General features: G+C 42.0%; 4 protein-coding genes across 7 annotated transcripts; 2 read left to right on the top strand and 2 right to left on the bottom strand.

Moving 5' to 3' along the window:
• The first annotated feature begins 12,891 nt into the window (after positions 1–12,891).
• On the top strand, positions 12,892–38,363 carry LOC135525941 (1-phosphatidylinositol 4,5-bisphosphate phosphodiesterase beta-2-like). Its single transcript, XM_064953915.1, has 32 exons — positions 12,892–13,140; positions 13,439–13,516; positions 14,758–14,826; positions 15,641–15,781; positions 16,339–16,418; positions 16,501–16,554; positions 16,835–16,910; positions 17,063–17,163; positions 17,361–17,527; positions 17,735–17,881; positions 18,183–18,340; positions 19,108–19,190; positions 19,379–19,463; positions 22,593–22,785; positions 22,909–23,036; positions 23,122–23,218; positions 23,430–23,514; positions 23,614–23,738; positions 24,067–24,218; positions 24,762–24,926; positions 25,028–25,127; positions 25,411–25,515; positions 25,722–25,783; positions 25,977–26,064; positions 26,191–26,697; positions 28,017–28,200; positions 29,512–29,653; positions 30,464–30,528; positions 32,242–32,301; positions 33,642–33,699; positions 34,619–34,702; positions 35,645–38,363. Exons 1-32 carry the CDS (start codon positions 13,057–13,059, stop codon positions 35,813–35,815), a joined length of 3,894 nt encoding a protein of 1,297 aa, XP_064809987.1. The 5' UTR covers positions 12,892–13,056; the 3' UTR covers positions 35,816–38,363.
• Positions 38,364–67,751: 29,388 nt separating this feature from the next.
• On the top strand, positions 67,752–69,359 carry LOC135526971 (uncharacterized). The gene has a single exon (XM_064955642.1). It carries the CDS (start codon positions 67,752–67,754, stop codon positions 69,351–69,353), a length of 1,602 nt encoding a protein of 533 aa, XP_064811714.1. The 3' UTR covers positions 69,354–69,359.
• An 11,736-nt stretch (positions 69,360–81,095) lies between these two features.
• Positions 81,096–94,683, bottom strand: LOC135525940 (uncharacterized). Its single transcript, XM_064953914.1, has 10 exons — positions 94,254–94,683; positions 88,573–88,751; positions 86,119–86,163; positions 85,595–85,690; positions 84,945–84,989; positions 84,579–84,740; positions 84,274–84,408; positions 84,048–84,200; positions 83,598–83,720; positions 81,096–83,506 (listed from the first exon to the last, which is right to left on the bottom strand). The coding sequence occupies exons 1-10, from the start codon at positions 94,346–94,348 to the stop codon at positions 83,385–83,387; spliced, it is 1,155 nt and encodes a 384-aa protein (XP_064809986.1). The 5' UTR covers positions 94,349–94,683; the 3' UTR covers positions 81,096–83,384.
• Positions 94,684–107,256: 12,573 nt separating this feature from the next.
• LOC135525938 (interferon alpha-inducible protein 27-like protein 2B) lies at positions 107,257–117,325 on the bottom strand. Of its 4 annotated transcripts, none has more exons than XM_064953909.1 (10): positions 117,217–117,325; positions 116,092–116,615; positions 111,486–111,530; positions 110,944–111,039; positions 109,580–109,624; positions 109,214–109,375; positions 108,909–109,070; positions 108,683–108,835; positions 108,224–108,355; positions 107,257–108,132 (listed from the first exon to the last, which is right to left on the bottom strand). In XM_064953909.1, the coding sequence occupies exons 2-10, from the start codon at positions 116,525–116,527 to the stop codon at positions 108,011–108,013; spliced, it is 1,353 nt and encodes a 450-aa protein (XP_064809981.1). In that variant the 5' UTR covers positions 116,528–116,615; positions 117,217–117,325; the 3' UTR covers positions 107,257–108,010. The 4 variants fall into 4 exon arrangements, with proteins under 4 accessions (XP_064809981.1, XP_064809983.1, XP_064809982.1 ...); XM_064953911.1 differs by having other exon boundaries at positions 108,909–109,043; XM_064953910.1 differs by lacking the exon at positions 117,217–117,325 and adding an exon at positions 117,036–117,190.
• Between the last annotated feature and the right edge of the window lie 16,574 nt (positions 117,326–133,899).

Below are 133,899 nucleotides of genomic sequence, written 5' to 3'. Positions count from 1 at the left end.
TGGCTGGAGACCAGCACTTCCGTTGTTCCCTATAATGCATTTTCTTTTGAAAAAGCAGCATAGGGTCTTGGCAGGTGTCGTTTGAGATGTTCAATAGACAGCCTGGTTCTGCAAAGCATAGGGAGAGAACTCAGCATTTAGGTCACCATCTGCTTATTGCATTATGTCATGACTCTGCACCTGTGTCCCATGTTGTCATGGTGAAATCATGCATACTTTCATAGTAAAAGGGCCCTGAGAACAGAGGGCTTAATTCAGTTTAACTTACATTTACACAGTAGCTATTTTTGTTAGGGTCAAATAAATCCCAGCATGGTTTGGGACACTGTATAAACCTCTTGCACTGCACCATATGTTATCTTACGTTAGAGTGACTGCTACACCATGGGTCTATCTATAGTTTAATTCTTCCCTGACGTTAATTGAAGAGCCTATTATGATCTTGCTTTATATTGCTCTCCTGTGTTGCAAACCCTCATTAATTATTCACAAGTATTGTGATAGTGTCTTGTTCAGACAATGAGGTTCTAAAATGCCTTTGTTTTAAAGGTTTCTCCTGGGTGGCATTTTGGCACATTGAAATAATGCTTGGTGTCACTGCAGTACATGCTGAGACTGATAAACAGAAGAAGTTCTGCGAATTCCAAAGTTAGGCTGTGCTATTGCTCTGATAACAAACACTGTCATCAGTATCAACAGTAATTAATCCTCTATAGCTGGCATTAAGCTGTGTAGCCTAACGACCAATGGTAACTCTCAACACCCCGGGACCCAAGACGTTGCCTGCTCAGCATTGCATTGCCCCGGTAGTGGTAGCTGTGCTTGAGCTCAATATACTGTAACATCTAATCGTGCTGCAGCTGTAAGATTGAGAAAAACGTTGTTTTTTAAACACATACCTTAAAAAAGAGGAAAACAGGACGGCTTTTATATTCTGCTAGATTGTCTGACTCAGGTGTGATATTTTTTGAGAGGTGTGGTGATGATAGGGCCAGGTCACATGGTCAGGAAAAACAGAGCAGTGATGAAAGAGCAGCAACCAAAGAATTTGTCATTTAATAGGATCTTTGTTGCAGCAACCGCCATCTCCTACCCTATCCTGTAAACATTCTCCCGGGAGACTGGGTGGTCAAAAGTTAACTAGCCCCTCCCCGTCATTGTCACGGACATATTGTAGGGCCTATAGGGAAACTACTGTAGGGATATCTAGTGTGTTCTGTGCACAATTCTGTTCAAAGTACCCTGATACTGCCTGCTCTTTTACAATAGGTGTCATCATGACAGGGTTGCAGTGCAGCACTACTCAACTGAGGCTTACATTTCACTGTGATGCTCGCCACCAGCAACAAAACCTCTCCACCACTCAGTGAAAAAAAAAGCCTTTCAAAGAGCGGTAGCTGGAAATAGTACCGGCCAGTATTGTGTAATGCATTCCTTCTTCCTTTCTGCACCGTAACTACCGAGCGCTCAATCGATACACCTCCCTCACATGCCGTTCAGTGTGTTCAGTTCAAGTAGATACATACATACAGGCTTGTTGTTTTTCCCCTCTGCAGAGTTCACCAGAAGTGAGTCAGAAGCAGGAAGGAGAGAGAGAGAGAGATCTGACTATAAGATGTGGCAGACTGATAAACATCATTATTTTTATACCTCTGTTCACTTGCCTGCTGCAAAACTCAGACTTAATGACAGGCTCACATGAAGACATTGACAGTAAACTGACTGTCCTTTGAGCTGTCGGACTAATAATTGGCCGGAATATTACTGCTTCTCTGTTCAACTGGGTAGCTGATAAAGAGTGAACTATGTCAACAATAATCCCTTTGACTGGCTAGAGATATAATATACCTGATAATCTAATGCATCATATTTTACCAGAGGATAATTAGACTAAACAGCTTCTATCAAACTCCAAAACATCAACACTTGACATTATTTTTCCATGTACGATTTCAGATCACTCAAAATAATAGAATGTTTAACATTAAAGGGGTTATTATTAAGTTGCTTTGCATCTGTGTTGCATGTAAAAAAAAAAAATCTAATCGAAGAAACATTTTATAGGACGTTTATTTTCCTTGTGATTTAGACCTAAGTGACATAGTCTCAATAAAAAGTATCTAATTAGACTAGAAGTTAGATCAAGGCCAAAGGATGTACACTATCTGCCCTATATACATGACCAAATACACAATACATTTACATGGTTATATGCACATATACCTGAGCTTAACTCAATAATACAGGTTCCTATATACCAGGAATCCAGATGTATCCGTGAAAGGAAATATAGAGGACACAATGCTTTGTAAATGCGTTCCTGTTGTTCAATAGCTCGGCCAATCAATGGCAATAATAAATGGCTATGCTGTTGAATACAATTGGAGGCCCATAGTTTATGCGTAATTTACATATCCTACAAATCTCAGGCATATCTCCTGTACCAGTTAATAAAGCTAGAATCCTTAGGTGCTAAATTGTTTGACTTAATAAGGATATATAACCATTGATTATCGAAGAATTGAACTTCTAAATGCCTCAGGAGCTTAGAGTTCAACTGTCGTACCCCATCAGAACCCAACATATAGGCTTGTTTTACCCCAATGTTTGTAAACAATGTAAATAGTAACAAACACTGTATAGCCTCAAAACATGGTTAAACTAGATTTTTTAAAATATATATAATGAATGGCCAGTCCTTGCACCCATACCTCTGTCTATAACTTTGAGAATGGTTACATTTCTCCAAGCCCATCCCTTAGCCTTTTACCAAAACAGAGGTGGGATGCCGCTTTGTTATTGTTTCAAGTAAGGATTCTAGCTTTAGATACAGGTGTATGTCATGTCCTTGTCCATAATATGGATATAAATAAATGATCTTGGTGGAGATGTCCAAAGGAAAGATGACGTAGGCCTACATCAATTAATGCATAGCCTAAAGTAGCCTAACAGAAAACGCATAGTGTTTTAGGGAAAAACAATATTCCTTTGAAGCAGTTTGTCTATAATTGTCAGTCATACTCATTCAGATTATTGGTATATAACATATCAATAAAATACGTGCATGAAGCCTGTGCAATTCTCGCAGCATCCCCTGTTCTTCGACATCTGTTCCACGAAGACGCCTGTCTGCAGGCAATTGTATCCGACCGCAGCATAAGTCTGTCAAACACTGGTTAGATCACTGGTTAGATCACTGTTTAAAGGCCTGGCCAGTCTCCTTTGTGCAATTCCTGTTGGCTCGAGGCGGAGGTGCGCTGCTGAGCCTTTGAGGTTTAAGGAGCAGCATCTGCAGCTGCTTGATCCGCACTGCCAGTAGCTGGTCGGTCCGCATCTTTCTCCCCTCTCTCATCATGCATGGGGTTGTGTGATCCAGTGCGCAACGGACCCCGATTGTCCCCAGTGAGCTGAGACGGTTGACTGTCTCTCCCCACAGTGTTTGGTCTATCCGCAGTTTGTGCGGCTGTGTGTCTTTGAGTAGACTCGTAGAGCCGTTTCGGTTGCGAGTGAGCACTTTCTGATAAAATACCGTCGGAGATGATGGCCGGGCTCTTGGTTCTGCCCTCCCAGTTAAATGCCTTGGTCTGAGGCTTTGCGCTTAACCTGGTGTCATTGACAGATAAAAGCTCTGTCTGTGTAGAGTTAGTGTCTAAGACGTTGATGCTTATGGAGCTGTTTGTTGAGATGTTAGCGGAGGCTGTGACCACCTCTGGCACCACCGGCTTTCCCGCTGGAGAGGATGCGCTCGTTGGCTTCCATATCAAGCTGTAGTAAATGGCTAGAATGATGGCTGCTAAGGACACAGACAATACATATGCGAAGACAGTGGCTAGTCTCACCCACTTTTTGTTCGTCTTCGCAGCCATCTTAGCCTTTTTGTCCCCCGTATAGGTGGCAGGTTTGCCCCTCTCCATGTTGGGCATAAAGTCCCGCTCTCTCATATTGCCCCGATTTTTCCCTCGATGCTCTACCACCCCGTCCGTCTTGAAGGTTTATTGTTATCCACAATACAAAAGAACACAGGAACCTATCCGGCCGAGAGAAGACGTAGAGCCACAGCCTTACTGTGGACCGTCCGCGCTCTTTGACTGTCTATTTTATTTCTAAATATATTTTGGGTTCATTCATTTCATCCTAGAAGGCACTGCGGTTTGTCTCAGAAACCCAGTGCAGCATTGCGTTTCATCATGGACATCACGGATGAGGCAAGCAGCTCAGGGGCTCTTGTGATTTTCAGCATCCGCCAGCGGAATCCCAGACAACCAATGTTTATTCCAACAATATTTCCTAAGGAATCAGCAATATAGCGAATCAGCAGTAAAGGATTCGATGTAATTTAATAAAACGATTAAGTGAGACCATACGGTAGGCCTACACAACTGTCTGTACGGTTGCCTACAACAAACGAAGTGAATGGCTCAGCTAAAAATACTTAAGGGTGTGTGTGGGGGGGGGGGTGAAGGTTCTTAAAGTGCCAGCAGCTATGCAGCGGGCTGGATTAACTAATGAAACGTCACCAAACGCACAGTTCATTCCATAACTCCTTGAGTAAATACATACTTTTATGCGCATGGTTTAACTGTCCAGAGCGAGTAGCCTATGTTTACATATTGACATCAACGTGGAACTGGTGACTAGGAATTTATAGTTTGTGATGATCTAAAGACCACTACTGAAGGCTCAAATTGACACATTTAGCAGTCCCAACGCTTGCTGCAGGATTTCAACCCATTATGATTTCAGCACCCTGGACAGTGGCCAGTAGTTGATAATTACGCGATAGTCCTACAAGTGCATATGGCAAAAATTGGTCCTAAATTGGCAGAGCAGTCGGACATTGCGTGAAAAAATATTTCATATAGCATATGTGAATTAAATACCTTTTATTTAAACATAACTGATTTACAGATTGAGTCAATAGCTTGAAAGGTCAGCTGTTTAAACAAATATGTTAGCTTCTGCGAATCATGGCAGCTCATGGGATCATCTGGGATTATATACCTACTGTATATGTTCTTAGATAAATAAAAACAGGTTCACATATCTTCTGAGAATGCCATTTCTAAATAATGTCTTAAGAATGTAGGTTCATCTCAGACCTATGGGAGCCCATCAAATCATTGAGTGCACACGAGCGTGTGTGCCGTTTGTGTGCGCGTGTTCATATGGGATAGCCAGTGGTATTCAAACTTTTTCAGCGAGGACCCCATTTTTTCCACCAGAACTTCTGGTGACCCCATTTTTCCCCCAAGAATTTCATGCTGACCCCACCCTTCCCCAAATCTAATGACACAACCATAAAATCGTAAAATTTGGATTTTTACATGAACAAATAACCAAAATGAAAAGAAAACAATATATACATTTGCTCAATACATTTTTATTTGTCAAATTATCTGTTTCAAAAACGTTGTATATTGTCCCATACAATAATCTGTACAGGTAATTGAATAATTATTTTTATTGCTATTTTTGGGGGGCTACCCCACTGCAGTTCCCCCGCAACCCCACTATGGGTCGCGACCCTGACTGTGAATACCACTGCTCTTCTAGGCTCTAGTTCATCTGTGCCCAGCGTGTGGTCAGGCAACACATTACACACGTTCACACCCAGCTAGCACAGTGGATCTGGGCCGATTCCGGCTGAGAGTCGGGGCACTCGGCTGAGAGTCAGACTTGACCGACGTCATGTGGCCCGAGTCTAGGCCGCAGTAGGCAGTATTACTATTGGCTAGGATGCAGGTATTGAGTTCGGGACGATTCCGGTGACAGTTATCTGGCCCAAATGTATTACTTGGGTCTCGGGCCGATTGGGGATACTCTCTGGCACATGATTACACTGGCTGCTTAATATAATTAACTTTTAATTTTTATTTATTTTTCCATATTTTCTCATTGTTTCTGTGATCAAAAAATACAATTAACATTTCAATGACATTCTTTAAGAGTCCTGTTTAAGTTGTATTTGAGTATTTTGATACTTTGTGCAAGGCAATTGATAAGCATTAAAGACTTTGTGAATGGAGCCTCCGGAGTGGCGCAGCGGCGCAGCTGACACGGTCACCAGGTGTAGAGTGTTTCCTCCGACAAAACATTTTTTGTTGTTGGTGGATGCGTATAATTTGGATGCATAAAATGTATTATAGTAATATTTAAAATGACTAAACTGGATAATTGTGTATACATTTATTTACATTTGTATCAGGCCAATTCTGGGAAGTCATTCATTTTGATTCCGGGTCAGTCTGAAATCCGATTCTGTCCCGATTCAATCAGTTCCAGCCCCCCGGAAGAGGGCCGCTTCTGGGCCGATTCCTCATTGCTTGCTGGGCAGGTGACTGAGGGCTTGACTGACTTATTTGCCTGCCAGATTTAGATCAGGAGTGGGATTTCCAACACAATGTTTCTTATAAAAAGAAGTGATGCAGTCAGTCTCTCCTCAACTCTTAGCCAAAATGTGCCACTCTGTTCTGGGCCAGCTGCATCTTAATTAGGTCTTTCCTTGCAACACTGGACCACACAACTGGACAATAATAAATATTAGACTAAACTAGAGCCTGCAGAACTTGCTTTTTGAGTGTGGTGTCAAAAAAGCAGAGAATCTCTTTATTATGGACAGACCTCTCCCCATCTTTGCTTCCATTGAATCTATATGTTTTGGCCATGACCATTTATAATCTAAGGTAACGCCAAGTAATTTAGTCTCCTCAATTTGTTCAACAGCCACACCATTATCTGATTCAGCTGAGGCTTAAGGAATGATTTGTACCAAATACAATGCTCTTAGTTTCAGAGATGTTCTGGACCTGTTTATTACTGGCCACCCATTCCAAAACAGACTGCAACTCTTTGTTAAGGATTTTAGTGACATCATTAGCTGTGGTTGCTGATGCGTATATGGTTGAATTATTAGCATACATGGACACACATGCTTTGTTTAATGCCAGTGGCAGGTCATTGGTAAAAATAGAAAGAGAGGGCCTATAGAGAGCTGCCCTGCGGTACACCACACTTGACATGTTTGACATTAGAGAAGCTTCCATTAAAGAAAACCCTTTGAGTTATATTAGTTCTATCAGATTGATAGCTCTGAAAAGCTATAACACATATGTTTTTTCAACAACAGGTTATGGTCAGTCATGGCTCTACGTAGTACTGTGCACCTACCATATTCTGTTCTGGACTTGGGGACTGTTAAGAGACCTCTGATGGCCTGTATTGTGGGGTATGCATGGGTGTCTGAGCTGTGTGCTAGTAATTTAAACAGACAGCTTGGTGCTTTCAACATGTCGTTACCTCTCACAAATACAAGCAGTGACGAGGTCAATCTCTCCTCAACTTTGAGCCAGGAGAGATTGACATGCATATTATTAATGTTTACTCTCTGTGTGCATCCAAGGGCCAGCTGTGCTGCCCTCTTCTGAGCAAATTGTAACGCTCGTCGGAAGAAGTGGACCAAGGTGCAGCGTGGTAAGTGTTCATACTTTATTTCAACTGAACACTAAACAAAAAGAACGTCACGTTCTGAAGGCTACACAGAGCTAACAAAAACCAACATCCCACAACCTCAGGTTGCAAAACAGGTTGCCTAAGTATGATTTCCAATCAGAGACAACGATAGACAGCTGTCCCTGATTTAGAACCATACCCGGCCAAAACATAGAAAAACAAAACCTAGAAATAAAGAACACCCAAATCACACCCTGACCAAACCAAAATAGAGACATAAAAAGCTCTGAGGTCAGGGCGTGACCCAAATTGCAATTTTCCTAAGTCCCTCTTTGTGGCACCTGACCACACGACTGTATAGGCTGTAGGGCCTGCCTTGTTGATAGTGCTGTTAAGAAGGTAGAGCAGCTCTTCATTATGGACAGACTTCACCCCATCTTAGCTACCGTTGTATCAATATGTGTTGACCATGACAGTTTACAATCCAGGGTTACTCCAAGCAGTTTAGTCATCTCAAGTTGCTCAATTGCCACATTATTCATTACAACATTTGGTTGAGGTTTAGGGTTTAGTGAATGATTTGTCCCAATCACAATGCTTTTAGTTTTTTAAATATTTAGAACTGACTTATTCCTTGACACCCATTCTGAAAGTAACTGCAGCTCTCTGTTTCAGTCGCTGTAGTAGCTGATGTGTATAGGGGTGGCCTGTAACCTAGTGGGCAGCAGGTAGCTTAGTGGTTAGAGTGTTGGACCAGTAACCGAAAGGTTGCTAGATTGAATCCCCGAGCTAACAAGGTAAAAATCTGTTGTTCTGCCCCTGAACAAGGCAGTTAACACACTGTAAATAAGAATTTATTCTTATCTGACTTGCCTAGTTAAATGAAGGTAAAAATAGTGTTGAGTCATCCGCATGCATAGACACACTAACTTTACTCAAAGCCAGTGGCTTGTCGTTAGTAAAGATAGAAATAGAAACAAGTAAGGGACAGCTGCCCTGGGGAATTCCTGATTCTACCTGGATTATGTTGGAGAGGCTTCCATTAAAGAACACCCTCTGTGTTCTGTTAGACAGGTAACTCTTTATCCGTAATATAACAGGAGGTGTAAAGCCGTAACACATAACACATTTTTCCAGCAGCAGACTATCAATCGATAATGTCAAAAGCAGCACTTAAGTCTAAAAAAACAGTCTCCACAATATTTTTATCATCAATTTCTCTGTCAATCCTCAGTCATTTGTGTAAGTGCTGTGCTTGTTGAATGTCCTTCCCTATAAGTGTGCTGAAAGTCTGTTGTCAATTTGTTTACTGTAAAATAGCATTGTATCTTGTCAAACACAATTTTTCCCAAAACTTTACTAAAGGTTGGTAACAGGCTGATTGGTCGGCTATTTGAGCCAGTAAAGATTTGGCTTTAATATTCCTAGATAGTGGAATGACTTTTGATTCCCTCCAGGCCTGAGGGCACACACTTTCTAGTAGGCTTACATTTAAGATATGGCAAATAGGAGTGGCAATATCGTCTGCTATTATCCTCTGTAATTTTCCATCTGTCACGCCCTGACCTTAGAGAGCGGTTTTATTTCTCTATTTGGTTATGTCAGGGTGTGATGTGGGGTGGGCATTCTATGTTTTGTTTTCTATGTTTTTTATTTCTATGTTTTGGCCAGGTATGGTTCTCAATCAGGGCCAGCTGTCTATCGTTGTCTCTGATTGGGAATCATACTTAGGTATCCCTTTTCCCTCCTTTCAGTGTGGGTAGTTATCTTTGTTAGTGGCACTATAGCCCTGTAAGCTTTACGGTTGTTTCTTCGGTTCTTGTTTTGTTGGCGACATTCTAAATAAAAAGGAAAATGTACGCTTACCACGCTGCACCTTGGTCCACTTCCTTCGACAGCAGTGACAGAACTACCCACCACCAAAGGACCAACCAGCGTGGCCAGGAGGAGCAGGGATCCTGGGCCCGGGAGAAGAGAGAATGGAGGACATATTGGACATTGGAGGAGGTTATTGCAGGGGACATGACCCTGCCATGGAAACAGGCTGAAGTAGCGAGGGAGATACAACATTGCTACCAGGAGTCACGGCAATGGAGCAGGCACGAGAGGCAGCCTGCATCCCGCATGCTTACGCATCGTACTGGTCAGGCACCGGGCTGTCTCCAGTGCGCGTTCACACCATCCAGCCAGGACTGGCTCTGTGCAGGCTCATCGGCACAGCCCAGTGCGTCCTGTGCCTGCATCCCGCACGTGCCGGGAAACCATCCAGTGCGCCTCCACAGCCTACTGTATCCTGTGCCCGCTCCCAGAACCAGGCCTTCTGTATGTCTTCCCAGCCTGGTGAACCTGGTGAGTCCTGAAGTGATGATCCATGGCACGAAGCCTCCAGTGATGATCCATGGCAAGAAGCCTCCAGTGATGATCCATGGCAGTGATGATCCATGGCACGAAGCCTCCAGTGATGATCCATGGCACGAAGCCTCCAGTGATGATCCATGGCAAGAAGCCTCCAGTGATGATCCATGGCACGAAGCCTCCAGTGATGATCCATGGCACGAAGCCTCCAGTGATGATCCATGGCACGAAGCCTCCAGTGATGATCCATGGCAAGAAGCCTCCAGTGATGATCCATGGCAAGAAGCCTCCAGTGATGATCCATCCATGGCATGAAGCCTCCAGTCACGCCCTGACCTTAGAGACCCGTTTTATTTCTCTATTTGGTTAGGTGTGATGTAGGGTGGGCATTCTGTTTTGTTTTCCCTCCTTTCAGTGTGGGTAGTTATCTTTGTTAGTGACAATATAGCCCTGTAAGCTTCACGGTTGTTTATTCGTTTCTTGTTTTGTTGGCGACATTTTAAATAAAAAAATAAAATTTACGCTCACCACACTGCACCTTGGTCCACTTCTTTCGACACCATATCAGATCGGTTTTGTAATGAATGAGCCATCTGACTCAATGAATGATAATTTAAGGTGCTCCAAAGCTTTTAACTATCATTCTTTCTGTAATTTATCTTTGTTTCATAGTATTGTTTCTTCTTTTTATTCAGTTTAGTCACATTATTTCTCAATTTGCAGTATGTTTGCCTATCGGTTGTGCAGCCAGACTTATTTGCCATTCCTTTTGCCTCATCCCTCTCAACCATACAATTTTGAAATTCCTCATCAATCCACAGGGATTTAACAGTTTTCAGTTATTTTCTTAATGGGTGCATGCTTGTTAGTAACTGGGATAAGCAATTTCCTAAATGTGTGAAGTGCAATGTCTGGTTGCGCCTCATTACACACCACAAATATTCTTTACATCATCAACATATGAATCACTATAAAACTTCTATGACCTCTTAAACACTATATTAGGCCCAGCCTTAGGAACTTTCCTAGATATGGCTACCATATTATGATCACTACATCCTGTGGATTTGGATAATGCTTTAGAGCAGATTTCTGCAGCATTAGTAAAGATGTGGTCAATACATGTTGATTTAATTCCTGTGCTCTTTCTAAATACCCTGGTAGGTTGACTGATAACCTGAACCAGATGGCAGGCACTGGTTACAGTATGAAGCTTTTTCTTGAGTGGGCAGCTTGACGAAAGCCAGTCAATATTTAAATCACCCAGAAAATATACCTCTGTTGATATCACATACATTATCAAGCATTTCACACATGTTATCCAGATACTGACTGTTAACACTTGGTGGTCTGCAGCAGCTTCCCACAAGAACAGGTGTTTAGGTGAGGCATATGAACCTGTAGTCATATTACATCAATGGTATTTAACATGAGATCCTCTCTAATCTTGACAGGAATGTGGTTCTGAATATAAACAGCAACACCTCCACCACTCGCATTTGTGTCTTTTCTGTAAATGTTATAACCTTGTATTGCTACCACTGTATCATCAAAGGTATTGTCTAAGTGAGTTTCAGAGATAGTCAGAATATGAATGTCCTTTGTTACTGGCAAGTTATTAATTGCATGAACCTTCTTTGTTAAGCTACATATGTTAACGTAGGCTATTTTGAGCACTTTTCTGGTATGCTTGTTTGTTTTCATTGCTTTACTGGGAAGCTTAGCAGAAGTAAATAGTCTCATGTCGTTTATGCTAGTGCAGGGTGAGTTGCATCCAGTGGTGTTCCTACTAGAGCACATCTCCTCAGTGCTCACAGCATCAATCTGGTTCATAGGCACATGATTGCTGCATACAATAGCTGTAGGATCAGCAGAGGCATTCAGGCCAGTTAGAGGGACATACATCAGATTAATTACATGGCGTCTACCAATGCCCCTGCTATAATGTACATTTGCCAAAGCATTATGATGACACAATGGTAGGGGGTAACTGAGCTGGGCTTGGGTCATGAATCACATACAGGTACTTTTGAATTAGAAACTTTACAGTGTAAATGCTGGATACTGTATGTTGTACATACTGTATGCTTTTATTGCTGCCTTGGAAATATTGCCATACATCAAGTTTCCCCTTGAAATGTGTGAATGATGTGGTATTTGTTCTAATATAATGTTCTATTTGATCTAATATAATGTTCTATTTGATCTAATATAATGTTCTATTTGATCTAATATAATGTTCTATTTGATCTTATATGATGTTCTATTTGATCTAATATGATGTTCTATTTGATCTAATATAATGTTCTATTTGATCTAATATAATGTTCTATTTGATCTAATATGATGTTTTATTTGATCTAATATAATGTTCTATTTGTTCTAATATAATGTTCTATTTATTCTAATATAATGTTCTATTTGATCTAATGTAGGACATTATTATTATGCCTACCACAAACACTCCTGTCCTTATGTAACTTGGGTCCTCCTATTCCTATGCAATTGTCCTAAAGTATTGCTCTCAAGTGGATATTTGCATATTACACAAATTTACAGGGAACAGTCAGAAGCAGAAGCAATGAATCAGCATTAATCAGTGCCCTCTCTGCCACCTCTGGCCATCTAACATGATACAGTACATTTCATTTCTCTACACCACATTATTAAAAGCAAATTAAAATCAATATACCATTAGATCAGTAATCCATCACAGATAGAACAAGCATCCTGGCAATTGTCTCTCAATATTGTACAGTATGCAGTCTACATTTGGGAACTGACTGTTATGACCAGCATGCTGTGATTGTGTTGTAAAATATGTGTCTGGAGAAGTGGAAAAACATTAACAGACTAAATTAAAGCTCAGGTCCATGGAAGTCCAGTCATTATTTGCCATTGGCAAGGGGATGATCAAAATAAATTAGATTTGTAAACAGAATACTAATTCATATCATCATCAAACATTTTGTGCATTCAGTGTCACACTATTTAAGTTAGATTTTCTGACAACCCTTTCACCAAGTCAAATAATGTCATTTTTATTGCTGGGCTCATTTGCAATGCATATTTGTTGGGGTGCCTCCTCCCTTGTCATCCCTACCTGTGTCTGACTCTAGCTACAGTACATCTCTCCAAGGGCACAGTGAGAGTGCAGGTAGGGTTGATCAGTCACTGGTCAGCTCCATGGTGTAGAGGGGTCACCTCCACCAGTCACACTACAGGAGAGGAGACAATAGAGGGACCAACACAATGGACAAGAGACGGTATAACCTGGAGCCACCAGAGGTCAAACTCTACTTGGTCAAAGGAGACAGGTTTACCAAATGGTCAGAGGTGAGTTGGCTACTCTTGAAAGTGCAGTAAATTCCTGGAGAAAATATTCTATTGAAAACAAGTTCATTAGTTCACTTTGAATGAGAATCATAGAAAGATCTCTCCAAAATACATTGCATTTACAAAGTCTCCATTGATGTAAAACATCCATTACAATTTCCAGTGTTGCCTCTATAAATAATACAAGCTGTCTGTCCTCAAGACCCTGAGCTATAGCTCTGTCACAAAACGAGCTGGGCCAGGTATAAATTCTGTGATAAGGTTTGCAATAACTCAAAATGAATTTCTCCTCAATCAGGAGTCAACCAAGACTGTGCCTGTCACCATGAAAATGGACCCTAAGGGCTACTACCTCTACTGGACTAACCAAAGCAAGGTAAGGTAACAGAAGTGACATTGCACAATGAGATAATTACTGCCAAATAATTGGGTTACAGTGAGTAAATATTGCCCCCTTATATAATCTGCCTGGTTGCTTAGTTGAGCAGTTTAGGTCCTTATGTGTTAAATCCAGTCCATGTGAAATGTGTTCTGGCTGCCTCAGGCTCCACAGCTCTAGAATGGGGTCCGTCAGGCTGTGGGATGACTTAGATCCTCAACCGCTGTAACCACAATGTACTGTATGTTAACAGTGAATTAGATTTAACTGAGGAATGGTTTACAGCGTTGCATTGCGCCTCACAGTCCCAGCAGCCTTGTGGATTGTATTGATTGAAGCTGATGTGGGTTTTACCAGCCTGCTGCGCTGCAAAGATGAATTCAGAACAATGTTCATTGGGCTCTTCTTCTCTCTCTCTCTCTCTCTCTCTCTTTTGCTCTTTCTTTCTTTCCCTCTCTCTCTCTCCTCTCTCCTCTCTTTCGGCACCTTCTGGTCTGCAGTACATTCTGATGCCCACCGAGGCTTAAATACACACGTGTGCTTACAGTGTGGGAGCTTCCATACAGAGTATTCATGCAAGTAATAGAAAAGCATATTACAGTTGAATATGGGTGAAGCCTATCTCTTGATGCAATCATAAAATAATAATTGTTTTATCATAGTCAGAAAGATCATTTGTTTTCTCAGTATGCAGTGGGTTCTACTTCACACTGAGTGTACAAAACATTAGGAACACCTGCTCTTTTAACGACAGACTGACCAGGCGAATCCAGGTGAAAGCTATGATCCTTATTGATGTCACTTGTTAAATCCACTTAGTGTAGATGTAGTGGAGGATTTTTAAGCTTTGAGAGAATTGAGACATGGAGTGTGTATGTGTGCCATTCAGAAGGGTGAATGGGCGAGACAAAAGATTTAAGAGCCTTTGAACGGGGTATGGTAGTAGGTGCGAGATGTATGGTAGTAGGTGCGAGGTGTATGGTAGTAGGTGCGAGGTGCACCGGTTTGTGTCAAGAACTGCAACACTGCTGGGTTTTTAACGTTCAACAGTTTCCTGTGTGTATCAAGAATGGTCCACCACCTAATGGACATCCAACCAACTTGACACAACTGTGGGAAGCATTGGAGTCAACATGCCCCGACAAGGGGGGGGGGGGGGGTGCAACTCAATAATTGGAAGGTGTCCTCAATGTTTTGTACACTCAGTGGGTTTTAATTGTATAATTCCCCATTCCTAGGAGACAGAGTTCCTGGATGTTGCAAACATCAGAGATACCAGATCAGGAAAATATGCAAAACTTCCTAAAGTGAGTACCATTATGTATGAGCTATAATGCTTTCACTGCTGCGTGATCCACTCAATACAACCATTCTCTATCTGTTTGTCTGTAAAAACCTCTGCATGCATTCTGAAGTGTGTTGTATAATTGAGGGGGAATTTGCATTGCAAAATCAGCAATAAACACAATGCCAGTGCACACACACACCCAGACACACACAGTGTTAGTGATGTGATTGCAGCCAAAGCGAGAGCCCAGCTGTGTGATTTCTGTGCTGCAGATCAAGCTGTAGAGATATGATTGAGTTTGACAGTTTGAATTTCTCCCACTGCTTTCTCCCACACTGAGCTGTCTCCATAGAGAGTTTCAGTGTGCAGCCATTACTCCCTACTACTGGGGGAGGTCACAGCTATTCCCTGGGGGATAAACAACATCATCCCCATAGCTGGTGTGCCATCTATCTATGCAGTCTGTCTTATGTGTTGCCGTCAAGGAGAGCAGTTGCTCTTCTATAAGCCATGGATACTGTATCAAAACAAATGCTGTAGCATCATTGATATGTTGGTACTGTAGTAGTTGAGGACATAGTAACTCCCCAGTTCCTCTGCAGAGCTGCTGCTCTCATGTTTCTCAGCTCTGGTCGGGAGTTTGCATGCACTGATTTGCCTGGTCCAGCTTGAGCTCCCAGGCGTCCTGTGTATGGAAAACAGACACTAGGGTGCAGCAGGGCTCATTTCCCTCTCTCCAAACAGACATTGCGATAACATAGGTACAAAGGAACAATTACTTGTGGTCACTGGAATTTAGGTTTTTACAAATGTCTGTCCGTTCTCATCAACAGCACCCTAAAGTCAGGAATGTGTTCAACCTGGATTTTCCAAACAGCGACCATCTAGTCAAAACCCTGACTGTTGTCACAGGCCCTGACATGGTGAATTTGACTTACCACAATTTCTTTGCTTACAAGGAGAAAGTGACACAGGTAATACACATTAATAATCCTTACATCGTTTCATCTTCTTTACAGCAACAAGACATAACCAGAGCTCATACTGCCCATACTGCATGTAAAATAACTTCAAATGATTAAGTGTCATACACACACACACATATATATATATATATATATATATATATATATATATAAATTAAACATAATGAGATAGGTATGTAAAGATCGAGAGTAAATTTGCCTATCAGCATCACCTTACCACCAACATTTGTTTAAGTGATATTCGTTGCCTGATTCCATACTGGCTCTGCAGCTCTATCCTCAGGTCAACCACTAATATATAAGCCTTCATTTCCACCACAAAGCAGCCTCTGTCCTAGCCCTCTTTTTGAGTGTACGACTACAATATCCGGTTTTAATAAACTCTAATGAAAATAACAATTGATAGACAGTCAACATGCGTGACTCTCTCTTCCTGAAGCACATATCAGTTCCGTGCCCCCTAGTGGTCACAAATAAAACAATATTATCAGGACATGTCGTAAATCCAGACAGCTATTTCATGCAGCTATGGTGTGATGTTGTAGAACTGGGCTGCTGATATCCTGTCCATTGCTTACAACCCATCGAGGAACAACGCATGCAGACAAGTCTTCATGGAGAAAATGTGAGTGGACATGGACCGGTCTCTCTATGTTGTTAGCCAGTAAATTAGATTACATTTTTTTTGATAAACCTCTCCATCCTAGGTATGTCCGCATCTCCCTTCAGACCAATAAGGATGGCAAGATCCCTGTCAAAAAGTGAGTCACAGACAATGTCATGTCAAATTGGTTTAACACCTGCACTCTTAGGGGGAAAAAAAGGTGCTATCTAGAACCTAAAAGGGTTCTTTGGCTGTCCCAATCGGAGGGTTCTACATGGAGGGTTCTACCTGGAACCAAAAAGTGTTCTCCAATGGGGACAGCTGAAGAACCCTTTTGGAAACCTTTTTTCTACGAGTGTACAACAACAGTTGAACAGATTCAGTCAATTTAAACTACATTCAAGCCTCTCATTAGCTGTCTTTATTTCCATCCTCAGTATTTACAAGATGTTTCCAGCTGATAAGAAGAGGGTGGAGGGAGCTCTAGCTTCAGCACACCTCCCCAAAGGAAAGGTCAGAGAGAAACCCGGTGTTTTTCAACAGTCACAATTCTGGGGTCTGCACCCATGTAGTCCAAGTACTTATCGTAATCCTTTTTAAAGGTGTATCATGAATTATTTTCAGTAAAGTGTCATAATGTGACAGGCTGTTGTGTGTTCTCTCAGGGTGACACTATGAAGCCGGACGTCTTCACTGAAGCTGCTTTCAAGCTCTTCCTGATGAGTCTTTGTCCCCGGCCTGAGATCTATGAGATCTTCACATCCTAGTAAGTAACATTCATACTTACCAATTGGAGAATACAGGCATGGGGTGATGCCAGGTGTAATTGTCATCATGTTCTCCTCAATGGTTGGTCGGTCGAGTGTCCAGCTCATGCATTAGTTCCCTGGCTCAGGGTTTGTCTGGGCCCTGGCTGATGTAAGATGCTGTTGATGGGATTGTCACGGCTGATTGTTCCTCCAGCTCTGCCAAGGCTAAGCCCTACATGACCAAGGAGAGCCTGGCCAAGTTCGTCAACGAAAAGCAACGTGACTCCCGACTCAATGAGGAGCTATTCCCCCGCTTCAGACCTGACCAGGTGAAGGCCCTTATCGAGAAGTACGAACCCTGTTCCTCCAACTCCAACAGAGGTAAGAGACTCATATATACAGTTTGATTACTAAAGGTCAGGACAAGAGAACTAACATAGAAGTCTAAATCATCACATTACTACTGCATTAGCCAACCTTCATCATTGACTACACTCTATTCCCAATCGTTACTGTATTCTAAATCCAGTGTTTTATAGAAGAGAGATGTGTAACACTGTTATAATGTACAGGTATCTTATACTACAGGTCAGATTTCTCCGGAAGGTCTGCTGTTCTACTTGATGGGGCCTGAGACATCTGTGGTCATACTGGACAAGTTGGCCAAGTGTCAGGACATGAGCCAACCTTTGCCCCACTACCTCATCAAGTCTTCCCATAACACATACTTGACGGGTGAGACAGGAACAGTCTTTAAACTATCACACATTTCAACAAAGCTATGGTACACAAGGTTGTAAAAGGCTACTCAGAGCAATGCAAATGGGAATGCCTATTTTTCTTATCAGAAACTGTGAGCCCAGAGCTAGTCGTCGAAGCAATAGAAAGACAATGGCTGAATGATCTTTGACAAATCCTTTCTGGTTATTTCCTTAATTGAAATGACCGGAAATCTTATAGACTGTGGTTTTAATGCATCTTTGAGTGTCTCTAAAGTGTAAAATGACCCCCCAAAAATGTTGTGATCCCTCCACAGCTGGTCAGTTTTCCGGCGTGTCGTCTCCAGAAATGTACCGCCAGTGTCTGCTGGCCGGCTGCCGCTGCCTGGAGCTGGATTGCTGGAAGGGAAAACCACCGGATGAGGAGCCTATTATCACCCACGGCTTCACCATGACAACTGAGATTCTGTTCAAGGTCAGGTGTCAGTCAGCCCTCGTCTCTCAGTGCTGGACAGTGCAATAGTGCTGTAAAACCAAATATTCATACATTTTGAAAGGAATATACAACCTATTTTGGGGGGATTCTCGCCTTAGCCTCAATGCTAGAGAATAGTCCTACTGATCCAATATGGTGCGTGCCAACCAAAGACAAAGTATCTAACTAAATGTACACCATTGACCCATTGTGACCACTGTTGCAGTCCCCATTTACACAGCCCTGATTCATTAAGACTCACAGACAACAGAGATAGTGTCACTAATGCCTGGCCCTGACTGTTACTGTTACGCAACGGTAGTCCAGACCCAAGCACCTACAGTAGCAGTGCCCCAGGAAGTGGCCCCTGCTTTACGTCTCACAGTGACAGCTTTCTTTGTGGCTCTGCCAGCAGGTGTCAATAGAGACACAGTGCAGAGTGTCATGTTGGGCCTGGGCACTGGAGCCCGCGTGCAGCACGGCAGCCTTAGCACACCACACCATATGTCCCCTGGGCCCCTCACTCAACACTGCCATTTAAGGGCACCCAGAGCTTCACTCTAACTGGCACACAGACCAAAACAAACGCCTCAGCATAGTTTACTGTCAAACACGGATTTCCTCCAGCCTTGATAATGTTTGGCCTGCCTCCAGCTCGTTTAGCTGGGTCTGATAGAGTTGTGTTGATACGGCCAGTCATGCTGTGTGTCTACTTAGTATGTCCCAGAGTCCAGATTGGTCTGTCTGTCTGTTTGTCTGTGTGACAGGATGTGATTGAGGCCATCGCGGAAAGCGCCTTCAAGACGTCACAGTACCCCGTCATCCTCTCCTTTGAGAACCATGTGGACTCGTAAGACAATGCATTTCACTCCTCTTTTCAAATTAAAAGCATGCAAGTTTAGCATTTAGTGCCCCTACCATCACAAACATTTCTTTGGGTTCTTAATATCATGTGACTATTTATATCATATGATTGACCCTGTAACCTGCATGTAGACAATAATGGATTATCATTGAAGCTGTATTATGTTTTTCCAGGGTGAAGCAGCAGGAGAAAATGGCTAACTACTGTAAGACCATATTTGGAGATATGCTGCTAATGGATCCTCTGGACAAGTACCCTGTGAGTGGGACTGTCTATTAGGAACAAACAAGTCCATTTGTCTCAGTCATATCCATTCATGGACAAGCCATATTCATTTTCATCTGTTAAACATAAGAAGTTCACATGGTGTGTTGAGGCGCCACTATAACCTGGAGTTCGATCCGGGAGCCCTATAGGACCACGCACAATTGGCCCAGCGCTGTTCGGAGTAAGGGAGAGTTTGGCCGGTGGGGCTTTCCTTGGCTCATCATGCTCTAGCGACTAGTTTTGACAGGACTGGTCGACTGCAAGCTGACTCCAGTCGTCAATGAATCAGTGTTTCCTCCGACACATTGGTGCGGCTGACATCCGGGTTAAGCAAGCAGTGTTTCCTCCGACATATTGGAGTGGCTTGACATCCGGGTTAAGCAAGCAGTGTTTCCTCCGACACATTGGTGCGGCTGACATCCGGGTTAAGCAAGCAGTGTTTCCTCCGACACATTGGTGTGGCTTGACATCCGGGTTAAGCAAGCAGTGTTTCCTCTGGCACATTGGTGCGGCTGACATCCGGGTTAAGCGAGCAGTGTTTCCTCCGACACATTGGTGTGGCTGACATCCGGGTTAAGCGAGCAGTGTTTCCTCCGACACATTGGTGTGGCTGACATCCGGGTTAGGCAAGCAGTGTTTCCTCTGGCACATTGGTGCGGCTGACATCCGGGTTAAGCAAGCAGTGTTTCCTCTGGCACATTGGTGTGGCTGACATCCGGGTTAAGCGAGCAGTGTTTCCTCTGACACATTGGTGTGGCTGACATCCGGGTTAAGCAAGCAGTGTTTCCTCCGACACATTGGTGCGGCTGACATCCGGATTAAGCGAGCAGTGTTTCCTCTGGCACATTGGTGCGGCTGACATCCGGGTTAAGCGAGCAGTGTTTCCTCCGACACATTGGTGCGGCTGACATCCGGATTAAGCGAGCAGTGTTTCCTCCGGCACATTGGTGCGGCTGACATCCAGGTTAAGCGAGCAGTGTTTCCTCCGACACATTGGTGCGGCTGACATCCGGGTTAAGCGAGCAGTGTTTCCTCTGGCACATTGGTGTGGCTGACATCCGGGTTAAGCAAGCAGTGTTTCCTCCGACACATTGGTGTGGCTTGACATCCGGATTAAGCAAGCAGTGTTTCCTCTGGCACATTGGTGCGGCTGACATCCGGGTTAAGCGAGCAGTGTTTCCTCTGGCACATTGGTGTGGCTGACATCCGGGTTAAGCGAGCAGTGTTTCCTCCAACACATTGGTGTGGCTGACATCCGGGTTAAGCAAGCAGTGTTTCCTCTGGCACATTGGTGCGGCTGACATCCGGGTTAAGCGAGCAGTGTGATAAGAAGTAGGCAGCCAGGCGGGCCATGTTTCAGAGGATGCATGACTCGAACTCTTGCAGAGAAGAGCCAAGAGACCTAATGCGAGGAGAAAATGGTGTAGGAAATACACTTGTGACCATAATAGTGAAGACATAGATAACACATATGGAATCATGTAGTAAGAAAAAAGTGTTAAACAAATCTAAAAATATTTTATAATTGAGATTCTTCAAAGTAGCCACCCTTTGCCTTTATGACAGCTTTGCACACTATTGGCATTCTCTCAACCAGCTTCACCTGGAATGCTTTTCTAACAGTCTTGTTGGAGTTCCCACATATGCTGAGCCCTTTTTGGCTGCTCTTCCTTCACTCTGCATTCCAACTCATCTTAAACCATCTCAACTGGGTTGAGGTCGGGTGATTGTGGAGGCCAGGTCATCTGATGCAGCATTCCATCACTCTCCTTCTTGGTCAATTAGCCTTTACACAGCCTGGAGGTGTGTTAGGTCATTGTCCTGTTGAAAAACAAATGATAGCCCCACTATGGGCAAACCAGATGGGATGGTGTATCGCTCCAGAATGCTGTGGTAGCATGCTGGTTAAGTGTGCCTTGAATTCTAAATAAACCATTGACAGTGTCACCAGCAAAGCACCCCCACACCATCACACCTCCTCCTCCATGCTTCACGGTGGGAAGCACACATGCGGAGATCATCCATTCACCTACACTCACAAAGACAAAGTGGTTGAAACCAAAGTCTCTTCTTATTGGTGTCCTTTATTAGTGGCTTCTTTGCAATTTGACCATGATGGCCTAATTCTCACAGTCCCCTCTGAACAGTTGATGTTGAGAAGTGTCTGTTACTTGAACTTTGTGAAGCATTAATTTGGGCTTCAATTTCTGGGGCTGGTAGCTCTAATAAACTTATCCTCTTCAGTAGAGGTAATTCTGGGTCATCCTTTCCTGTGGAGGACGTCATGAGAGCCAGTTTCATCATAGCACTTGATGGTTTTTGCGACTGCACTTGAAGAAACGTTCAAAGTTCTTGACATTTTCTGGATTGACTGACCTTCATGTCTTAAAGTAATGATGGACTGTTGTTTCTCTTTGCTTATTTGAGCTGTTCTTGCCATAATATGGACTTGGTCTTTTACCAAATAGGGCTATCTTCTGTATACCACCCCTACCTTGTCACAACACAACTGATTGGCTCAAAGGCGTTAAGAAGGAAAGAAATTCCACAAATGAACTTTTAACAAGACACATTTGTTATTTCAAATGCATTCCAGGTGACAAATTATTGAAGCTGGTTGAGAAATTGCCAAGAGTGTGCAAACCTGTCATCAAGGCAATGGTTGGCTACTTTGAAGAATCCCAAATATAAAATATATTTTGATTTGTTTAATACTTTTTTGGTTACTACTTGATTCCATATGTATTATTTCATAGTTTTGATGTTTTCACTATTATTCTACAATGTAGAAAATAGTACAAACAAAGAAAAACCCTTGAATGAGTAGGTTTGTCCAAACTTTTAACTGGTCCTGTATATATACGGTCTATATCCTCAGTTTAAACGTACATGAATTTAAAGACCGAACCTTCACCCTCACCACCTTTTCCTGTTTCACATTACTACTACAGTTGACTCTTATCAGCCTCTATAGCCTTCTAAACTGATTTATGTGTTAAGCTAACCAGTATTGACCTTCCCTGAACAGAGCACAAGTACACTGTATGTGTGTTGCCACCTGAGTGTGTGTGCGTGTGTGCCTGGCCTCCTTCCCTGAAGTGTGTTTTCTCCCATGAGCAGATGAAGCCAGGTCTGCAGATCCCCAGCCCAGCAGAGCTCATGGGGAAGATCCTGATCAAGAACAAGAAGGGCAGCCATGGGAAGCCCAGCCCCAAGAAGACAGAAGAGTCAGAGCAGCCCATAGTCACAGCTAGCGCTGGCCAGGAGCCCAACCAGACAGGCCCTACTAACCCTGAGGACCAGTGTGTGACTGGTGTGTAATACAGGGCACAAACCAAATGACATTGTATGGTGGTTGTACTGTATTAATCCTCCAGATAATGCTGCAGCCACATTGTTGTAGTAAATATTGAGGCTGTATGTGTCTTATGTCCAGAAGGGGAGATGACCATGACCGGGGAGGAGGTGACCATGACCGGGGAGGAGGTGACCATGACTGATGACCATGAAGAACAGCAGGAGGATGAAGACCAGGATGAGGAGAAGATGAAGAACTCGGACGAGGTATGGCAAGATGGTGTTTTGAAGCCTCTTTCTATGTCAGTAGATGTTTCAGACAGGAGCTAACTTCCTGTCTATCCTCCTATAGGGTACAGCGGGACAGGAAGTGACAGCGTATGAGGAGATGTCTGCCATTGTCAACTACATCCAACCCACCAAATTCATCTCCTTTGATAACTCCCGAAGTAAGTTGTGATTTGTTGATGCTAATTTGGGGCAGGTGTTAAACGAGGGTAACTTGTCCCTCTACAAAAATAAGAAGGAGCAGTTTTAAAATAATAACGTTATATGATATAAAACTTTACACAAAGTAAATGTCATATTACTGTTTATCTAGTTGTTGTTGCTGATGGAAACTAATATTCTGCTTGATCACTCTCATTCTCCTGTGGACAGAGAAAAACAAGAGCTACCTCATCTCATCTTTTGTAGAGACCAAAGGGGAAAGTATGATCTCCAAGACTGCAGTGGAGTTTGTGGAGTATCCTTTGACAACTGTTTATTTAGCTCTGATTGAATTACTCTCAAATCATTTTCTGTCACATTTGTGAATGCAAACCTCCTTAGTATGACTACCCAGATACAACAAGAGGCAGATGAGTAGGATTTACCCTAAAGGAACCAGAATGGACTCTTCCAACTACAGCCCTCAGCCCTTCTGGAACGCTGGCTGCCAGATGGTGGCGCTCAACTACCAAACTATGGGTTAAGCTATATCAGCTGTCTGGGATTGGTATTAGTTTATGGCTGACAAACTGGTGTGACAACTCCTGATTATTCCCATTATTTGTGTTAGTCATGATAAGGCACACTTGCAGTTTGTTTCCTGAAATTGTACTCTTGAGTCGGAGAGTGAGTAGCGTTTCTTATGTCCACCACTGGAGGTCAGTGTTGTACTGTTTTGAGTTGCACAATGGTCTACTGCACATGCCATAAAAAGACAGATCCATCTCACATTTGTGTTGTAATGCAGTAATGAATTAACATGTTTTGAAATTGTGAAATGTTCTGAAAATGTAGTTTTCCCCCCCAGATTTCCCAATGCAGCACAACATGTCTCTATTTGAATTCAACGGGAGGACAGGCTACCTCCTCAAGCATGACCTCCTCCGCCGTAGTGACAAGAAGTTTGACCCCTATTGTGAAAGGATCGACACCATTGTGGCCAACACACTGACCATCAAGGCACGTTTATGCCAACCTCACAGAGAGAGCAGCAGACCTCAGCACTATTCACTATTCTTGCTTTAGGTTTTGGTTGCAGGCATTTAGACAGTTAATTTTAAAATGATAGGACTAAAATGTGTGAGTTATAATGTAATTATACGACTGTTATGGTCATTATCAAACTGCATTCTGGATCCATTATTCATTATTCATGGATTAACTTTGGGAGAACTGCTTCAGCTGGTTGTTTACAGCTCGGGGCTACTTTCCTCCCACTTGTTTTGATGTCATTAGGCTCTCGCTCTCTCTCTCTCTCTCTCTCTCTCTCTCTCTCTCTCTCTCTCTCTCTCTCTCTCTCTCTCTCTCTCTCTCTCTCTCTCTCTGTGTCTCTCTCTCTCTCTCTCTCTCTCTGTGTCTTGGCTCAATATGCCTGTCTGTTTTATGATGTGTACAGGCCTGCTGTCAGCTGTATTTTCTTCCTTATTTACTCTTGGCCTACATGTGTTTCTAAAGGTTATAGTGTACAGTACACTGTATATCCATTACCATAATTCCCTTCAGATATACTCAGGCCAGTTCCTGTCAGACAAGAGTGTGAAGACAGGCGTAGAGGTGGAGATCATTGGGTTGCCAGGAGACCCCAAGAAGAAGTACCGGACCAGGTGGTCAACCACACCGAACGCCATTAACCCAGTTTGGAATGAAGAACCCTTTGTTTTTGAGAAGGTATATTCATTCAATTCGTTCAGTTCTAATTTTTTATAAGCAAACAAATTTGCCTTGTCGAATGCATGTCAGAAGGGTCAAGCTTGTTGTTGTGTGGACAGATCCTGCTGCCTGACATGGCATCTCTCAGGGTCGTGGTTCACGAGGAGGGAGGGAAGTTTCTGGGCCACAGGATCATCCCCATCGAGGCCCTTCAGTCAGGTCTGTTTGATAACATGTTACATAACCTTTCTCCTATGTGTAGTAACACTGTCATTACTCCAGTGAAAACACAGTATGAACATGGTGTTGTTACAGTGTTAAGTGATTACAGATTTACTACACAGATATAAGAGTAATTTCATGTAAATAGTTATCTATTTCTACCTGGGTTTAAAATGTCACGTCTACCCAGAATTCCAGAGCATGAGGCTGATTGAAGTAGACCTTGCACCAGAAGGCTTCTGCGTTTGTCTGATTGATTCATGGGGTTTGTGCTCTGCAGGCTTCCAGCACATCTGTCTGCGCAGTGAGAGCAACATGCCGCTCACTCTGCCAGCTCTCTTTGTGTACATCGAGGTCAAGGACTACATCCCTGCTGCTTTTGCAGGTACAGTACAGTTACTTTCAGTTCCTATTTCCAGAAAACGCACAAAATCATTTTAATTTGCATGCTTATGCCTAATTTGGGCAGGTAAGATTTAAGCCTATAGATGGTGTTTTAAGAGTAAATTATTATTTTGCACTGAGTGACTGATTATGAAACAGGTCTATAACGTGGTGTAATTTGTTCAGTATTGTCTTGTTCTGTCCCAGATTTCACAGATGCCTTATTCAACCCGACAAAAAATTCTGAGAAGACAACAAAGACGACAGAGGTAAATCAATTCCAAGACAGAACTCATTGATCCATGAAAATGACATGTTTCACTCCCAAGGTCCTCATCCTTTTACAACAAAATATGTCCATAGTGAGATGCTTACTGAAAATGGCTTAAGTACTGAAAAGGGATTTGTGGTTTTATAAAGTCTTTCTTATGGGATTGATGCTCTTGTGTTCTGTTCCCGCAGTCATCAGCAGACTACATCTCCCCATACGAGATGCCCCTTGTTAACGTAATACCGACTGTTGGAGAGAAGGCTACATATACAAAAAGAGGTAAAGGAGGCTGTTTCCTGTTGGTAGGGCCAAGTTATCTATTCACTAGAGTTTGAGTGCAAAAGTGTGTGAAAAGTAATGCTGTTTTGTAGTTCACTGAGCTCTTTGCCAATGCTGTTTCACTAGAGCCTGAGACTAAAGCTCCCTCTCCAGTGGAGGAAGCTGATACTACCACTGGTACCCAGGATACTCCGCCTACTCCTGAAGAGGCCCCTCCAGAGCCTGAACCCAACATGGACTCACCGTCTCCCGCAAACACCATCAGTGTGGAGGTTGAACCTGTTCCAATCATTCAGCCATCTGTTGTTGACCCCATCCAGAGTGTAGAGCACGTTACAGAGCCTGAGGCCCTCCCTAACACCCCTGATGTGGACCCAGAGGCTGCCCTAGCCACAGAGTTGACCCCTGACCCTAAGGTTGACTCTACGGCCTGTACAGACCCCAACAGTAACGTCGACCCCGCCCCAAATGTTGACTCCACTCTAGATGTTAACTCCAATGTCATCCCTACCCCTGATCCAGATGTTGAGTCCACTCCTGTTGCCGACCCTGCTATAGCTCCTGTCCCTCCATCTGAGCCCAGCTCATCCGATCCTGCACCTGAGGACGCCACTCCTCCAGATGACAATGAAGGTAACGCCAGTGACTCTTCTATGTCCAGAATATACTTTAAAAGATTAAATGCATACAGTACCAGTCAAAAGTTTGGACACACCTACACATTCAAGGGTTTTTCTTTATTTTGACTATTTTCTACCTTGTAGAATAATAGTTAAGACATCAAAACTATGAAAGAACACATATGGAATCATGTAGTAAGCAAAATAGTGTTAAATAGTGTTAAACAAAAACAGATTCCTCAAACTAGCCACCCTTTGCCTTAATGACAGCTTTGCACACTCTTGGCATTCTCTCAAACAGCTTCACCTTGAATGCTTTTCCAATAGTCTTGAAGGAGTTCCCACATATGCTGAGCACTTGTTGGCTGCTTTTCCTTCACTCTGTCTCATGTCCATTGCTTTAGTTTCTTGGCCCAAGCAAGTCTCTTCTTCTTATTGTTGTCCTTTAGTAGTGGTTTCTTTGCTGCAATTCAACCATGAAGACTTGATTCTCGCGGTCTCCTCTGAACTGTTGATGTTGAGATGTGTCTGTTACTTGAACTCTGTGAAACATTTATTTGGGCTCCAATTTCTGAGGCTCGTAACTAATGAACTCATCCTTTGCATAAGAATAAATAAGAATTTGTTCTTAACTGACATGCCTAGTTAAAGGTTAAATAAAAATAAAAGCAGAGATAACTCTGGGTCTTCCTTTCCTGTGGCGGTCCTCATGAGATCCAGTTTCACCATAGCGCTTGATGGTTTTTGCGATTGCACTTGAAATGTGATTTCTTGAAATGTTTCGCATTGATTGACCTTCATGTCTTAAAGTAATGATGAACTGTCATTTCTCTTTGCTTATTTAAGCTGTTCTTGCCATAATATGGACTTGGTCTTTTACCAAATAGGGCTATCTTCTGTATACCACCCCTACCTTATTACAACACAACTGATTGGCTGAAACGCATTAAGAAGGAAATAAATTCCACAAATTAACTTTTAACAACGCACGTCTGTTAATTGAAATGCATTCCAGGTGACTACCTCATGAAGCTGGTTGAGAGAATGCCAAAAGTGTGCAAGCCTGTCATCAAGTCAAAGCGTGGCTACTTTGAAGAATCTCAAATGTAAAATATATTTTTTGGTTACTACATGATACTTCCACATGTGTTATTTCATAGTTTTGATGTCTTCGGCATTATTATACAATGTAGAAAATGGTAACAATAAAGAAAAACCCTGAGTAGGTGAGTCCAAACTTTTGACTGGTACTGTATATCAGAAAAAATAGGAGCAGTGTAAAATCTGACAACCTCCAACCATATTGTCCCCTTTCCTCTTCTCCTCTTTTAGAGCCATCCACAGTTCCATGTGAGGAGCTACTACAGCACAAGAGTTTCCTGAAGGTCACCAAGAGACAGGAGAAAGACATGAAGGAGCTGGAGAAGAAGTTCCAGAAGAAAGGGGAGGAGTTGATCCAGAAATACAGCGACACCTTCAAAGCCCTCAAGAAGAAGAACTCCATGAAGAAAAAAGAGTAATGGAATACAGTCTTTTTTACATTTTCTTTTAGCCTTGTGTTCATCTTATTCCCATCTGATCCACTAGGTGGTGGTGGCAGACACACCAAATGTAATCAAGTTGCTTTTCTGTTGGCCAGTTTAATTAACAATAATTATATTTAGACCAATAATAATTCGTTTCAGGGAGATTTTGAATATTCTTTATTTAATGTTTTTTTTGGTAGAGTAATTAATGGAGGGATAATGATATCCTATATGAAGATATGTTTTTAACTTGCAAAGACATAAAAACATGTTTTATTTAACTAGGCAAGTCAGTTAAGAACAAATTGTTATTTACAATGACGGCCTACCCCGGACGACCCTGGGCCAATTGTGCGCCGCCCTATGCGACTCCCAATCCCGGCCGGTTGTGATACAGCCTGGATTTGAAACAGGGACTGTAGTGACACCTCTTATATTGAGATGCAGTGCCTTAGACCGCTGTGCCACTCGGGAGACTTACCCAGTAACCTTTCTTGGAAAAGCCATGATTATGCACTGTCAGAAGTGCCAACCACATTATTGATACTAGGAACAGCAGTGTTTCCTGTCCTCGTATCCTGACCAGTTAAACTTGGGGCCCTGGTCAGGTCACATTATCAGGAAATAAACAACCTGGCCCTACAATCGTACTTTATTTATTATTTTATTATGAACTTTTATTTTAACATGGTGTCATATTGAGACCAAGTCTTTTTTTCGAATGATCCTTGTACAATACAAACACAAACATCAGTACAAAACACAATAAAACACTACATGACAAAGCATGATAATAAAAAACAGCGATTAGCCATACTGATGGGATGAAGTAACAGACCTCCATGTGAGGCAGTGATGTGCAGAGCCCCCTGGTAAAGCTCCTTGGTAGAGCCCCTGGTAGAGCTCCTTGGTAGAGCCCCCTGGTAGAGCCCCCTGGTAGAGCACCTTGGTAGAGCCCCCTGGTAAAGCTCCTTGGTAGAGCCCCTGGTAGAGCTCCTTGGTAGAGCCCCCTGGTAGAGCCCCCTGGTAGAGCACCTTGGTAGAGCCCCCTGGTAGAGCTCCTTGGTAGAGCCCCCTGGTAGAGCTCCTTGGTAGAGCCCCCTGGTAGAGCCCCCTGGTAGAGCTCCTTGGTAGAGCCCCCTGGTAGAGCTCCTTGGCAGAGCCCCCTGGTAGAGCTCCTTGGTAGAGCCCCTGGTAAGACCCCTGGGTATTACAGGGGTCAGCAGACAGACTCTATTGTAGCGTCTAGTGTCATTTCATGTCCAGTGCCTGGTCCCTGACGTTTTAACTGTGTCCCCCAGGGTAGGGGGTGAAACGGCAGAGCCCGGCCCCAGGGTGGAGAGGGTGATGGAGCAGAAGGAGAGGCTGCAGGTGGAGCTCAAAGCTCTGTGGGTGGAGCAGTGTGATCAACTGAAGAAGAGGAAGGAGCAGCATGCCACTGAGGTACAGTAAAGTACAGACCAACTCTACCTGCCAGAGTCGGTTTGATATGAAGGATATTATTGATAGTTATTTGCATAAACATACTGTATACTCTTATTCAAGGATGTATTTCTTTTTACATTTAATCTATGTACTGGATAAGTAGTTGAGGTAAGATTATGTTTAATCCCCACCACCATGCACCTAACTAACCTCAGAGTGAATCTCACTTCCTGCCTTCAGCTGATGGCTGGGAGCCAGGCATGTAAGCACAGTATTGATTATCCATCACAGCCAGGTGCTCTTGGGTGCTCTTAGCATAAGCTCTGGATCTGCATCAGATAGAGGTCAATCAGGTTGTGACCTCACCACTCAGGGAATAGACTCCCCTGGCCCGGAAGGCCAATCGAGTGTGTGACAGTAGCATCTCGTAGTCAGGTCTCAGCCAGAGTCACAGTCAGAATCACATTCAGCCGGAGTCACAGTCAGAATCACATTCAGCCAGAGTCACAGTCAGAATCACATTCAGCCGGAGTCACAGTCAGAATCACATTCAGCCGGAGTCACAGTCAGAATCACATTCAGCCGGAGTCACAGTCAGAATCACATTCAGCCGGAGTCACAGTCAGAATCACATTCATTCAGAGTGCATGGAAATGCATAGCAAAAGTTGTGTTACAGTAGTTTATTTATGTCTGAAGTTTAACAGCATATACTGCATGCTGTTTATCAGATCTCTAACACATTTCAGGGGTAACTTCCACTAGGTATGTTTTGCTGTTGGTAGAGCTGCCACATTGTCACTGACGTATCCTGTTTCCTGTGTGACAGCGATTAGCCAAACTGTTGGAGATGGCCACAGAGAGACACATCAGTGAACTCAACACTCTGGCGAGGTAGGCCAACAGACACCTCACAGTAGCCTTCTGCCTTCCTAAATTCAGGATCTTTAGATATATAGCAAATATAAGGAACTTATACAGCTAACTGGCAAAATAAAGAAACACTTGAGTAAATTAGGAAGACAACATATATTGAAAGCCGGTGCTTCCACACAGGTGTGGTTCCTGAGTTAATTAAGCAATGAACATCCCATCATGCTTCGGGTCATGTATAACAATGCCCAGTTCCCCATTATTTTGGCCTCCATGGCAAGAAGTCATCTCCAGTGACTATGAAAGAGGGGTCTCAAGGAGCATAGGGGGTTTAAAGGGTGTGTGTGTGTGTTTCTCAGTCACCAGATCTCAACCCAATTGAACACTTATGGGAGATTCTGGAGCAGTGTCTGAGACAATGTTTTCCACCCCCATCAACAAAACACCAAATTATGGAATTTCTTGTGGAAGAAGAATGGTGTCACATCCCTCCAATAGTGTGTGTGTGTGTGTGTGTGTGTGTGTGTGTGTGTGTGTGTGTGTGTGTGTGTGTGTGTGTGTGTGTGTGTGTGTGTGTGTGTGTGTGTGTGTATGTGTGGGTGTGTGCGTGTGTGTGTGTGTGTAAAGCATGTGCTTGCATGTGTGTGTTAGACAGGGAAAGTATTTGACCTTTTGCAAAGAAAATAACTGAAGTAATAAATGATTCAGCCATCCTTGCAGGTTATTTAGGGACCTCAGGGACCAGGCTATTCAGAGACCTCAGGGACCAGGTTTTTCAGGGACCTCAGGGACCAGGTTATTCAGGGACCTCAGGGACCAGGCTATTCAGGGACCTCAGGGACCAGGTTATTCAGGGACCTCAGGGACCAGGTTATTCAGGGACCTCAGGGACCAGGCTATTCAGGGACCTCAGGGACCAGGCTATTCAGGGACCTCAGGGACCAGGTTATTCAGGGACCTCAGGGACCAGGCTATTCAGGGACCTCAGGGACCAGGCTATTCAGGGACCTCAGGGACGAGGCTATTCAGAGACCTCAGGGACCAGGTTTTTCAGGGACCTCAGGGACCAGGCTATTCAGGGACCTCAGGGACCAGGCTATTCAGGGACCTCAGGGACCAGGCTATTCAGGGACCTCAGGGACCAGGTTATTCAGGGACCTCAGGGACCAGGCTATTCAGGGACCTCAGGGACCAGGCTATGCAGGGACCTCGGGGACCAGGTTATTCAGGGACCTCAGGCGGTTTATGCTGGTCTGAAGTGTGTGGGTTTTTGTGTACAGTATGTGTGTATGAGAGAGAGATAGACTGTGCCTATATCTGTGTGTGTGTGTGTGTGTGTGTGTGTGTGTGTGTGTGTGTGTGTGTGTGTGTGTGTGTGTGTGTGTGTGTGTGTGTGTGTGTGCGTGTGCGTGTGCGTGTGTGCGTGCGTGTGTGAGTGTTATCCAGTTTCCCCAGCTGGCAGATGGTTATCTAATGCCTGCCATTAGCCACCAGGTGATCAAACAGCAGTATGAGGGATAAGAAAGCCTCTGTTTTAACTCATCAAACAGACACTGGACTACTTTATTGACCCTTTTTCACTTAGAAAATATGAACTGGAACATGGTCACACAGCCCGGCTGCATAAGACGCTTTATTGAGTGGGAGAGTTCACGTAATGGGCTGAGTGAGGCTTTCACTTGAATGGCCTTAAAATCACACCCAGTGATGTGCGCTCTCTGTTTCCTCCCCAAGTGAATCGAAGGAGGCAAAGAAGAAAGGGATGTCAAAGCGCTCAGGTTCAGACAAGGCAAGGTGAGCTGAATGTGTGCTAATGGAATCACATTAAAGGGCGCTCATTTTACTCATTGATTCTGTCATTGTTCAATGTACTGGTACAGTACAAACAGTACAGGGCTCAAGGTTCAAGGTTCAAGTGTTAATGTCACGTGCACAAGTACAGTGAAATGCCTTTCTTGCTAACTCAAAACCCAACAATGCAGTAATCCATAACATAAAAATAACATAAGGTAAAACAAAAACGCACAATAATTAAAAAATAGGAAATAAGAAGAACACAATAAAATAAGAAGCTATTTACAGGGTCAGTTCCAGTACCATATTTACAATGTGCAGGGATAGGTGGTGCTAGGGTAAGATATGTATAGGGGTAAGGTGACTAGGCATCAGGATATATGATAAACAGAGTAGCAGCAGGGTAAATTATGATTGTATGTGAGTGTGTGCATGTGTGTAGAGCACAGGGGGTTGGTAGCACCTGAATTGGGGAGGATGGGCTTGTGGTAGTGGCTGGAGCGGAATCAGTGGAATGTTATCAAATACATCAAACACATGGTTTCCATTCCATTTCCTCTGTTCCAGACATTATTATGAGACTTCCTGTCCTCAGCAGCCCCCTGTGGTATAGAGTCAATGTCTGCATGATATGTGTGTGTTGGAGTGTCATTGTGAGTGAGTGTGTAGAGTCCTTTAGAGACAGTGCAAAGATGTAAATAAAATACAAGGGTCAACTGAGATAATCCGTGTAGCGATTCTGTAAGCTACTTAGCAGTGTTTTGGATTTGGGATAGAAGCTGATCAGGAGCCTGTTGGTGTCAGACTTGATGCAACTGTACCGCTTGCCATGTGGAAGCAGAGAGAGCAGTCAATGGCTTTGGTGGCTGGAGTCTTTAATGATTTTCCGTGCCTTCCTTTCACACCGCCTGGTATAGAGGTCCTGAATTGCAGGGAGCTCAGACCCAGTGATCTCTGTAGCGTCATGCGATTGAGGAAGGTGCTATTGCCATACCAAGCAGTGATGCAGCCAGTCAAGATGCTCTCAAGGGTGCAGCTGTATAACTATTTGTGGATTTGAGGGCCCATGCCAAACCTTTTCATATCAAATCAAATCAAATGTATTTATATAGCCCTTTGTACATCAGCTGATATCTCAAACAAATGGCCCATGCAATGGAACCTAGGTCCTAGGAGTATTTGAAATATGCAGAGTATACAGAGCTTTAAATGTAGGTTGGAAAGCTAAATTGCTTCCACGTGGCAGAGTGCTGCTGTGTTCTGAGTTGGAACAACTTTGTCATAGACATAGACTACATAGTTTAATGGTACATAATATATATATATTTCTCTATACCTAGGCTGAAAAGGGCAATGAGCGTGGACCTGGCTGAGGAGGCTGCAAAGACTGATACAGTGGCAAGTATATTCCCTTTGAAATAAAATAGAGCCAGCTATTATAGATGCCTCAGGTCTATGCTTTAATGGCAACACCTGGATGTACACGTGTCTCTGTAATTGATGCAGTACTTTCCACATCCATATAGAGAAATTCACATGGTTTTCATTCTCATTTGTCCATCTACTGTGGTAGACTGGGAGAGTAACTATGGTTACACTGAGCTAAAGAGCTTTTACAGAAGTGTACCGTACAGAAAAGTGTCTGATTCATTAACATGACCACCCTCTCTGTTTACACACACTCCCACGTGCATGTGCTCTCTCGCTCTCTCACACAAAAAAAGAACACACACACACACACACGCATTGAGTTGAGTGAGGAGCAGAGCACTCACTCACCTCAGAGAGAGGACAGAGCACATGTAGAGTGGAGAGATGACTCACTGAGAGAGAGGTGGTGTTGCTCTCCTCAGCTGTTTACCATGTTGGCTCATCAGGAGTCATCCCAACTGTCCACAAGCACATCACTTCTACTCTGCTCCTTTCACACCAGTTCAACCAGGTTGATCTGAACACCTCAACGAAGGAGGGTTTAAAAGCATATTTTTTGTCTCTTTCATGAGTCTCTGAGAGGGGTTATGATGTGATAACGTCTTTGGTCAACCCAGCTTGTAGCTAATGTTTCACAGCGTAAAGAGCACTTGATGGAATTGGTCCAATCTGTTGTGACCCAACAGTATTGATCTCCTCTCAGATTGGATCCTCCTGGGTTTACTGTACAAGATACCTCACACTGTCTCTCTCTCCTCATCTCTCTCTCTGTGTCTCTCTCTCATACTCTTCCTGTCCTTCAAGCATTTACACTTTCTCGGCGCACACACACACAGCCATACAAAGCCTCTGCTCTCATTGACATGTTGGTACTGTACTCTTCTAGTCCACAGACAGCAGTCCTCAGCAGGATGCTCTCGTGAAGAGACAAACGGCCACACTGGATGAGATCAAAGGCATGGCCAATCAGGTACTGTAAACAAATAAACACACACACACACACACACACACCTGACCTGGGTTCAAATACTATTTCAATGACTTAAATGACTTTCACATATATTTTGAAGTAAGTATTGATATTTTTGGGGTTGAAAATACAAGCAGTTGAATATTGGACTGTATTTGGAAATACACTTTGAAAGCATTGGCATCTTTTTGAAAATACTCAATTACACAGAGTATTTTCAAATACAAACAAATGGTCCCATGCATTGGAACCTAGGTCCTAAGAGTATTTGAAATAATATATTAACCAAGTATTTGAAAACATTTTCAAATAGTAGGCTATTTATAGGAAATTATTTGAAAAAATACTTCCAATATAAGTAATTGATTTGGGACAGATAATTAGAAAATACAAAAATACACAGAAAGTAAGTATTTAAATAACAAATAATCAAATACACATGTATTTGAACCCAGGTCTGGCACACACACATGCAAATGCACACGTACATGCACATACACACCTGTCCACACGTGTCCGTATGCATACATGGGTATAAAGTGGCGGTTGTCATAAATGTTATTTTAAGAGAATGTCCATCCAGGCCAATCAACATCCAATATGTAAATGACGTAACACATGTAATGATGCATGATGTATACTGTCTTCTGCAAGCACAGAACAGGTCCTATAAGGCTACTGGTAGACTAATCACACATTTGATTAAATCTAACTTGTGTCAGATACAGTATAGTTCAGATATTAATGTTTGATGAACGTATAGATTACACAGTAGATTTTCCAGTTGACCATGTGTCCAAAATGAAAGACATGGATGAATCCACCTTGCCCTGTGGATAACATCTATAAAAGATAATTATACAGTGCAAATAGAGGCATTTTCAACTCTAACCTCTTCCTCTCTCCTGCTCTCTCTGACCTCTCACCTCCACCTATCTGCAGCTCAATCAGGAGGCCCTGGCGGAGTATGAGAAGAAGATTAGGTCACTTCCGGTTGATCTGCGGGAGGCTGTGAACGTGTGTGTGGGGGCCCACTTCCCTGAGCACATAGACCAGGCTGGGGAGAAGCAGCAGGATGGGGTGGGCTTCTATGGAAATGTCTTCCTGGGGTAGACATGCTCCTGGATCTTTCTCCTTTCCTCTGTATGTGGTCGATATCTGAGAACATCAGGTGTGACATGTTAGAGGTGTTGATACTACAGTATGGGATACAAATTGGAAAGTTATCAATGAGTTGTAATGATAATGATTTATCAATGAGTCAATATAGAGATCAGTACACATTTGGGATATTAGGAACATGTGCCTCTGCCTCTTACTGAAGTCATATGGTCACAGCCTCAAGTGGTTCTCTTTCTTGCTAAACCTTTTACTGCAGTGGGCTAAATTAGGGTCACAGTGTTTCTTGGTTCTCTTCAACAAATCTACTTTGAAACTTAAGTATACACCACCTCACACACATGGTTATGGGCTTTAAAAAAAGAAGACACCTGTACCATGTCAGAGATGTATTACATGTTGAGTTTGCATCCGAATATTACACTTATATATTCATCACAGAAGACTGAAACTGTAGAAACTGTTTTTTTCTGCGTTGAAATTATGTTCATGTTTATTAATTATGAAAAATATGAATAACATTCCACCTATGAGGTCACTAGAGGGGGATTTCGTCATTTGACGACAGGAAAGAGACAATTAGATTGATGAATTAGGTATAATGTGGAAAGAAGTGACTTTCTCTCAGTCTACTTGAATCGAGTGGATAAGTCAATCTGTCACAGTTCAATTGGACTGGGCTTTATTAATTTGATACTCCCCCACACATTTCAGACATTGGCTTTATGTACATGAGAGCACAAAATCCATTTTGTGATTGTAATTTGCTGAGAAACTTTAAATAAAGGAAAGGTAGAAGTTTAAACTGTTATCAGAACAGAGGAGTAGGCCATGATGCTGGCTTTGTGTCAGTTATATTCTGATGAATTTAGATAGACTTACTCTCACTATGGGAGACTATCTTTACCAGCGTCTGTGTGGTTAGTAGCAGTGATGTTATCTATTTATGTGTTTATTAAATTACAATTTCGTACTTAATTATGTCACTAAAGGAACTTTATCTGCATTATGGATTACAGTGCCTTCGATAAGTATTCAGACCCCTTGACTTTTTCCACATTTTGTTAGGTTACAGCCTTTTTCTAAAATTGTTTAAATAGTTGTTGCCCCTCACCAATCTACGTATATTGACAAAGCAAAAACAGTTTTTTACACATTTTTGCTCATTTATTAAAGATATTACATTTACAGAAGTATTCAGACCCTTTACTCAGTACTTTGATGAAGCACCTTTGGCAGCGGTTACAGCCTTGAGTCTTCTTGGGTTTGACGCTGGGAGCTTGGCACACCTGTTTTTGGGGAGTTTCTCACATTCTTCTCTGCAGATCCTCTCAAGTTCTGTCAGGTTGGATGGAGAGCGTCGCTGCGCAGCTATTTTCAGGTCTCTCCAGAAATGTTTGATCAGGTTTAAGTCCTGGCTCTGGCTGGGCCTCTCAAGGACATTCAGAGACTTGTCCCGAAGCCACTCCTGCGTTGTCTTGGCTGTGTGATTACAGTAGGTTGTTGTCCTGTTGGTAGGTGAACCTTCGCCCCAGTCTGAGGTCCTGAGAACTCTGGAGCAGGTTTTCATCAAGGATCTCTCTGTACTTTTTTCTGTTAATCTTTGCCTTGATCTTGACTAGTCTCCCAGTCCCTGCCGCTGAAAAACATCTCTACAGCATGATTCTGCCAGCACCATGCTTCACCGTAGGGATGGTGCGAGGTTTCCTCCAGACTTGGCACTTAGCATTCAGGCCAAAGAGTTCAACCTTAGTTTCATCAGACCAGAGAATCTTGTTTCTCTTGGTCTGAGAGTCTGTAGGTGCCTTTTGGCAAACTCCAAGTGGGCTGTCATGGCCTTTTATTTAGGAGTGGCTTCCATCTGGCCACTCTACCATAAAGGCCTCATTGATGGAGTGCTGCAGAGATGGTTGTCCTTCTGGAAAGTTCTCCTATCTCCACAGAGGAACTCTGGAGCTCTGTCAGGGTGACCATCGGGTTCTTGGTCACCTCCCTGACCAAGGCACTTCTCCCCCGATTGCTTAGTTTGGCCGGGTGGCCAGCTATAGGAAGAGTCTTGGTGGTTCCAAACTTCTTCCATTTAAGAATGACGGAGGCCACTGTGTTCTTGGGGACTTTCAATGCTGCAGAAATCTTTTGGTACCCTTCCCCTGATCTGTCCAATAAATCTAATTTACCACAGGTGGACTCCAATCAAGTTGTAGAAACATCTCAAAGATGATCATTGGAAACAGGATGCACCTGAGCTCAGTTTCAAGTCTCATAGCAAAGGGTCTGAATACTTATGTAAATAAGGTATTTCTGTTTTTAAGGTTTAATATACTTCACTTTTTCATTATGGGGTATTGTGTGAAGATTGTTGAGGATTTTGTCCCATTTAATCCATGTTAGAATAAGGCTGTATCGTACCAAAATGTGTAAAAAGTCAAGGGGTCGGAATACTTTCCAAAGGCACTGTATTTACTGTATGTTTATTGTTATAAGACAGTTGTTTTCAGAGTTTATGGTTATATATATACCTTCTGATAATAAACTTTCAGTCACACTGCTTGTTTGTTTCATTGTGTTTGTGTGTGTGTGTGTGTGTGTGTGTGTGTGTGTGTATGTGTGTGTGTCCGCATTTGTGTGTGTGTCCGCGTGTGAGTGTATATGAGCTTGTAGATCTATGTGATTGTGCTTGTTTGTATACTGGAATATATTTGTACCCTAATGACAAGCATATACAGGGTGAATCATCAGCAGCATGTCCACTGAGTGAACTGAGTGCATCTGAATGATAGACACAGTGAAGACAAGGGAGAAGCAATTTAGTAAAGCATGCAAAGGCACTAGGCTATTTGAGCTCACTGGCTCTTTTGTTTTGAAGCAGATCCAATGCTGTTTGATGGTGGTGGGCACGTGATTGAAGGCAATGACACATGTGAAGCCTGGTTCCTATTACCAGAAAGCCTCCGTCTCTCTCTCTACTTTCAATACAAGGAAACCCGACATTCGAGCGCTGGCAGATCTTTTGCTGTAACTCTGCCCATGATGGCCATCAATCTGGCAGACAATGGTCTTACTCATTCATAATTACACACAATTACAATGCTCTTTGTATCTGTCTGTTATGATTTCAAAGCCGTAAATCGCTGATTCATTCCCTCAAAAGCGAGGCGATGACAGAGGCATGTGGAAAGTGCGAGGGTCACACGAGACATTTGGGAATACGTTGTCAGGAGCTGAGGAGTTGAGACATTCATCCACAGTGGTAGTTAGATGAGGGAGAGAGCTTTAAGACAATGTTACATAAAAAAGGCTACCTTATTAAGATGAATGCACTAACTCTAAGTCACTCTGGATAAGAGAATCTGCGTAATGACTAAAAGGTTTTTAAAAATACATGGGGACTCATTTATCAGACCTTCACATAGAGTCTGTGGCCTAATGCTGTTCTACATAATTATAGAAAGTAATGTATTAATGTATAATTACAGAAAGTAATGCTATGTAAACCATAGCTTAAAACAAGCAAGTAGACAGATAAGGCAGCTTTGCTTCTAGCTCCTACTGTAAGCAACTTTGCAGTGTTTTCTTTTCGTGTGTTATTGCTGACATTATTAGCCAAAGAAATGTTTTGTGTTATTACATACAGCCGGAAATAACTTTTGGACATTAGAGCGACGGTAACTCACCAGCATTACAACCGGGAATACAACTTTCCCGAATTGGATCCTTTGTTCATACCCCCCAGGGCAATTGAACTAATTCCAGAGGCTGATCCAAAACACCACCGGTAGAGAAGAGGTATTTGGAGTGGACATCTAGTCCGACTCAGGAGGCACGCACACCATCCACTGCTTCCGAGTATATTACTCGCTAATGTTCCATCTCTGGATGATGAAGTGGACAAGCTCAAGGCGAGAATCTCCTTCCAGAGAGACATCAGGGATTGTAACATGGCTCTCTCGGGATATACTGTCTTTGTCCATACAGCCAGCTGGGTTCTCAGTATATCGTGCCGACAGGAATAAAGAATTCCCTGGGAAGAAGAAAGGCGGGGGTGTATGTTTCATGATTCACCACTCATGGTGTGATTGTGATAACATACAGAAACTCAAGTCCTTTTGTTCAACCGACCTAGAATACCTCACAATCAAATGCCGACTGTATTACCTCCCAAGAGAATTATCTTCGGTTATAGTCAAAGCTGTGTATATTCCCCCTCAATCCATTACCACGATGGCCCTCAAAGAACTTCACTGGACTTTATGCAAACTGGGAACTACATATCCTGAGGCCGCATTTGTTATAGCTGGGGATTTTAACAAATCAAATTTGAGGAAAACGCTACTGAAGTTCTACCAACACATTGACTGTAGCACTCGCTCTGAGAAAGTATTAGACCACTGCTACTCAGCTCCTCCCCTACCCTCCCTTTGGCAAATCTGATCATGACTCCATTTTGCTCCTCCCTTCAAATAGGCAGAAACTCAAACAGGAAGTACCCGTGCTAAGGACTATTCAACACTGTTCTGACCAATCAGAATCCCACGCTTCAAGATTGTTTTGATCACGCGGACTGGGATATGTTCTGGGTAGCCTCTGAGAATAACATTGACGAACACACGGATATGGTGACTGAGTTTATCAGGAAGTGTATAGGAGATGTTGTACCCACTGTGACTATTAAAACCTACCCTAACCAGAAACCATGGATGGATGGCAGCATTAGCGAAAAACTGAAAGTGCGAATCACTGCATTTAACCATAGCAAGGTAACTGGGAATATGCTGAATAAAATTAGTGTAGTCAATCAAACAGGCAAAATATCAGTATAGAGACAAAGTTGATTCGCAATTCAACAGCTCAGGCACGAGACATCGTCTTGCTTCTGGACAAGCTAAACATCTTCTTTGCCTGCTTTGAGGAAAACACAGTGCGGCCCACTACCAAGGACTGCGTGTTAACCCTCGCAAGGCTGCTGGCCCAGACAGCATCCCTTGCCGCGTCCTCAGAAGATGCGCAGACCAGCTGGCTGGAGTGTTTACAGAAATATTCAATCTCTCCCTGTCCCAGTCTGCTGCCCCCACTTGCTTCACAATGGCCACCATTGTTCCTGTTCCCAAGAAAGCAAAGCTCACTGACCTAAATGACTATCACCCCGTGGCACTCACTTCTGTCATCATGAAGTGCTTTGAGAGGCTAGTTAAGGATCATATCACCTCCACCTTAGCTGACAGCCTAGACCCCCTTCAATTTGCTTACCGCCCGATATATCCACAGAAGATGCAATTGCCATTGCACTACTCACTGCCCTATCCCATATGGACAAGAGGAATAGCTATGTAAGAATGTTGCACATCGACTATAGCTCAGCATTCAACACCATAGTACCCTCCAAGCTCATTATTAAGCTTGAGGCCCTGAGTCTCAACCCCACCCTTTGCAATTGGGTCCTGGACATCCTGACGGGCCACCCCCAGTGGTGAAGGTAGGAAACAACACCTCCAGTTCGCTGATCCTCAACACAGGGGCCCCACCAGGGTGCGGGCTCAGCCTCCTCCTGTACTTCCTGTTCACCCATGACTGGTGGCCATGTACGCCTCCAACTCAATCATCAAGTTTGCAGACGACACAACAATAGTAGACCTGATTACCAACAATGACGAGATAGCCCACAAAGAGAAGGTGAGGGCCCTGGGAGTGTGGTGAGAGGGAAATAACCTCTCGCTCAATCTCGACAAAACAAAGGAGCTGATCGTGGACTTCAGGAAACAGCAGAGGGAGCATGCCTCTATCCACATCAATGGAACTGCAGTGGAGAAGGTGGAAAGCTTCAAGTTCCTCGGGGACACATCACTGACAATCTGAAATGGTCCACCCACACAGACAGTGTGGTGAAGAAGGCACACCTAAAACCCTCACAAAATTTTACAGATGCACAATGTAGGGTATCCTGTCGGACTGTATCAGCACCTTGTAGGGCAACTGCACCGCCCGCAAATGCAGGGTTCTCCAGAGGATGGTGCGGTCTGCCCAACGCCTCCATGACACCTACAGCACCTGATGTCACAGGATGTCCAAAAAGATCATTAAGGACAACAAACACCCGAGCCACTGCATGTTCATCCCACTCATCCAGAAGGTGAGGTCAGTACAGGTGTATCAAAGCTGGACCGAGAGACTGAAAAACAGCTTCTATCTCAAGACCATCGGAATGTTAAATAGCCATCACTAGGCGGCTTCCACACGGTTACGTAACCCTGCACCTTAGTGGCTGCTGCCCCATATACATAGACTTGAAATCACTGACCACTATAATAATGGAACTATATTCACTTTTATAATGTTTACATATTTTTGCTTTACTCATCTCATATGTATATACTGTATTCTGTTCTACTGTATTTTAGTCTATGCCACATCTGACATTGCTCATCCTAATATTTATATATTCCTTAATTCCATTCTTTTACTTTTAGGTTGTGTGTATTGTGTCTATTGTTGTAAATTGTTAGATATTACTGCACTGTTGGAGCTAAAACCACAAGCATTTTGATACACCCACAGTAATATCTGCTAAACACGTGTATGTGACAAATAACATTTGATTTGATTTGACATTATGGGGGTCGAATCCGACCCGAGTTACAGTAGGTGTGCGTAAATGGAACGCTATTCTCCTTTTATGCACTTTTCTCTCGACACATATTCTGACCTTGAACTTCAGCATGAGAATAGCGTGCTATTCACCAGCTATTCGTTTGGGGTGGAGATGGAATAAATGAAGGTGTGGTGGAGGTGTGTCTACAGACATGCCATATTCTGACCTTGACTTAATTGCCTCATAATTCCACCACCTGTACACGCGCGAGGAAACCATGAATAAGGTTGAGCGAACCAAGTGGAAAAAAACATCTCCTTTCTTTTTCAGATAGAAATAACTGCATTTTTCATGCACTGTAATTTATACATTTATTGATAAGAGCTAGGTAAATGAGTAATCTGTTTGGAGAAGGGGATTGTAAATTTACATAACTATTGTTTTAGATTATTTTTCCTTATGATCCCTGGAGACAAATGTAAAACCAGTCATATGGAGGCAAACTGAAAATCATATTAACATGACATGTACTTCGGCCTCTTTTCCACAGTTAAGTAGGCTATGAATAAACGTGCCATTATTCCGAATTTGAATTGTGTGCCCTCATAATTTGCGTGGATGAAATTTGGAGACCCAAGCAATAGACTTCTGTAGGGATGATCCTGCCGAGTTGATGTATTGTGTGTGTAACAGATGTATATGTACGCTCCATGCGTTGTGTTTTCTCAAAATAAATCACTTCGGCCAGTGGTCCCAGTTGAGCATTTATTTCTGCTGTTGTTAAATGGGAAACAGCATGTTAGTTGTGCAGGGCTGAACGGTATTGATGGCTGTCGATGGCAAAATAGCAAACTTGTACACATTGTAAAATAGAAAATAGAAAACAGTATTCAGAACGTGACCTACCCCTTGCATCACATTTTCATACTGGGGAGACCTGACGTTCGCGATCTCCCCCTATCTGCAAGCGGGGCCAATCACAACACACCTTATTGTCATCAGAGTTGAACTAACCAATAAGAATGCTTGAACATGAAATACACATTTCTTTAGAGGCAAGTGGAAACATAACCAACCCTGTTACATGTGCACTTTAGAATGTTTTAATTATATCCCCATGCTTTTCTCCATTTTATTTTAAAATGTGTATCATGGTAAATATTTGCCACTATCGGGAGCCACCGTCAGTAATACCCACATACATTTATAACTGTAGTGTAGTGTTCTTTTTTTTTACATTTGTAACTTCCATTTAGCATAATTCCATTTCATTCCGTTTACATTTCTTCTGTCACATCTGTGTAGTTGTTCCTGTGAGTCACTAGCATCAGTGAATCATATTAGGTTAAGGTTGTGCAATAAATCATGATACTCCGACTACACGGAGCAGGTTAAAAGCTGTTGATACTACCCATCCCGGATCCGGGATCGTGAATACAGCCTCAGGCTCATTAGCATAACGCAACGTTAACGATTTCTGAAAATCGCAAATGAAATGAAAATAATATGCCTGCTCTCAAGCTTAGCCTTTTCTTAACAACACTGTCATCTCAGATTTTCTAAATATGCTTTTGAACCATAGCAAATCAAGCATTTGTGTAAGAGTATTGATAGCTAGCTTAGCATTTAGCGTAGCATTTAGCACGCAACATTTTCACAAAAACCAGAAAACCAAATAAATAAAATCATTTACCTTTGAAGAACTTCGGATGTTTTCAATGAGGAGACTCTTAGTTACATAGCAAATGTTCAGTTTTTCCTGAAAGAATCTTTGTGTAGGAGAAATTGCTCCGTTTTGTACATCACATTTGGCTACCGAAACGAACCGAAAATTCAGTCACCAAAACGTCAAACTTTTTCCAAATGAACTCCATAATATCGACCAAAACATGGCAAACGTTGTTTAGAATCAATCCTCAAGGTGTTTTTTCACATATCTCTTCATTGATATGCCGTTCGTGGAAGCCTGCTTTCGTCTCAGAATCCCATGGAAAAATACCAGCAGCTGAAAATGACGCACCAATTTCGACGGAGGACACCGGGCGGACACCTGGCAAATGTAGTCTCTTATGGTCAATCTTCCAATGATACGCCTACAAATATGTCACAATACTGCAGACACCTTGGGGAAACGATAGATAGGGCAGGCTCATTCCTGTCGCATTCACAGCCATATAAGGAGACAATGAAAAACAGAGCCTCAAAATCCTGCTCATTTCCTGGTTGCAGTTTCATCTTGGGTTTGCCTGTAGCTCCTGTTCTGGGGCACTCACAGACAATATATTTGCAGCTCTGGAAGCTTCAGAGTGTTTTCTTTCCAAAGCTATCAATTATATGCATAGTCGAGCATCTTTTTGTGACAAAATATCTTGTTTAAAACGGGAACGTTTTTCATCCAAAAATGAAATACTGCCCCCAGAGTTTCAAGAGGACCTGGAGCCTGGCGTACTGTTCACAACGACTGGACCGTTGTCATACAGTTCCAGGGTTAGTGAAGATCAGGGTAGATTTATAGGACTATTGTTCAAACCTTATTCTACACTTTTTTTCCTACTTCTGATATTTCATGCTTTGAACTTGAATATGATAACTTTCAGGATGACTCAAACCACCCCGTTTTTTCATCATTATATTTTTTTGCGTAAAGGCTCTCCAAACCTGTTTTATTTTATGATTCATGCATACGTTCCAAATCCAAAAATGTGCCTAAATAATCTACAAAATCAGAATATTTCTTTATCTACCAGTTGGTGCTGAAACGGAGATGGATATGTACATCATTGATCCCTATATTCTGAACCTGTTCTCGATGTATTCTGTTCTCAAAATTCAAATTGAAGGTATATCATATTTAAAGAGAAGGCTTAAGATAAATGTACTGAAAACCCTATTGAATGAAAATTCCACAAGAAAATCTGTTGGCCAGCAAGTGGGAGTGTTTTCAGCAGTTGAATTAAATGTATTCAGCATGCGCAAGGGAACCACGCCTGCAAAGCCCATTACGCACCTGCATAATGTAAGTCTGAATTCCATCTAATGAGAAGTGCTAGGAAAGACATACATTTCTTAAGTCGGAATCTGCACCTATGAGCACTTCCAAGGGACTGCAGCTAATGTGCTTACTGGGTCTCCAGAGTGGCAAAGCGGTCTAAGGCACTGCATCTCAGTGCTAGAGACATCACTACAGACCCTGGTTCGATTCCAGGGTGTATCACAACCGGCTGTGATTGTGAGTCCCAGTGCACAATTGGCCCAGCATCGTTAGGGTTTGGACGGGGTAGGCCGTCATTATAAATAAGAATTTGTTATTAACTGACTTGCCTAGTTAAATAAAAGTTAAATGAACTTCAGGTTCAGAAGTTTGGAATTTCCATTCTCCAGTTGGATTGCTCCCATCTTCTGATGCTTTGAAATTTTAAAAACGAGGATATCAGTGTCCACAGGCCATTTGCTCAGGACAGCTTGTGCCTGAGATTACTGTCCCCTCACACACTGCTGAACATGTGATACCACTCAGTCTTGAGTCACTACTATCATAATGTTACATAAGGGCCAGCAGCTTCTCACCAACGAGCTAGAGAGGGAAGGCCCCATGCAGGGAGCTCTCCGGTCATCACTGTGGACAGCTCACTGTCCAGGGAACACAGCACTCCGCTTAGATTAGAAAAAAACACAGGCGTAACAATCAACCCTTTGGTGATCAACAACTACGGGACAAAATACATTCCTTTGCTGGAAATGCACCTCCCTTTTGAGATTCAATCAGAATCAAATCATCTGTGGTTCTTGTGATTTTGATTAGATTATATTTCTCTGTACGTGATGAGAGAGTGTGAAATTGACCAGGAGAGAACGAGAAAAGAGAGTGACGAGAGGAAAAGTAGGCAGGGAAAAGAAGAATGAAAAAAAGAGTCAGCTATGACATGGTCATTTCAGTTGACTGAAATGATAAAGAATAGATGGGTAGTATAAGGAAGAAATAAAGCAGATAGGAAATGAGTCTGAATGAGAGAGAGAGCTCAAAAGAAAGATCAAAAGAGAGATGGAAAGAGTAAAGGACAAGACAGAAGGTGTAAGTCTCCTCTCTCCTGTTCCCTAAGATACTCAGCTAGCCTGTGTGGGCTGAGAAGGGGTGGGTTATGAACAACACTATGTGTGGGCTGGAGAGGGATATGAGCATCCTAAACCATCCTACACAAAAGGGTAGACATTCATAGCCCAAGGATACCAAAGGTTTTCAAGAGTCCAATCAAATGTACAACCCAAGGTGTATTGAAAAAGTGGATTCAACAGGTCCATCTCCTCTAGTTATAACAAATTAATGCTAAGGGTCCATAAGAGGGTCTATGTTGGCGGACTGTGAGGGGCGAACTGACTCATTCATTATCCCCCCAAACCTTCCAATAACACGTGTGGTTTGACAAAGCCAGTTTCCCTCAATCTTTCTCCTCCTCCTCCTCCTCCTCCTCCTCCTCCTCCTACTCTATTCCCTCCTTACCCAGGCTCCATCAGAGAAGCTCCGTGAATCAGAGGTGTGGACATGAGTCACGTGACTTGAGACTGTACTTGGTTGTATAGAGGTAGGATCTTAATTTGAGCCAATTTGCTACAGCAGGAAAATAATCGTGCAGCAACAGGAAATGTGAATTATTATATGGATTATAATAAACTGACATTTTTTGTTGAGCTTGATTCTTTTTTCGTTAAGGCAAATCAATTCTCCAATTTTAAAGTGGAAAATACAAACTTTACTTGTGACTCAAAAAATAGTGACTTGGTCCCACCTCTGGCTTGAACCCTAATGCCCTCCCTCTTGTTTGCCAGGCAACTCCTTCCCCTGTAATATTTCCCTTCAGACCTGCCCTGGTGATTCATTCTGCCCTACCTCTGCCTCGCTGCACCATCTGAAAAAACACTGTTGCCTAGTAATACCACCATAATGGCTCCAAGATTCTTCTTAAATGGGCCCATGACTCACAGTGAACTGAATAGCTATCGCTGCATGAGTTTAGAGAGAGCAAGAGCATGGCAAAACAACAACAGTTACACAAAGGCAGAGTCAAGACCTAGACCGGGAGGGGATGACAGGTCCGAGACCGAGTCAAGACCGAGACCAGAAAAATGAGAGTCCAATTCAATACCATGCTTGTAATTTTGTCAAATCATCACCATAATTACAGTTCAAAATGTCCAGTATTTCTGTGTTTATATTTCAGAACAACATATGGATTCTTTAGACATTCAGAATAGTGAAATAATGCATGCTGGGGGAAAATAGAGCCACACATTATTATTAACCCAAACACAGTGGTGAACAATGAGGGCCTTCTACACCTTCAGAGAAGGGCTAAGGAATACTAAAATAATATAAATAATAATAACGATATTAATATTTTCAATGATGTTCTGATTTAATCTCTTCAGTTTTTGTTAGAAAGGAAAAAGTTAACACAAGTGAAAAAAAGATCCAATCAGGATTTTTCTTTGGTGGTCTCTGGGAAGATAAATCTACCTAGCTAAGCCAGCCATTGGCTAGGTCATCAGAAGCTTGACAGAAGGCATCTGCCATTCAACTGCATTAGGGCAACATTTTGGAGTGACAGTGGAATCAACCATTCACATTGACCAACAGCTCGAAGGCCAACAGGTCACTGTGCAATAGCGAGCAGTAGTTTTCCCATGGTCTAGCTAGCTAGCTTTTGTTGTAAGCTAGTTTGCAGCGGCTGTAGCAGCAGGTGTTATTGAAGAGGATGTTGTTGCTAATTTGTTAGCTTCTCCCCTTTGAAGACTAATTTTCAACAAGAATTTAAAATTATCATCATCTGGTGAGTGGAACTGTGTTTTTTTTGCGGCTCGCATGCTGTTGTTAGCCATCTCTTTGATAATAACTTCTGTGTGAAACATTGTTGCATTTAAACTTTAGATCAGCTGTGCTAAACGTGAAATGTTTTTTTGAAATGGGAAGTAATAGTTGTACATTTTGTTTGGGAAATGCTTAGCCTAATGGTTGTGTTTTTGTATTCTTGTGATTGGGACCTACTGGCTTATTATGTGAATGGACTACTGTCTTTCCATCAGCCCTATGCAGTGGTGTAGCCGGGCCTGGAGAAGTGGTTCCTGTGTGAATAAAGGCGTCCTGTGTGAAAAAACACTATGTTTTCCTAGAGATTTTTTAGATTTTAAATATTTTTTATTTAAAGAAATGACAACAATGCTAAACCACATCAGTAGCCATTTTTTTTTTTTTGGGGGGGGCAGTGCTTGCCCTTTAATTAATTTTAGCAAAACAAATGCCCTCCCCATTGATACAATTGTGTCATTCTGTCAGGTAGGCCTACATTGCAGTCATCATTTAATCAGAAGTTATTTTTGGGAAAGCCTTTAGAAATGTTTATGCAAGCAGCGCATGATGACTGAATTGGACATTGCAAATAGCCAACGAACCAAGACTAAGGACCACACTTTTTCAATACCTGGCTTGCCCACTAATTGTTGCCTTAGTTAGTATTTACTGGTAGATATCATCTATCGAAACGTCTTTCCTACTTACCGGCTACCTACGTCATTCGTCTGAGCTGCTTCTTGTGACAACCAGTTGAGAGCTGAGCGCTGTCATGACGTTGGCCTGGGGGTAGGTTTATGACAGTCATAAATACCTCTTGCCCCCTTTTTTCTCTCTCTACCCTACTGAGGTTACATTTGCAAAACCCTTGGTTAACATAGAGATTCTGGGAACGTCAGAAAGTGGGGGGAAATTAACTATATTCTGGTAATCCGACGAATGGAACATATGCGGTGGTACTTAATGAATATGTTGTTAGTTCGGTTGTCATCTGAGACATTCTCATCAATGATAAGATGACATAAACTCTACAGTGGAAAGTCTACACATCAGAGTTATCGGATTCACATGGAATTGTTGTTCAATTTAAATGATTGAATATGAAATTATTCATGATGGGATGAAATGTAATTTTAGCTTCTAACATGTGAGATTTGGGTTTTCATAAGACATGGCTCTGCTCAATCAGTGGCCCACCCCTGTGAAGGGACATGGGCTATAAAACCTTTCAAACACGCCCTCATCTACCTTCCTATATAATCCCTTGATGACAATAGAACCTCCTGTTCCGAGGATGTAGGACGACGGTCCTATGTCAGAATGGTTCAGATAATAAATACAGAATGGTTCCGAATGGTATGAACTTTGAACTCTTATTCACTACAGGTGTGATACCTCCTAGCCATTGAGTTAGCAACAGCAGATGCAACGAGGGTTAGGAAGGAGCAGACAGAGTACCCTTTCTATCACCCAACGACGTTACTACAACGTATACAATTGACAACCAGAGACATTCTTCGAAGGAGTCATTTTGGCAACACAGCCTTCCATCTACCACCAACCTACTGAAGCGCAGGTCAGACTAAATATTTATTGCTTTTTCCTTTTCCAAATGGGCGGTAATTTAGAATGCATCAGAAACTGTATTTACGATAGCACAGCTTCTCCCTGTGTCCCTCAGTCTTCCCGCTCTTTCACTCAAATCCAGCCCTTTTCCTTTGTGTAACAAGCTGTCATATCTGTTCCGCCCGCTAGGGACGTTTTCCTTTATGACGTAATTTGTAATCAAGTTATAATTTAATTATGTGTATGTGTAATTCTGTGTGATTAGTTAGGTATTTAAATAATTAAACCCAATTTTGAATTGCTGATTCACATTGTTAGCCAGGGTTCATGCAGATAACCAAGACTTTACAATTTTCAGATGAGACTGAATTAGGATGAGGATTAATATTGACTGCTATTGATGTAAAATATTACTAGGTCTTTATTCGGGAAGATAACAGCTGTATAAATGTTTTTTTCATGGTGCCTGACTCTCTAAGTTAATTACATTTACATGATTAGCTCAATCAGGTGATATTAATTACAGAGAAATTATTTTATAGTATAGCATGTCATATTATTTAATCCGACATAGCCAAAGACATGACAGCGCTCTTGCTGTCTGAAGATTAAATTCCGCTGAAACTAGGCTACATGTATGTGTGCTGCACACATGTTAATATATTTTATGTACTTTGCGATTGTGTAGGATACTTTGTGCATGATTTCTCTATTGTACTACATCATTAATAAATCGTATACCTCCACCATACTACTTTGATGCACAACATATGGGATTATAGGCAATGCCCACTGAAAATAAAAGTGGGTATAAGGCTTGCGTATATACCTGCGTATAGCCTCCACTACACCACTGGCCCTTTGTGTTTTACAAAAAGTGCACTCTCCTACATGAGTGCGCTGGTATTGTGGTTGCTGTCCTTTCAGCATCACGAGCCTGTCACACACTGGAGGCCTAGGTCCAATAGGTTCGCCACTGTGCAAACATGTCTATAGATAGATATAGATAGATAGATATAAATAGATAGATATGAAGACTGTTACAATTTCCCCGTTTCACCTTTACTAATAGCGAGCGTGCAACTTTCCAACATTTCCCCTACTCTTCTCTACCAGCGAGTCAAGGAAATTGGGACAAAGAAATTAGGAGTAAAAATGTATCTGACACCAGGACAAGACCAAGACACTCAATATGTGGTCCCGGTCTGGAGTTCTACAATACTGCTTTATATTTTTCCTTTCGGGTTCCTTTTGAACCTTTGAAAGATTTTTTTTTTTACATTTAGCTCAACAATAAATCACTTCACCAATCATTGTGGATTGAGGAACTTGCTATATGGAACAGGCAAGCAATAGTTGTTTACATGCATTGGACAGACAAGTGTAGGGCGTGAGATGTGACTGAAATTTTGCGGGAGAGAGTGAGATTGGGTGGAGGCTTGGCTAGAAGCGCTGAGTATCTTGTTATGACATGAGTTAGCTACAGTATCTGAATTAGGCCCACAGAATTATACCAACGGAGGAGCTGCTTCTATGAAGGAGTTTTGAATGTCTTTGAACTTCTGAGAGTAAGCTTGAGAAGCTTGTGTGTGCAGAGCGGCACCATCTTTAAAATAATTACCTTTTCGTAGTTAATAAATCCAATGTGAAACATAATAACTATAGTATCCTTAACTAACATTGAAAGAGTTCATCCATTCTTCTGTAAATAAAAATCTCTCTCCCTGATTTCTGCATAATCCTTGTAATGCTTGTACCCACACACACTGGCAAAGATTTTCAGCTGGTAGGAAGCCACTGGAATAAGTTTCTGAGTGACAGAGTGAGGGCTTTGCATAGGCGCTTTGTTGCGTTTTTTTTGTGGGATGGGAAAAAATGCCCAGAATGTAAAAGAACGTTATTAACCGGTTCCCATGCTTTTAAAATAATGGTTCTGTTCTGGAACAGTATAGATTACTTTCGTTCCCGGTTCTGATGCTGTTCCTTGAACATTTTTGTTATTTTCTGGTTTTCAGTTCTGTTCCCTGAACCGTTTCCAACCCCTGTTTGAAACCAATTAGTATAAGATTGGCAGGTGCAGATCTCAGGTGAGATCAAATAGAAATGGACTGATGTGGAATGGACTGATGTGGAAGTGGAACTCAAAAACATCCTTACAATGAACAAAAAAACTCCAGTTTTCATATAGTAGCTTAGTAATAGTATACTCATAAAGTAATATTCTGTTGATGATTAAAAAGAGAGGGTAAGAAATGTCAGAGCCATTTGTCAAGCAAGCTTTGAGTCTTTGTAACAACTAGAAACCTTCAGTGATTCAATAAAATAAGTGTCTATTTTAAAAGAACTTAACTTTCTTGTAAGTGGCCACGGTATGATTCCAAGCTGTCCAAAAAGCAGAGAAATGTTGGTTCAAATCCCGTTGTACCCGAGAATTTCAGTTTTTCATCTAATAACATGCTGAACAACATGCTGAACTCCATTGCTATGCCAGAACAAAGCAATTATTAAATGACTATGTTGTTACAAGAGTAATTACAGTGTTACTAGACAGGTAAGCACAACATAATATACAATGCCATTTAGTTTTTACCTTGCTTTCAAATGTTGTCTGTAGGCTAACATTGTTTGTCAAATTTTCCAGGTTCTCTGCCAGTGGAGCTATGTTTTCATTACCAGGTGCATCACCTGCTTAACCTATGGTTGAACTGACTCAACTTAGCTCTGGGATGTTTAGATAAGGAAGTGTGTGTTTTCTTAGGATTTCTATTAGCTGGAACTGTCTGCTGAATGGTGATGGATAAAAACTTCAGAAGGTTTATCTCGAATGAACCTTTGAACTATTGGGAGAAATAATATTTTATAACCTATGACGTCATATTTTGTATATAAACTTTTGTTCATGGTTACATGGCAGCGCGCTCCGAGAATAAATACTATTATCTATTTTTGATAAGACTGATCTCTGTCTCTTTTATGCAAATAAGAATCTTACAAATTCTCGTAAAATAGACTAGTGAATTCAATTAATGAAAACATATTGGAATAATGAAATTACACTATCAGGCATCTGCTATGGTAGGCCGCATTAGTGGGTTCGTTGCATTGTGCAAACGGGATGATTCTTTCCCTGACTTTCTTAGTTATCACTGCGTAATTCATCAGCAAGCTTTGTGCGGGAAGATGTTAAACATGAAAGGGGTGATGGATGTTGCAATGAAGATTGTGTGTTCTATTCGAGCAAGAAGCCTACAGTGGAGGCTATTTCGCGCTCACTTAGAAGAGACTGAAGCGGAGCACACAGACCTGCTGCTGCACACAGATGTGTGGTGGCTGAGCCGAGGTACATTTTTAGGGAGATTCAGTGAGTTGTGCAGAATATGCACAGCTAGAGGACACACAGTGGCTCCTGGATTGAGCTTTTCTCACTGACCTAACTTACATGCTTAATGAATTAAATGTAGAACAGCAAGGGAAAGGCAAACATGTCATCGATAAGATCAGCTCTGTGAACACTTTTAAATGCAAACTACAACTGCTCACAAGAAAGCTGCAATGTGAGGACCTGCACTTCTTTCAACACATGCATTCAGAACTTGAACGTCATGGCAAGGATACAGCACAGCTTGACAGTGCACGTTACATGGTGCAAGTCCAGAGCATCTTATCTGAGTTTGACAGTCGCTTTACTGCCTTTGCATCATTTGAGCCTATTGCCACTTATATGTTCTTTCCATTTGGCACAGACATAAATGTGGAAGTCATTGCCTCCAAAATGGGATCACTTTTCAGTTGGACACAACTATAGCAGAAACTGAAATTCTCACCCTTCAAATTGACATTCAGCTGAAATCCAGGGCAACCACTGAGATGAAGGAAGAGTCCTGGGAGCTACTGCCAGAGGAGAAATATCCCAACACAAGAAGATGTGCTCTCAACTTTGTGGATCAACCTTCCTCGCTGAGTCTGCATTTTCTCACATGAGGATAATAAAGTCCAAGCACAGGTCTGCTATGACTGATGACCACCTTGTTGCCTGCATGAGACTTGCAACAAGCTGCTCCAGCCCTGACTATGAAAAACTACTTGCCTCCACCCCATGCCAAAGGTCACACTAAGGTAGGAAATTAAATTAGTTGCACTTATTTGTGGAAAACATGTTATTGGTCCACATTATATTTGCGTATCAAATAGGTATCATAGCAGCAATTCACTACTCAGTGGTGAGTTGTGTTTCTTACATTTTGTTGGTTGGTTTAGATTTAGAGACTGGTAGATCTCATCAGGCTGGCAAAGTAGATCTCACGTCAAAGAAGCTTGAGCACACCTGGTTTAGAAGGAGTGCAAAGGCAAATTGAGTCATTGCACATGTGCACTTAACTGAGTACACGTTCCCTACCTGCTAAAATGAACCAATAGGATCTAGCAAGCTTGTGCTTGGCACTGCCCAGCTCCTTGCTAGTTCTGCCCACTATCACTGTTGTTCCCAATTGAAACGACGGGCTGTGGTCTATCTTGGTTTAGCTATAAAAATGTTCAATAGTCCTGTGTCCGTGAGAATCAAGGCTACAGCTCAGTGCAAGGCATTATGATTTATGGTGTCCATAGATCGATTTATAAGCGAAAATGTCGGCCGGAACCGGTAGCAGAACCACGCAGGTCCCCAAAACGTGAATTTACATCTAAGAGGTCTTCATTTTCCTGAAAACATTGCAGTGTCATCCTGCAGTAATAAAACAGCACAACACGTTACACTCTTCCTGTTCCTCTGCATTCAACTTGAGACTAAAAAAAGATTTGAACATCAGGCAGGTGAAGGATTTAGTTTGAAGACAGAAAGTAAGAAATTTGAGAGGCCGGTCATGTGCGGAGAGTGAATATTACCTATAAAAATACAATGTGATTCTTTCAAAGGCACAGTGTAAAATGATAAGTTTTTCAATGAGTTTGTCCTGTGATGCAGAAATGGATAACCTTGGGCCTAAGGGCACTAGCTAATCTGAAAAGAAAGTATGTTCCTCTACTCTGCATGCTTCTTGTTTGGACCCCAGGATAACCCTAGGAAGAGTAGCTGCTGCCTTGGCAACAGCTAATGGAAATCCTAATCAAATACTAAATAGTCTAGAGAGAGAGAGTGCTCAAAGAGCTGTATTCCAGACATTAACAAATCTTTGTGATGTTGCGGACTGAACAACCTTTCCATCATCAACAGAGTTTGATTGCACTGCACTTAAATAATTTGCCTTGAAGAAATGACTTTGCCAGCATACTATACAATGCTTGTTGTGCCCCTTGACATTTCTATTCAGTCATGTTATTGAAACCTGAAGAACCTTACTTTTAGAAATGTGTTATTCCTTTTCAGCCAATACAATGACATGCTTCCATCTGACAGGCTGGGAGGGATATGTGTTGAACCATCCTGAATTCCAGTCATTTACTAACTTGGACACTTTCCTCCAATCTGAAATAATTAAAAGCATTTAGAAACTCAATTTTTAATATTTAAAAAACAAAAAATTGTTATGAATTTTAATTAAGGACTGTTGCTATTACATTTGACAATTCAAAGTAACATTCCATCCATTTTTATGTCAATTGATTTATCAAAAATGAACCACCTTGAGTGATATCCTCTGTGATTTGCTTTCAACCTTTTAGCATGCTTAACATCTACCTCCTCAACAAACAGGGATATATACACAGCACACTATATCTGGGGATGTTACTGTGTCTACTGGTATTAGTCACAGTGACATGTAAGTTACACGTGGTGGTGTTTTAATGTCCCAGATGGTGGGTAATGCTTTCTCTTCTTTTTCTGTCCCAGCCAGAGACTGTGGGCCGCTTTCGCAGCAGCTTCCTGTGTGAATGGGATTACCTGTCAGACCATTACTCCAGGTGCGGCCGAGCATGGCCCGAATCCCAACGATGTGGACATCACAGAAATAAATTTGTTATCCAATTGTCCAATTTATTGAGCTGTCACAGGCAAGCGAGGATAGAAGGCCACAAATAGGGCCTGTAAGAGGGAGAGATGGAGAGGAGGCTCCGCGGGCCTCTGTCTCCTTCTCAGAGCGCATCCAAAGACATGATAGATCAATGATGTGGCACAGGTGGCTCATGGTGCACAGAGCCTGGTGTCTCTGTTGTTAATGATGTTATTATCGTAACAAATTCAGGTGTTTTTGTCCTACATAAATGCAGACTGTATCGATCTGACTTGTTAGAACAATGTTGGTGTGTCAAATCGATCCTCCACAAAATATGTTCCTTTGAGAATCCCACCTTTATGGCAATCATTTGCTTTGACATCAGTCATTTAAATAATGGTTAGGGATGTTAATAAAATCACGCTTGATTAGAGCCACATGAACAAAGGGAAAATAATGTCCGGACATGTTGATCAAGCCTGACACCATTGAGTGGGATCCAAGCAAAACCATAATACTGTCTGGAATGGTATTTTATTATCCTTCGCTGAATGCAGGAAAAAGTCAGAGCACAAATTGCATTTGTATATCTAATTCCTAGTGGTTCAAAGCGCCTCAGAGGGAGGGCTGATATTAGCTTCCTTAAATCCAAAGGGTGATGACACAGCCTTGTAATTACCATCTGGCCATGGTAGGGAGGCGATAATAGATAGGAGAGCAGAGGGAGGGGTGTCTCTGAAGGGCCCAACTTCATGGTCAATAGCATGCTGAGGCCCCTGTGATTGACCGGTGCCAGCATGCTGCCAGACTCCTCTCACAGTAATACTGTAGTGCTCTCAGTCAACCTTGATTTCTTCACTGAAATGGCCTTGATTTCTTCACTGAAATGGCCTTGATTTCGTCACTGAAATACAACCCTCAACAACAACATCAACGCACTTTGAATGTCTCTATCTTTTATTCTTGTGAACACTGAATGCTAGAGATTAAATTTAGCAGTTTAAACAAAAGCAAAGTGAAAACCCAGCCACTGTTTTGGTAAAAAGCTGAGAGATGGGGCTGGAGACATGTAATCCCTCTCAAATTCATAGACAGGGGTATGGATGTAAGGACTGACCATCCAGGATATCAAAATTATAGTTCTAACCATGTTTTGAGGCTATACAGTGTTTTCTTTTTTGAGTAAAACAAGTTTATATTTTGGGTTCTGATGGGATACGATAGTTAACCTAACTCATGAGGCATTTTCAAGTTATATTCTTCAAGAATCAATGGGTACATATCATTCATTTATGAGTCAAAAAATTGATGTAGCAACTGCTGATTGCCCCTTTAAAATTTTAAAAACATTTCAGCAAAGAAAGGCTGTGCAGTTGAAAAGGACATTGTCTCTATTGTGTGCCGCCAACGGTAGCACTGACCTCCACTGAGCCTCCTTAGAGAGAGGTACATTGAGCGGCCCTATGACAGGAGGCCAGCTGCTTCCTTCCTGTGTGTGAAGACTTCCCCTGAAACCAAGCTGTCATGTCCTTGTACCAAATCAAAGGGCATTAGTGCAATAAGAAGAAGACGAGGAAAGCAAGACACTCGAGCAGACACCTCTCTGCTGCATACTGAGAGATCAATCTAGTGAACCCCAGTCAGTTATCTTCCACCCCCCAACCAGAGAGGTAGCATTCAGCTGATTATGGGTGCGTTCATAAAATCCCTCTGGCTATCTACTCTGATTTCAGAGCACTCTGTGTGCCAGAGTGCAGAATAACTGATGAATTTACAAACGCTCAAAACCCCTTGAATATGGCCGGTGTCAGTAAACGTATGCAAAGAAGCATAATTAAATTGTTGCCAGCAGCACAGTTACAGTCACCAACACTCTGGATAACATGAAAACAGCCTAACCATCTCTCAGTAGCTAGCAAGCGTTAGCCAGATAGCTTGGGTGCTTCACGGCCGCTGTGAGGTCAGAATGCTCGATTAACCCTACTCCTCGGCCAGATCGTCCAGTCTCTCCGAGAGAGAAAAACGCTTTGAATTTAAGAACTGACAATCTGACAACGGTCTGATTTTACAAACGCCCAGAGCTCACTCTGAGCGCACTCTGGCACACCAGAGTGAATTTACGAACACACCCTAGGTAACAGTGGAAAAACAGGGCAACACAGGGATCTGTGCACATAAAGTGTATGGACTGGTGTTCTGTCCTGTCCACACTGACATATAAAATAGTGTATAATCTGATGTTGTTGACTGACACATTGATAACATGTGTTAAATAATGGTGCAACATTAGCATCCCAGGGAGGTAATACAGTACTAAATCTGAATATAAAAGCTTGGCCAATTAATATGGAGTGCCCTTCGTTATTGTTTTTTTGTTTTGTTGGGAAGTCGTCGAGGGAGAAGCAGATTAATGATAGTGAAGGAGATGCATCCTGTTTTCCTCAGTGTGTTCTGGGTAATCCCAGACCCAGGCAGGCATCCTCAGGTGTGCTCCAATTAGGACAGACAAGATGAAACAAGATAAAATGGGCTGTGTGCTTTTTGACAACAGTTAGGAGGCATTTACAGGAAAAAATTAATGGATCTCGCAAAATCAGGTCCCAGACTAATTCCTGTTCATGATTTATAATTATGTTTTTTAACAATTGGAATTGTGTTTGGATTCTTTGCCATCCACATGTAGCTAAAACATTTATCTGCTGTACCTTGAGAGACTTGTTGATTCAGTATCCGAGAAGTGTCCTCTCCCTAGAGGCTTATTCAGTCATTATGACTGTTAACACAATGGCTTTAAGTGAGCCTTAATATCTGATAAGCTATTCTAGGAGGCAGCAGCTGGGTGAGAGTGAGTAGGGAAGGGGAGATAGAGTATTTATCCTGGCATCTCTGCTTTCTCCGCATTAATCTGTTCAATTAGTCAGCCTCATGGGTCCTGCTCATTCAGACTCTTCATATTTAAACAATCCCTTTCATTCTATTATCTGAATGGAATATATAGTGTATTTAATGACAAATGCAATTGCCCTGTGCATTTTTGTCACCTCTGAACATATTCAATGACACAGTCTGGAATTACTATTTTTATTCTTCACTTTTTGTGAAAACCTAGGAAAATGCATGAAAACGATGCATGAAAAGTATGTACATATAGAATGACATGCCACCCACATATCCTGTGCTATTTCTGTATGATCATAAATCCTAAAATATATTTATAATATTGTACTCCCCAAAAGGCACAGCTGGAAATATTAACAAGCACAGATTATCTGGAGTTGTGAGAGCCAACACAATAACTCAAGCACAGCCTGCAGACTCGCTGCTAGGATTAAGTTTAGTCTGAGAGCTCGTCTATTTCTGGAGGAATGCAGCTCTGAAATAGCCGCCAACGGCTGCAAGCAATCCACTGGAAAACCAGATAAGGGGACACATGGAGAGCACAATTTTTATCAAGCACTGTGCAACTTTCCCCTTAGTCATATATCTACAAGGTGGAATAACCTAAACAAGCTATATCTGCTGAGATAAGAACTCTTGTTAATGAGTAGTCTGTATGCTATTTAATATGCTGCTGTGCTGACATGGTATGAGATGTGGTGATTATTATATTACCATGCTGCGGTTGTGAGAAATTGATCTGACCTAATTCAGCATCCTGGGATCAGGTTATTATGTTTGCTTAGTTAACAGAATCTGCTGAATCACATTAACCTGATTAAGGTCTTATCGGCATTGGAGGAGACAGAGGCTGCATCATAAACACACTGGCTCATTGCTATGGAGAGCGTGCGTTAGCAGCAATTAAAGCAGGATGGTGGTGAGAAGCGGAGACACTGGCTGTCCTGTAGCTAAGGCGATACATCAGATGTCCCTAAGGACACACCACTCAGTCTGAGCTTTGGAAAAGAAGATCCAGATCCTTTGGATTGGAGTTCAGTAGCGTGTAGGCACATTCATGGATGCAAAGGGAAGTCAGGCTTCCCCAAATATTTGACCAATACATGTTTTTAAACGATAAAATCCTTTCTCATTCGTCTCTCTCTCTCTGTGTTTTCCTAATTTTCTGTAAATTTGCAAGTGGCTGAATCTCAACGGAGAAATCATTTGAGTGAGGGAAACAGCGCCCTTCTGTCTCAGTATGCGTCGCTCATGTATCTGATGTTGTCTGGAACAAAATAGTATGACATGTTGCCGCCGTAGCATTTGATTGATTGATGCCAGCAAGCATTTGGCCTCCCTTGATAAATGCTTTTATAAGATAATTAGCTAATCAGCGTTGAGCTGAGCTCAACTGTTGTCAGGTGTCAATGTGCAGAGGTGAGGACGGAGTCAGGAGCAGGACACAGAACTGAGTAAAAAACGTAATTTACTCTAAAAATTAACAACCATAAATTCCACACAGGGAAAACACACCATAACACAGAAGTGTAACACTAAACAAGAAACAATCACGCACAAAACATCATGGGAACCAGAGGGTAACTAGGGAAAATAATTATAACGTAATGGGAACTAGGTGTGTACAATCAAGACAAAACAAATGGAAAAAGAAACGTAGATTGGTGGCAGCTAGAAAGCCGGTGACGACGACCGCCAAATGCCGCCCGATCAAGGAGAGGCACCAACTTCGGCGGAAGTCGTGGCAACTGTGGGTTGTCCTGGTGCAGCAAAACACACTCCAAAGGATGCCAGTTTAGATTTGGCTTCAGGCCAATCAAATCACTTCCTTAGAAAAGCATCATTTTCAGAAAGAGGTGTCTGTTTCTTGGTCTGCTTGTGTTGTTGTCCTGCAGTAGCTAACTAAATTGATAAATCAGCCCTTTCCTAAGCCATGGATGGAGATGGGGATTTGGACTTGTGGTTTTGACTTAGTTCTCTGTACAGGCCAATAATTATGATGGCAACTCTATTCTAACCATAAATGAATATGTTGTGCCCCTGGCCTGAGACGATTGAAGATCAATATGTAGCCTAGATATAGCCTAGTAGGTGCACATTAACTAGCTAGCTAACTCAGCTGGTTCTGTGGTTCATTGTTGCCCATGCGAGGAAGTTAGTCTAGCAAGCATTTAAGCTAGGTAGCCTATGACAACAACAAAAAACTAAAAGTGTGACAGTATGACAGAGCCATAGACCGTTTTGCCAACATGAAAGACATGTGGATGGCATTCAAAAAATAGTTTTATGCACACACACATACACACATACAGAAATTAGTACCATGGACAGCCACATGATATTTAGCAATATTGATTGGACTAAATTGTTTTTGGTATCTTTAATTTATTTTTTCAGTGTATTAAACTAAGCATATATAGCCTTGTTGATTTGAAGATGTTTAAACGTTTAAGTTGAAATGGTGCTGGAATAGCGGAGACAGTGCTCCTGTGACTTGCAGTAACTCTGTGGTTCTAAATCAGTTGTCGTTGTTTAGTAAACTGTTGAAAACATTAACTTGCTTGATCATGCTGCAGGTGATATAACTGTTTGTTACATGCAATATTTGCTTTGTGGACTTCACCCGACAGATGTTGCTCTTCGGTTTTGTGATTAGACAAACGCATGTGTAGTTGAATTTATTCTGCCGCGGTATGACTGTTGTCTTTTTGTTGTCACGGCTTTATTGTATATCACAGTGGAGTATGAACAACTGAGTTCTAGAGCAAACAACTCAAATATCACAACATAGGTTGTAATATGGCTTTTTTTACTGGCTTGGCTTCCTCAGTGATTTTACAACGCAACTTGGGATCGGTTATTGAGTGTTGACAGGGGGGAAATGTATCCTTGAAATCAAGAGGGTTGAATGTAGTATGACTATCTCATGGCATTATTAAAACATTTATTGAGGTTTTTGCTAAGACTAGATTATTACATACCTGTTCTACAATGATATAATACTGTATATAACCAGCTCTTACTGTCAGAAAATTACATCAGTCACTGCAGGAGTAAGTTTCAGTCCTATTTGTGTTACATTGCCTCTGATCAAATCTATCTGAATGGGAATCGTACATGTAATGGTGAGATAATGGAGCTGGCTCATCAGAGACGTGCTGTGGGTTTTGATGAAGAGACATGTTGACAGTAAGGAAGTGCTGCTTCTCTCACCTTGTCACGCCCTGGTCTTAGTATTTTTGTGTTTTCTTTATCTATTTGGTCAGGCCAGGGTGTGGCATGGGGTTTTGTATGTGGTGTGTTTTGTCTTGGGGTTTTTTCATAGGTATTGGGATTGTAGCTTAGTGGGGTGTTCTAGATTAGTCTATGGCTGTCTGAAGTGGTTCTCAATCAGAGGCAGGTGTTTATAGTTGTCTCTGATTGGGAACCATATTTAGGCAGCCATATTCTTTGAGTGTTTCGTGGGTGATTGTCCTTTTGTTCCTTTTTCTGTCCTTATGTCTGTCGTGTACTAGTTTGCACCAGTATTAGGCTGTTTCGGTTTTCGTTACGTTTATTGTTATTGTTGTGTTTAGTGTGTTTTTTCATTAAACACGAATCTCAATAGCCACGCCGCATTTTGGTCTGACTCTCTCTCACCTATAGAAAACCGTTACACACCTGCACTATCTGGGTCTGGGGTTGCTCCTGCTGTTTTTATTTGAGCAATTAAAACCTAATTAAAATGATCAGAAGGCATGGAGGAGATTGCTGCTTTCTATAATTCAAGAGAAGTTGTGTTAATCTGTTAGGTACATGTTATACTCCTGGTGGTTGGATAAATCAGTGGGCACATTTTTGGGAGGGTCCATCCCCATCCTCTCCTCCAAATCTCCTCTTCCAGGAGCCTGGCTCCTGCGCTCCCACAGGTCAATTCTGTTGAACCTGAAACGATCAACTTAAAAGGTATTTCTGAGGGGAACGTGAATAATGTTTTTGGAACAACATCATCAAATTAATCAAATGGTGATTCTGCAACTATGGGCACTTCCATGTCCTCCGGTCAATTTTGGGGATTTTATAAAAAATTAAACAAATACTTGTATGTTACGTTCACACTGGAATCACCCCATACTTTTTTAAACACCACTCTATCAAGTATTTTAGCTACTTTTCAGATGCATTTTATATCTCAATTTCAATATTTTGCCCTTGTCCCTGACCCAGACTTTTAAGCTTTTACTATGTTCTTCTATGAGAAAACATTAAGAATTACACATTATATAATGTTATGTACTACAGAAAGAGGCAATTAAATCAAATCTATATCAATATTTATTGTGAGTATGCCCTTTATATTGTTTTTTACACAAAATATACCTGTCCTTTGGGAGTGGTTGTCATTTCCACCACTGAGGACAAATTCCTCATTAATAAAGTTTTTTCACGAGAATGTAAATTTAGTTACCATGGAAACATATTGTGGCACTGGAGGACAATTGTTGCAGATGTGATGTCCAGAAGTTGAAGAAATATCGAGGTAAATATTGCTCGTGTAGAGAATAGTTTAATTGTCAGTCATTTCCAAACAGGCTATACTTTCTTTAATTTGTGGAAGAACTTTATATATTTTTTAAAATATTTTATGTATTTAGTGTAAATGATATGCTAGCTGTAAAACTAATCAAAGCATGCTAAGCAGTCTGTCAATTTTCTCCAGAAACTGTAGAAATGTAATTTCCTTCACAGTCATTTCCATTACAGACTTAAGTGTGGGGGAAATTACAGAAAGTGGTGGAAATGACACAAATCCATTATCTTATTTGTTTTTTATCTTTACTTTAAAAAAAACGTTATGCTTATTTAGTCAGCTTTTAAATTAATTTAATCTAGAAATGCTACAAGGTGTGCACAAGTTATGCCACATAAAACAGCACAAGGTCAGAGACATATAGAAACAACATAAAAAAGTTTCCTATACGATACCAGGAACATCTGCAAAAAGATGGGGTGAGATACTGGAAGAAAAAAGAGAGGGGAGAAGTGAAATCTATCTCTGAGTTTACAAAGCGAGAACAAAGAAACAAGAGAAGGCAATGGAAATGTAACCAATGGAATTGAAGACAGACTTTAAAAAGAACAGTTGAAATGGAAACCTACCTATCAGGCAACACACCACCTTAGTTACCAGATGACTTGCAGCCAGAACATTAGGCCAACATACCTGCCCCTAACATACCTGCCCCCGATGCACACCCTGGTACCCCTTCCTCATCGTCTGCAACAGGAATGAGAAGTCGAATACTTGCTGGAAGGAAAAAGGTTGGAAGAGGTCGCTCAAAAGCATACAGAGATCTTAGTATGACAAATGTCAAACTTGATAATGCTTTACGGAAAGCTGAGAAATACAAAAAAGGTATGATTGACTGATGAACAAAATGAAGAGACAAGATTCCCCAAAGACGGAAATGAAGGGAACTTGGAAGAACTTGAAGGATTTTAGTTTACCTTTATTTAACCAGGCAAGTCAGTTAAGAACACATTCTTATCTTCAATGACGGCCTGGGAACAGTGGGTTAACTGCCTGTTCAGGGGCAGAACGACAGATTTGTACCTTGTCAGCTCGGGGGTTTGAACTTGCAACCTTCCGGTTACTAGTCCAATGCTCTAACCACTAGGCTACACTGCCGTCACTTTTATTTGAAACTGCCATCACTGCAGAGTTAAAACAAAAGTATAAAACATGTGCAGTGCCAAGGACAAACAAGTGGCTTAAAAAATGCTCAGAGGCAACATCCTGAGAAAGTATGGCCTGGTCAAAGCCGCAAACAGGGAATTTGGATTTTCAGCAAAAGCAATGAGGGCAAATGAAAACAGGCCTTCAAGTCTTCAATACTCCAGGAAAAATCAGTGTAACAGAATTAGTACTGCACTAGAAGAGGAAATCACTAGATTCTAAGAACGTGACGACAACAGCAGAGCAACAACAGGGAAAAAGGACACACTAACGAGGAACAAGAAGAAAAAGCAAAAGCGCTTCTTGAATGGCACAATTCAGAACCTTTATCAGAAGTTTAGGAGGGAATATTCAGAAATTCAAATTTCCTACTGTGAATTCTGCAAAAGACATCCTTTTTGGGTTGTCAAGCCAACAGTCCAGGATAGGGACACATGTCTCTGCAAAACCCACGCCAACCTCCAGTTCATGGCGGACAAACTACAGTATCACAAAGTGATCAGCTGCAGCAACATTGAGAAAGATATTGAGTCTTTGTGCTGTGAGAACCTGAAGAAATGCAGTGCATGTACAGTGCATGTACACAGAGTGCTCCCTTTGCCAAGCCAAAGAGCTTAAAACATCTGACTTTGATGCTGGTGAGCAGACATGGTGGTTTGAGTGGAAAAACAAAGCTGAGAGAGAGAGAGAGAGAGAAGAAAAACAAAGAGGGAAACATGGAGATGTTCTCTGTACATTTGACAGTAAAAGAAAAGGTGGACCAAGATGGAAAATTCAACTCATCTCAAAGCACCGTCCAGCACATTGAAGATCTAAGTGAAGCATTGATCGGAAAGTGGTGTGGAGTATGATCACGACGTTTACCCTGGTATCGTGCAAGACGTTCACGCAGAGAGTGGTGCTTTTGTGAAAACCATCAGTGCGTTGGTCCCAACCATTTTTTTTGGCCAATGAGAGACGACATCATATGGTACAGACCACAGCATGTGTTTGGACTTGTCCCTGAGCCCCATCCAGTGACTAAAAGGCACATGGAGCTGGATGCCTTGGTCTGGGAGGAACTTAGCTCTCTTTCTAAGCCTTAGATACACTTGGAAACTCACTATACAGTACATACAAAGCAGGGCATAAAATCATCCATTAAATAAAACATGTGCAGCTCTCAATTAACTCTTCCCTCTATATACAGTATGTGCTAAAATGTCTACTTGTAGCATCTGTAACACATTGTTCTCATGTTGTTCCAGTGTTTTGTAATCTTACATTGTCTTCTATTAAGCAAATGTTTAACAATGGTTGTTGTTCAAAATGTTTGCAATAAAATGTTGTTTTCATTCGTTTTTTAATTTTTTACATAGATGTCATTTCCACCACACCTTGTCATTTCCACCACACCTTGTAATTTCCACCACACCTTGTCATTTCCACCACACCTTGTCATTTCCACCACACCTTGTCATTTCCACCACACCTTGTCATTTCCACCACGCCTTGTCATTTCCACCACACCTTGTAATTTCCATCACAACCCATATTTTTGAGGTAAATTAGTATATTATGTATAATTGACATACATTTATTTATTTTAGATATGGAAATCATATGGTTGTTCTCATCTCACATGATAAAAAAATGTTTTCAGCAGTCAGCAAGGCAAGTTTATACATTCAGGCATCATGTGGAATTATTAATATTAGTAAAACCTTGAAAATCATCACTTAAAATAATATTCAATACAAGTTCATGTACAAATGTATAAGAAATCCATTATAAATCAATTGTATGATATTTCATTTTCAACTAAAATGGATGTTTAATGACGTGATGGAAATTACATTTGTCTATGGCTGTCTGGGAAAAATGACAATAATATATAAATTCCTGAATAGTACAATCGCAGCCATTATCAGATACAGTTTCTAGACAAATCAAAGACAAGTACAGTACTGGTAAAATGGTGTTTGAATAAGTTTTAATTTCTGAAGGTTTGCACGGCCAAAGTGCCCGACATTGCATAATCACCCATCATATGAAAAATAAAAAATAACAGTGATATACAAAACAGTTGGTTGCAAAACACTTCAAAAGGACAAAGAGGGCATGAAAAAAACATTATCCTCAATAATATACTATCAAGGTTGCTATGTTCAGAAACCTCTCTCCTGACACGTGGACAGGACATGGTTATTATTAGTATTACAGCATGGAGCAGGTTAAGTGGAAAAATAATAGATGTCCTACAAACAGAGTTCTTGTCACTGATTACAGAGATCAAAGTGATCAAAGGCAGCGAGGGCCAGGTTTCCTGGAACGGGGAGTAGAGGGGAGTCGCTACACTATGTAAACAATACCTCCATTTATTGGCACTGTATTAAGCAGTGTTCAAGTGGTAGGGTGGTGTTTTAGTGGTAGGGCGGTGTTTTAGTTGTAGGGCGGTGTTTTAGTGGTAGGGCGGTGTTTTGTTGTAGGGCGGTGTTTTAGTGGTAGGGCAGTGTTTTAGTGGTAGGGCGGTGTTTTAGTGGTAGGGTGGTGTTTTAGTGGTAGGGCGGTGTTTTAGTGGTAGGGCGTGTTTTAGTGGTAGTACAGTGTTTTAGTGGTAGTACGGTGTTTTAGTGGTAGTACGGTGTTTTAGTGGTGTTTTACTGGTAGGGTGGTGATTTAGTGGTAGGCGGTGTTTTAGTGGTAGGGCCGTGTTTTAGTGGTAAGGCGGTATTTAGGTGGTAGGGTGGTGTTTTAGTGGTAGGGCGGAATGGAAACACCCATTCCGTCTTAAAAAGCAAAAGTTCTGTCTATTAATAAATCAGTGCTTCTAACCGGACTATACTCTATTCTCCTCTGAAACCTTTGGGAAGAGAAGATGGATATGTATGAGTCATTATATGATACACTATAACTTTCATAACATGCCGCATTGGCTGACCTTTAGCAACAAAGGACATAAATGGAGACTCCAAGCTCTCTATTTTCATTCATGTGAGAGAGTCTGGTAAAGTTAATTACAGTTGCCGTGTGAAAGAATGGTAGCCTGGGAAAAAACAAGAGACTGATTTAAGCACCTCTTTTGCAGCCACTTTTACCTGGCACACATGAAAAACACTGGTCATGTTTTTCTCCTTGAGTAATTATTCAGTTGAAATAGCATATATTTTCTTCTGGCGGAGGCAGGTTATTCTGAATGGAGGTTGCAGCAGCACAATGGTCCTCAGATGGCTGTTTCCCTGGCAACGTGGGGAGGGCGTGTCGAGAGAGAGGTATAAAATGCCAGCAGCTCCTCACTGAGGCTCACTCTGAGGTAAATACACACACCGTCAACACAAACAGGGTCGGGATTCACTCTCTCTTCCTATCTCAGAACACAGTCTGAGGCTCACCTCCAGAATTTACTGTTAAGTATGATGAGACCTAAGGATCTGCGCCAGGGCTCTGGCACAAAGACCTTCCTGGATGCCATGCATGGTGGCAAAGTGCACCTCGCACGCTTTGTCCTGGACGCGCTGGACAACCGCATCATCAACTCCAAGACAGAGAACGGCCGCACCCCTCTGATGTTCGCCGTTTGCCTGCAGGACCCCATGGCCAGGGCCAAGTTTACCCGTCTACTGCTGGAGAAAGAGGCTGACGTGAACTGCCAGGACGATTACGGGCGCACGTCCTTGAGCCTGGCCTGTGAGCTGGGCCAACTGGACGTGGTCAAACTTCTGGTGCAGTTCAACGCAAACCCTGATGTGTCTGACACCTGGGGGAACAGCGCACTGATGTACGCAGCCTACACCGGCCACAGCCACGTGCTGGAGTTCCTGGTCAGGTCTTTCAAAAGAATGGGCATGAGGCTGGACCGTACCAACCACGCTGGCCACTCTGCCATCCAGGTGGCCAACTTCTTTGGGCACGACCAGTGTGTCCAGGCCCTAAACTCTGGGAGGAGGGGGGTGATGTCAGATGACCAACTAGGGGAGGTCGGGATCGGGAAAGAGGCAGGGACCGAGCGGAGGCAACCAAACAAGCTCCCCAGGCAGGTTCTGGAGAGGTTCTCTAAACCGTTCCACAGCACGGATGAAGCCCAGCTTCCTAAGGTGTTCCAGAGACAGCTGAGGGTCGGGGACAGCCACGAGCTGTGGGCGCGCATCAAATGCCAGAATAAGTCCCTTGAGAGAAAAGGCAATTGCCTAGAGAGGGGCCAGTCAGAAGAAGAACAGGATGACATATTCCCAGCCAAACAGATACAGTCACAGAACTGTAAGATAAGGCACATAAGGGGGGGTAAAACAATGAGCCATTGCCCAGAGCCAAGCCAGAAAGATGTCAGCAGAAATGGACGAATGAAACAGGAGGAGCCAGATAGTATTTCAGTCTGGGGCAAAGCAAAGTCATTTAACCTGGACCTGCTGAGCAGCAGAAAGCAGTCCTATCATGGGGATGTGCGTGACATGAGTCTATCAGCCAGGAAATTAAAGAGAGCCTCACTGCAGGATGAAAGATCCCTGATAGTCAAGACTGAATGTCAAGAGAGCAACTGTGAGATGACAAACGATGCTGACAAAACTGTCACTGCGCAAAAAGAACTTTTAAACGGCAAAGGTCAATCTCCGAGAGCGCCTGAGGATTCCACCAGGGCGCCAAAAGATGAAAATAATGACATCGCTCAATCAAGCAGGAGAGGGAGTCAGAAGTGCGGCGGCCTCCCTCCGAACGGTCGACTCAACAAACTCCTCTTTTACAGAGAAGAGATGGAGCCAGAGAAGATTCCTGTCCGTCCACCGGGGTTCACCGGGTTGGGAACCAGATTACTTCGGAGATTCACCGCCCCTGAGTTCATGAGACTGGTAATTAACTCTTCCTCCGATTCCTCACAGGGCAGAGGGAGGATGTCCCGGTCTGAGACTTTCCCCTTTTCTCACACTCACCAGAGAGTTAACAGTCAGCCAAGCGTGGACAGCATTAGCGGGGTGAAGTGTGAATTTGAGAGCAGTTCCTGCGGTGTCTCCTTCGAGTAAAATGGAAATCAACTGTTCAATTTGGAGAATTAGTGGCAGTTGATTTAATAAAGCATTTTTACATTCCTTTATTCTTCGATTGGAAATGAAAAATGATCATATAGCTAAGCTAAGCTTGTGTTTCTTGAGTGTAACGAGTACAGACCATTGCTTTGTCTGTAGATTCACTTTTATTTGACACAATATTATATTACACTGCTAATTAAATGTGTAGCGTATATTCTATTTATCATGTATATTTTTTTTATAATGAATCACGCACAGGCCATGCTATATGAATTGTAATATATTTATTAAAATGTTTTCAAATGTGACAGTATTCTAATTTCTGCATTTGATACAATGTATGTGTGAGAGAGGGGGGACGAGAGAAAGAAAGAGAGAGATGGACCTGTGTGAAAGGGGACGTTAAACATCAAATTGAATAGGAACAAAATAGTGGCTAGTTTATAAAGATCAAGAGTCAATATGCATTATTAATTGATTTTTACAAAAAGATTATAATGTATCATTTTTTTTAAACCTAGAAATACTAATACATTAAATATATTGTATCACTGGTAAGAATACAAAGACAATGTGCAATGTGTTCTCAGCTGGTGCACACATTTTCTGTAGCAACACACACATCCTTTAGTTTAAAAAGTTGGTCGCAACAGAGTGGAAGAGATGGTTGAGGCAAACACTTTATGCATCCAGGCATAAACACACACACTTAATTAAGTTAAATTCATACCATATAAGTACAGTGGCTCTGCAATTAAGTCATATAATATTACAAGTAAGTCCTGTACTTACATGATTTGTTCATCTGCTACATTTCAAGTTGATCATCTAAGGTTAAAACTTATTTGCAATTTCACGTTGCAAACCGTTCACAACACTTTTCGGGAAAAAGTACAAATAGAATAAATATTAAAAGGAAAATGATTCCTTGAGCACAATAAAAACGAACAGCCATCCCCTCATCTACACATTTGTCATGGTGATACTGGCGGCAGGTCTCTCATAGTAGCATGTTTTAAACATTCTGATCAGGCCAGGTCTGCCTTCATTTGGCCATGCAAATTGTTTACTGACAAGGTGAAGTTCAGTCAGTGTCCCATATGGTTGTAGAGGTATGTAACATCAAGCTTCTCTCCAAGTCATGAGCTATACATGATAAAATAGATTTTAATTTCAGCACTTTTCAGGAGGAGTGAAGCATTATTTCAATGAGCTGTAAGGGTACCAACAAATTTGAGCACGTCTGTAAGTGGTACTCACTCAGATGTTCTTAACACTTAATGTTTTTGAGTACTGTTAACAAAACAAATATTAGGTTATAGAGTAAATCTAACTTTATTTGTCTTTGTTCTGCTGATCTAAGTTAATGAATTTCTACAAGTTATGATTGTTTAATATTTTACAGTCAATCTAACATTTATTAAATAAGCTGTTCTTGCTTGATTGTATTGTTTTACATCTTTACATTGATATTTGAGTAAAAAACACTTGATTTATCTGTGTTGTGATTATATCAAATTATTATGTTTTTCTAGTTATGAATACGTAGTAGTGTCACGTGGCTCTGTTTTTAGAGTATTGCGGGTAATTCAAAATGTTTAGACTTTATGATACTTTTACACAATTGTGTATGCATGTTCGAAGAAAGAAAAGTATATTTCTACAATACTATTAAGCAGTTTGCTGTGCTATGAGGTGTAATTCATCATGGTGAATAGATATCAAAACCGTCAAGAAAATTGATGTTCAATAATGAGACAAGCCATTCCCACCAACAACAAAGTCATTAGCACCACTCTTAATGACAGAGGCTAATGCAGCATCCTGTAATGCTTCTAGCTTACTGGAATGAGCACTGTGCTAAAGAGTATCTGCTAAGGTGGATTCAAATGACAAATCGTCAAATATGTAAAACAAAGTTAAACATTTAGACATGGCCATTGAAAACTACTTACACTTGACAAAAATGAGTAATGAAGGTAAATAAATTAAGTAGAAGGGACACTAAATGTTAATGTTCACTGAAAAAAAATATTCATGTTCAAGTAACTTCAGTCTTTATAGTTCACAATACATAATTCCTATTTCGAACTTAAAAAGATAACTATATGGGTGGTGATGTTATTACTTTAAGTATTAAACACGGCATTCTTTGAGTTGGGTGTCTCAAATGGTTCTAAGCAGTGGGATTCAACAGAAAGATGTAGACAGCAGAACTAATGACTTTTTACAGTAAATACGTTGATTTTTCAGTGTTGAATTTAACATTTCCATAACATAATCATATCATATAGCAAATCAGTTCTAATGAGGTTGGTTTATTGTACACTGAGTGGACAAAACATTAGAACACCTTCCTAATGAGTTGCTCCCTCTTTTGCCCTCAGAAAAGCCTCAATTCGTCGGGGCATGGACACCAAGATGTCAAAAGCATTCCACAGGGATGCTGGCTCATGTCGACTCCAATGCTCCCACAGCTGTCAAGTTGGCTGGATGTCCATTGGGTCCTTTGGGACCATTCATAATACACACAGGAAACTGTAGAGCGTGAAAAACCCAGCAGCGTTGCAGTTCTTGACACACTCAAACCAGTGTGCCTGGCACCTACTACCATACCCCGTTCAAAAGCACTTAAATCTTATGTCTTACCCGTTCACCCTCTGAGACCCATGTCTCAATTGTCTCAAGGCTTAAAATAATTATTTAACCTGTCTCCTCCCTTTCATCTACACTGATTGGCGGATTTAGCAGGTAACGTCAATAAGAGATCATAGCTTTCACCTGGATTCACATGGTCAATCTATGTCATGTTAAAGAGCAGTTCCTAATGTTTTGTAAACTCAGTGTATTTCATATTAACCAAGCAGGCTTCCTAGGCACATTATGCTGTAACCGAACAGGCTTCCTAGGCACATTATGCTGTAACCGAACAGGCTTCCTAGGCACATTATGCTGGAACCGAACAGGCTTCCTAGGCACATTATGCTGGAACCGAACAGGCTTCCTAGGCACATTATGCTGTAACCAAACAGGCTTCCTAGGCACATTATGCTGGAACCGAACAGGCTTCCTAGGCACATTATGCTGTAACCGAACAGGCTTCCTAGGCACATTATGCTGGAACCGAACAGGCTTCCTAGGCACATTATGCTGTAACCAAACAGGCTTCCTAGGCACATTATGCTGGAACCGAACAGGCTTCCTAGGCACATTATGCTGTAACCGAACAGGCTTCCTAGGCACATTATGCTGTAACCAAACAGGCTTCCTAGGCACATTATGCTGGAACCGAACAGGCTTCCTAGGCACATTATGCTGTAACCAAACAGGCTTCCTAGGCACATTATGCTGGAACCAAGCAGGCTTCCTAGGCACATTATGCTGTAACCGAACAGGCTTCCTAGGCACATTATGCTGTAACCAAACAGGCTTCCTAGGCACATTATGCTGTAACCAAACAGGCTTCCTAGGCACATTATGCTGTAACCAAACAGGCTTCCTAGGCACATTATGCTGTAACCAAACAGGCTTCCTAGGCACATTATGCTGGAACCGAACAGGCTTCCTAGGCACATTATGCTGTAACCGAACAGGCTTCCTAGGCACATTATGCTGTAACCGAACAGGCTTCCTAGGCACATTATGATGAAATGATAAAGGAAATAAAGAAAATAATGTAGCCGAATACTGACAATAGGGTCACGTGATGCTGAAAACATGACACACAAATGTAGTTTACTGAAGTTCAATCAGGAAGTCTGGTCTGAATGCTCATTTAACTTAATCAAGTAAGCATAAGCTGACAAGGTACAAATCTGTCGTTCTGCCCCTGAACGAGGCCGTCATTGAAAATAAGAATTTGTTCTTAACTGACTTGCCTAGTTAAATAAAGGTTAAACAAATAATAATAATAACTTAATTCACTTTGTTTCCTATTATACGGGCATAGTGGGAATGAATACAAATGTATCATCCTTATCAGCATAGTGTCCTCATAGCTTCTTCTCTTCTTTCCTATTAGCCACGTGCGGAAGTCCATTCACTATTTACCTTATAGGTTAAAGGCATTGCACAATAATGCACATTCCTAATGCTTGCTGTTAAACCTATGGGCTCAATTATCACCTTCATCTCTCTAAACCAATGGGTGTAAATCTTGGGATGTATTTATACTTCAATTTAGCGATGTTCTCTCGCTGTTTTTCAGCAACAGCTGTTGAACAACGGTGTCTGCTTTTCGTGTTGTATAAATTGTCAGATGCCAAAAGCTCCCCTGGGGGAAAGGATACTTACCCTTTTTTGTTGTTGTTGATTTTTTGTTGTTGTTGATTTAACCTTTATTTAACTACACATTAAAGAAAAGGGGTGTAAAAATAACAGTTTTTACTTATTTTAACCCAGGATGAGTCATTTCTACACTATGAGGAGTCAATGAGCACTAGAGTCGGAATTAAACCGGAGTGTAAAATTATGCAGTCATTGCAGTGTAAATTCAACTCAATTCAGTGAAATTTTAACACCATTTTGGTCAATTTAGGGTAAATTTAACACTATGTAGACCGGGACCAAATGTTATCTGAAACAGTGTTGAATTCAAATCTATAGGAGTTAAATTAACACTTTTATTTTTACTCTGTAGGCAAGTCAGTTCAGAACAAATTCTTATATACAGTGACGGCCTACTCTGACCAAACCCCGACAACGCTGTGCGCCACCCTATGGGACTCCCAATCACAGACAGATGTGATAAAGCCTGGATTTCCAGCTACCGATCGACACCCACTCCCAGGCGATTCCTCGTGACTAGGATTTCCCCGAGAATAAGTTAGAGAATGAACAGCAATTATGTAAGTGAGTAACCACCACGGGGTGTCCGTTCAGAACACGAGGAAGCAGTAGTTCCAGTTCAAGGGTTTGATTAAGATTCTCACACACATACAACACCACTCTCTCTGATACTAATTGTGGTTCTGTAAAGAAAAGAGAATTTAGGCTATAGCACAGTATTGCAAAGAATATGCCTATTTGCATGTCAACAACTAAACAGGCTATGTGGACCCAAACACATGCTAGATGCAGAAAGAATAATAGACTAATGTAGAAATATCTACACATTATAAAACATAATAAGCATGAGCGATCTACAACCGAAAATAGGCTAGCAGCACAGACAAATTCTAACAAACTGGCAGGTCGGGTATTACGCTAAGTCCCGGGATAAAATGCTGCTGATTGGCTAATAAACTTATGATGATTGGCATGACCTTATTCCAAGAGGAAAACCAAAATAAAGTTGGGGTCTTGGAAATGAGATGAGCTGGCTGTTTTTACAGGCCCATTTTTCAAGACTCTAGCCTATGGGTTTGCCCAACCAGGCTGGTCCTTCCTCCCCTCCTTTTGCCGCGCCGTGGCCACCTTCACCGCCACCACCTGGCCCCTCTCGCTGTTGCGGTGACCAAGACCCGGTGCTGTCGGCACCGGGAACAGAGGTTGATAAATTACATTTCTATGATTTGTGGTTAGCCATCATTCCACATTGATATATAATATCATATATTTCAGACATCAGATCTGGTCGGATTTATCGTAAATGCTCTTTAAAAAAAATGTATAGTCTCTTGAGGCTATTCATGGGGAACACTCAACCATATGATATTTATTTCCATCCGGGATTCTCATTCACAATCATGAATGTAATGTTTAGCTGATGAAATAATCACAATAGATTATTACTCAGAACTTTATTTAAACTGATGAAGAATACATGTGCTTCCCGTACACTTATATACCAAGATGGCATAGCAGTCAGACGTCCTTTGTCCTCGTCTTGTCGTGCCCCGTGTATATATATATTTGCATCTTTCTTCGCATATCTTTTATATATTTTCTTTTCCAAAAACTCAACATCAAAACACTCTCCTCCAACCTACCTCACCAATTTAAAAAAGTATTATTTACCTCAAATTTGAAATCCACAATAGAAGCTAGCCAGAAGCTAACCAGAAGCTAGCCAGAAACTAACCAGAAGCTAGCCAGTTTACTGGGTAACGTTAGTATTCAGCAAACCACGGCTTGTGATCATCAGCTATCCTTTAGCTCGGAAAGCTATTGCCAGTTTTGTACAACGCGACTCAGACCAGAATATACCGGACCTATTTTTCTCTCCATATCCCCGGATTTCAACCGCAAGCTCTGGACATTTACACCTGGATCTCGCAGCTAGCTATCTGCTATCCGTGTGACTATTGGCTTACGTCGATCCCGGAGCAAACATAAATTATTCCAGAGCTAGCCAGTTGAAGAGTTCAATCAGCCACTCCTGGGCTGCCATCACCTATTACTGCCGATGCGGAGACCCACCAGGCCTTCACGACTGGACTACCAACGTTATCTGCCCGAAGGAGTTATCCTTCTGGCCCCTCTGTCGCGACGTTACCTGAACGCCCATCTGCGGCCCGCTAATTGTTAGCTGTCTTATCGGCTGATATCTGAATAGGTCTATCGGACAATTTTTCTTGGGTCACTATAACTATAACTATTTTGCCAATTGGATTGATCCCCTCTACCACACTGAGCCCCACTAATCTACCGACGGAAACGCACGAGGGGGCTAAAAACAGACCTCCATCCTATGCTAGCTTGCTACCGATGGCCCGGCTAGCTGTCTGAATTGCCGTTAGCCCAATCAACCTCACAGCTCACTGGACCCTTATGATCACTCGACTAAGCATGCCTCTCCTTAATGTCAATATGCCTTGTCCATTGCTGTTCTGGTTAGTGTTTATTGGCTTATTTCACTGTTGAGCCTCTAGCCCTGCTCATTATACCTTATCCAACCTTTCAGTTCCACCACCCACACATGGGATGACATCAACTGGTTTCAATGATGTTTCTAGAGACAATATCTCTCTCATCATCACTCAATACCTAGGTTTACCTCCACTGTATTCACATCCTACCATACCTTTGTCTGTACATTATACATTGAAGCTATTTTATCGCCCCCAGAAACCTCCTTTTACTCTCTGTTCCGGACGTTCTAGACGGCCAAGTCTCATAGATTTTAGCCGTACCCTTACCCTCCTCCTTCTCCTCTGTTCCTCTGGTGATGTAGAGGTGAATCCAGGCCCTGCAGTGCTTAGCTCCACTCCTATTCCCCAGGCGCTCTCTTTTGATGACTTCTGTAACCGTAATAGCCTTGGTTTCATGCATGTTAACATTAGAAGCTTCCTCCCTAAGTTTGTTTTATTCACTGCTTTAGCACACTCTGCCAACCCGGATGTTCTAGTCGTGTCTGAATGCTGGCATAGGAAGACCACCAAAAATTCTGAAATCTCCATCCCTAACTACAACATTTTCAGACAAGATAGAATGGCCAAAGGGAGCAGTGTTTCAATCTACTGCAAAGATAGCCTGCAGAGTTCTATCCTACTATCCAGGTCTGTACCCAAACAATTTGAACTTCTACTTTTAAAAATCCACCTCTCTAAAAACAAGTCTCTCAACGTTGCCGCCTGCTATAGACCACCCTCTGCCCCCAGCTGTGCTCTGGACACCATAAGTGAACTGATTGCCCCCCATCTATCTTCAGAGCTCGTGCTGCTAGGTGACCTAAACTGGAACATGCTTAGCACCCCAGCCATCCTACAATCTAAGCTTGATGCCCTCAATCTCACACAAATTATGAATGAACCTACCAGGTACCACCCCAAAGCCTTAAACACGGGCACCCTCATAGATATCATCCAAACCAACTTGCCCTCTAAATACACCTCTGCTGTTTTCAACCAAGATCTCAGTGATCACTGCCTCATTACCTGCATCCATAATGGGTCAGCGGTCAAACGACCTCCACTCATCACTGTTAAACGCTCCCTGAAACACTTCAGCGAGCAGGCCTTTCTAATTGACCTGGCCGGGGTATCCTGGAAGGATATTGATCTCATCCCGTCAGTAGAGGATGCCTGGTTATTTAAAAAAAATTTCTTCCTCACCATCTTAAATAAGCATGCCCCATTTAAGAAATGTAGAACCAGGAACAGATATAGCCCTTGGTTCTCTCCAGAACTGACTGCCCTTAACCAACACAAAAACATCTTATGGCGTTCTACATTATCATCGAACAGCCCCCGTGATATGCAACTTTTCAGGGACGCTAGAAACCAATATACACAGGCAGTTAGAAAAGCCAAGGCTAGCTTTTTCAAGCAGAAATTTGCTTCCTGCAACACAAACTCAAAAAAGTTCTGGGACACTGTAAAGTCCATGGAGAATAAGAACACCTCCTCCCAGCTGCCCACTGCACTGAGGATAGGAAACACTGTCACCACCGATAAATCCACTATAATTGAGAATTTCAATAATCATTTTTCTATGGATGGCCATGCTTTCCTCCTGGCTACCCCTACCCCGGTCAACAGCACTGCACCACCCACAGCAACTCGTCCAAGCCTTCCCCATTTCTCCTGCTCCCAAATCCAGTAAACTGATGTTCTGAAAGAGCTGCAAAATCTGGACCTCTACAAATCAGCCGGGCTACACAATGTGGACCCTTTCTTTCTAAATCTTATCTGCCAAAATTGCTGCAACCACTATTACTAGCCTGTTCAACCTCTCTTTCTGAGTGTTCTGAGATTACCAAAGATTGGAAAGCAGCTGCGGTCATCCCCTCTTCAAAAGGGGGGACACTCTTGACCCAAACTGCTACAGACCTATATCTATCCTACCCTACCTTTCTAAGGTCTTCGAAAGACAAGTCAACAAACAGATTACCGACCATTTCGAATCCCACCATACGTTCTCCGCTACGCAATCTGGTTTCAGAGCTGGTCATGGGTGCACCTCAGCCACGCTCAAGGTCCTAAAAGATATCTTAACCACCATCGATAAGAAACAATACTGTGCAGCCGTATTAATTGACCTGGCCAAGGCTTTCGACTCTGTCAATCACCACATCGGCAGACTCGACAGCCTTGGTTTCTCAAATGACTGCCTTGCCTGGTTCACCAACTACTTCTCTGATAGAGTTCAGTGTGTCAAATCGGAAGGCCTGTTGTCTGGACCTCTGGCAGTCTCTATGGGGTGCCACAAGGTTCAATTCTTGGACCGACTCTCTTCTCTGTATACATCAATGATGTCGCTCTTGCTGCTGGTGAGTCTCTGATTCACCTCTACGCAGACGACACCATTCTGTATACTTCTGGTCATTCTTTGGACACTGTGTTAACAACCCTCCAGACGAGCTTCAATGCCATACAACTCTCCTTCCGTGGCCTCCAATTGCTCTTAAATACAAGTAAAACTAAATTCATGCTCTTCAACCGATTGCTGCCTGCACCTGCCCACCCGTCCAACATCACTACTCTGGACGGTTCTGACTTAGATTATGTGGACAACTACAAATACCTAGGTGTCTGGTTAGACTGTAAACTCTCTGTCCAGACTCACATCAAACATCTCCAATCCAAAGTTAAATCTGGAATCGGCTTCCTATTTCGCAACAAAGCATCCTTCACTCACGCTGCCAAACATACCCTTGTAAAACTGACCATCCTACCGATCCTCGACTTTGGCGATGTCATTTACAAAATAGCGGTGGTTCTCAATCAGAGGCAGGTGTTTATCGTTGTCTCTGATTGGGAACCATATTTAGACAGCCATATTCTTTGAGTGTTTCGTGGGTGATTGTTCCTGTCTCTGTGTTTGTTTGCACCAGATAAGGCTGTTTAGGTTTTCTACGTTTTTTGTATTCAGTTGTTCATGTGTACTATTTCGTATTAAAAGAACCATGGACACTTACCACGCCGCATATTGGTCCTCTGATCCTTTTCGCCTCTCCTCTTCGGAAGAAGAGGAAATCCCTAAAAGCACCTGTACATAGCCCATCTATAATTTAGCCCAAACAACTACCTCTCCCCCTATTGTATTTATTTATTTTGCTCCTTTGCACCCCATTATTTCTATCGCTACTTTTCACATTCTTCCACTGCAAATCTACTATTCCAGTGTTTTACTTGCTATATTGTATTTACTTCGCCACCATGGCCTTTTTTTGCCTTTACCTCCCTTATCTCACCTCATTTGCTCACATTGTATTTAGACTTATATTTCTACTGTATTATTGACTGTATGTTTGTTTTACTCCATGTGTAACTCTGTGTTGTTGTATGTGTTGAACTGCTTTGCTTTATCTTGGCCAGGTCGCAATTGTAAATGAGAACTTGTTTTCAACTTGCCTTCCTGGTTAAATTAAGGTGAAATAAAAAATAAAAAATAAACTCTCAATGCCTGTTTTTCAATGCCTGAAGTAAATGCCATTACCAGTGTGATCTCTGCTGTGAAGGCAGACAAAATTAACATTACAATTAATATTTGATTATGGTATGTTGCCTTTGGTCATATTCTTTCTTCCGCAGGAAGTGCAAGTTATTTCCAAATATAGCTATCCTCTGCAGGGACAAGGGCGCATATATGCTGCTAGTAGTGTCTCACACATATAATTCATGATGGACCTATTTAACTGACGATATTCATCGTCACTCATTGTCACTTCATCAAGTTCTGCACGCAATGCATATGCATAGTCATTATAATATGTCCTTCATTGTAGTGGCTATCGTGCCTGTGTAACAGTACTCTTCTTGCGTTGTGTACAATCAATCATCGTTACGAACTCCAGCTTTTAGCACCAGTCATGGAGATTTATTCTTATAGAAACACAAAATTTCACATCATGCAATGCACGTCTCACCATCCAACTCTGCACTCACGCATGCTGGTTTGGTGCTTGTTCACTGGGCAACGTAGCTACCAAAATAATACAATAATTACTATATAAAATATAATATTAACAATGTACTTGATAGAAACAGCACACAATTGCCCGTCATGCAATGCATGGCTCACTTTCAACTCTGCACTCACGCACTGTACAAAACATACCGTAACGACCTGGGTTTGTACGCGCGGATGTCGCTTGAGCATGCTTTTGGGGCACAGTCGATAGCGCGCTGGACTTCGGGCTAGAAGGTCGAGAGTTCGAGGTATGCTCCCTGCTTGTTTCATTACAATATGAATGTAATGAAACAGACGCAAGCTTTAGCTGAAATTCTCGACAACAACTATGTACAAAAAAACTGCATCTTGTGTATGATGTTCTAATAACATTTACAAAATTGGACGTTCAAACCATCACTTGGGAGTTAAAAAATAACTTTTGACGTACAGTGCTAACTGAAACATCCTCCCTCGTAAGTAAGCCACGCAAACCAGCCAATAAGATGCCATGTTGAGTAGGTGAAGGCAAGACAAAACTAAAACCAAAAACCCATAGGCTTAACAATAACGTGGCAACATAACCCTCCAACACTTGCACAAATCAATATAATAACATGTTACTATAATTTGTACAGGATAGACGTGGTGTAGGCTTCACAGTTCAATTAAAATCTTACTGGCGGCAATTTTATTCACTCATCGGGCTATGTCAATTTTATCATGTCATGTTGATCTACGCTCTCCCATAGGATAACCCTTTGGTTCCAGGTAGAACCCTCTGTGGAAAGGGTTCTACTTGGAACCAAAAGGGCTCTATCTGGAACCAAAAATATTTCTTCAAAGGGTTCTTCTATGGGGCCAGCCGAAGAACAATTTTAGGTTAATCTAGATGGCACTTGATCTAGTCTAGTGCATGTGAGCATGTGATGTAAGGCATTGTGCAATGACAGTCACCACAGATGTCTCTCCATGTTTTAATTATAGCTATATCCCCACCAAACCGTTTGGCCTTATACAATTACATGAGCAAAAAATTTAAAAAAAAAATGTAGAAACTAATAAGATATACAACCTCATCAGTTCTACCAGCTAATGTGAGATTTTTAGATGACAACATTTGAGGACACAATTAAACCTCTTGAAACTAAGAGGCACTATTTTTATTTTTGGAAAAATAACATCCACAAAGTGAACTGCCTATTTCTTAGGACCATATGCTAGAATATGCTTATAATTGACAGCTTAGGATAGAAAACACTCTAAAGTTTCCAAAACTGTAAAAAAAATTGTCTGTGAGTATAACAGAACTGATATTGCAGGCGAAATCCTGAGAAAAATCCAATCAGGAAGTGACTCTTATTTTGAAACCCCTGTCTTTCTATGTATCCCTATTGCCCATTGAAAGGGATATCAACCAGATTCCTTTTTCTGTGGCTTCCCTAATGTGTCTACAGCCTTTAGACGTAGTTTCAGGCCTTTGATTTGAAGAATGAGCGTAAACGACTACATTGCGTAAGTGGCCAGCTGAGGGCTCTCAGAGTGATTCTTGCGTAAAAGACAGAGGTAGTCATTTTTCTCTCGCTCCTACTGAATTTTGGGTATAAAAATAATCTTTATGGAACAAAAGGAACATTTGCTGTCTAACTGGGAGTCTCGTCAGTGAAAACATCCGAAGATCATCAAAGGTAAATGGTTAATTTGATTGCCTTTCTGATTTTCGTGACCAAGCTTTCTGCTGCTAGCTGGACATAGTGCTATGCTAGGCTATCAATAAAAATACACAAATGCTTGTCTTGCTTTGGCTGTAAAAGCATCATTTCAAAATCTGAGATGACACGGTGGTTAACAAAAGGCTAAGCTGTGTTTCACTATATTTCACTTGTGATTTCATGAATATGAATATTTTCTAGTATTTTTTTTTTACCGTTGCGCTATGCTAATTAGTATAGTTGATGACAATTCTCCCAGATCCGGGATGGATAGTTCCAAGTTAAGGGCCTATGTATTAAAAAAATAAAACTATTCACCTACAATCTAACCACAAAGCTGGCCATCTCTTCCCCTTTCTTTCTGGCTGCCCCCCCCTGGCATTTTACATTGACATTTTAGTAATTTAGTAGATGCTCTTATCCAGAGTGACTTACTCTGGATAAGTCCTACCTCGGCTGTTGGCCGAGGTAGGAGTAGCCAGGAGTAAGGCATGACCAGCCATTGAGAAATGCTTGTTGAAGTTATCGATTATCATGGATTTATCAGTGGTGACCATGTTACCTAGCCTCAGTGCAGTGGGCAGCTGGGAGGAGGTGCTCTTGTTCTCCATGGACTTTACAGTGTCCCAGAACTTTTTTGAGTTAGAGCTACAGGATGCAAATTTCTGCTTGAAAAAGCTGGCCTTTGCTTTCCTGACTGACTGCGTGTATTGGTTCCTGACTTCCCTGAACAGTTGCATATCGCAGGGACTATTCGACGCTATTGCAGTCCGCCATGGAGTAAATGGAGTAAACAGTGCAATGAAATACTAACTTGCAGGTTATCCTCTTGACAGCGCAACAGCAATGATAGAAAAACTAAGTAGGTAAGTGAATAAATACAGCCCAATGAAATAAATTCACTATTTCTTATTTTTTTAAACAAATAGTTACATAGTCTATATGGAAATAACAGACATGATCCAAGCACGTTAACCTGTAGAATGGAATAGGTTATAATACGTCTACGATTAATTTCATTTGGTCAGTTCTACCACCTCAACATTGCTCATTTTAAACAGGGTTAAATATAATATTGTAAAGTTCAGCTTCAGTCCAAAACGGGACATTGCGTTACTGTCAAAAGATATGTGGTTCAGTCAGAAAAACAATTTCTTTCTGGAACAAAAACCTCTTGGGCTGAAGCCCCAGAAATCTAGGCCTAAAGACGCCACTCATAATTCCATTGTTAAATCTTTCCTCTGTCACATTTGTGTGGTTGTTCCTTAGTATTGCTAGCAATTTTGTATTTTTTTATTTTACTAGGCAAGTCAGTTAAGAACAAATTCTTATTTTCAATGATGGCCTAGGAACAGTGGGTTAACTGCCTGTTCAGGGGCAGAACGACATATTTGTACCTTGTCGGCTCGGGGGTTTGAACTTGCAACCTTCCAATGAGAAAAATATAATAACAAATAATTAAGGAGCAACAAAAAAAACATTCATAACATCAACAGTTTTTTATGTAAAGGGCCCTCTTCTCATCCTCTCTCTTCCCTCTTTAATCTCCTCCCTCCTTTTTAGACGTCCTGATTCTTGAGAACAGCCATCCCGCCGCTCCACCAACTGCTGTTTTAACACGACCCACAGCTGCTGTAGCCTCTCCTGAAAGCCCTGTAGCACCTAGATGAAGACCACACACATCGCTGTTCCACATTTGAGATACAAATATCCTTACATTACCAATTAAAATGATAAATTACTCCTCACACACCTTCTGCAGCTGCTGTAGTCGTTCCTGAAAGCTCTCTCTCCTTGACTCCTCCCTCCCCTTCAGACGCTCCAACAACTGCTGCTCTAACACCTCCCACAGCCTTTGTAGCCTCTCCTGAGGCACCTAGAGGAAGACCACACACATTGCTGTTCCACATACGAGATACAAACATCCTCACTGCTCTTATCCCATTTACCTTCTGGCCACGCCAGGTGTGGCCTCCTAGCAACTCACCACACCTGATCAAGCCTTTACCTTACCTACTAAAAGTACCTTGTCTTTTCATGTATGCAATAAAGTGACAACTATTTCTTGCACTTTAACTACTGCCCCATAGTGGTAGCTTACCTACATGAACCAGCCTTCGCCTATACAGTCCTTAGCTCTAGAGGCCAAATATTAATTTGACTTACATGACCAATTTATCAATGATAAATGAATCTGATAAACCTCCTGCAGCAGCTGCTGTAGCTGCTCCTGTATCTTTTCCTTCCTCCTTTTCAGGTGTCCTTGGCTTTGAGGCCAGCCATGCTGCTGTTCCCCCAACTGCTGCTCCAACACCTCCCGCGGCTGCTGTAGCCGTTGCAGAGAGCCCTGCAGCACCTGGAGAAGACCACACACGTCACTATCCCATATGAGAAACAAACTTGCTTACATTACACTGCCACTCACACACCTGCCGTAGCTGCTGTAGTAGCTGCTGCCGCTCCTGAGAACCCTGCTCCTGCGGCCCCCCATCCCAAGGCTCCACTAATCGCAGCTCCAGCACCTCCCACCGCCGCTGTAGCCGCTCCTGAAAGCCCTGCAGCACCTAGGTTGACCACATACACATCTGTCACTGTCCCACATAAAAAAGACATAAATCCAAACAGCAATGATAAACGACATCAAGTCATGTGATTTAGTAAGTTATGACATCACAACAACCAACATTGTCCATCTTTATTTCATCCGAAAGACTGTAGCTTTCTTCGTATTTACCTGCTGACTGTAGAACAGCAACAAGACCCCCTGCTGCTACCCCACCTCCATTTACCGCGGCCGCTGCAGACATCATGCTTGCTGCATATGATCCAGCAGCAATCCCACCAGCAGTGAATCCTATCGCTCCTAGGACAACTGGTGCCATTGCCACTGCCGCAACTATGAAGGCCCAGCAGAAACACTTGAGCAAGCAACCAAAAACATACCTGGCCTCATGTAATAAGAGGTTGACAATAGTACCACTGTCATGTGAATGTTTGGCCTAAACAACAAAACAAAGTAGCAATACTGTACATCTATACAAATTATTTGAAGCTGGTAATTGATCATTTGAATTCATGCTGACTAAATAAATAATCTTACCTGCTCCCACTGTTGCTGTTGCTGCTGCAGCAATTGTACTCGTTCCTAAATGGTAAAGAAAATATTTTATGATAACCTCCTTTTATGGCAACTCAACTTGTAATTCACCCAATCCATCAGATTAACATTGGTTGTTGATTGTAAACTAGGTACTCACCATTTTGGATTCAAAAGGTTAAAAGGACTTTTACTCAAGGAAAATGTTCTAGCCCGTCAGTCCACCCTTCATATAGTCCCAAAATGTAATTATATACACTGCATACGAAAGCCTCATAGCTGTCCTAATAGAAAGCCTGCATTAACTTCCTGGGAAAAAAACTATAATTATGCTTTTTGACACAAAACGCATTATCATAGATATTTTCCAGGACTTCTGATCATGCTGAATACCACTTGAAACATATGAGTGTCATGGAGGTGGCTTTGGGTCTTTAGTGGGTTTTGGCTCAGTGGGGTAATAGTTTCAAAGAACATGGGTGACCCAAAATGGACACACACAGGATACACATCCTTACATTATAAGAGCAAAGAAGAAAATCATCAATGATAAATTCTACTCAATAAGTCATATGATCTAAACAGTATAATCACAAACACTACCATTGGCTTCCTTTATTCCATCATGCCATTAAAGCTTTCTTTGATTTTACCTATTGCGGTGCCCCCTGCAGTTGCTCCAGCAGCAACCCCAACAGTAGTCAAACCTGCCACTCCCAGGGCTACTGGTGCCCCCAACACTGCTGCAGCTGTGAAGGCCCAGCAGACAAGAGCATGCAACGAGCAAACAACCAAAAACATACATGGCTCCCTGTTATAGGAGGTTTGACAATGGTATCACTATAATGTGAATGACTTAGGCATAAATGGCAAAAGAAAGTAGTAATACAACTGTGAAATTATTTGAAGGTAACACCTAGAAAGGGCTTAACCAATAATGTTCAGAGCATAGACTAGAGATTTTCTTTTCTAATACTGACAATTATTGTGCCATTTATACTGTTTCTTATTCTGGCAATTATTGTTCCATTTACATTGTTTGAACTTATGTCTACAATGGATTTTGACCACAGTGTTTTTTTATAGCAAAAATCAACAAATATAATACAGATCAATCAGATTAGTGGAGTTATTGGATCAAATATAATATTCATGCTGACTAAATACATTATCTTACTTGCTCCCACTGTTGCTGCTGCTCCTGTAATGATTATCCTTTTTCCTAAATAGAAAAAAAATATTGCTCTTTTATGATAACCTGCTTGTTGCCAAAGCAGGTATGTGTTAGCCAGAAAGTCACCTAGTAATTCACCGAATCCACAACAGTAGCCTAACCTATTGTAGTTTGTTGAAAGTAAACTAGCTATTCACTATTTGGGATTTGAAAGGTTAAAGGGGTGCATTTTACTCAAAAACCATCCTCTAACCCAAGGGGGGAAAAGTATGGCCCGTAAAACATGTACAGTGCCTTGCGAAAGTATTCGGCCCCCTTGAACTTTGCGACCTTTTGCCACATTTCAGGCTTCAAACATAAAGATATAAAACTGTATTTTTTTGTGAAGAATCAACAACAAGTGGGACACAATCATGAAGTGGAACGACATTTATTGGATATTTCAAACTTTTTTAACAAATCAAAAACTGAAAAATTGGGCGTGCAAAATTATTCAGCCCCTTTACTTTCAGTGCAGCAAACTCTCTCCAGAAGTTCAGTGAGGATCTCTGAATGAGCCAATGTTGACCTAAATGACTAATGATGATAAATACAATCCACCTGTGTGTAATCAAGTCTCCGTATAAATGCACCTGCACTGTGATAGTCTCAGAGTTCCGTTAAAAGCGCAGAGAGCATCATGAAGAACAAGGAACACACCAGGCAGGTCCGAGATACTGTTGTGAAGAAGTTTAAAGCCGGATTTTGATACAAAAAGATTTCCCAAGCTTTAAACATCCCAAGGAGCACTCTGCAAGCGATAATATTGAAATGGAAGGAGTATCAGACCAAGACCTGGCCGTCCCTCTAAACTTTCAGCTCATACAAGGAGAAGACTGATCAGAGATGCAGCCAAGAGGCCCATGATCACTCTGGATGAACTGCAGAGATCTACAGCTGAGGTGGGAGACTCTGTCCATAGGACAACAATCAGTCGTATATTGCACAAATCTGGCCTTTATGGAAGAGTGGCAAGAAGAAAGCCATTTCTTAAAGATATCCATAAAAAGTGTTGTTTAAAGTTAGCCACAAGCCACCTGGGAAACACACCAAACATGTGGAAGAAGGTGCTCTGGTCAGATGAAACCAAAATTGAACATTTTGGCAACAATGCAAAACGTTATGTTTGGCGTAAAAGCAACACAGCTCATCACCCTGACCACACCATCCCCACTGTCAAACATGGTGGTGGCAGCATCATGGTTTGGGCCTGCTTTTCTTCAGCAGGGACAGGGAAGATGGTTAAAATTGATGGGAAGATGGATGGAGCCAAATACAGGACCATTCTGGAAGAAAACCTGATGGAGTCTGCAAAAGACCTGAGACTGGGACAGAGATTTGTCTTCCAACAAGACAATGATCCAAAACATAAAGCAAAATCTACAATGGAATGGTTAAAAAATAAACATATCCAGGTGTTAGAATGGCCAAGTCAAAGTCCAGACCTGAATCCAATCGAGAATCTGTGGAAAGAACTGAAAACTGCTGTTCACAAATGCTCTCCATCCAACCTCACTGAGCTCGAGCTGTTTTGCAAGGAGGAATGGGAAAAAATGTCAGTCTCTCGATGTGCAAAACTGATAGAGACATACCCCAAGCGACTTACAGCTGTAATCGCAGCAAAAGGTGGCGCTACAAAGTATTAACTTAAGGGGGCTGAATAATTTTGCACGCCCAATTTTTCAGTTTTTGATTTGTTAAAAAAAGTTTGAAATATCCAATAAATGTCGTTCCACTTCATGATAGTGTCCCACTTGTTGTTTATTCTTCACAAAAAATACAGTTTTATATCTTTATGTTTGAAGCCTGAAATGTGGCAAAAGGTCGCAAAGTTCAAGGGGGCCGAGTACTTTCGCAAGGCACTATATTTTTTTTACCCCTTTTTTCTCCCCAATTTCGTGGTATCCAATTGGTAGTATTGAGAATTTTCCAGAACATGTATGGCCATTATACATTTCAGTCCACACAGCTATCCTACATTTACTACCTTTAAAATATCCATGACACAAAACACATCATCATGGATATTTTCCAGGATTGCTAGTCATACTTAATATCACTTGACAACAGGAAACCTGTGTCATTGAGTTGGCTTTGTGAGTTTGGTGGGCTTTAGCTCAGTGGGCTAATACTTAAGAGGAATACAGATGACCCAAGATGGATGCAGACATCTGACCTGTATTGCTGTGACCTGGAATCAACACATTATGTTCTGTTATTAAATATATGTTTGTTTTGGTAAATTCTAAACATGTTTTGTACTTAACACTCTCTGGCCAACTATTACAATGTTTTCATAAGTATTTATGACCTTTAAACATTATGGGTGCATGTTGCTATTTGTACAAATGTTAAATATGGTGCTCACATTTTGATGATCAGAATTGTGAAAGTTTTGGGAAGTTCTGTTTGACTCACTGTTCTGTTTGATTCTTTGTGAATCATCCGGGTCCTGAGGCTCCTGACAGTCCCGAGGCTCCTGACAGTCCCGAGGCTCCTGACAGTCCCGAGGCTCCTGACAGTCCCGAGGCTCCTGACAGTCCCGAGGCTCCTGACAGTCCCGAGGCTCCTGACAGTCCCGAGGCTCCTGAGCATTGCTGAAGTAAACAGTGAGGGCATCAATCATTGTTGCACATGTTTCAGTCATTGTCAAGGTATTTAAGATGCACAGTCCCTCATTGCCAAGGCAAGCGCATAACAATGTTATCCTCTCTTCGTCTGGCAAGCCTATTATGTCTGCCCTGTGTAATGTACAATTCAAAATATTCTATCCAGTCATTCCAAGGCTCCTGCAGCTCACCGGGTACCGGCAGAGATATGGTCGGTGCACTACACAAAATAGTGTCCCTTTTACTTAAAAAAATGTAGGTAACTATTTGCATCAGCTTTTTAAGTAAATCCAACAAGGAGGATATTTTAAGTATAATATGCTCCACTTTTAGTGTATTACAAACTCAAATATATTAAGTGCAAACAACTGGATCTCAAAATTTCCTTTCATCCAACTTCATTTTATCAGGTTCAGAACAGTTCTTTTGTTTAGCCTGCTTAAGTCCTTCAAGTCCCAGAACTAATGTTATACGTTTGATATACTTAATTTAATTAGTTACCAAACTACTATTGTAAGATAAATTTGCTGAATTTTCTCAGTATCGTAATTGATATTCTATGTTTAATCTACAAATGTAGTAACTTATTGTATTCAGGTTAGTAAAATTTATTTAAATTGGGTTCCTACTACTCAAATATATACTCACAACTATACTTAAAAAGCTGATGTAAATAGTTGCCTCCACATACTTTAATAATAATAATTTACTAAAAAGTGTTATTTCTATACAAGGGAATATGCAAAAAGAAACAAGTGTTCAACTTCAACATCTTTATTTTGAATAAAATAAATGTTATAATTTCTTCAAACTCAAATTGCCCCTTAAACCCTACTCCTTAGGCATTTGTGGAGAGCTCATTATTTTGTCATCTGTAAGCATTCTGGGTATAACTACACCTTGCCTCCTTAGGTAAAGTTACCTGTACATCCAGATAGCTTGCACCTGACTACAAATCATTTCAGATGTTCACAACTGCATAAGGTTTAGGCGATAGTTTGGAATTAGCACTTTAGACAAAGCACAATATGAACTTTAGCTCAAATACCTCATTCAAACTGTTTTAGATTAATTAAAACATGGGTTTTCAAAACATACATTGCACATATTGTTACAAAATACAGTGGCAAGAAAAAGTATGTGAACCCTTTGGAATTTCCTGGATTTCTGCATCAATTAGTCATAACATTTGTTCTGATCTTCATCTTAGTCACAACAATAGACAAACACAATGTGCTTAAACTAATAACACACACGATTGTATTTTTCTATATTGAATACATAATTTAAACATTCACAGTGTAGGTTGGAAAAAGTATGTGAACCCCTAGGTTAATGGCTTTTCCAAAAGCTAATTGTAGTCAGGAGTCAGCTAACCTGGAGTCCAATCAATGAGGCGAGATAGGAGATGATTGTTAGAGCTGCCCTGCCCTATAAAAAACAGTTACAGAATTTGAGTTTGCTATTCACAAGAAGCATGCCTGATGTGAACCATGCCTCGAACAAAAGAGATCTCAGAAGACCTACAGTAATTGTTGACTTGCATAAAGCTGGAAAGGGTCTCTAAAAGCCTTGATGTTCATCAGTCCACGGTAAGACAAATTGCCTATAAATGGAGAAAGTTCAGCACTGCTGCTACTCTCCCTAGGAGTGGCCGTCCTGCAAAGATGACAGCAAGAGCACAGTGCAGAATGCTCAATGAGGTTAAGGTGAATCCTTGAGTGTCAGCTAAAGACTTACAGAAATCTCTGGAGCATGCTAACATCTCTGTTGACGGGTCTATGATACGTAAAACACTAAACAAGAAGCCACTGCTGTCCAAAAAAAACATTGCTGCAAGTCTGAAGTTCGCAAAAGAGCACCTGGAGGTTCCACAGCGCTTCTTGCAAAATATTCTGTGGACAGATTAAACTAAAGTTGAGTTGTTCATGGAGAGAAAAAGGCACAGCACACCAACATCAAAACCTCATCACAACTGTAAATTATGGTAGAGAGAGCATCATGATTTGGGGCTGCTTTGCTGCCTCAGGGCCTGGACAGCTTGCTATCATCGACGGAAAAATGAATTCCCAAGTTTATCAAGACATCTTGCAGGAGAATGTAAGGCTATCTGTCTGCCAATTGAAGCTCAACAGAAGTTGGGTGATGCAACAGGATAATGACCCAAATCATCAGAAGTAAATCAACTACAGAATGGCTTCAACAGAAGAAAATAAGCCTTCTGTAGTGGTCCAGTCAGAGTCCTGACCTCAATCCGATTTAAAATGTTGAGGCATGACCTCGTGAGCGGTTCACACCATACACCCTAAGAATATTGCTGAACTGAAACAGTTTTGTAAAGAGGAATGGTCCAAAATTCCTCCTGACCGTCGTGCAGGTCTGATCCGCAACTACAGAAACCCTTTGGTTGAGTTGCTGCCAAAGGAGGGTCAACCAGTTATTAAATCCAAGGGTTCACATACTTTCCCACCCTACACTGTGAATGTTTACACAGTGTGTTCAATAAAGACATGAAAATGTATAATTGTTTTTGTGTTATTAGTTTAAGCAGACTGTCTATTGTTGTGACTTAGATGAAGATCAGATCAAATTTTATGACCAATTTATGCAGAAATCCAGGGGGATCTTCTGAACAGATAAGGACAAAAGATGATCTGAGAGCCATAATGCTATTGGGAAACCCCTCCCAAAGCATGTGCAGAGTGAGAATGTTCAGACTAATCTTGACTAATCTTTAATGCATATTTCATTGTGGATTAGAATATTAGGTCAAGACAAAAAAATATTTTGATCAATATACATTTTCTACCTACATTGACTATTTTCATTCAGCTGTATGTTGTACCCGAGTGAGCTCAAACAGGGCTGGCCATCTTTCTTCTAAGTCTTTCAAAGGAAGGGCCTGAATGACATTTTGGCACTCACAATATTGTAGTTGTCACATATTTGTACTTCTCCCAGTAGCTCCACTCACCCCCTCTCCTGGGTCTCATCTGTTTCTCCAACAGGGTGGGGTGTGAGGTAATTTACCTATGCCGCCTTTGTTTTTTTTATATTCCTGTCCTCTGGTGATTTTCTCTTGAGTTCACTTCAAATCAAATCACATTTTATTTGTCACATACACATGGTTAGCAGATGTTAATGCGAGTGTAGTGAAATGCTTGTGCTTCTAGTTCTGACAGTGCAGTAACATATAACAATAATATCTAACAGTAATATCTAACAACTCCCCAACAAGTACCTAATACACACAAATCTAAAGGGGTGAATGAGAATATGCACATGTAAGTATATGGATGAGCAATGGCGAAGGTGCAATAGATGGTATAAAATACAGTATATACATGTCATATGAGTAACGTATTATTTAGAGTGCATTGTATAAAGAGACTAGTGATCCATTTACTAAAGTGTCCAGTGATTGGGTCTCAATGTAGGCAGCAGCCTCTCTGAGTTAATGATTTCTGTTTAGCAGTCTGATGGCCTTGAGATAGCTGTTTTTCAGCTCTCTGTCCCAGAATTGACTCACCTGTACTGACCTCGCCTTCTGAATGATTAAAGTGTGAACAGGCAGTTGCTCGGGTGGTTGATGTTCTTGATGATCTTTTGGCCTTCCTGTGACATCGGGTGCTGTAATGGTCATGCTGTTTCCTGAAGTCCACGATAATCTCCCTTGTTTTGTTGACGTTGAATGAGAGGTTGTTTTCCTGACACCACACTCCGAGTGCCCTCACCTCCTCCCTGTAGGCTGTCTCGTCGTTGTTTGTAATCACGCCCACTACCATTGTGTCGTCTGCAAACATGATGATTAAGTTGGAGGTGTGCATGGCCACACAGTCATGGGTGAACAGGGTGTACAGGAGAGGGCTGAGCATGCACCCTTGTGGGGACCCAGTGTTGAGGGTCAGCGAATTGGAGATGCTGTTTCCTACCTTCACCAACTGGGGGCGGCCCGTCAAAGTCCAGGACCCAATTGCACAGGGTGGGGTTGAGACCCAGGTCCTCCAGCTTGATGATGAGCTTGGAGGGTACTATGGTGTTGAATGCTGAGCTGTTGTCAATGAACAGCATTCTTACATAGGTATTTATTTTGTCCAGATGGGATAGGGCAGTGTGATGGCGATTGCATCGTCTGTGGACCTGTTGGGGCGGTGTGCAAACTGAAGTGGGTCTAGGGTGGCCGGTAAGGTGGAGGTGATATGATCCTTGACTAGTCTCTCAAAGCACTTTATGATGACAGAAGTGAGTGCTATGGGGCGGTAGTCATTTAGTTCAATTATCTTTTCCTTTTGGGTACAGGAACAATGGTAGCCATCTTGAAGCATGTGGGGACAACAGACTGGATAGGGAGCGACTGAATATGTCCGTAAACACACCAGCCAGCTGGTCAGCCAGCGCAGTCCTTGTTCGTGGGCTGCGACGGTGGTACTGTATTATCCTCAAAACGGCAACGGTGTTTAGTTTGTCTGGAAGTGTGACGTTGGTGTCCGTGACATGGCTGGATTTCATTTTGTAGTCTGTGATTTCATGTAGACCCTGCCACATACGTCTCGTGTCTGAGCTGTTGAATTGTGACTCCACATTGTCCCTGTACTGGCATTTTGCTTTTTTGATTGCCTTGCGGAGGGAATAACTACAATGTTTATATTCAGACATATTCCCAGACCTCTTTCCATGGTTAAATGCAGTGGGTCGCGCTTTCAGTTTTGTGCGAATGCCGCCATCCACGGTTTCTGGTTAGTGTTAGGGTTGCGTCAATTCGAATCTGGTATCAGGATAAATATGACATTGAGTCACCGATTGTATACTATGTATTTTTTTATTAGCTAAGCATTAAGAGGTACATGCAATTTTCATATACACAGGCTCTCTGTCCCACCTCGCAGGGCAAACAGAGAACTGACTTGTTCCTGACAAAGATATTATAATATACTCTTGACAGAAGTAGTTCCTGCTTCCGAGCCGGCCTGTCAGAGTAGAGACTGGGCATGGTTTAAACTCACTCAGCCTTATCGTTGATTGTTGGCGCACAGGCTGGTCCCAGCCTCCTAAGCGCTTCAGCGGTCAGTCGTTGTAGTTGTGTAGAATATCTATGCGCTCACACACTCAATACAGTTCTCACACCTGGCTCCTGTTATCTAACAAAATACCGTTTGTTCCCGCAACACTACGTTCTGAATGTGCCCACACAACTCATTGCAGAGTGCCTGTCTTCATGTTATTCTGTATTTTTCCATCACGAGAAAGGCCCATGGCCCTGAAACTGTTAACAATGTCTCAAGTCACCAATGTTGCATAACACATATACCCACACAAGCCAACAGCAAATAATATTCCATCACATATGATATGGTAAGGGCTATAGTGTATAACACAGAACCTCACATTAGGGTTGGTTTTAATAGTCAACATGGTTGATTTAAATAACCAACTCATCATCAATCTTTCATTATTTGAATCAGCTGTGTAGTGCTATTGGCAAATACTCACATCAAAAATGGTGGTGTCCGTGGCACACACTCGATGAACAGTTGAGGAAGGGGCCGACATGCGCGCAATCTCATCGGTCCATGTACAGCCCACATAGGTTACGATAATGATAAGCCTTACACGGTTTACAAACCTGTGATAATGTTAACCATCAAGCTACAAAAAGCCTTCTATAATCCTTTTTATACTTTCACTTTCGAGATTCAGGAACGAGATCTCCGCCCAGTTTCCATTTCAGGGAAGTGAGTGTAGGTTTACAGCCAGAGTCGCATATGTGAAGCGAGAGACACAACTCTGCACTTTGTCCTGGGTGAAATAAAACGCAATGCAGACAACGCGGTTAGTGTAGTTTTTGACTGGAAGGCAATGGGATTGTGTCGCATTTGGTCAAGAAAAACATGTATTATTCATTGATAACGTTGGGCATAACTAAGAGACCTCAGTGCCGTACTTGCGAACATAAGCAACCATTTAAAGTTAAATGGATTCTCCAGTTAAAAATGCATATCAGCCAATGAAAAGCGTCGATTTACTTGCATGTGACAGAAAGCTCAATTGTAGTTTGCTGAGTTCAATAAATTTGTACGTTCTGGGACATTCAATTGATAGGAAACGACTGGAAAACAGGGAGAGGTTGGATTATGTATGGAGCCAGATAGCTGCCAAAAGGTTGAACGTATGTATCGTTAGGATCGTAAGAAAACCCATACTTAAATTGTTAGGATTGTAAGAAAAGCCATGTGTGAAACATGAAACATAAACATTACATTTAATCTGTGAACATACAATTATAGACTAACATTTAAGGCTTGAGCAAATCTTGTGTTGCAAATCTGATGTACCTTTCAGAGTTTTATCTCACCCCCCCCCCCCCAAGCATAACACAGTATAAAAAGAAGGAAGTCAGGGAAACCAAAAGAGGTATCCTGCACATTTTCTAGTCTAAGTCTCCATCCTCTAATACTCCTCAGTTGAGTTTACTTCACAGTTAGGTCGCTAATGTAATGGATTTTCCAGTGCAAATCAAGATAGCACTAGCTGTATTACACCGACAAGAGGGAAGTTGCAGTCCGCTAGGTGTCTCTACAGCATGGGCATATAACTGGGTGACGTGGACATCCCCATGCATGCACCTTCTCAAAATACGACTAATTCAATATTGCACCATAGACATTTATTTCATCACTCAAAATCTTGCCAAAGCATATTCTGTTTGAGGGGTTAATATGAATTTAAAATTATTTGACATGATTTATGAATCGGGTCATGAACATATGGACTTTGAAATGAACAAGGGAGAGGGTAAACGAAGGCTAAGTCTGGCATAAGCTTATTCCCACACTTTACAATAACTCTGTTACAGTGGTTTTTAGGTAGTCTCCATATAGGCTATTCCCTCCATCGCAACACTGCTGCTCAGTAGAAGAGCTTGTGATCTCCATTCAGCACCTTCTGATTTTGTTATTATTCTTTTTTAAATTTAACTAGTAGTGTCAGTTAAGAACAAATTATTATTTACAATAACGTCCTACCAAAAGTCCTCCTTTTGGGATGGGGACTTGTTTTTTAATTTATTTTTTAAATAGGACAAAACTCATCACGACAAGAGAGAGACCACAACACTACATAACATGGCAGCAACACATGATAACACAGCATGGTAGCAACACCACATGACAACAACATGGTAGCAACACAACATGGGAACAGCACAACATGGTAGCAGCACAAAACATGGTATAAACATTATTGGGCACAGACAACAGCACAAAGGCAAGAAGGTAGAGAAAACAATACATCACGTGAAGCAGCCACAACTGTCAGTAAGAGTGTCCATGATTGAGTCTTTGAATGAAGAGATGGAGATAAAACTTTGATGGTTTTTGCAACACGTTCCAGTCACTAGCTGCAGCGAACTGAAAAGAGCAGCGACTCAGGGATGTGTGCACTTTGGGGACCTTTAACAGAATGTGACTGGCAGAACGGGTGTTGTATGTGGAGGATGAAGGCTGCAGTAGGTATCTCAGATAGGGGGGGAGTGAGGTCTATAGGGTTTTATAAATAAGCATCAACCAGTGGGTCTTGTGACCGGTGTACAGAGATGACCAGTTTACAGAGGAGTATAGAGTGCCACTGTATAGAGCATAGAGTGCCAATGTGTCCTATAATGAGCATTGATTGCAGAATGGTAAAGAACATCTCAAGAGCACCCTGACCTGCTGATCAATAAATTACATCTCCGTAATCTAGCATGGGTAGGATGTTCATCTGAATCAGGTTTAGTTTGGCAGCTGGGGTGAAAGAGGAGCAATTACGATAGAGGAAATCAAGTCTAGATTTTAACCTGCAGCTTTGATATGTGTTGAGGGTAGGACAGTGTACCTTCTAGCCATACTCCCAAGTACTTGTATGAGCTTGTATCAAGCTCTAAACCCTCAGAGCTAGTAATCACACCGGTGGGGAGAGGGGCATTTTTCTTACCAAACCACATGACCTTTGTTTTGGAGGTGTTCAGAACAAGATTAAGGGCAGAGAAAGATTGTTGGACACTAATAAAGCTTTGTTGTAAAGCGTTTAACACAAAATCCGGGGAGGGGCCAGCTTAGTATAAGACATCAGCATATAAATAGATGAGAGAGCTATGTTGTTGATGTAAATTGAGAAGAGCGTGGGGCCTAAGATCGAGCCTTGGGGTACTCCCTTGGTGACAGGCAGTGGCTTAGACAGCAGATGTTCTGACTTTATACATTGCACTCTTTGAGAGAGGTAGTTAGCAAACCAGGCCAAAGACTCCTCAGATACACCAATACTCCTTAGCCGGCCCACAAGAATGGAATGGTCTACCATATCAAAAGCTTTGTCCAAGTCAATAAAAGTAGCAGCACAGCATTGCGTAGAATCAAGGGCAATGGTGATATAATTTAGGACCTTTAAGGTTGCAGTGACACATCCATAACCAGAACGGAAACCAGATGACATACCAGAGAGAATACTATAGACTTCAAGAGAACATGTTTTTCCCACACTTTTGATAAACAGGGCAAAATAGAAATTGGCCTATAACAGTTAGGATCAGCTTGATCTCCACCTTTAAATAAAGGATGCACCGTGGTTGCCTTCCAAGCAATGGGAACCTCCCCAGAGAGGAGAGACAGGTTAAAAAGGTCAGAGACAGGCTTGGAGATAATAGGGGCTCTCACCTTAACTTCTTAAGGTATAGGGGGCAGCATTTTCACTTTTGGATAAATAGCATGCCCAATTTCAACTTTCTGCCTCTCATACCAAGAATATAAGATATGCATATTATTAGTAGATTTGGATTAAGTTTCTAAAACTGTTTGAATCATGTCTGTGAGTATAACAGAACTTATGTAGCAGGCAAACCCCGAGGACTAACCGTTCAGAACTTTTTTTTTGAGGTCTCTGTCTGTTCAGTGAGTTCTAATTGGAAACAATATTTCTTAGGAACTTGTTTTCAGTTCCTACCGATTCCACTGGAATTTGGTTGAGGTTATTCATTTGTACAATGAAGATGTACGGCCATCTAGGAACTGCGTAACACTGTTGAGAGTTGCGCAAAACTTGAAAAGTAGCTTGGTTTGGTGTCTTCTTGTATTGAACACAGATAGACCCGTCTTCAATTTGATCAATTATTAACGTTTAAAAATGCCTAAAGTTGTTTTACAAAAGTAGTTTGAAATGTTTTGGCAAAGTTTACAGGCAACTTTTGAAATATTTTGTAGTGATGTTTTCTGGATCAAATGCGCCAAATAAATGGACATTCTGGATATATATGGACGGAATTAATCGAACAAAAGGACAAATTGTGATGTTTATGGGACATATTGGAGTGCCAACAAAAGAAGCTCGTCAAAGGTAAGGTATGTTTTATATTTTATTTCCGCGTTTTGTGTAGCGCCTGCAGGGTTGAAATATGCTACCCTCTTTGTTTACTGTTATGCTATCATCAGATAATAGCTTCTTATGCTTTCACCGAAAAGCCTTTTTAAAATCTGACATGTTGGCTGGATTTACAACGAGTGTAGATTTAATTTAGTATCTTACATGTGTGATTTAGTGAAAGTTTGATTTTTATATAATTTGCCGCGCTGCATTTCCCTGGCTTTTGGCCAAGTGGGTGAGGAGGAGGGTTTATTCTCCAGGTCTTTAACCATTTTCCAGAACTTCTTGGGGTTAGACCCACAGAGAGAGAACTGCTCCTTAAAGTAACTAACTTCGGCCTTCCGGATAGCCTGAGTGCACTTATTTCTCATTTGCCTGAATGAGAGTTAGTCAGCCTGAGTATGTGTATGCTGAGCCTTTCGCTAAATGGAATTTTTGAGGTGAAGTAACTTTGACAGATCACAGTTCAACCAGAGTCTGAACCTGTTTTTAATTCTCATTTTCTTTATGGGGGTGTGTTTGTTGACAATATCACTGAAAATATTAAAAAAGAAGGTCCAAGCGTCTTGGACAGAGGGGATCAAGCTGATTCTATACCAAGTTACAGAGGCTAGTTCATGAAGGAATGCTTGCTCAGTAATTTTTTTTAGCAGGCGTCTATGACAAATCAGGACAGGTCGTTTCACTGTGCAGCCAATACAAACAAAGGCTGTAAAACAGTGATCACTCAGGTCGTTACAGAAAACACCAGACTGATACCTATCAGGATTATTTGTGAGGATAACATCAAGGAGAGTAGCCTTTTGTGTGTGTTTGGAGTCATACGTTGTTGGATTGGTAATAATCTGAGAAAGATTTAGGGAGTCCCATTGCTTTAGAACTTGGTCAGGTGGTTTAAGTATGTCCCAGTTTAGGTCATCTAGCTTGACAAATTCAGACTTAATGTAAGGGACCAGGAGAGAGCTTAGGGCAGGTAGGGTACAGGCCGGTGCTGATGGAGGACAATAACACCCAGCAACAGTCAACAAAGAGCTATTTGAAAGTTTAATGCTTTAATCCAGCAAATCAAATTGTTTGGGGACAGACTTGGTGGAGACAACCGAGCACTGATGGTGTTCCTTGGTGAAGATTGCCACTCCACCACCTTGGGAAGATCTGTCTTGCCGAAAAATGTTATAACCTAAAAGGTTAATATCAGTGTTCAGCATACTCTTTCTTAACCACGTCTCAGTAATGAACAACACATCTGGATTGGAGCTGTGAACCCACACTTTCAATTGATCATTTTTAGGTAATAATTTGAGTAAAGCCACCCCTCAGCCTCAGAAGATGCCCTTCTGAAGGCATGCAATCATATATATTCAAATGTAGGCCTATTTGACTACTAGCCAAATAAAGTGCAGAGCATGCATGATGCGTGCAACTCATCATTCCAACGTATTTTAATATTTAATTCATCCTTCATTCAGTTCAGTCAGTCAGTATGTCATCCATTCTGGCATTTGTCTGAGTTGCAATAGGAACTAAATCAAAGAGAATAGAACAGTCTTATCCATTTGTTTATTGAAATCCAAGTGTGTATTCAAAATCATCTAAATTCTCCAAAGTTCTTAAGCCTATTACTTTAATAAATCAATGTTAAATTTAGGCCTATCCAAATAAACAAATAGGCCTTCAACTTGTAGGCATTGCAATTTAGGCTATCATTTTTAGTACTGGTGTCTTGCGGAATCCTAATGATACCTACAGTATGTTCAACCATTTGGCAGCTATCTGGTATGGAGACAGATACAGTAGCTACCAAAAGCTTGAACGTATGTATCGTTACGATCGTAGGACTCTATGGCTGCATGCTTATGCCAGACTTAGCCTACATTTACCCTCTCCCTTGTTCATTTCAAAGTCCATATGTTCATGACCTGATTCATATAAATCATGTCAAATTATTTTAAATTCATATTAATCCCCCAAACAGAATATGCTTTGGCAAGATTTTGAGTGATGAAATAAATGTCTAAATGTTCTATAAAAAAATATTTTGAGTAGTAAAGACTCCAGTGGTCACACATAATTCATAGATTCACCAAACACTTACTCTATGTTTCATTATTCCTGGTATATACGACTGGTTATGATTCCAGACAGAGCCCAGAGAATGGGATGGTGCAATATTGAATTAGTCATATTTTGAGAAGGTGCATGCATGGAGATGTCCACGTCACCCAGAGATATGCCCATGCTGTAGAGACCGACACCTAGCGGACTGAAACTTCACTGTTGTAGGCATAGTACAGCTAGTGCTATCTAGACTTGCACTGGAAAATCCATTATATTCGTGACCGAAATGTGAAGTAAACTCAACTGAGGAGTATTAGAGAATGGAGACTTTTAACTTGAAAATGTGCAGGATTCCTGAGACTCTGGGTTTGAGCCCAGGCTCTGTCGCAGCCGGCCACGACCGGGAGGTCCATGGGGTAATGCACAATTGGCCTAGCGTTGTCCGGGTTAGTGAGGGTTTGGCCGGTAGAGATATCCTTGTCTCATCGCGCACTAGCGACTCCTGTGGCGGGCCGGGCGCAGTGCACGCTAACCAGGTCGCCAGGTGCACAGTGTTTCCTCCGACACTTTGGTGCGGCTGGCTTCCGGGTTGGATGCGCGCTGTGTTAAGAAGCAGTGCGGCTTGGTTGGGTTGTGTTTCGCATGGCTTTCGACCTTCGTCTCTCCTGAGCCCGTACGGGAGTTGTAACGATGAGACAAGATAATAACTACTAACAATTGGATACCACGAAATTGGGGAGAAAAGGGGGTAAAATAAAAAATGTGTAGGATTAGGGCTGTTACGGTGACCATATTACCGCCACACCGGCGGTCACGAGTAATGAGGGCAGTCAAATTCCACTTGACCGTTTAGTCACGGTAATTAGGTTTCTCCAAGCCCTGATGTTGCTGATGGTCATTAGTAGCCTACCAAACTTGCTAACTACCTGGTACTCAGAACTCTATTGTGCCGCTAATCACTCTGACATCACTGCAAATGTGATCGGAAATTTAATCAAACACTCAATGAGAGCCCATGAGCTCATGTTGAAAATCTAATCAAACACCTAATGAGAGCCCATGAGCTCATGTTGAAAATCTAATCAAGCACCTAATGAGAGCCCATGAGCTCATGTTGCACAACATTTCTGTAGGCTATGCAATTGCATGATATGGCTTCTATTAAAAAGAGGAGGATCCCATCAGCTTTTTATAGGCTAGGCCTACTATATTTATATCTCAACATTCCTAATATTAAGCACAGAGCTAGTAAGGTGGAAAAAAACTTCAAGTTTGTTTACGTCATATACACGTCGTACACAGTGCAATGAAATGCTAACTTGCAGGTATTTCAATGAAATAAATTCACTAAATATTATATATATATGTGTATATGTTTTTTTTTTTACAAATAGTTACATAGTCTATATGGAAATAACAGACATGATCCAAGCACGTTAACCTGTAGAATGGAATAGGTTATAATACGTCTACGATTAATTTCATTTGGTCAGTTCTACCACCTCAACATTGCTCATTTTAAACGGGGTTAAATATAATATTGTAAAGTTCAGCTTCAGCTTCAGTCCAAAGCGGGACATTGCGTTATTGTCAAAAGATATGTGGTTCAGTCAGAAAAACAATTTCTTTCTGGAACAAAAACCTCTTTGGCTGAAGCCCCGGAAACCTAGGCCTAAAGACGCCACTCATAATTCCATTGTTAAATCTTTCCTCTGTCATGTTTGTGTGGTTGTTCCTTAGTATTGCTAGCAATAGTGGATCATATTACGCTGACGTATTACATGTTGAGCAATAATTAAGGGCATGTAGCCTATTTGAATCTTTATGGAACGCAGACCATACCTAGCAGTATAAAACCTGGAGTCTGGCGCACGGTTCACGACTACTGGACTGTTGTCATCTGTAATTAGTGACGATTATTAGGGTAGATTTATAGGACTCCTGTTCAACCCCTATTGTACACTTTTCTCATGGGTTGAAAAATGAAATGTGTCAACTTTCAGGATGAATCAAACCACTATTTTTTATTCAACAATGCAGTCCGTGTGTAAAGGCTTTCCAAACCATTTTTTTATTCATAAATTATTTCCAAACCCTAAATAATACAGTACACATGATGAGTATTTTTAAATTGGTGCTGAAAGGAGACGAATATGCGTATATTTAAATGGGATTATTTCATTGATCTCTAATATTCTGAAAATTCTCTCCATATATTACAGTGAGTCTGTTGAGAAAATTTGAATTAAAGGTACTTTACACCAAATTTAAAGGGATGGCTTTAGATAAATCATCTGAAAACCCTATTGAATGAGAACTCCACCGCAAAATCTGTTGGTCAGGGTTTTCAGTGATTAAATTGCATTTATCCAGAATGCGCAAGGGAACCACACCTGCAAAAGTGCTTTACACACCTGCTCTGTGTTTGGTATGTCATAGGGCTGGTTTCGGTGACAACTAAAAAAACTTTCCAGTATACAATAGAGTTTTATTTTGAAAGTATGGGTGTCACATGCCTATGTGTTCCTCTGAGTGGATGTGCATGCGTCTGTTTGTAAAGGGGAAAGGGGGATACCTATGTAACGGCTTTCTTTAGGTGAAGGAGAGTCGGACCAAAATGCGGCGTGGCTATTGAGATTCATGTTTAATAAAACAATAGAAACACAAATCAATACAAAAACAATAACCTTAACATGAAAACCGAAACAGCCTAAACTGGTGCAAAGTAACACAGAGACAGAAACAAGGACAATCACCCATGAAACACTCAAAGAATATGGCTGCCTAAATATGGTTCCCAATCAGAGACAAGGATAAACACCTGCCTCTGATTGAGAACCACTTCAGACAGCCATAGACTATGCTAGAAAACCCCACTACGCCACAATCCCAATACCTACAAAAAACCCAAGACAAAACACACCACATACCAAAACCCATGTCACACCCTGGCCTGACCAAAATAATAAAGAAAACACAAAATACTAAGACCAGGGGCCTGTTGCACAAAAGTAGAATTAAGACATCCAGGATAAATGACTCAGCTGAGCTCAATGAAGCCAAAACATGTGCGTCCAGGCTTAATTGGTTGCACAAAGACCAAGCCAGGATGAGCAGACACGGATTCATTAAACCAGGTGAAACCAATCCTGGATAGGTGCGCGCTCACGGCTCACTCAAATAGACCCCGCCACAGATCACAGATTAACTGATTTACCATGGCAACTAGAGCCGCGTACTTTTCCCCGTCGGAAGCACAAATCCTCATGGAGGCATACGAGGAGGTAAAAGATATAATTAAGAAGAAAGGCAACACCGCCACAGTGATAAAGCAAAGAGAAAAAGCGTGGCAAAGTATTGCAGACCGCCTGAATGCGTAAGTAGTGCACAATTACACACTCACCGCTCCGCTGAAACATCACAATTACAATTCAAATATTTAATTCACATCTCCAAAAATGCAGTTGTACTGTAATTATGAAACGGTTAAATTTTTAATTGAAATGCACTGCAGATATGAGTGAAATTGTGTAAAGTAACTCCATCACACTGTATAAAGCTATGATACATTTTTTGATATTTTTACTGAAAACAAGACAAAAATACCAAGTAATTTTTTGCAGTGTGACTCCATTAAATGTGTGTGTGTGTGTAGATTAAACATGAACGGGCCAAAACGGACATGGCAGCAGGTCAAAATCAAATACAAGAACATTCTGCAGAATGGTATGGTCCCTGACTAATATTTAACAAAGCACAAGCATATATTGTACCCAGAAGGTGCCTGCTCACACATTGTCTGTACTGTTTTAGCAGTGAAAAAGAATACCCACAGACAAGGCACGGGTGGTGGGTCACCAAAGGCTGACCTTACCCCAGCAGAGGACATGGCCTTGGAGCTAAATAAAGGCAGGCCCGTCTTAGAGGGGATCCCTGGGGGAAAGAGACGAGCATAGGTTCCTCCCAAGATGCCACCCGCTTCATTCAAGGTATGTCCTTCCATCTCTACATGGGATACAACCACATTCATATTGAATCAATTTGGACTGTCTGACTTTGGTTTACCTATTGCCTTGCAGTGTCTGGCAGCACTGTGTTCCTGTTAGAGCCACCAGCACAAGCACCAGACGATGCTGATCCAGTGAGTACTCCATCAAAGGCATACTGTAGGCCTGGCATGTCTTGTCTACTAGCTTCAATATGAATCCGATTTAAATGTGATAGGGTGAAGGCCCCAGTGCAGCAGCAACAGCACATGATGGAGACGATGATGAGGAGGAGACCATCTCTCTGGATTCCAGAAGGCATGAGGTATCATGTTAAGACTGTGAAAGTACTATTTACTCTACAATGGTGAGGAGTCCTCATCAAAAAATCGAATTTATTTTACAGGACCCAGATGCTATACAGTGGGAAAACCAGCCTGGCAACATAGTGCGTATTAATAAAAGGACACCACATCCTGCCAAATTCCAGCTGCGCTAATTGTATTGTGTTCACAGAGCTCACAAGCTATCAGAAAGTTGTATGGCAACCACCTCCGGCGCCAAATAGAACTGGCAGACATAGACATTCAGTACAAGAAGAAAAAGATGGAAAATCTTGCACTGGAGTCCGAAATAAAAAAGAGGACAATTAAATAAAAAAACTTGAGAGGGAGGTGAGATATGCCTTCAATGTACACTGTATGCTAACTGTAACACAAATGTATTAATCATTATTTTTCTTTCCTCCCCCAGCTCCAAGAAGATGACACAGCTCAAAATAAAAATTAGGTATATTCTCGTAAAGTCAAGTGAGCCATGACATATGAGCTCTTATTGTGAGCACACAGGACGGTGGCATCTTTCTAAGGTTTTTTTTATTTTCCCAGCAATCAGTACAACCAAGTCATCGTTATAAGGCATCGCCCTCATTTGCCCACCCCCCCCAGCACCAGGTGTGGCCACTAGCCTATATGAAGGCCCAAAATTGTGTGTTCCTTTCTGCTCTGACAATGGCATGCCCATTCGTGCGAGATGTGGTGGATGAAGAAGCACTTGTGCTGAGGAGAGCCTTCAGGCGAGAAAGGGTCTTCAGGGACCGGTTGGATCAACTGGCCTTCCCTGATGACCATCTATATGAAAGATACAGGTTTTCTGCAGATGGCATCAGGTATCTATGCAGACTACTGGGTCCCAGGATTAAGCACCGCACTGCACGGAGCCATGCACTGAGTGTGGAGCAAATGGTTTGTGTGGCCTTGCGCTTTTTTGCTAGTGGAGCCTTCCTGTACTCAGTGGGGGATGCAGAACAGCTGAACAAGGCCACAATTTGCCGCACAATAAGGAGTGTGTGTCTGGCTATCAAAGCATTAGCAGATGTCTTCATCTCCTTCCCTGGCCACAGAAGACTGTGACATCAAAGAGGAGTTCTATAGGATTGCAGGTAAGAGGATCTACAAATTACAGGACAACTGTTAACACATAGTAGGATACTCATTACTTTGTGTGACAGGTTTCCCCAATGTCATTGGTGCAGTGGACTGCACACACATAAGGATAAAAGCCCCCTCAGGTGCCCATGAGGCCGATTTTGTGAATAGGAAATCCTTTCACAGCATTAATGTTCAGGTGACAATAACTTTTTGATATTGTCCATTGACGAACACTCTGCATTGCCAGTGATGTGCATTGATTGGTGTAATATTCCTCATCTTATGATTTCAGATGGTCTGCAATGCTGACTGTGTGATCAGCAATGTTGTGGCAAAATGGCCTGGCTCAGTCCATGACTCCAGAATCTTTCGGGCCTCTGAAATCTATCAGTGCCTATCACAAGGTAAGCCACACAACCCCTATTTATAACCATCATGGCTGTGTCAAGAATATCACTGTGTTTATGAGGTAGTAATGATGAGATTTTGTGTTGACAGGTGAATTCTCTGGTGTGTTGCTGGGAGACAGGGGGTATGGCTGCCAGCCTTTTCTCCTGACACCTTTCACAGACCCCCAGGAAGCACAGCAGGCCTACAACCATGCCCATGCCAGGACCAGAGTTGAAATGACCTTTGGCCTCCTGAAGGCACGCTTTCACTGCCTTCACAAATTAAGGGTCAGCCCTGTTAGGGCATGTGATATTACTGTGGCTTGTGCTGTCCTCCACAATGTGGCCTGCCTGAGGAAGGAGAGGGCCCCCAGAGTGCCACCAGCCATGGACTGGGACAATCCGGCAATCTTCCCTGATGACGACAGTGGTCGGCTGCTGAGGGACCAATATGTGTTGAATTATTTTAGTTAGTATGTGTGCTTTCAATTTTGGTTAAATATGTCCTGCGGAGGCAGAGGAATTTGGGTTTTTTTGGGTTCGTTTTTTGACGAATTTGGCCTCTTATGATGTTTGTGCGGTATACTGTGTGTAATACAAGGCTGCAGGGAGGCTACTGCATCCATTCATTTGTCTGTTCAGTTGATGTGTATGGATTTGTCCTGCATTTATTTTAGTGTGCAGACATGCAGGGTGTGTTATATACAGACCTTTGAATGTGTATGTATCATTTTGTATAATATGCTTGGATTCTGTGCTTTCCATCTTGTAGAGTCACTGTGACTTCAGTTTCGAAAGGAGCTGATGGTTTACCTGCTTTGTTTTGTCCTTATTCAATAAAGGAACATAATGTTACACATTGTGTTTTTATATTCATATGGAATGTGTATTTGTTTATGACAGAGTACTAGGGCCACACTGAAGAAAAAGGATAGTCATACATTTATGAGGCTGGTTCTTTCTGCAGAAAAGCTACATTGTTTTTACAGTTTTGATACTTATGACAATGTGATACTTAATATTCTGGCACATCAGCATGTCTTTGTTTATGAAACCATACTGAAGTACAATTTCACAATGCCCCACATCTGTCATTTTAACAACTGTCCTCCTTTAAAACAACTGGTTACAATATTATGACTTGTGTTTTTTTCCCCTCTGTGGCCCTAATATTCTATCATTTTATATATAGCCTTCTAGTCTATGGGAAACTGTAAATTATCTAATGATAGCAACATCATCTAAAAATCATTTTTTATCCAAAATCATTGAAATTAATGATCACAAACGTTTAATAACAGTGGGTCTAGTTATATGTGATAACAATGTATAGTGAGCAGTGAAATAACTATTGGTTTCCATTTGTGGTGACTGCTGACTGACATTAGGGATGAGATTAAATAGATCCTGGAATTTAGCCTGGTCTGGAGCAGGCTAGCTCCACAGAATAAATCTCCATGGTAATTTATACCATAACATATCCTCCTGCCCCCTATCCATCTTTAGTGCAACCGGATTACGGATCAATTGAGCCAAGATCACCAAGATATCCTGGCTTAATCCCTTATCCTAGTTTTGTGCAACAGGCCCCAGGGCGTGACAGCCTAGTAGGTTGTACAACTGAATACCTTCAACTGAAATGTGTCTTCCGCTTTTAACCCAACCCCTCTGAATCAGAGAGGTGCAGGGGGGCTGCCTAAATCAACATCCATGTCTTCGGCGCCCGGGGAACTGGGTTAACTACCTTGCTCACGGGCAGAACAACTTCTTTTTACCTTGTCAGCTTGGGGATTCGATCCAGCAACCGCTCGGTTACTGGCCCAACACTCTAACCACATGTTGAGTGGATATATATGTATGTTTGGCAACACCAAAGGGGGTATACACATGCACTCATAACACCATTATGAAATCATTCAAAACACTTTCATGAATGTTGCAGTATCAATACATTTTTTTTAAAGGCCCTCTTCTCATCCTCTCTTCCCTCTTTAATCTCCTCCCTCCTTTTTAGACGTCCTGATTCTTGAGAACAGCCATCCCGCCGCTCCACCAACTGCTGCTCTAACACCTCCCACAGCCTCTGTAGCCTCTCCTGAAAGCCCTGCAGCACCTAGATGAAGACCACACACATCGCTGTTCCACATACGAGACACAAATATCCTTACATTACCAATTAAAATGATAAATGACTCCTTACACACCTTCTGCAGCTGCTGTAGTTGTTCCTGAAAGGTCTCTCTCCTCGACTCCTCCCTCCCCTTCAGACGCTCCAACAACTGCTGCTCTAACACCTCCCACAGCCTCTGTAGACTCTCCTGAAAACCCTGCAGCACCTAAAAGAAGACCACACACATTGCTGTCCCACATATGATACAAACATACTTACTGTTGTGAAGGATCTTATCCCATTTACCTTCTGGCCACACCCCGTCCCAGCAACTCAATACACCTGATCAAGCCTTTACCTTACCTACCAAAAGTACCTTGTCCTTTCATGTATGCAATAAAGTGACAACTACTGCTTGCACTTTGACTACTGCCCCATAGTGGTAGCTTACCTACATGAACCAGCATTAGCCTATACAGTCCTTGGCGCTAGAGAACAAACATTCATTTGACTTACATGACCAATTTATCAATGATAAATGAATCTGATAAACCTCCTGCAGCAGCTGCTGTAGTTGCTTCTGTGTCTTTTACTTCCTCCTTTTCAGGTGTCCTTGGCTTTGAGGCCAGCCATGCTGCTGTTCCCCCAACTGCTGCTCCAACACCTCCCGCGGCTGCTGTAGCCGTTGCAGAGAGCCCTGCAGCACCTGGAGAAGACCACACGTCACTATCCTATATATGAGAAACAAACTTGCTTACATTACACTGCCACTCACACACCTGCCGTAGCTGCTGTAGTAGCTGCTGCCGCTCCTGAGAACCCTGCTCCTGCGGCCACCCATCCCAAGGCTCCACTAATCGCAGCTCCAGCACCTCCCACCGCCGCTGTAGCCGCTCCTGAAAGCCCTGCAGCACCTAGGTTGACCACATACACATCTGTCACTGTCCCACATAAAAAAGACAAAATAAATCCAAACATCAATGATAAAATATATAGTCATATGATTTAGTAATTTATGACATCACAAACACCAACATTGGCTATCTTTATTTCATCGAAAGATTGTAGGATTCTTCGTATTTACCTGCCGTCTGTAGAGCAGCAACAAGACCCCCTGCTGCTACCCCACCTCCATTTACCGCGGCCGCTGCAGACATCATGCTTGCTGCATATGATCCAGCAGCAATCCCACCAGTAGTGAATCCTATCGCTCCTAGGACAACTGGTGCCATTGCCACTGCCGCAACTATGAAGGCCCAGCAGAAACACTTGAGCAAGCAACCAAAAACATACCTGGCCTCATGTAATAAGAGGTTGACAATAGTACCACTGTCATGTGAATGTTTGGCCTAAACAACAAAACAAAGTAGCAATACTGTACATCTATACAAATTATTTGAAGCTGGTAATTGATCATTTGAATTCATGCTGACTAAATAAATAATCTTACCTGCTCCCACTGTTGCTGTTGCTGCTGCAGCAATTGTACCCGTTCCTAAATGGTAAAGAAAATATTGCTTATTTTATGATAACCTCCTTTTATGGCAACTCAACTTGTAATTCACCCAATCCATCAGATTAACATTGGTTGTTGATTGTAAACTAGGTACTCACCATTTTGGATTCAAAAGGTTAAAGGGCTTTATGCTGCAATTGTTTGTTTGTCACGAGGCTTTGATCAGTCTGTTACAGTTTATCTGGAGTATTTATCCTGTCTTATCCCGGTGTCCTGTGTGATTTTAAGTATGCTCCCTCTAACTCTTTTTCTTCTCTCTGAGGACCTGAGTCCTAGGACCATGCCTCAGGACTACCTGCCTTGATGATTCCTTGCTGTCCCCAGTCCACCTGCTGCTGCTCTAGTTTCAATTGTTCTGCCTGCGGCAATGGAACCCTGACCTGCTCACCGGAAGGGCTACCTTGTCCCAGACCTGCTGTTTTTAACTCTCTCTCTCTCTCTCTCTCTCTCTCTCTCTCTACTTCTGAATGATCGGCTATGAAAAGCCAACCGACATTTACTCCTGAGGTGCCGACCTGTTGCACCCTCCACAACCACTGTGATTATTATTATTTGCCCCTGCTGGTCATCTATGAACATTTGAACATCTTGGCCATGTACTGTTATAATCTCCACCCGGCACAGCCAGAAGAGGACTGGCCCACCCCTCAGAGCCTGGTTCCTCTCTAGGTTTCTTCCTAGGTTCCTGCCTTTCTAGGGAGTTTTTCCTAGCCACCGTGCTTCTAAATAGGCATTGCTTGTTGTTTGGGGTTTTAGGCTGAGTTTCTGTATTGCACTTTGTGACATCGGCTGATGTAAAAAGGGCTTTATAAATCAATTTGATTGAAAAATAAATGTGATTTTAATAAAGAAAAATGTTCTAGCCCATCAGTCCGCTCTTCATATAGTCCCAAAATATAATTATATACAAGCCATCCTAAGCTGTCCTAATAAAAATACTATATTTACTTCCTGGGAAAAATCTATGATTATGCTTTTTGATGCATCATCATAGATATGTTGAAGGACTTCTGGTCATGCGGAATACCACTTAAACCTATGAATGTCATGGAGGTGGCTTTGTGACTTTAGTGGGCTTTAGCTCAGTGAGCTAATAGTTTCAAAGAACATGGGGGACCCAAAATGGATACACACAGGATACACATCCTTACATTATAAGAGCAAAGAAGAAAACGACAAAGTCAATCATCAATGATAAATTCTACTCAATAAGTCATATGATCTAAACAGTATAATCACAAACACTACCATTGGCTTCCTTTATTCCATCATGCCATTAAAGCTTTCTTTGATTTTACCTATTGCGGCGCCCCCTGCAGTTGCTCCAGCAGCAACCCCAACAGTAGTCAAACCTGCCACTCCCAGGGCTACTGGTGCCCCCACCACTGCTGCAGCTGTGAAGACCCAGCAGACAAGAGCATGCAACGAGCAAACAACCAAAAACACACATGGCTCCCTGTTATAGGAGGTTTGACAATGGTATCACTATAATGTGAATGACTTAGGCCTAAATGACAAAAGAAAGTAGTAATACAACTATGAAATTATTTGAAGTTAACACCTAGAAAGGGCTCAACCAATAATGTTCAGAGTATAGACTAGGAGATTCCTTTTCTTATACTGACAATTATTGTGCCATTTATACTGTGTTTCTTATTCTGGCAATTATTGTTCCATTTACATTGTTTTAACTTATCAAAAGTATGTTTACAATGGATTTTGACCAGAAAGTGTTGTTTTTTTGCAAAAATCAACAAATATAATACAGATCAATCATATAAGTGGAGTTATTGGATCAAATATAAATACTAATATAGAAAGACTAAATAGATTATCTTACCTGCACCCATTGTTGCTGCTGCTCCTGTAATGATCATCCTTTTTCCTAATTAGAAAATAAAATATTGTTCTTTTATGATATCATGCTTGTTGATAAAGATACTGTATGTGTTAGCCAGTAAGTCAACTTGTTATTCACAACAGTAACCTAATCTATTGTATTTGTTGATAGTGTCACGCCCTGGCCATAGAGAGGCTTTTATTCTCTATTTTGGTTAGGCCAGGGTGTGACTAGTTTCTTTATTTCTATGTTTTCTGTTTCTGTTTTGGCCGGGTATAGTTCTCAATCAGGGACAGCTGTCTATCGTTGTCTCTGATTGGGAATCATACTTAGGCAGCCTGTTTTTCCACCTTAGTTGTGGGTAGTTGACTTTGTTAATGGCACGTATAGCCCTAGTAAGCTTCACAGTCATTTTTGGTGTTTCTTGTTTTGTTGGCGACATTCTCAATAAAGGAAAATGTACGCTCACAACGCTGCACCTTGGTCCAGTCATTTCCCTGACGACGTTCGTGACAGAACTACCCACCACAAACGGAACAAGCGACGTGGCCGAGAGGAGCAGCGTTTTCTGGAGGTATGGACATGGGAGGACATCCTGAATGGGAAAGGATCCTGGACATGGGAGGAGATCCTGGCGGGAAAGGATCTCCTGCCGTGGGAGCAGGTGGAAGCAGCGAGGAAGGCAGAGGCAGCGAGTAAAAGGGCCCAGGATTACACAGGGTCACGGCTGGCACGAAACACTGAGTCAGGTTGAAACACTGGCTGAGTCAGGTTGGAGACCTGAGCCAACTCCTCGTACTTACTGTAGGTAGCGTGGTACTGGTCAGGCACCGTGTTATGCGGTGGAGTGCACGGTGTCTCCAGTGCGCGTTCACAGCCCGGAGCGCTACAATCCAGCTCCCCGCAATGGATGGGCTATAGTGGGCATCTAGCCAGGATGGATGGTGCCGGCTCAGCGCGCCTGGCCTCCAGTACATCTCTTCGGCCCAGTATATCCTGCGCCGGCTCTGCACGCTGTGTCTCCGGTGCATCTGCACAGCCCAGTGTGTCTTGTGCCAGCGCCCCGCATTTGCCGAGCAAAGGTGACCATCCAGCCAGGACGGGTTGTGCAGGCTCTCGAGACCTCTAGTGCGCCTCCACCGCCCAGTGTATCCGGTGCCTACTCCAAGAACCAAGCCTCCAGTATGTCTCCCCAGCCTGGTGAGTCCTGTGCCTGCTCGCAAACCAGGCCTCCTGTATGTCTCCCCAGCCTGGTAAGCCCTGTGGCAGCTCCACACACCAGGCTGCCTATACGTCTCAGTCCAGTGACGATCCATGGCACAAAGCCTCCAGTGACGATCCATGGCACGAAGCCTCCAGTGACGATCCATGGCACGAAGCCTCCAGTGACGATCCATGGCACGAAGCCTCCAGTGACGATCCATGGCACGAAGCCTCCAGTGACGATCCATGGCACGAAACCTCCAGTGAGGATCCATGGCACGAAGCCTCCAGTGAGGATCCATGGCACGAAGCCTCCAGTGAGGATCCATGGCACGAAGCCTCCAGTGAGGATCCATGGCACGAAGCCTCCAGTGAGGATCCATGGCACGAAGCCTCCAGTGAGGATCCATGGCACGAAGCCTCCAGTGAGGATCCATGGCACGAAGCCTCCAGTGAGGATCCATGGCACGAAGCCTCCAGTGAGGAGTCATGGCACGAAGCCTCCAGTGAGGATTCATGGCACTAAGCCTCCAGTGATGATTCATGGCACAAAGCCTCCAGTGATGATCCATGGCCCGGAGCCTGCAGTGAGGATCCATGGCACGGAGCCTCCAGCATAGATCCGCAGTCCGGAGCCTCCAGCGAGGGTCCCCAGTCCGGGGCCTGCAGCGAGGGTCCCTAGTCCAGAGGCGCCACCAAAGTGGGGGGAGCCTGAGGTGGAGCGGGGTCTGCGTCCCTCACCGGAGCCACCACCGAAGTAGATGCCCACCCGGACCCTCCCCTATAGAGTCAGGTTTTGGTTCTCTATTTTGGTTAGGCCAGGGTGTGACTAGGGTGGGCATTCTAGTTTATTTATTTCTGTTTTCTGTTTCTGTGTTTTAGCCGGGTATGGTTCTCAATCAGGGACAGCTGTCTATCGTTGTCTCTGACTGGGAATCATACTTAGGCAGCCTGTTTTTCCACCTTAGTTGTGGGTAGTTTACTTTGTTAGTTGCCCATAGAGCCCTAGTAAGCTTCACGGTCCTGTTGTTACAGTTTTCTTCCATCTCCTCCTCTGAAGAAGAGGTGTAGCAAGGATCGGACCAAAATGCAGCGTGGTAATTTGTATGCATCTTTAATGAAGATGAAAACGAACAAAACAAGAAACGTGAAAACCTAAACAGCCTATTCTGGTGCAAACTAACACAGAGACAGGAACAATCACCCACGAAACACTCAACGAATATGGCTGCCTAAATATGGTTCCCAATCAGAGACAACGATAAACACCTGCCTCTGATTGAGAACCACTTCAGGCAACCATAGACTTTTCCAGAAAACCCCACTATACCACAATCCCAATACCTACAAAAAAAACAAGACTAACCACTAAACACACCACATAATAAACCCATGTCACACCCTGGCCTGACCAAAATAATAAAGAAAACACAAAATACTAAGACCAGGGCGTGACACGTGTTTTTTCTTGTTTTTTTTGGCAACATTCTTAATAACAAGAAATGTACGCTCACCACACTGCACCTTGGTCAGGTCATTTCCCTGACGACGATCGTGACAGAAAGTAAACTAGCTACTCACTATTTGGGATTTGAAAGGTTAAAAGGGTGCATTTTACTCATAAACCATCCTCTAATCCAAGGGGGGAAAAGTATGGCTCGCAAAACATGTATATTTTTTCTAGCCCTTTTTTCTCCCCAATTTTGTGGTATACAATTGGAAGTATTGAGAATTTTTCAGAACATGTGTAGCCATTATACATTTCAGGATAGTCAGCAAAACTAGTGCTCTATGTCATTAGACACCATTAGACATGCACCTGTCTGGGGAGTGGACAAGACTGGTTATTTCTTTAACTGTGTTATGGCCTAATATGTACTGTTGCTATGGTTACACCTCTTGGGTTTTTTCCAGATTATGGGTGTCCCTTTCAGAGGAGTTGGCAGGATGACATGTCTGCCTATTTCTGTAAAGTGCCAAGGACTGTTGCTGTGGTCCTACATGCATGCACCTGTCTTAAGGCGACATATTTTTGAACTATAGGTGTGGCTCTACAGTTTCCATGCCCTAATATGAAACCAAGCTAAAATGAATAAGGCGATAAGCTAATGGTGGCTAAATGCCAGATGGGATGAGTCCTTAAGAGGAGTTACTATGAGTGTGACTTAAGGAGGAAAAATGTATAAGAAGTATGTACCAAGAGTGAAAGTGACTTGATTTCATGAACCAGCTCGGCTTTTATTATGTTGTAATAAATGTCCATTTGAACTCACAGGCTCCGGTATTTGAGAAATATGATTGACTGAATATTTCCACGACAGTAGTTAGTCTTGTCCCATCACTGCAACTCCCGGCTGGACTCTGGAAAAGTGAAGGTGGAGAGCCGTGCGTCCTTCGAAAGGCAAACCGCACTGCTTCTTGACACAATGCCCGCTTAACCAGGAGGCCAGCCGCACCAATGTGTCGGAGAAAACACCGTACACCTGGCGACCATGTCAGCGTGCATGCACCCGGCTCGCCACAGGATTGCTAGAGCGCGATGGGGACAAGAAAATCTCGGCCAGCCAAACTCTCTCCTAACCCGGATTACATTTACATTTAAGTCATTTGGCAGACGCTCTTATCCAGAGCGACTTACAAATTGGTGAATTCACCTTATGACAACCCTGGCCAGGAGAGGGATGACGCTGGGACAATTGTGCAATGCCTCATGGGTCTCCCAGTCACAGCCAGCTGTGACACAGCCTGGGATCAAACCCCGGTCTGTAGTGACACCTCAAGAACAGTGATGCAGTGCCTTAGACCGCTGCACCACTCAGGAAGCCCCTACAAATTGATTTTAACAAACAATTGGTCCCCCAAAAAATGTGGCCCTCTGTTGAATTTCAAAATCCCGATGTGGCCCTCGAGCCAATAAAGTTTGCCCACCCCTCCTAAGTCTACCCTACATATATTCCCAAGATATCATTACATTGTGCACTAGAGCCTCACAGCTATCCTAATAGAAACCCTACATTTACTACCTGGAAAATATCCATGACACAAAACACATTATCATGGATATTTTCCAGGATTGCTAGTCATACTTAATACTACTGAATACCACCTATGAGTGTCATGGAGTTGGCTTTGTGAGTTTGGTGGGCTTTATCTCAATGAGATAATACTTGGATGGATACAGACATGTTGCTGTGACCTGGATTCAACACATTATGTTCTGTTTTGGTAAATTCCAAAGTGTTGTGTACTTAACACTCCCTGGCCAACTATTAAATGTTTTCATAAGTATTTATGACCTTTAAACATTATGGGTGCATGTTGCTATTAGTACAGATGTTGAATATGGTGCTCACATTTTGATGATCAGAATTGTGAAGGTTTTGGGAAGTTCTGTTTGACTCACTGTTCTGTTTGATTATTTGTGAATCATCCGAGTCCTGAGGCTCCTGACAGTCCTGAGGCTCCTGACAGTCTTGAGGCTCCTGACAGTCCTGAGGCTCCTGACAGTCCTGAGGCTCCTGACAGTCCTGAGGCTCCTGACAGTCCTGAGGCTCCTGACAGTCCTGAGGCTCCTGACAGTCCTGAGGCTCCTGAGCATTGCTGAAGTAAGCATTGAGGGCATCAATCATTGCTGCATATGTTTCAATCGTTGTCAAAGTATTTAAGATGCGCAGTCCCTCCTTCCCAAGGTAAATGTTTAACAGTGCTATCTTCTCTTCCTCTGGCGAGCCTCTTACGTACAACTCAAAATATTCTATCCAGTCATTCCAAGGCTCCTGCGGCTCACCGGGTACCAGCAGAAATTTGGTTGGTGGAGACAAGTTTAATTCTGGTGCCATCTTCGTTTGCTTTGGGTTTAACCGCTTTGGGCTTCAGTCAAATTCTCAGTCAGGGTTGGTACAACTTCAGGTGAAATTTCGATGCAAACTGCAAACAGTGGGAGAAACGTTACAGCATTTGACTCTCTCATTACACACACATTTCAAAAGGCGGGGCAAAGTGCACTCTATAACTCTATAGAGTTAAAGGAAAGTACTGTATTTGGAACATTATTGTGCCACAATTAAAATGTAAAATGATGACAACAAATCTTGAATGCGGAACACATCTAATAACAAAAGGTCACATGGAACGTTGAAACATAACGCGTCTACTGTAAAAGCAAATCACCACGCATCGAAAAACGAATGCCCACATCGGATCTTGAAACAACATCTATAACAGATGATGTAGTTGAATATTGAAAGCACACCCCTAAATTACAAATGACGAACTTTAATATTGAAAACACTAAGTAAACACAAGTAAGCTCCAAATGATAGGTCTTTTTGCACACACATACATTACCTTAAGTCAGTGGTATTCAAACTTTTTCAGTTTTTTTAATTCGTCGTCACCCATTTTTTGAGAAAGTTATAATAATAATCTGTACTCAACATTCTTTTGCCAACCACCCTACATGCGTGCCATCCGATTGGTCGAGGTAACAGCACACATAGGTTATAATGATGATAGTAATTTTACAAACCTGTGATAATGTTAATCTTCCAGCTACAAGCAGCATCACGCATTCTAAATGGTTTCCCAAGTTTCACTTTCCAGCTTCACGAACAAGATCTCCGCCCAGTACTCATTTCTGTGAAGTGATTGTTGGTTTACAGCCAGAGTGACGTGTGTGAAGCGATACAACTCTGCACATTGTCCTGGGTGAAATAAGACCCAATGCAGACAAAGTGGTTAGTTTTTTTTTGACTGAAAGGCAATGGGATTGTGTCGCTTTTGGTCAAGAAAAACATGTGTTGTTCATTAATAACGTTGGATATAACTAAGATATCTGAGAGCCGTACTTGCAAACATAAGCAACAATTTAGTTAAACGTCACTCATTGCTTCAGGCCACACCCACCAAGCGCGTAAAATGTACCTTAAACTGTTCTAAATTTTTCGCGGAAACGTGTCATTCAGTACAAATCGTACGGGAATGTAGCAAACGTTCAAGCGAACTGAACGCACCTCAGGTCCCATAAAATAACATGGCACAAATTGGCCCTATGTTAACCTCAAAAGGCGGTAGCCTACTAAATATATCTTAACACAACTTCTCCATCAGCCTGTGAAATAATTTAGACGTTAAATCCACCAACCAACAGCATTTCTTACAATAGATCAACCCTGGCCACGAGAGGGACATTTTAAACCTACATATTCAAGTTGTACTTGTTCCTTTGGTCCCTAACAAAATGTTGCGTGCCAATATTGCACTGAAATATCCTTGACAAGTGGCGCTTTCAAGACAACTGGGAACTGAAAAAAATCATGACATCAAGTGATCTTCAGGTTGGAAAGTCTTAAACTCTAGAAAGATGCCAGAGTTTCCGACTTGGAATGCCAAGTTGGATGACCTTTCAACATCAACAAAAATCCCAGTGGAGCAAATTTTTCCAGTTCCCAGTAGAGTGGTGAGGAGGAGCTCTGTGGACCCTTTCTTTGATTCCACAAGTAATTTAGCCATTAATTTAAAAGACATTTATTTAACTAGGCAAGTCAGTTAAGAACAAGTTCTTATTCACAATCACGGCATACCTCGGCCAAACCCTAAAAATGCTGGGCCAATTGTGCGCTGCCCTATGAGACTCCCAACCACTCCTGGTTGTGATACATCCTGGAATCTAACTGGGGTCTGTAGTGACGCCTCTAGCACTGAGATGCAGTGCCTTAGACCGCTGAGCAACTCGGGAGCCCTCAATGTAGTCATTGCGCTTTGTAGAATTGCTATTTTCTCCAGTTTTCATGTGTCAATAACGTGTGACATTCCTGGATTCCTCATTATATGAATGAAGTCCGATTTAATCAACAAATGCAATAGTCAGTTTAAAAAACTGTTAAGGGTACAAAAATGTGTACATACCTGTCTGTGTTGCCAAAATCACTACATATCCCATTGAGCCAAGCAGGGATAGGCTGCCCGTTGTCACAGTTCCAATGGTGCGTTCTAGACAACTGAAAACTCATTAAAAAATCTAGTCAAATAATGACATCAGTGATCTTTAGGTTAGAAAGTCTAAACTCTAGTAAGATGCCTGAATTTCCGACACGGAATTATGAGTTGCAAGCTGGACAAGAACAGTCAGAAATGTCCAGCTAACCCTACGCCAATGATACTGGTAGAATTTGTAAGTCGCTCTGGATAAGAGCGTCTGCTAAATGACTTAAATGTAAATGTAAATTTCAAAACTGAATTTGGATCCGCGAGATGGACAAGAACAGTCAGAAATGTCCAGCTAACCCTACGCCAATGATACTGGTAGATTTCAAAACTGAATTTGGATCCGCGTTAAGTAGCAATGATATCCTTCGTCAAGGTAGTCTTAGGACAGATATCTTGAACCAGTCATAACTATTCAACAAAACAATAAAACATTAAATCATTTTCAAATGTCTTTCCAGCTAATTTCTTAGTTGCCTGATTGTATAACTAGAAAATGAGTTTTGAAGTTGAAGTTGCAGTATTTATGAAGTTTGGCAATGGACAAAACCTAGAATAGTTTGTTATTTTTGCCAATGAAAACATGGGAAAATAAACTTGGGCCTAGTGACATGCTAGTTCAGTAGACAGATTGTAATTTTTAAGCCCTGAGCTAGTGGCAAACAATTTGAATAAACAATTCAGTGATTGAAATGAATGAATGAGATGATTTATATTTAAAAAGAGCAAATCGATATAGAATCCCAAGCACCTACCTATTTCAGCACCCACCTATTTAGCTAAACATTTAAAAAGTAGTATTTTTCTTGTTTTGCCTGAATGTTTTTTTAAATTTAACTTGCAAGTCAGTTCATAACAAATACTTATTTACAATGACGGCCTACCCAGATGATGCTGGGCTAATTGTGCACCGTCCTATGGGACTCCAAATCTCAGCCAGATGTGATGCAGCCTGGATTTGAACCAGGGACTGGAGTGACACCTCTTGCACTGAGATGCAGCATCACTCGTGTCACATAGCAGTTTGCAAACAATGTAAAAAAAATGTATTGGGTTAATAAAGCAGCATACAGACTATCTCTTTTTTGCCTTTCTGAGTAAGGCCGCTTCAAAATGCAGGTGTTTCAGATTAGCACAGTGCTTTCTGTGATGGAGGGGCAGCCAGCAGAAAATATAGAGCGCAGGGGTTGGCAAGCTTCTCTAGTTGCACCATGATTGGCTCAGTGTTCTGTCACTCATGGGGACACTACATCACAGTAAAATCTACAGGGAGAGCTAGAAAGTTTAAACCCACTTGTGTGCTGCCCTAAATTTACATTAAAAGTGCCCATCCAAGAAGGCTCAAGGTCCTTGGCCACAGATTAAATGACATCAAATCACATTATATCTACCGTAGTTTTGATTGGACTGATCATGTCAACCTCATACTTTCAAAATCTTAGCTAGTAAGCTAGACAAGCAGTCATCATCATGAATCAATTCGACAATCTACTGGCAAATCCTTTTCAATCCTTGTCATATGAAGATAAATTATATATATAAAACATATTGGTGCTCATTGGCCATTGGACATAAACATTAGACAACAAGTGGAAATCGCAAATTCATGAGTGTTTTGGAAGGAATCAGTGGCTAACTGCAAGGGTTGCCAAGCCATCACTATTTTGCTTCCCCTGCCTTCAATTCGATGGAGAGGGTGTGGTCTAAATCTGTTTTTTTTCAAAGCTTAAAACGATAAACATTCACACGCAACACCATGGGCCAGAAAAGGTTGAATACATTGGTCATGCTGTCAATCCAGCATGACTTCTGCTTCTTCAAAACAACTGGGTACTCTCAGACTTCAGTGAGTTCAAGATAACTGGGAAATCGGGAAAAATGATCTCTGACTGTGTGAATACCTTTTGAACCGTCAACCAACTCAGAATTCAAAGTCGGGAACTCGGGCCTCTTTCCAGAGCTCCGACCTGAAGATCACTGACGTCATGATTCAATCTTGTTTTTTTCCAGAGTTCCCAGTTGTCTTGAAAGAACCTTGTTGAGTAACAGATTACATGTAATCCCATGTAAGGGATTACCAAAAACTGGTAACTGTAATCTGTTACGTTACCAGCAAAAATATTGTAATCAGATTACAGATACTTTTGAAAAACTAGATGATTGCATCGAGGATTACTTTTAAATTCAGAAAATATGTTTGCGGAAAAAAATCTTTGACACTTCATTGTTTTCTCAATGACATTCAAATGACATTGAAAAAAGGCACATGTTTAAATTTGTTCCACCTGAGCGAGTCTGACCATAAGTCAGAGACCACTATGATGACACACCACATGTGTTTGATGAATCGTGGGAAAAGAGCAGTAATAGGCTTTTGTAGGCTACAGACCAAGCTATGTCTTCAAATGGTGTGACTGCTGTCGGCATACAAAGATTATCCAATTTGAATAAATGCTAGGAGGTAAGGATGACAGCAGTGGTGTTGTCTACGGCGATCACTTATTATGGATATCTACATAGCGCATTGATGTGAGTCACACTGCTGCTCTCTCATTTAGCTACTTACGCCTTACGGATGTGGTTGTTGTCGATGGCTGTTCACAAATCTAAATGTGTATTTGAACCCAATAATGGTTGAATTCAAGAAGTGAAGAGGCGTCTCTGTCCAGTGTCTGTGTTCTTTTTCCCATCTTAATCTTTTATTTTTATTGGCCAGTTTGAGATATGTCTTTTTCTTTGCAACTCTGCCGAGTTTCCTCTTCACTGTTGACGTTGAGACTGGTGTTTTGCAGGTACTATTTAATGAAGCTGCCAGTTGAGGACTTTTCCTCTTGCTCAGTTGTGCACCGGGGCCTCCCACTCCTCTTTCTATTCTGGTTAGAGCCCGTTTGCGTTGTTCTGTGAAGAGAGTAGTTCACAGCGTTGTACGAGATCTCCAGTTTCTTGGCAATTTCTCGCATGGTATTCCTTCATTTCTCAGAACAAGAATAGACTGACGAGTTTCAGAAGAAAGTTATTTGTTTCTGGCCATTTTGAGCCTGTAATCGAATTCACAAATGCTGATGCTCCAGATACTCAACTAGTCAAAAGAAGGCCAGTTTTGTTGCTTCTTTAATCATAACAGTTTTCAGATGTGCTATCATAATTGCAAAAGCATATTTTAATGATCAATTAGCCTTTTAAAATGATCAACTTAGATTGGCTAACACAACGTGCCATTGGAACACAGGAGTGATGGTTGCTGATAATGGGCCTCTGTACGCCTAGATATTCCATAAAAAATCAGCCGTTTCCAGCTACAATAGTTATTTACAACAATATAATGTCTACACTGTTTTTCTGATGTTATTGTAATGGACCAAAAATGTGATTTTCTTTAAAAAAACATGAACATTTCTAAGTGGCCCCAAACTTTTGAACTGTAGTGTATATCCATTGATTCTTGAAGAATATAACTTATAAATGCCTCATGAGCTTAGTTCAGTTGTCACACTCCATGAGACCCAAAATATAAGCTTGTCCATTTTGTTATTGTTTCATCTGTGGATTTGCCGTTTAAACGGGTGCATATTATCAAGATATCAAAGTGTCACAATTTTTTTACATGTAAATAGTACTTTTCAGTAGTGCTCAAAGCATGCCATTCCATGAGCGCAGCATTTATTTTTCAACTCAAATCAATGAGCCCAATCAGTCCTCCATGATAACAAATCATTAACAACAGAGTAGGGCTGGCTAATACATCCTTAGTCCTATTCTTAAAGATCAAGGTGCATAACATTTATTGGAGTGACTGGAATTCTGATAGACTTTGGTTTTTAATGTAAAGATATAATTTAATCGTATTATTATATGTAGTAAAAAGTGATGGGTTAGAAGAAGCCTACATAACCAACCCATAAAGTAAAATGTAACATCCATATATGGCCAGCTATGTAAACTTTAACATTGATTTATCCTAAAAGTAACGGAATGTACTCAGATTACGTTACTGAGTTTGTGGTAATCAAAAAGTTACGTTACTGATTACAGTTTTGGACAGGTAACTAGTAACTGTAACAGATTACATTTGGAAGGTAACCTACCCAACTCTGAGCACCCCATACTTCCCACAGTTATGCTTTAATTGGAAAAATATAAATGAGGTCCTTAGAACATTGTAAGTTTATCAACAATGAAGGCTATCATTGCAGTCATGAAGGCTATCATTGTCATCGCTTCTCTGTGGCACACAGCGCATAAAGCAGATGTTGACTCGCAATTGATAGTGTACCTTAACCATAGATTGTAACAGTGGGTTCCAGCCCCCTCCACAGCAAGCTTTTTTTTGTTGAGGAGAAAACTGTTAACTGCTGGTCCTTATGCTCGATTCAAAACGCATTACGAAGTATGTGACGACCCTCCCTCTCTGTCTGCCGTATTCTCTCTTTGTTATTTCCTTATTAGGATGCTGGTGGGCGAAGTTGGGAGGGTCATCAGCTACATGGGAAACACCTGGGCCCGGTGTCTCCCAGGATAAATACACCACTTCCCCATTCATGGAGGAGACTCTCTCCATGCAGACACCTTTGTAGATTGTGTTGTGGTTCTTGGTGGTTTGTTTAGTTTGTTTAGTTTGTTTAGTTTGTTTAGTTTGTTTAGTTTGTTTAGTTTGTTTAGTTTGTTGGGCTTTGACGGTTCGTTACAAGTGGGGACTAGTCCGGGATCTTTGAACTATTGGTTTGGGAGACCGTGAAGGTACGTGTTTGGTTTGCATATTTTGTTTGAGTTTGATATGCCCAGTATTGGTTGCCTTTGTTGTTTGGTTTGTGTGCTGTGTTGGAGAGAGTATAATGGTTAGTTTTCAGGCCTTGCCTAGCCTGAACTCTTGTTCTACTTTCTGTTGGGATGTCAGTCTGAGGTGAGTAATCGGCTGGCTGTGTACCTCGGTGGGAGATTTGTGTAGGGTAGTGGAACTTGCTACCGGAGCTATAGCCTTTTTCCCCTGATAGGTTTAGTGACGTGTTTCATTTTTTTTGAATATGTTGGCATGGTTAATATTTTATTTTTGTATGGTGTCTGTGGACTGAGCAGTTGTCTCGGGGGCACATCCGTGGCTTGGTGGAATTTGCCAGCATGCTGGGGAGTTTTTCCTTGCTAGTGGGCTACAGTGTGTAAATTCCCACCGCAAATCTGCACGAAGACTAGGGTTGAGTTATTGTAGGTTTTGGGGAAGCTCCATATCTCATCTCTCTTCTGTGGTGCTCAGGGTGATTGTCGATTCTCGGGTTGTGGTCTGGTGTGCTCAGCAGAAGTGAAGAGCGATAATTTTTTTTTGTGTGATAATGGCGTCTTATGTAGATGAGTTCATTCGTTCTCCATCGGAGGAATTGTTAGATTTAGGTACTAAAGAACAGCTGTTGAAGGTCGCAGAACACTACAAGGTTGAGATTAGTGATAAACGTCTAAAGAATTCTATTAGGTTGATATTGAAGGCCAATCTGATGGAGAGTGGTATTCTTGAAGTTCCCACTGGGCCAGCCTCTGCTGAGGATTTGTCGTCTCCCAGTAACGTTACAATGGCCATTCCATCGGTTAGTCCTAGTAGTCTTCTTTTTGAACGGCAGAAAGAACTGCTTCTGTTACAGCTGGAGCATGATCGTGAGAAGCTAGAGCATGATTGTGTAAAATATGAAAAAGAATTGGCATTTAAACAAGATATGGAGCGTGCTAAAATCAAGTTGAAACAAGAACGTATAGAGTTGTTTAGGGAAGGAAAGATCTCAGGGGATAGTTTGTTTTGGGAAGGTGACCCAGATTTACCTAGGGGTAGTTCTGCTTTTGCTCGTGCCCCAGAGACATTTGATATTGTTGGGAACTTACGGTTATTGCCTCGGTTTAATGAAAGGGACCCCGAGACATTCTTTTCGTTGTTTGAGCGGATTGCTGACGCTAGGAGTTGGCCTGATTCTGACCGCACTTTAATGTTGCAGTGTGCTGACTGGTAAAGCGCAGGAAGCATATTCAGCTCTTAGTGTACACGACAGTCCAAGGTATGATAAAGTTAAAACAGCTGTGTTACAGATTTATGAATTGGTCCCTGAGGCTTACCGCCAACAATTTAGGACTTTAAAAAGGGATGATAAGCAGACTCATGTTGAGTTTGCGCGACAATTATCTTTACAGTTTAATCGCTGGTGTTCCGCCTCTGCAGTTGTGACTTTCCAAGGGCTGTGTGATCTGATTATGTTAGAGCAATTTAAGGACACAATTCCTGATCGTATTGCCACGTATATTAACGAACAGAAAATAAAGAATGTTGCTGAAGCTGCGGTTTTGGCGGACGAGTATGTGTTGACTCACAAAAGTGTCTTTGCAGAGCCCCGTATTCGGAAAGAGTGGGGGAGTTCGGATAGATTTGGGCTTCGCTCACCGAGATACTTTGGTTCACGGGCAGAGTTCTATTCAACTAGGGTTGAGCCTGACTCCCATGGTAAAGCTGACTTTGGGCAGCAGTGTCACTACTGTCAAGGTTCAGGTCATTGGAAAAACAAATGTCCACTTCTCAGGTCAAAGGGTGCTTACGCTAAATCTAAGCCTACCGCATTAGCTGCACCTGTTCCACATCAGTTCACTCATGACCCATTTCCTCAGGCCCAGGAGAATGTGAAAGTCCATATTGATCCAGACTATTTACCTTTCATTACGGAAGGTTTTGTGTCTGTTAGGAAGTAAAGACCTAGTGCCAGTGAAGATTCTGAGAGACACAGGTGCCTCTGAATCGTTTGTGTTGGAGTCTGTAACCCTTTTCTGCTGAGACTGATTCGGGGAATAGTGTTCTAATTAGGGGAATAGGTTTGAACACTCTGTCAGTTCCATTGTATAAACTGATGTTGGATTGTGGGCTGGTGAACGTTGAAGTTGTTGTGGGGGTGCGTCCTTCGTTGCCTATTGAGGGTATCTATGTCATCCTTGGGAATAACTTGGCTGGTGAGCGTGTATGGCCTGTTGTGTTTCCATCTCTAGTGGTTTCCACTAAGCCGTCATTTGTTGGGATTCCTGATGAGTGTACAGAGTTTCCCAGAGGTGTTCTCTGCGTGTGCAGTGACACGTTCTATGAGCTGTGACGAACTGGTCACTGCACCGATTAAGGATAATAATACAAAGTATGTCACTGTTTCCCTGTTATCCCGTTATCTGTAACCCGCTCAGATCTAATCAATGCACAACGGGATGACCCCACGTTAGAAGCGTTGCGTGACCAAATTGTGCCTGTGGAACAGTTGGGAAATGTTGCCCATGGCTATTTTCTCCAAGAGGATGTCCTGATGAGAAAGTGGGTGTCTCATGATAGTTGTTTTCTAGGGGAGGCAATTAGTCAGGTCGTTGTACCAGTTAAGCTTCGTGAGTTGGTGTTAAACTTCTCACAGCGACGTTGCTGGACATATAGGGGTGAGGAAAACCTACAATCGCATATTAAGACATTTCTTTTGGCCTAGATTAAAGAGGGATGTTTCTGATTTTATCAAAACTTGTCACACCTGTCAATTAACTGGTAAGCCTAATCAAGCTATTAAACCAGTACCATTGTTTCCTATTCCTGTACTCCTTTTGAGTATCTGATTATTGACTGTGTGGGTCCTCTGCCTCGTTCTAAAAAGGGTAGCAGTTACCTGTTCACTGTGATGTGTCAGACCACTAGGTTTCCTGCTGCCGATCCTCTTCGATCTTTCACGACTAAATCTGTGTTAAAAGCTTTGACTCAGTTTCTCTCATTGTTTGGAATCCCTAAGGTCATTCAGAGTGATCAAGGATCTAATTTCACCTCTAATCTGTTTCGTCAGGTTCTTCAACAGCTCCATATTAAACACAATTTGTCTAGCGCCTATCACGCGCAAAGTCAAGGAGCACTGGAACGTTTCCATCAAACACTTAAGTCTTTGTTGAGAGCTTATTGTACTGAGATGGATAAGGATTGGGAGGAGGGGTTGCCTTGGTTACTGTCAGCCGCTAGGGAAGTTTCACAGGAGAGCACAGGTTTCAGTCCAAATTACCTTGTGTTTGGACATTGGGTGCGTGGACTTTTATCTGTTCTCCAGGATGACTGGAAGTCTCCCGAGCCTCCTCAGTTCCTATTATCATATGTGTGATTTCCGGCGACGGCTGTACGCTGCTGGTGAAATGGCTAAAGAGAAGTTATCATCTTCACAGGAGAGGATGAAGGGCATATTTGATCGCCGAACTGAGCCTCGTCACTTTAGTCCAGGTGACCAGGTTCTTGCTCTGCTGCCAATTGTTGATTCTCCTTTTCAAGCCAAGTTTCAAGGTCCATATACAGTGGTGCGCCAGTACACTGAGCAAAATTATCTAGTTGCCACTCCAGAACGGAGGAAAGCACACCAGCTGTGCCATGTAAATCTGTTAAACCCTATTATGCACATTCCTCTGAGACTGAACAGTGGGATTCTACAGAGGACGGTAAACCTGTTCTTTTGGCTGATACCGTTGTTTCCTTGGGTTCTTGTCGTGCTAGATCTGGGCATGAGGAGGAAGATGTTCCTGGTCCTGACGATTGTATATTGCAGGGTAGATAAAAAAATTCAGAAACACTGGATATTTTAGACAGTCTTCTCACTCACCTACCTGTTGATGGGCGAAAAGAGATGGTTGGTCTGATTCAGAGATTTCCAGGTTTGTTTTCTGATACACCTACACGTAAAAACTTAATAGAACATGATATTGACATTGGAGGTGCTGACCCCATTCGTCAGCGGTTCTATAGAGTTTCTTCAGAGAAACTACGTTGTCTGGATGCTGAGGTCAAGTACATGCTGGAGAGTAAGATAGCAGAGCCTTCTTTCTCCAGTTGGGCTTCTCCCTGTATCTTGGTCAGTAAACCGGATGGAACAAACCGATTTTGTACGGACTACCATAAGGTAAACAGTGTCACAAAGCCAGATTCATTTCCTCTTCCTCGGATGGAGGACTGTATTGATCAAGTCGGTGCAGCTAAGTTTGTGAGCAAATTTGACCTGTTAAAAGGCTATTGGCAGGTGCCACTGACGAGTAGGGCACGTGAAATCTCTGCCTTTATTACACCCTTTGGTCTGTACTCTTATTCGGTTATGAGTTTCGGTCTGCGCAATGCACCTGCCACTTTTCAGCGACTTATGAACAGGGTTGTCGCCGGTCTGACCGGGCGCGCAGTTTATTTGGACGATGTAGTGATATATGCAGATACTTGGGAAGAACATCTGTCCCGTATTCAAGCCTTGTTCGAACATCTGGCTGCGGGTCGCCTCACAAACAATCTGGCTAAATGTGAGTTTGCTCAGGCGACCGTTACATACCTTGGAAAAGTGGTTGGGCAGGGTGAAGTGCGTCCTGTTCGGGCTAAAGTGGTGGCTATTGATGCTTTTCCACCACCAACTACTAAAAAGGAACTGATGCGTTTCTTGGGCATGATTGGTTATTACCGTAGTTTTTGTAATAACTTCTCTACTGTGGTCGCTCCTTTGACAGATCTCGCTCCTTTGACAGATCTGCTGAAAGCTAAGGCTGTTTACATGTGGTCTACTCGTTGTCAACACGCTTTTGAAGATGCAAAGAGATTGCTTACCTCAACTCCGGTGTTGGCTGCTCCTCGGTGGATTTGTAATTTACCTTGCAGGTGGATGCTAGTCATGTGGGGGCAGGTACAGTTTTGCTGCAAGCAGATGTGTCTGGGATTGAGAGGCCTGTTTCTTTTCCAAAAAGTTTAACGATTATCAGTTGAACTATTCGGTCATTGAAAAGGAAGCGTTAGCACTCATTTGGGCGCTACAACACTTCGAAGTGTATGTCGGGTCGGGGGTAGTACCTAATGTGGTCTACACCGACCATAACCCCCTAACTTTTTTGGGGTCCATGATGTGTCCAAACCAGAGGATAATGCGATGGTGTTTATTTTTACAATCATTCCATCTCGATGTGCGGCACATCCGGGGGACTGAAAACGTGATTGCTGATGCACTCTCTCGTGCGCCCAGTTCCTAAATGTTTACGTGACTGACCATTGTTTCGTATTGTCATGTTCTCTCTGTCCTATCTGCTCACTCCTGGTCTTGTTTTCTTCTTTCCTCTTAAATGTTGCTTCCTGTGTGAAGGTTGCTGAGATCTGTGGAGGAGGTTGGCTGGGGCAAATTGTAAGTGTGAACACGTAAACCCTCATCAATTTGTGGAGCAGAAGCTGTGTCAATTTGGAACTTAGAGGCTGGTATTTTGTTCCGGGGTCCTTGTTGGTCCCCGGTTTTTATGGGGGGGGATGTGACGATTCTCCCTCTGTCTGCCGTATTCTCTCTTTGTTATTTCCTTATTAGGATGCTGGTGGGCGAAGTTGGGAGGGTCGTCAGCTACATGGGAAAAACCTGGGCCCGGTGTCTTCCAGGATAAATACACCACTTCCCCATTCATGGAGGAGACTCTCACCATGCAGACACCTTTGTACATTGTGTTGTGGTTCTTGGTGGACTTTTGTTTGTTTGCATTGGCACCTTTAAACACCCTGCATTATCACATTCATGCATGCAAAACACTCACTTACACTACTGATTACTGATTACACACACCATTGTATATTTTCCTTAGTTGCTTTAGTTAATAAATATATATTTTGTTACTCCTTATCTCCACGTTGTCTCCCTTTGTTACGGGCTTTGAGCCGGTTCGTGACAAGTAGATGAATATAATAATGCATATCGGCTAGCCTAGATGTACATGTAGCCTACACAAGACTTGTCGATTTAGAGTCCTGCAGACTCGTGATGAACGTCTTTAATAAGCTTAAGTGTCCCGCTAGCGGTACAGCTTCCAGTGAAACTGGAGGGCTTGCAATTCAAGTAAATAATCATAAAAATGATGGACATTAAACATTTAGGTACATATAAGTGTCTTATATCGGTTGAAAGCTTAAATTCTTGTAAATCTAACTGCACTGTCCGATTTACAGTAGCTATTACAGCGAAAACATGCCATGCGATTGATTGAGGATGGTGTCATCAATTCACAAATAGCGATTAAATATTCACTCACTTTTTGAAAATCTTCCTCTCTCATCCAAAGGGTCCCAGCTATAACATGTAGTGTCGTTTTGTTAGATAAAATCCTTCTTTATATCCCAAAAAGTCTGTTTGAGTAATCTACTCGTTCAACATGCAGAGAAAGGAATCCGAAAATCTACCCCTAGTCAAAATACATTTCTATCTACTCCTCAGATACCCTAAAATGTAATCAAACTATAACATTTCTTAGGGAAAGAAGTATGTTCAATAGGAAACCGATTTTAGCAGGTGCGTCCTGTATTCATGGCGTGCGCAAACACGAATTTCCAAGACCGTATCCCTGTACTAAAACTGATATTTCTTATTTGTTTTGGAAGTTACAAGCCTGGAACCTTGAACATAGACTGCTGACACCCTGTGGAAGCCATAGGAATTGCATCCAGGGAACTCATTTTCAGTATGCCCTTAAACTTGATGGTCTCTCAAAATAAAACAATTCTGGTTTTATCTTTGGATTTTCTCCTACCATATCTATTGTGTTATATTCTCCTACATTATTTTAACATTTCTACAAACTACATAGTGTTTTCTTTCCAATGGTACCAATCATATGCATATCCTTGCTTCAGGGCCTGAGAAACAGGCAGTTTACATTGGACATGTCATTCAGGCGGAAATTTAGAAAAAGTAACTGCAAAAAAATAACTGCAATACTTCCATCTGTAGGATGATAACGAGAGTGCAAACAACCTACTGTACACGTTGAAATGCTCACCATTTTCTAGTCAAATAACGCATATGAGACAAAGCAGATTATTATTTAAAAAATGCATATTAAACTTGTAGGCCTACATTTAGATGTATAAGTTCATGTATTACAGCCTATGCAATATGATTAGTGAACAATAGCAGTGTTTGTTAGCAAGGAAAGAAGTAGCTCCTTTTTAGATTCATTCACAATTTACGTTTTGAAGCTGTTGTCTGTAGGCGTCCCTTTTCAACATATTAACAGTGCTTGACTTGCGCCAAAGCTGGGGAACAATAGTATGTTAATGATGGGGGAGTAGGAAGAAAGAATGGGAAGGCGGGAGAAGAAATGGGAGGGAAAAATGATGAATAAGGGAGAACATTAAGAAAAGGGAAACATGTAGGGTTCTTCTACATAACATGTCAAAAGTACTTGCGCCTAACTCATTAAAGCAATTGATAGAGGTTACTCAAACATCTCCAACTGCCTGTAAGACTCAAATTATATACAGTTGAAGTCAGATTTTGCATACACCTTAGCCAAATACATTTAAACTCAGTTTTCACAATTCCTGACATTTAATCAGATTAAAAATCCCTTGTCTTTGGTCACTTAGGATCACCACTTTATTTTAAGAATATGAAATGTCAGAATAATCGTAGAGAGAATTATTTATTTCAGCTTTTATTTATTTCATCACATTCCCAGTGGGTCAGACGTTTACATACACTCAATTAGTATTTGTTATCATTGCCTTTATATTGTTTAACTTGGGTCAAACATTTTGGGTAGCCTTCCACAAGCTTCCCACAATAAGTTGGGTGAATTTTGGCACATTCCTCCTGGCCCAGCACCCCTGTGCTTCACAGTTGGGATGGTGTTTTCTGGCTTGCAAGCATCCCCCTTTTCCTTCCAAACCTAACAATGGTCATTATGGCCATTGTTATGTTCTGGTATTGATTTGCACTTTTCGCACCAAAGTACATTCGTCTCTAGGAGATAGAACACGTCTCCTTCCTGAGCGGTATGATGGCTGTGTGATCCCATGGTGTTTATACTTGCGTACTATTGTTTGTACAGATGAACGTGGTACCTTCAGGGGTTTGGAAATTGCTCCCAAGGATGAACCAGACTTGTGGAGGTCTACAATTATTTATTTTTTTGGCTGATTTCTTTTGATTTTCCCATGATGTCAAGCAAAGAGGCACGGAGTCTGAAGGTCACAAGTCTGTGTCCCTGTAGTAAAACTCATATTTCTTACTCGTTTTGGAAGAAACAAGCCTGAAACCTTGAACGAAGACTACTGACACACAGTGGAATAAATAGGAATTGCATACTGGGAGCTAGATTACATTTTTTCCCTATACGTTCAATTGGAAGAGCATGGGCTCTCAAAAAGAATAATTCTGGTTGGTTTGTCTTTGGATTGTCTCCTACCATATCTATTGTGTTATAGTCTCCTACATTATTGTAACATTTCTACAAACTTCAGATTGTTTTCTTTTCAATGGTACCAATTATTTGCATATCCTGGCTTCAGGACCTGAGCAACAGACAGTTTATTTGGGCACGTCAGTCAGGTGGAAATTTAGAAAAATAGACTCTAGCCTGAAGAATATTTATAATATTAATCTTAATTAATTAAAGATAATCAGAATTACCAGTGTCATCTTTGCTCACTTTATCCAATGGTGCATGATCCTCCAGACTCCATTCTTCCTACAGGGAACCAGCCAAAACACTTTGAAGCTCTATTAGGTGCCCTTGCCCGACCAACCCATCCTGATCAGCTGGAGCGATGGAATAAACAGCTTATGGTCCTCTGGCCATCGCACTACCCAATAGATTGTCAGGCCATAGGCGTCCTGGATCTTTTTGTGACCTCTGACCGAATGATTTCTGGTGTAGACCAGTTCTCCTTCCCTTAGTTGTGGGTCACTCACTTGACTTCGATACCTCTGATCTCTGAGCTGCTTCCTTGCATTCAGCCACTGCTGCGCATGGTCATGTGCTTCTCCCGAGGACTCCTGGTGTTCCCACACCCAATCCTCCACATTGCCCTCTCCAGAATCCTCTCTGTCCATACCTAGCAAAAAGTCAACAGGCAGACAAGTAGACTGATCAACCGTATGCATTGGTTACCTGATGGAGGTGGTGACGTCAGCTCCTCTTTTGGTCAGAGGGCAAGGTCATGAAGGATCCAGTTGAAGCGCTCACACTGACCGTTACCCTGGAGGCTGGTATTGGGTTGTGGAGTTTGCACAGTTGCTGGATCAAGTTGCTCTAAAAATGTTGCACTTGTTCTGAATTGATCCGACACGGTGGGCCGAACAGATATAGCCAATGCTTCACCAGAACCTCAGCAACCGTACCTGCCCGCAGATCCTTGGAAGGGATTTCCTGCATGCACTTGGAAAACACATTAGTAACAGGAGAACATTCTGGATTCCATTGCTAGCTAGCTCTAGTACAGTGAAATCTATAGCTAGGACTTCATGGGGGTGGGAGGCCTGTAGGCTTCAAATAAAGAGTTTGACCTTTGGCTGAATTGCTTTAGGTAGAATGCACCTCCAACACGTTCTGCACCATTTCTCGAAGTCTCCAGACATGCTTGGTCAGTAACAGTTTGACCGTACCAATTGCAAAGTGCGGTCCACCACTTGGTGCCCATGATTGTTGTGAAGACTGATACCTTTATACTTATGGTGACACTGTGGCAGTACGAGATGATACTTCTCCTTACCTCCATCAGAGGCATAGTTTTGTCGGGAACAACACAGTTGCTCTGACGAACAAGCTCTTTTGTACGTCCACCCAATTTCTCTCTCTCCGTTGGGCCTGGAGCTCCGGCATCCTTCCAGTATGTCAGGAATGGTCCAATGACTGTATCTCGCTTCTGCAAAACAGTCAAGTCTGCCTGCGAACAACCAGAAAGAGCAGAAATCTCACATTGAACACTTGACAACTTTCTTACTGGCTCATCCTCTCCACTTGTCACCACCTCCTCTAGTTCGCCTGGCTTGACATACTGGCGGGACAGTGCATCAGCATTTCCATTCCTAGATCAAGGGCAATACATAAGAATGAGGTCAAAAGAGGCCAACTAGGAGGCCCACCATTGCTTGATTGCCTTGTTCAGATGACACAACTTGTCACGACTTCCGCCGGAGTTGGTTCCTCACCTTGTTCGGGTGGCGTTCGCCGGTCGACGTCACCGATCTTCTTGCCATCGCCAATCCACCTTTAATTTTCTATTTGTTTTGTCTAGTTTTCCCACACACCTGGTTTACATTCCCTCATTATTTGACGTGTATATAACCCTCTGTTCCCCCCCATGTCTGTGTGTGGAATTGCTTGTTGTAGTGTTTTGTGCATTTCTGGTTGTTTCAACCCATATTTTGGTGTTCTGGGTGCAGTTTGTTTTTGCGTCATTAAAGTGCTCCGGCTTTTACCCATTTCT

This window comes from Oncorhynchus masou, chromosome 32 (genome assembly GCF_036934945.1).
Source record: "Oncorhynchus masou masou isolate Uvic2021 chromosome 32, UVic_Omas_1.1, whole genome shotgun sequence".
Taxonomy (NCBI): domain Eukaryota; kingdom Metazoa; phylum Chordata; class Actinopteri; order Salmoniformes; family Salmonidae; genus Oncorhynchus; species Oncorhynchus masou.
Note: the sequence above shows the minus strand (reverse complement) of the source record. Positions and strands in the feature narration are given on the sequence as shown.

What these genes read in the sequence shown, in the direction of transcription:
- LOC135525940 (XM_064953914.1), bottom strand. Translation starts at nt 94,348, where the DNA reads ATGTGGGCTGTACATGGACCGATGAGATTGCGCGCATGTCGGCCCCTT. An exon ending in TGCTGTTCTACAGTCAGCAG is followed by an intron (nt 84,409 to 84,578) that starts GTAAATACGAAG and finishes TGGTCAACCTAG; the next exon opens with GTGCTGCAGGGCTTTCAGGA. An exon ending in TACAGCAGCTGCTGCAGGAG is followed by an intron (nt 83,721 to 84,047) that starts GTTTATCAGATT and finishes GTCTTCCTCTAG; the next exon opens with GTGCCTCAGGAGAGGCTACA.
- LOC135526971 (XM_064955642.1), top strand. Translation starts at nt 67,752, where the DNA reads ATGATGAGACCTAAGGATCTGCGCCAGGGCTCTGGCACAAAGACCTTC.
- LOC135525938 (XM_064953909.1), bottom strand. Translation starts at nt 116,527, where the DNA reads ATGGCACCAGAATTAAACTTGTCTCCACCAACCAAATTTCTGCTGGTA. An exon ending in TGCTGCTCTACAGACGGCAG is followed by an intron (nt 109,071 to 109,213) that starts GTAAATACGAAG and finishes TATGTGGGACAG; the next exon opens with TGACAGATGTGTATGTGGTC. An exon ending in TACTACAGCAGCTACGGCAG is followed by an intron (nt 108,836 to 108,908) that starts GTGTGTGAGTGG and finishes GGTCTTCTCCAG; the next exon opens with GTGCTGCAGGGCTCTCTGCA.
- LOC135525941 (XM_064953915.1), top strand. Translation starts at nt 13,057, where the DNA reads ATGGACAAGAGACGGTATAACCTGGAGCCACCAGAGGTCAAACTCTAC. An exon ending in CAACTGAGATTCTGTTCAAG is followed by an intron (nt 18,341 to 19,107) that starts GTCAGGTGTCAG and finishes TCTGTGTGACAG; the next exon opens with GATGTGATTGAGGCCATCGC. An exon ending in GCTCAACTACCAAACTATGG is followed by an intron (nt 23,739 to 24,066) that starts GTTAAGCTATAT and finishes TTTCCCCCCCAG; the next exon opens with ATTTCCCAATGCAGCACAAC.